This window comes from Ciconia boyciana, chromosome 4 (genome assembly GCF_034638445.1).
Source record: "Ciconia boyciana chromosome 4, ASM3463844v1, whole genome shotgun sequence".
Classification (NCBI taxonomy): domain Eukaryota; kingdom Metazoa; phylum Chordata; class Aves; order Ciconiiformes; family Ciconiidae; genus Ciconia; species Ciconia boyciana.
Window position 1 is genome coordinate 76,275,448 of NC_132937.1, and position 144,179 is coordinate 76,419,626.

Here is a 144,179-nt window from a genome sequence, read left to right on the forward strand (position 1 = left end):
TCCTGCCTGTTAAAAGAATCAGAAATGCCTTCCATGCTTAACCACACCTGCCATCTAGTAACTTTAGCACGTTATAGGTGCCAAGTTTGCCCTGGGATAAGTGAAAGGGGTTTTCTTGCTATTGAACAACTGCAATTTCTCCATCAAATCACCTTATCCAGTGCCTTACCCTTTCCCTGCCCAAGAGATCAATTTTTTTTTACTTTCTTCCACAAAAGCCTTACCCAAAACATCTTCAAGCCTTACCCAAAACATCTTCATGGCTTCTCTCTACACTTGGTGCATGGTAATTACATTTACTCTAGTAAAAAAGGTATTTGGATTAGCTGTTCAGGATAGTGAAGGGTAAAGTGAGCAATCTGGGTGTCCTTTTGTTACTCTCTCTCCTACCTTCAGGAGATATTATTGCATGACTAAAGAAATGGCCATCCACTAGAGATAAGAGATGCAGTAGTGCTTTATTACAAAAAATACCATCTGGCTGTGTTATAGAAAGGATGTAGAATTAATCCCACTTTGATTTTTTTTTTTTAAAAGGCATGGCTGCTTTTATGACCATGACAAACATTTGTCCTATAGTCATATGTATGCCAAGCTAAGTGAACTATATCTCATACTAGAAGTATTGTCCAAGAAGTGGTGTGAATACCTGTTAAGAATAACAAGAAAACCAGCTATGGTAACTAGGACTTGCTAATTCGTCTGCTGACAATTTTCATGCTATTGATACACACAGAGGAAAAACCCCAGTATATTTTTCAAAGTGCTCTTGGGCCTGGTAATAATGGGAAGAGATTAAGTGTGTTATGAAAATGACTGGATGGCAGCCTACCTCCTTGGGGGCCATAGCTGCTTCACAGGAGAATGAAAACAGCCCGTAGGCTACTTCGATCTTGTCTCAGATGTATGGAAAAGAACCAGCCTTGGCTCAGAGAAATGTAGCAAGCTTGCCTTTGGCTCCTCCTCAATTTTCCTGGGTTAAAAACTAGATCATTCCAAAGCCTGATAATTTTCTTTAATAATTTAAATTTTTCATAATTTTTCCAAGTTTATGGTAATTTTAGAAAGTTTGTAAGTTTACTACACCTTAGTATTTTTTTTAATTTATTTTGGAAGTATAAAATCTTAGAAGAGAAAGACAAATCATCAAGTCCCTCAAACAAAAAGATTTCAATAAACTCTGCTGATATACTACCCAGTTAAGCCCCAAGAAGTCTGCTATGTAAATACAGAGTTTTACAACAGAAATAAGATTTGATTCTATTTTGTACAGGTGTACACTTGAGGCATTTTTGATACATTTTTGACTTGCGCTAAATGGGAGGAAGTACATACATTTTTAAGTTTACAACACTGAATAAAGCACAAATTGCTACTGTTACACTAATATACTTTGGAAATTACTGCAGTTATGGGGGAAAGTCACTCTAATTTATAAAGCACTTTCTAATGATGAAAATTTAGTGAGACAATAAAAGACCCTATCCTATAACCTTTAATCACATTTGTACAGTTCATTTCTTTTTGCACCTTGCTGTTGAGGTTACTGAAACTTTCATTGCTGTCACTTCTTTGTGCCACATATATGTGTCTTCAAAGGTTTACAAAACCAAGATATTTGGTGATCATGTGATTCTGTCTGAGGATGGCTGCAAGTGCACTTGTTAAAGGGAAAAAAATGTGCCGAGTAAGCTAGTAACAACTGGGTCCCAGAGGGATGTCAGTTCAGAGCGTATGTAAGGAGATTATCATGGGGTGACCAATCCTCTCATGGACCCCACTCTACTCATTTAAATATTTTTTTGTTTGTTTGGTTTTTTTTAATGGGAAGCACATTTGTTCTGTTTCATTTTGTTTGCATTTGATTTACCTATTGCTTGTTTTTCCGCTTCCTAGCTCTGAACTGTCACCCTGAATTGGATAACTGTTCCTTAGGAAATGTTAACAGTTATTAGTCTCAAGTCAACAGCATTTGTACTTGACCCATGTGTGTTATTTTCTCCAATGTGGAAGAGTAAGAAAAATAAGTAATTTATACCTACTTCATTACTTGTTCTCAGAGTTGTAGCAGAAATGTGACTTTCATTTCTTAACACAAAAATTTCAAAATACTAGCAGTAAATGTAGAATATGACTGTGATGACTGCTGGTTTTCAAATATGGTTATACATTTTACCTCAGAGCACAGATTTATACAAAGCAAGCATGTTAACATATTTGAGGTTGGGTGCCTGTTTTCCGAAAATTGCTTACGCTGTTTAACTAACCATTCTTATTTTTGAATTAAATCACTCAAATCACTGTAGCAAACCATTTGCACTGTTTAACAGCTTTCTTTGAAGTATTATTGCTTCAAGTATCAAAAGCTAATGAATCCATCTCCTAAAAAAATACATTTGTGGTGGTTGGGGGAGTTCCACTTGCTTTTAAGCTTTTTATGCCATTTCAATTAATATTTTCCAGGCTAATAATAAAAGCAATCAAGTAGTTGAGGTTCTCGTGTATTCAGATGATCTCAAGGTCTAAGGAGTATGATAAGAACACCAAGTATCACAGGCTTTGTAATAAAATCTTGCAAACTGGCAATTTTTTTGTCTGTATGGGGTGTGTATTCTTTTCCTTTCTGTACTTTGCTGCAGCATTAAATTGTAATTTTCTTAGGATGAGATATTTTTAGCACATGGCTTCAATAAGAAAATGGAACTAACCTTTGTTATTTTACTTGAATTAGTATTTTGGGAAGCTTGGAAACTGAATACCCAGATTTATTCATGGGAGGAATTATGTTAATGTTAGAGAATAATGTCAAACGCTATGTATATGACCAGCTGTAATAACCACAGATGTCTAACCCTGATATCCCTGATGAAGATTTATGATGCTGTCTCTTACTGCTAACTTTGGAGGAAACAGCGTCTTCAATTCTTGAATTGACTTCTCTCCACAAATGTGCTGTGCTGTGATGGCAGATGGCCAAGCTAAAACCACTTTAGAATTAAAATTTATGTTAAGATAAAATGCACAAGAACAAAAGTATTAATCCAAATCATACAAATGTATTCCATTCCCCCAGGCATGCTGTAATGGTATGTAGCTGCTAGCCTTTCAGTCAGCCCAGCCTGTCCCAACCTTAAGGACCGCACCATCTAGAAACTTAAAGGCAAACCCACGTACGAAACTTCTGAATGGAAAAGCAAAAGTCTTTGCAAAGGGTGCATTTGCAATAAAAAGGAGTGCAGATATAAAACATCAGGGAGTACAAAATATACGTCGAAATACAATGCTTCCTCTTTTGCCTGCATCAGATAAATGTTGATGTCCGTTCACTGCTGTAAAACAGACTTTAAGCATGGTCTGAGTTGATGTAGAAACACAAAATAAAGACAGCCACAAAGAAGGCAACATTGCTTTACATTTATTTACTAATGCTTACAAAAGATGTGAATGTATAGCAATGCTAAGATTACCTGCTGCTAGAGCATCTTTTGAGATTAATCATAAGACATAGCATGGAATTTTTAATGGAAAACAGAAATTGAGAGGGAAAAAAAAAAAGCTTTCTTCTTACATCCTTGTCTCCTCCAGTGGTCTGTTCATGAAATCTTGGATTGCCTGGTGTAGGGGTAACCATTTATTAATTGAAGCTTTCAAAGCTGTAATCCACCTAGAAGAAACGAAAGACTAACAACTCTCTCTGATCAAATGTTACGCATGCATATTTATATTCTTTGAAACGTGCCTTTTATAAATAGAGTTCGTACAGCTGTGTTACTATGTATGCTGACAGTAAGTGGACTGGAGAGAGGCAGGAGATGGAGGAGTTGACTATAACAGCAACATATCTTAACACCAATTTCCAACATACTGAAAAGTGTTGTCCTTTGTTCATTAAACAAAAAACTCAAATCCTGTAATTAGTAGGCTTTAGACAAGAAGAACTCCAACTGACAGCCATGGAATTTGGCTGGATTATGATGAGGGAATTCACCTTCAGAACTTTCATAGGCCAATTTTCTTTTTTAATTCTAATGGTCATTGTTGGAAGTAAATAATTCTTGGCAATGAGGAGGATATACTTTCCATTATCTCTAATGAGAGGTACCATAGCTTTTCTTTTAGTGTAATCACCCACACATCATTGTGAAAGGCACCTTATCCAGCTTTCTTTCTGAACCTCTGCAAGCCAGCTTTGCTGTAGTTCCAGCATTGACAATAGCAGAACTGATGTCTCACATGTGCCAGCATGTTATACTGCAGTTTGACTAAAGCTACCATTAAAGGGAAATCTGGGGGAACAAGTGAAAACAGAATGAAAAGTTGTCACTAGATCTTCCCAAGCTACAGTGTTTCCACTTTCCTAAAGTCTGGCAAATAAAATTGAAAAAAAAAAAAAAAGTTTGGTTTACCTTTTGTTTTCATTTACATTCTCTGCACATAAGTAGAAAGTTTTAAATTCTTCAGATGGAGGTTTGAGTTCAATTACAGATCTCTTGGAGCCTAGGGACTGCTCACTCACAATATACCCCTGTAGGTAAAGGCCACCTGGACAGAATAAAGTAACATGCATCATATATTTTGCAGATACCATTTATGAATTACTGCCAATTACAAGCATACCAACAATTCTTGCAAGTTGGATTTTCAGATGCCTTGTGTTGGGTGCTTCAACAGAGTTGTACAGAATTTGCATGTAAAATATTTAAAAATATTAAAGTTCAGGGTTTTTTTCTGAAAATTGATTTGAAAATAGTGTAAAACACACTTCCTGTCCAGCAAATGATCAGCAGTATAGTTTTATTTAGCTTTTCATTAAATAAGAAGTGGGAAAATATTTTTTCTAGCTTTTGATGTTCTTTGTCTTTCCTTTAAAAACTAAAGGAACATGAATTTCAACATAAAAAAAATCCTAGAGTCAGCATTGGTTCCCCTTGCTGCCATTAGTAACTGGAATGTCTTTGCAGGTCACAGCAAAGCTGTGAAGGAAAGGCTCTAGACAGAATTTGGTCTTCACGATATTTTCATTTTAGCTGTTTGTTTGTTTTCCCAGACATCACTTCACTGCAACAATGTATATGTTCACTTTACACATACATGGTGAATAGCCAAAAAGACCTGCAGAGCTGATTAACTGCAGCTGAATGTTCCTGTTATTGTCTTCAGGGTCTGCATTTTTTTTTTGGCTCCCACATTCAGCGACAAGAACATCAAATTAATGTTATAGCACTGAGAATGATATGGGGGAGTGAGAATCTGTAGTGAAATTGGAAAAAAAAATAGTTGCAATAACAAGAGAGAAAACACTAACATATGGAAGAATTTGCATGTAGTAGAATATTTAAACACCAAAGTGACATATTTAGCAGTAGGAGCATAGGCTTGGGTGTCATAAACACATAATAATTTTTGCCTTTACACTAATTCATTGCTTAGCTCTGGGCAAGCCTTAGCTTCAGTTTCATGTAGAGAGGAAATCACTGGTTGTTTCTTATGTATGGCCTTTGGCAGATGAGAAGTGCCATGTAAATGGTATAGACTATAAAGTGGAATGCCTTTTGCCGGATCATGTAGCAAACAGCATAAACTCTAAGAAAACAGTTTTCCCTTTCATCTGAAAGCTGGCTAGTAAGCAAAAGTACAACAGAGTTTTCTTTCTGATTCTTCTGACTGCCAGCTTCCTTAGCACAGGGAGAGTGCATTTGCAGGTCCTGACCCATCCCCTCTCCCTGGGGCACCTCTTGGTTTTTTTTAATACCGACTTTCATAGAGTTGTGCTTGCAGGCTCTCCTCAGTGCCTGAAACTCAGCTCCTCTACTTGCAGTTGACCCCAGTAGCCTCAAGTTGCTGCCTTCAGAGAGTGGCCAGACACCCTCTTTTGGTGTGGGGAGAGCCTGCTAGATGGCAGCTTTAGCTGCAAATGACCTGGGCCACACCCTGGAGCAGCAACCTCTGCTGGAGAAGGGTGGGCTAGCTTTGCCAAGGCTATGTGAAAACCCAGTAGTGGCAGAGAAACCAGTCCGAGTTTATGATGTCCCTCCCTCCCAGTATTCTACCTAACATGTGGGAGTCAACAGTTTTCATCACACTGCCATCAGTGGGACTGGCTCAAGCCACTGCGAAGTGCTTTGGAAGGGTGGCTCTTGTTGCTTATACTTGCTCCTGAAGTAATGTGCACAGATCCTGACTAGCTCCATTCCAGAAAGAAAAATTCAGACCGTGGGAGGAAAAGGAAAGAAGATGGCGGGGAATGAGGTGGCTATTTTATGAAAAGAGACAGTTTGGTCTTCCTTCACTCACCTTCACAGAACAGAGTGAGTTTTCTGGTAAGAAACTCTCATTAATGGTAAAAGTTCTATTTGGAAACTTCAGTGAAACATTTCTGCTTTAACCATCAATTAAAATTCAGCAGCCATCCGTACCTTGGGCAGGTGTAGAGCGGAGAGTGGCATAAAAATACAAACAGCCATCCTTCAGAATGCAGTAGTGCTGAATCCAGATGTCTTTGCTTCTGTCCAGCTGGTGGAGGAGGCCCAGGCACTCTGGATTTTTGATAGCCAAGGGTGGAAGTGCCGTGTTATGCAGTGTGACATCTACCCACACGTGGTTCTGTAAAGTAAGCATGTAATGAAAAGTTCTGATAAGAAATTAAGGAGGACCTGCTAGTATGAAAAGACACAAGTGCTAGTCCCCTGCTAGGAAATTAGCTTTTGTTGTGAAAATAATTTGAAAAGTCAACACTGAAAATGCAATTAGAAAACCGACATTTGGTGGCAAACAGTGACCAACTTCTACCTTCTTCTTACAATAATTCATCTTTTCTGGATCTATTTTGTTTTTCAGTACAAGTTTTGCTGACAGAAACAGGATTATTTCAAAGCTGTATGAAGAAGCTTTTTTTAAAAAATTGTCTTGCTGATTGCCTGACTTCAGCAGTCTTTACGGTGTGTAACCTGGCAAAACAAGGTTCACCATCTACCCTCTGGGTTCCAGAGAAAATGTGGTGGTGTCTGAGGCCAGAATACAGCACTCAGACTTGGATGGAAGCACTGCCACACACAAAATGTTTATGGATGCCTTCCCATCCCTTTCTGGAAAACAGTCTTTTTCATTACTAAAATTATCCTGTTGTCATTTACTGGTGAAGAAAAAAACTCAGCCCATGACACACTGCCATTGTATAGGCCATTTGTATGATAACAGAATCCAAAAAGAAAATCAGGAAAAAATAAACTGTTGTTTAATAAGACCAAGTTGTCTAATGTGAGATTAAAGCATTTCTTCTTTTCCTTTAAATCTGAGAGATGTTAGGAACTCAGCCTCTCCTAGCGTGTTTTGCTTACCTGGAACATTTATTTTGAATTCTACATCAACCAGTGTTATTGCCATCTGAAATCCATGGTAAGAATGTGTGCAATATCAATAGCATCCTGATTGTTTCCACTGGGGTTTTCTTTTGCATTTATTTATGATATTTCTTTAGTATCCTTGACAAGGCAATGATGGAAAAAAGACCTGGCACAGTATAGCTACCTGTATTCTTTGTTATGAATGGGGAACGTGCTCAGTCTTATTGCAGCAAAGTGCAGAACAGGACTTCAGTAATACAACATGTATTCATAAAATAGTTATCCTTGTAGGTTCACTAAGACAACATTGTGTCAGTATATTGGTCTGTTAAATCATTGTGTTGTGAGCCTTTCTGTAACACACTAGCTATTGCAAAAAGTCAGTAACAAACAGTATAGCAAACAAAAAAGAAGGAAAATATAAGCTTTTTCTATTCAACTAAATGGACAGTCCAGTTAGAAGGAAGGAACAGATATAGTGTTCATTAAGAACAGAGGTTAGGCAATGAAAACGACATATTAAATAAAACATTTCTTTCAGAGAAGGATATTGTTTGCTCAAAGACAAAACTAAAAAAGATAAAGCAGTCAAAAATAAGATGCAGTAGCACAAAGGAGCCAACTTACTGTGTTGTTAATGGGTGAATGCATGAGAGATCTTTCTGTACATATAATGTTGGAACTTTTTATCCAACAAGTTATTTTTGTATGTTACACTAAAGAATGACTCTTTTGATAGGTTCTTTTGTGTAGGTGTGCCTTTATCCTCCTTTTTGGCTCAGGCTATTTTTTGTTTCTTTTGGCTAGAGTACACACTTTAAATTGTTTGATTTATTTTTGCTGTTTTTAAGTATGTGGATTCCTTTGTATTCTTTTAAAAAACACTGCCAGGTACTTGGAAACAAATTTGGTTTTGCACTTACAATCTCATCTGAAAGCTGAAGCCAAAAGAAATATATGTTTGATCAATTTCATTTCAGTGGAAAAGGAATTAAAGTAACAATAAACACCTCCTTTCACTGTTCGGAAACCCATGACTAAAGCACACCTCTAAAGGAGTCACTCATGTGCCCTGGGTTGAGAGAAGGAGGAAAGTAAATGTCTTTTTTCTTTCTTTCTTTCTTTTTTCACTGCATTAATGCAGGTTATAATTTGTACCTTGCAATTTTCTTATTTTGTTTATTGATGATTTCAATTCATCTGCAAAAAAGGTAGACTTTGATACTCTGCATTTGAGCCTCACATTCTTTCTGCTAAAACCCAAGCTGGTTCAGTAGCTAAACCTTTTTAAAAAAAGATTTTACAGATGAACACCATATTTTTATAAAGGTGGTCTGCCCATAGGAGGAAAGAATAAGAATCATGGGGCCAGGAAAAGGTAGGCTAAAGTGGCTTTGACCCCATCCTTCCAACCCTGGAAGTATTAAAATTAGCTTTGCAGTTCCCTGTTCAGGGGTCAGCCAGGCACATTAATACTAAATTATGTTGGGCTGAGCAAGGTATCTCTGTAGCAGCTCAAGATCAATTATGGCTATGTTTCTCGCAGCCATAGGCGCCAGCAGAGAGTATAGCTGTATAAAGAGAGAGAGAGATAAGTCAAAGTTTATAAGCTAACTTATCTTTCTTAATGTCTGAAAATACAGAAAAGAAGAACTCAGCACACACCTCCGCTTCCCCCCGTATTCTGTTGGAAAAAGCAGGTAGCTTGCAACCAAGGTATACTTGCAGGGAATACTTAGGAAGATATAGCCCTTCTCTCCCTTTACTCCAAATAGTATTACCTAGGGCAGACTATGTGGTTGTGAGAGTCGTCTCTCCCCTTCCTCCCTTCCTACCACCCTCATTTTAAGTTATGTTTCTGAATCAGCTTAAAGCTGCTGATATCTGGAAAGGGAGCATTTTGATTCATTCCAGTATATGGCAGCAAAGCATATCTGCTGAGTCACAATAATGTCTGTATATGGCTTTTAGATTGGAGCTGATTCACATCCCAGCAGCCCAGAACAAAAGTATGCAGCTTCCATGTTGCTGTCTGCACCTGACCATGTACAAATACATCTACTGTCTCTCAGTCTTCCACACAACCTGCTATACACGTGCTTCTCATGTAAATAAAGAATTACCTGATGGACAGGATGCACTGCTTTATCCATAGCCTCCAGCCACCTATAATACGACAAAAAATGAGAATAGCTTAGTTAGGTAAAGCAAAATAAATGTGCTTCACTGCCTCTTTTAACTTGCTGACATAGACAGCATCTGAAGCGATGTGCAATTTTCAGGACACATTCAAAGCTTCAAGATAGAAAAGTAGAGGATTAAATCTAAATAAACATTGCTAACTCACAAAAATAAGTCTCAAAGCTTGCTGTGTAACACATTGTAATTGATTAAGACAATATTGCAGACAAGGGAATCTATGCATTTTGAATATAGTTCAACATCTCAGGCTAAACGATCACTCTTCTTGTGTCTTTGTTATAATGCAGATAAGGAATTTGTGGGAAACGTAAAGAATCCTGAAATTGGAGACTACAGAATAAAGCAAACTATTTGTTGGCAAAGTTATTCTTTTTGTGCTAGGGATGGTACAGAATTTGGAAATGGAAAATGCTCTGATATTACAATGGCGGGTGCTACGTTAAGTAGTAAGATGTTATAAAAAGATGGGTGGATGAATACCAAATGTCATCCTACTTAATAGCTTTATATTTTTGATAATTCACAATAAAACAAAGAGGAAAATAAGATTAGATTTTAGTACATTTTGAAATTAAAGCCTAAAAAGTTGTTACTTGTGTTTTGCATGACTTAGTCTCTGTTTTGTCAGCTACAGTCTTTGGGAAATGCAAAAAGAATATTTTTTAAGTCTAACTCTGAGTCAAACCCAAACTCATTGCCTCTTATGAGAATGAATATGCTTTTGTGGCATGCTTGCATTTTAAAATACTAAAATGATAATATGACAGAATGTCAGAAAAAAGAAATGGAAGATGGGATTGTATTTATTACTAGCACTGTCCTTGTTGGGCAGAAGAGAGATCATTAATGTGAAATGACCAATAAGCAAGTTTACACACACAGGAAGATTTACAGTTCCATTTGAATATAGCAGTGGGGGAGAAGGCATGAGAATATGGGTGAAGATTTTTTTCTGGAGATAAATCAAGAACTCAGGGGGATCTTGAGCAAAACACGAATACTAAAGACTTTATGAAAAGAAAATTCTCATCAAAAAAACTATGAAGCTGAAAAATAATTTTTGAAACTTCTGCAAATGAAAATTAGAAACACCACCTTCCCATAGTAGCTGACAGATTGTTGGTTTTTTTTTTTCAACTGATCAAGGCATGTATTGTTAACATCCTCCAAATATTCAGACTGCCTCTCCCCAAACTGGAGTAACAAAACTGTCCCTGTAAAATGAAAGATCACTTACCTCTTCATTTCTTGGTTGGAAGTTGCACAGAAGTAGAAAATTCTGTTTCCACTTTGAGGTATGCATTTAAAAACAAATGGTTTACCCAGACTGGTGTCAACACCGATTTCTGCTCCTTCCAGCTTTGTTACTTCCAGGGGTCTGCATTTCCCTTCATCCTACAATTAGAGAGAAAGAGTGCCAAAGTTCAGAACTAATATGAAACTGATCCCTGTGAGATGGGGATCAGGGAATACTCAAAGTTGTACAAGTTGGTGATAAGCTCTTACGCTTTTGAAACTATTCTAATTATATGGTTTAATGATCAGCAGCTGCAGAAAATACAGTGCAGTCACAAAAGATAAACTAGGCAAACACCCTCTAAATTTGCAGCTCTATTTTTACTCTCTTAATTGTTTTTGGTCCATCAGAAGTCGTATCTGCATGTGGAAACCTTGCTAGGTATTTGGAAATATTCCAATTTTTGAGGGTGCAGCTGAGCAAGAATGGGATTTTCAAAGTGCACCAAAGAATTTAGGAGCATGAGTCTCTTTATGAAGCAATGCCACTTGCAGTCTGGGTTTATGCTGAAAACCTCACCTTATATGTGCAGATAGAGGGAACAAAGGCTTACATTCGGAAAACAGTGAGCATAATTTCAAAGGCTGGATTTCAGTTCCTTTGCAAAGTTGCCCCTAATATCAGTATGTTTGTAACCCTTCCCATTCATTTCAGACAACTTTCAATGGAAAGCATTTCAAAACCTTTTGTACTGTATTGCTCCAAGCTCTTTGAGACTGAAGGGTATTGTTAGTGTCTTTCTCTGTGGTTAGTTATAAGAAGCCATTAAGCTCCTTAATGTAAGTATGCAGGTGAAGCAGTTCCTCCCCCCACTTTCCCACCCCAGCTCTGCTCAAGTCTTAACTCAAAACAAAGGTGCACACATCTAGACTGTGAACTCTAGCTGTGTTTCAAACAATATTCTTAGCCCCCTTGCTTTGAAGAGCTATGACTAGAGCTCTAACAATTGCATTAACTTTGGCAGCAATAAAGTTAAAAACATGAGTTAATGCTGGGACATATGAAGAGCATTAGTGCTGTTTGCAAAATACACAAATGGTGGAGCCTCATAGAATAAAATCAATTGATTATTAGGAGTTAATTAAATGTTGTCAGTAGGAGCTGAATTGTAAATGCCCCATATAATTTTTTATTAGCCTAAAAATAAACATACATATCCTTCCATGAACAAAGTATGCACCTGTGGGTATTAGTTAAATACTTGCTTGTACGCTCATTGGCACATGTAATTATCCCTTTGTAACACATGAATTTTTTGTAGTGATAAAATAACCCCTAATACTGAAAAAGCCTAAATAAACATTCATGAATGCATTTCCTAGATTCTTCTGCTTGTTTTTTCTTTTTTTTTTAAATGCAATATGAAAGTCAGTACAGAAGATGAAGGCAATCCTGAAAGTTGTCAGTGTTGTGTGATCTACTTTACTTATGATGCCTTCAGACACAAAACTACATTGCTAAGACAGCATAACCAAAACATGTATTCAGGCTCCAAATCTCATTCCTAATGTAAATAATAGTAAGTCCTAGGTTGATGAATTGTTATTCAGCAGGATCCTGTTAATGGTCTGGGTTCTCCTGACTGTCCTAGCCTGAAGGCAACAGTCACTGCAGATACTGACATGGCCCTGTGACCACTATTATTGCACATCCCTATAAACTCCTTTTCTAAACACTTTCTGTGCTGTCTAGAATGAATTCAGATAGAACTCTGTGGTATCAAGAATGATTTATGTCCACTTCATTCCAAATGAATACATCTAGGAAAGGAATAAGATGGAGTTGAGGCATTCAAAGTGAGACCAAATGTCCTTCATTGACTAATAGAAAGCCATGCTCCCCTAATTCTGATAAGCCAGATATAAAGGGCATTTATTTTCACTCATGTGGCTTTCATGAATAATATATTGAGAGCATTCCTTTGGCAAATAGCCCTTTGTTACAAAAAATGCCAAAGATATATTGCTGAAAAAATAATTATAAAAGTCATTTCTTATGCCTGTGACTGGAGAGTAACCCACTGATGATACTGCCACTATGGAACCTAATATAACTATGTGATGCTGCTTGAGTTGATGATATGTAGCGCACAGATTTTAAATGAACTAACTCAGATTTTTGCTACTACTGTTCCATTCTGCACTTAAGTAAAAAAGATTTTTTTGTTCTCTCAAGGTTGCTATCAGCTCTTTCATGGATTCCTGGCAGTCTGCAGTATCTAACATGGATGGAGTCCTCTGGGTAGAGGGCAGAAAGCATATGCTGCTTTGGTAAATGCTATTCTAAGAATAATAGAAACATCTGAAGTAGCCCTTCCCTTGCTGCTAGTTTTTGTAAGATGACCTGAGTTTTAGAGGAAATGTTTCTGCAAAAACATGAAAATATTAAACCATGTATAACTATGAGACTGAAATAAGGGAGAAATAAGAATAGAAAAGTAGACATCTCCTTCCTTTATTGTGTTAGATGGTCATTAAGGTAGTGTATGTAGCCTGGGGGGTTCACCAATCAGCCCTATCTAATTTGGTGTAAATACTTGCAGAAAATTAGCATTTCCTGAATAATTCACTGTGTTCAAAGAATTTTGTTTGAGCAGAGTTATATTTGCTATTCTAGTTAGGCTTCTTTTTCTATTAGAAAGGAGAAGCTGAAAAGACATATGAACATTTCATACTATTTGCAGTGAAAGAAATAAAAATCAACAACAGGAATAACTATGAAAAAAGATTAAAATTAAGCTACACAAGAGACTGCAAGTACTAGGAAATGGAATAAAAGTAACTTTACAGAAAACTAACTTTAAGTTAGTTTTTAAAGTTAGTTTTAAAAGTAACTTTAAGATCAAATCCTAGAAGAAATAATAGAAAAAAATCTAAAACACAGTGTGAAAACTGAGCAGGGCTAGAAAGCAGAAATGAAAGACTCACTAGCTCAGGAGGCTGGCAGTGGAAAGTGTAAGAAGGCAGTTGCCCCTAGGTCACTGGTTCAGATTGGTTTCAGGTCAGTAGTGGCATGACGAAATTTTTGACTGTCTTTCAAAAATGTCTTTCTGGATGTGCTCCTGTGTTCTTAAACTAGACATCTCTTAAATGAGACAGGAAAATGAACTCTTTTTTTCTTTTTGCTTCTTATTTCTCATTTGCCTAACTTTCTCCATCACAGCTGACATGGCCACGACTCTCCCTGGCACTCAAGCTTGCAGCATTTTCACCATCTGTTATTTTATGTTTTTCTCTGACCAGCTTCTCCCTGAGGTCTGGTGCTGCTTGCTTAGTAGTATCTCTAAAATCTTCCCTTCCCTATCTCTTTTTTTTAAATCACTGTGCTTTGTGGTGGGCTCATTGTTCAGATATTTAGGAAACTGTAGCTAGAGCCTGTTTCCTGCTTGCCTTTATTCTTTGAGCTGGGCACACTGGTGCAGAGGAGAGACTAAGGCTTTTACGTCTTTTTCCCCTACATCTTTTTCCTTTCTCCTTGAAGAAAGGACTTGCATATGCCAGTGAACAGAGAGCTCTAGACTCCACAACTGTTTATGTGACATTTTTCACCAGTAGAGCTAAATTTATCTAGTTTTTAATTTTGTTTTGCTTTAAACAATTTACATCTGAACTAGAGAGAGTAGAAACATACTGAAGAGCAAGACAACAAGGGAAAAAGATGTAAAAGCTCCTCTGATTCAAAGACCCTAATTATCCTACACCTAACTTTACTGGCTGTCAGACGAAGTACAATCAGGTGGTCTTGCGATACAATGAATTCCAGCTGGTTCTTTTGTTGAGGTTGAGTCATTTGCTGCAATTAATTGCACAAAAGGTAATGAACAGTTTGCAGGACCACACCTCACAGGAAGAACTATTGATTGGGTTACAATTTTGAACAACTAGAATCAGGTCAAATAATATATCTGATTATGACTCTTTCTGTGGGTCAGGATATGCAATCTGTTAGTAGTCAAAAATTAACTTCTGTATCATATCAGCCAGTGTTATTTATAATTTATTAATAGAAATAATACAGTGGAAGTATTGGGAACCTTGGATTCAGCAGCTCCTTAAATGTAAATTGAAAAATATATCCTGGAACCATGGGAGTCATGGAAAATGTAGAGAAGAAATCAGATTATATACCAGTTCTAAATAATGTGGCAGCTCCCAGACCATGATGATAAAGCTCCAAGCAAGAATGAAGAACAAATAGAAGCGGTATCTTTATGAGCAATGGCTCAGACCTAGATCTATTTATAGCTAAGCCTTTTATATAAAGTGCTTAGGCTTAGCCATGAACGCACAGGCCTGCTCAAGTGAACGAATGACTGAATGTTTGTCATAGATTGAAATGATGTGAAGGGTCCACGCATGGCAGGCAAGGGATTTCTTTCTTGCTATAATAATTGGACTCTGTATATACCACAGAAATTAAGATAATTTAAAGGCATTTTTTCTTCTGTTCTATTCTACTGGGAACAGTCTTAAGGGTGCACACAAGCAACCAGAAGCATGTACTGTAGTGTATGAGTAACAAAATTTTTGTAAATAAACTTTCTGTAAAGTGCCCTGTTCCCATGTACAGAAAAGGCAATTGTAGAAAGAAAAGGGAACAGTTTAGGTCTGCATTTAAATTTCCTCTCTGTGTTTAGGGAGGGCTTTCACTTGTTCCATGAGGCCTGGGTGCAAAGTGACCTATCTTTATGTGAATAAAGGATAGAAGGAAGACTGGAATCCATCTGGTTATACGAGGTGTGTAAATGTTGCTGTTGAATCTTATTTGAAATAGAAAGAAATAGCAAATTGATTCCAGGTGTTCTGAATAGGGCAGAGGGTGAGAACGGAATGATTTACAAACACAAAATACCCTAATAGAGACAACCAAGGAACAGTAATTTCCTTCACAGAGACACCACTAATTAAAGAATATTCAATGAGGAAAGCATTCTGCTGTTGAGAAAAAGTGAAGGTTAGGGACCCCTTTGAATGTAAATAGCACTGTATAATTATCTGAACAATACTTAATTGCCAGTGTGCTGGCTGTGTTACACTGCAATAAATAGAGAAGATAAAATTCTGTTGAGCTATTGAAATGGACTGGCTTCATAATGGAAACAGGAATATGACCTAACATCTGATCATTTAGGTGATGTAATAGCTGTTTACCAGGCTGGGTTCTAATTGCTTTTGCATGTTAAGAAATGCACATCTTTGTTCCCACTGCCCTCATCTCAGCTTTGAGAAACTTTGCCTTAGTCACTCACACTACACCTGAGGGCTTCCCAGAGGTATTAAACTTGTGAGTCTAAGAAATGCAAATTGTAATTATTTTTTAAACTGACATTATTATTTATAATCACAGTGAAGACTGACAAAAAGCACATCCCTCCCCTTCACTGCTGCCACTGTGTTCAGCGAGAGTACTTCCCAAGATTATGTGTTGCAGTTTTCTTACAGCATGTTTCAGAGCATTACAACCATGAACTGTCATGAAGGCCATTTCTCTGAGGCTTGGGCTACATGTGAAGGTGAATTTACTCTTTATTCACAGTTCAGTCTCTTGCTACATCTGAATCTCTAAAGCATGCTGTTTTTTACTGTCAGGACAGCGATTTCCACCTTAACTACTCCTTCAAACTTACGTGCTCCTAATTCCTTCTTATCACAGTTTCTTCTTTTGACTTTCCTACTTTGAGTCCATACAAAATGCTGGCAGAAAAGTAATACTCTTTAGACATTTATTCCTAATTACTATTGTTCCGCATCATTCTGAGCTGAGGGAACTGGAGATAGAAATGGAATAAATGACAAAAGTAACATAGGGACCTGACAGACAAAGCTGATTTGACTAGAATACATCAGTCTCTGATTTCTGGAAAGGAAGTCTGCAAGGGAGATAGGTACATTCATAACACTTTCCTGTTTGGAGCCAGTCATCTTTATAGCTTCTCCTAGACCATGACCTCAGTGATATTTACTTCGTATTTTCATTTTCAGGTATTAGATTGGCTATCTGTCTCACTATCCTCTTTCCCAGGGTCTATTTATGGCAAAGGGACAGGAAATAATTCCTAGGAACACAGCAAGACACAAACCAGAGGGAAGCTAGGGCATTGTTACAGACATGATCTTTTGTTAATTCTTTTAATTTTACCAACTCTATCTTTTTTTTCCTCTTTTTTTACCCACAAAATAACTTGTTATACATATTTTTTTAACCAGTCTTACAAAGCAAGAAAGCAATGATGAATTGAAACTAAGAAATTCTGGCTTTGGCTGCCATTTTTAGTGGATTTGTAAATCCCAGCATTTAATTAGCTGAGCTCCTTACATGATGGATATTTGTAATGAGGAATTTTGGGAAACATGTTTTTGGCTATAATGCTTTCTTTATCCTTGTGCTTTCCTATTGAGCCTAGAACACTGTTAGCTCTCTAAGCAGGTATGTCCTCATGATAGGGGAATGCATGCTCCACAGCCTTTAAACTGCTTATTGGCCCATTTGTTCCTGGGCCCCAGGAATTATAGTCCTTCTTTTTAACAGGTTAGCAAGACCAGTATTTTTTTATCCTGAAGGATGCAGCACGTTGTAAAGTTTCCAAGTTAGCTGACAGGTTCTAAAAGCCACTTGGTGATGGCAGCTCAGAGATCTGTGTGAACTTATGTAATCCGTTGAGCTGATGCTCTAGTGCTATGGCTAGGTTGCTTTTGTTATCTTACTGGTCTCATGTAAAGCTGATTAAGGTTCCTCTGTCCTACACTGCAGTCTTCACCATAGACATTTTGTGGTGACTTTGCAGTCACTTTACTGTGCTGAGCAGCAGATACTAGTTTTAGAGGAGCAGACACTGCTGTCTGTAAAGAAAGGATCAATGCTTAGCTATGCTGATGTGCTTTCAGCTTTCCCTGAAAAAATGTGTAAGTTCAAGCACAAGAAACTTGATTGCTTATACTTGCCTCAGGGTAGGGCCTACGTGTACATCATTGTCTATCTCCTCACTACGTCCAGTTATCTCTTCTTTAGGAGAAAAACTGGGCATGTTGGCAAAGAAGGAAATAGCACGTTTGAGAAGATCCAGTGATCTGGACAATGGGGGATCAGAACTGTAGAGTGTATAGTGGAACTCCACTGCTGCTAAGTGTAGGCAAAAATATTATAAATCATTATATCTCCAATGATCTCAGCAATTTACACAAAACAAGGTTCTAACCCAATGTGCCCAATATTTCTGCTATGAGGTGGCAAACATAGCTATGTCCACTGAAGTAAAAAATGTGTTTTAGTTACTTATATAGATTCTTCATATAAGTATATGATGGTATATAACTTCAAGATCAGCAGCAGCATCTGTGTGAGGGAAAACAAAATGACCTTGTATGTAAAGTGACTGAATCTGTTGCAACAGCTATCACTTCATCAATGTGTGATTAGAGATGAGTCTGAAACAGCAGCAATTATATGTGTGAGTCAATATGTAAAAAGCTCTAGAAACATCAATCTCTTTCTTAATGTAGGTGGGAAAAGGAAAGCTCAGGATGGATAATTTCTGCCTGTAAATAGCCATGATGAGGAAATGTAGCTCTCTGTGTTTCTTGATATGGACTAAAGCAGAAGATGAAACACCCTTTCCTTTCTCCACGACAAAACATTATATACACCTCTTCAGGCATAAATATAAGGCCTGGTTATCTTCTTACATAGGTGGAAATCAGGCATTGCTGGAGTCACTGGAATTACACCAATGTAAGTTGTTATTCTTAACATCAGAATCAAGACCTGAAAATTGATGACTCTGGTTAGTTTGTTGGATACTGACATGCAGATTATCCTGAACTATTTTTGTCTCCCTGAATTATTCTTGCCTTCAATTAACTGTTTCAAAGAACATCTTACATCCACTAAGTGGAAAAATTTTTCCTCCTGAGTGAGGCAAGGCCAGGAACATGTTTCCAACTTAATCATGCAGCTGACGTGTTACATAAATGCTGTGTTAAACTAAGAACACTATTTGTAATGCCCTTAGAAAAGAAAGTGGGATGAGCAGCATCTTATGCGTTGTCCTTATGCTCTCATACTAAATCATACCAAAAGAAAGAAGTGCCAACGAGTCCAATTGAGCTCCTTCTTACTTCATTTGGGCATTGGATCTCTCAGGAGTGAAGAATCACAGAATCACAGAGTTGTATAGGTTGGAAAAGACCTTTAAGATCATCGAGTCCAACCGTAAACCTAACACTACCAAGACCACCACTATACCATGTCCCTAAGCACCTCATCCAAACATTTTTTAAAGACTTCCATGGATGGCGACTCAACCACTTCACTGGGCAGCTTGTTCCAATGCTTGATAACACCTTCAGTGAAGTAAAATTTCCTAATAATCCAGTCTAAACCTCCCCTGGCGCAACTTGAGGCCATTTCCTTTCATCCTATCATTTGTTACCTGGGAGAAGAGACTGACCCTCACCTCGCTACAACCTCCTTTCAGGTAGCTGTAGAGAGCAATAAGGTCTCCCCTGAGCCTCCTTTTCTCCAGGCTAAACAACCCCAGTTCCCTCAGCCGCTCCTCATAAGAATTATGCTCTAGACCCTTCACCAGCTTCGTTGCCCTTCTTTGGACATGCTCCAGCACCTCAATGTCTTTCTTGTAGTGAGGGGCCCAAAACTGAACGCAGTATTCAAGGTGTGGCCTCACCAGTGCCGAGTACAGGGGCACGATCACTTCCCTAGTCCGGCTGGCCACGCTATTTTTGATACAAGCCAGGATGCCATTGGCTTTCTTGGCCACCTGGGCACACTGCTGGCTCATATTCAGGCAGCTGTCAATCAACACCCCCAGGTCCTTTTCTGCCAGGCAGCTTTCCAGCCACTCTTCCCCAAGCCTGTAGCGTTGCATGGGGTTGTTGTAACCCAAGTGCAGGACGTGGCTCTTAGCCTTGTTGAATCTCACACAGTGGGCCTTGGCCCATTGATCCAGCCTGTCCAGGTCCCTCTGCAGAGCCTTCCTACCCTCAATCAACAGTCCTGCACAACTTGGTGTCATCTGCAAACTTACTGAGGGTGCACTCAATCCCTTCATCCAGATTACTGATAAAGATATTAAACAGGAGTGGCTCCAACACAGAGCCCTGGGGAATACCACTTGTGACTGGCCACCAACTGGAGTAAACTCCATTCACCACCACTCTTTGGACCCAGCCATCCAGTCAGTTCTTTACCCAGCAAAGAGTACACCCATCCAAGCCATGAGCAGCCAGTTTCTCCAGGAGAAAGCTGTGGGAAACAGTGTCAAAGGCTTTACTGAAGTCTAGCTAGACAACATCCACAGCCTTCCCCTCATCCATTAGGCGGGTCACCCTGTCGTAGAAGGAGATCAGGTTGGTCAAGCAGGACCTGCCTTTCCTAAACCCATGCTGGCTGGGCTTGATACCTTGGTTATCCTCTACATGCTGTGTGATGGCACTCAGGATGATCTGCTCCATCAGCTTCTCCGGTGCCGAGGTCAGGCTGACAGGCCTGTAGTTCCCCGGGTCCTCCTTCTGGCCCTTCTTGTAGATGGGTGTCACATTCACTAATCTCCAGTCACCTGGGACCTCCCCAGTTAGCCAGGACTGCTGGTAAATGATGGAAAGGGGCTTGGTGAGCACATCTACCACTTCCTTCAGTACTCTTGGGTGGATCTCATCAGGCCCCATAGACTTGTGAGTGTCTAAGTGGTGCAGCAGGTCACTAACCATTTCCCCCTGGATTATTTGGGCTCCATTCTGGTCCCCATCTCTATCTTCCAACTCAGGGGGCTGGGTACCCAGAGAACAATTGGCCCTGCTATTAAAGACTGAGGCAAAGAAGGCATTAAATACCTCAGCCTTCTCCTCATCCTTTGTCACTGTGTTCCCTCCCCCGTCTACTAGAAGCTGGAGATTCTCCTTGGCTCTCCTTTTGCTGCTAATGTATTTGAAGAAGTATTTTTTGTTGTCTTTTACAGCAGCAGCCAGATTGAGCTCTAGCTCAGCTTTGGCCCTTCTAATTTTCTCCCTGCACAGCCTTGCTACACCTTTGTAGTCCTCTTGACTTGCCTGCCCCTTCTTCCAGAGGTTGTAGACTCTCCTCTTTTTCCTGAGTTCTAGCCAAAGCTCTCTATTCAGCCAGGCCGGTCTTCCTCCCTGCCGGTTCATCTTTCAGCACCTGGGGACAGCCTGCTTTTGTGACTTTAGGACTTCCTCCTTAAAGAATGTCCAGCCTTCCTGGACTGCTTTGCCCTTTAGGGCTGCCTCCCAGGGAACTCTGTCGACCAGTCTCCTAAAGGGGCCAAAGGCTGCCCTCAGAAGTCTAAGGTGACAGTTTTGCTGACCCCCCTCACCACTTCTTCAAGTATCAAAAACTCTATCATTTCGTGATCACTCTGCCCAAGACGGCCTCCAACCATCACATGGCTCACAACTCCTTCCCTGTTTGTGAACAAGAGGTCCAGTGGGGCACCTTCCCTAGTTGGCTCACTCACCAGCTGTGTCAGGAAGTTATCTGCCACACACTCCAGGAACCTCCTAGACTGTTTCCTGTCTGCTGTATTGTATTTCCAGCAGACATCCGGTAGGTTGAGGTCCCCCACAAGAACAAGGGCTAGCGATCGTGAGGCTTCTCCCAGCTACTTATAGAATAGTTCGTCAGTCTCCTCATCCTGGTTGGGTGGTCTGTAACAGACTCCCACCACAATATCTGCCTTGTTGGCCTTCCCCCTCATTCTTACCCATAGACACTCCACCCTATCGTCACCATCATCAAGATCTAAACTATCCAGACACTCCCTAACGTATAGGGCTATCCCACCACCTCTCCTGCCTCACCTATCCCTCCTGAAAAGTTTATAGCCATCCATGGCTGCACTCCAGTTGTGTGAGTCATCCCACCATGTTTCTGTGATGGCAACCATATCATAGTTTTCCTGATGTACAATGGCTTCCAACTCCTCCTGCCTGTTGCCTGTGCTGCACGCATTGGTGTAGAGGCACTTCAGCTGGGCTGTCGTCCATGTCTCCTTCATAGAGGAACACCCCTTGTGTGCTTTGAGGTGTTTCACTGGCATTTCTCTCTTGTCTCCTATTGCCTCAGTATCCCCTAGCTCAACTCTGTTCAACTTCAGCTGTGCACCAGTGTACCCAGCACATCTCAGAGACACAGGCTGAGTGCCCTCACGGGCACCCGCTCCCTCTAACCGTGGCACGTCGTCCCTCAGCTTCTCACGGGCAAGCCTGATATTACTCCCCTCCCTCTTCGAGTCTAGTTTAAAGCTCTGTCAATGAACCCTGCAAGTTCCTGAGCAGAGATTCTGTTTCCCCTTTGAGAAAGATGAATCCCATCAGACGCCAGCAAGCCTGGTGCTGTGTAGGCCATCCTGTTATCAAAAAACCCAAATCCATGGCGATGACACCAGCCACGGAGCCATGCGTTAATAGACTGGGTACCTCTGTTCCTTCTAGTGTCACTGCCCACAACTGGAAGGAGAGAGGAGAAAATAACCTGTGCTCCCGAGTCCCTTACTAGCCGTCCCAAGGCCCTGAAGTCTCTTTTGATTGCTCTAGGACTTTGTGTTGCAGCTTCATCGCCCCCCACATGGAAGAGCAGTAGAGGGTAATAGTCTGAGGGCTGTACCAGGCTAGGGAGTATCCTCGTGATATCCTTCACCCGGGCCCCAGGGAGGCAGCAGACTTCCCTAAGAGGAGGATCCGTCCGGCATATCGGACCCTCGGTTCCCCTCAGAAACGAGTCGCCCACAACTATAACCCGTCTTCTCTTCCTTGTGGAGGTGGTGTTCATATGAGAAGTATGCTCTTCTGACCTAGGCAACACCTCTGGTGTAGATGGACTGTCATCCCCATCATCATGGGGGGATGGACATGTCATCCCCATCAAAGAAGTGTATTTGCATTTAAGTATCCTTCTGTCTTACTAAATGACTCTTCAGAATACTCTGTAAGCACATGAGGCAGTGAAGAAGGTCCTTGTGCTTTCAGTTGCTAAAATAGTACTGCAATATTTCAGTGTATTCTTTAGAATCCAGAGACACAAAGAGAGCAGCTGACAAAAAAATGGTATGAAGTAATTTTAAAAGTGGTTGAATGGCACTAGTCTTGGATAATGCAAGAAAATAAGCAGTAGTTATTACTATAAAGTGTTTATGCAGTGCTTTAAATTTATTTACTCTTTTTAAGCAAAAGCAAACGCACTCTTTCAATGGCTAAAGAGCCTATGATCAAAACATAAGGCTGGTATGATTGAAATAGTTATTTTTTCAGTGCAGTAAATAAGACAAAGCTAGTTGGCGAAGAAAAGATAGGCTTAAAAAGAAACCTGCTAGTTGAAAAAAATAAAAGAAAATTTAATTAAATATTAATGAATGTAAGATTATGGGGCACTTTCTAATCCTCAAACCAATTTATCTAACACTCTTTGTCTTCAGAGGTACTTAACTGATTGGAAAGTGGAGAGTGTTTAAAAGGCATAACTAGATTTTTTTATTTTACATTTCAGGAGTTTGGTGAAGGACCTGACTAGGGTAAAATAAAAACTTCTCTTCAAACAAATGTTTGTATATGTTTCTATATGTTTGTATCCTTTTCCAGTGTGTGATTTGCTTGCTTATTTGTTTTTGTTTTGAGACCAGAATAAGTAGTACTGAAATAATGATGATGGAAAGCCAGACTACTTTGTTGTACACCCAGTGGTTCTGCAGCATAACCCTGATTAGATGGCTAGTGTGTATATCATGGCATATGCAGAGAAATAAGCCTACCAGATATTCTGCTGGAAATGTCAGGTGGATAGAGAATTGTAGAAGAGACAACTCCTTCTATAATTTTTAATTACCTTTCACAAAATGTCTTTTTTTGCACAGAAGTGTTTGATTTTGATCAAGAAGCTTAAATGTTGAAAGCTTGATTAATTTCAGTTCGGATATGAAACTGCAGTGCCTCATGTGAATTCTTTTCTTTGTTTTAACAGTATTGTCCATGAAAAACTACGCTTAGGATCACCAGGAGGAGGGACCAGAATGCATTGTGGGGGGTATCAGAGATCTTGAACTATAAAGATTAACTCATGCAGTCCTCAAAGTACAGTCCTTGGAAAGCATTGCATCAGCATCTTTCAGGTAGAAATAATTTGGTTTCTAGTTTTTACTAAAAACGAAAAAATTTCAAGTGAGGATTTTACTGGAGTGGCTCTATTATTCATGTAAAAATGACCAAACAGGCAAACATATATGAGCAAAAAATGAAATACATAGATGGGAGACTGATGTATGAAATAGAGAGATGGCATACTAGAAAAAAACAGTATAAAGCTAGATTCATTATCAGGAGTGAAGCCTGCAGCACTAGCTTCCCTATTGTCTTCTGTTGGTTGAACTTCCTTAACACCATCTTGTTGTCTAGATTATATTCATGTTTATTGCAAAATTATGCTGGTATGTCCACATATGTATATGGGTACAGGTATATCTACATCCTTCATGTGCTGACTTGACCAAAAGGTGCATGACCATGTTAGCAAAGATAAAAACTACTTACAGGTCAAGGACTTGGTGCCATGCTCAGGTTCTCACGTAGTTTTTGATCAAGGGTGGACATGGGTGTATTTCACTGATGTGTTCAAATTGTGTGTCGGAGACAAACACATTTCTACCTGTTTCTAACCAGCTGATATTTCCACTGATGCCCTTCCTAGGTTAGCTAGAAGATTTCCTGGAAGCTACATGGGCTTCACCTAGTGATAAATCCCTCACCGAGGCAAATTTTCTCAGCTTCACTAAGTTTTCTTGAAACCAGGTTAAAATGAATGCTAAGTGGATGACCTTGAATCTTTTTTACAAGCTGTAAAATGTTTTACCACAGAAAGCCCTGAAAGCTTTGAAATCAATCTGTTCAATTTTATAGGCATAACTTTCCCAATGAATAACTTCATCACGAAGCTACACAGGGGAAGGGATTAGTAACTTGTAATTACATGCAGCACCCGCTGACCGCCTCACAGACCACAGTAAAACGCTACTGTAGGGCAGGTAAGTCCACCGGCTCCGCCGCGGCCAGGGCTGTGAGCCGTGCCCGCTGCCCGCTGCCCGCTGCCCGCGCCCCCACCTGCTGGGCGCGGGCCGGCCGGCGCGCGCTGCCGCCTCCCGGAGCTGTCCAGCGCCGCCCTGACTGAACCCGCCGGACAGTCACCCCCGTAGGTAACTGCTTCAAGGGAAAACTCCCTGTTTTTTTCCTTTTTAAATGCGATGTCTTTATTTATTCATTTATTTAGTGGCGAATAACTGTGTAGAATACTCAAATGTTTGTAGCTGAGATAACCGTGAAGCCACTGATTTAGTGCCATTAAGACTCACTATACAACTAGAGGGTTGTAAATTATGCCACACTAAAATGGACCCTCAGGATAAAGACAAGTAAAAAATTTATCTTCATGAAGCACCTGCTTTACTCCTTTTTTGGACGTCTACTGTTAGATGAAGTTAAAGTCTTGTATACTACTTAGGAGTACTAAGTACTATACGGGTCCCTGCTCGCATGACAGAGAATGAAGTGCTGGGCAATGCTACTCTGAAGAAACTTCCCAATATGTTTCTGTGCAAGTCTATAGCTTATTCACAGACACAAAGAAATCTCATGATCATGCCTGTTTAAGAAAATACATATAATGGTAGATGGAATACACATCTGAAACTACTTCATCTCATCCAAAGCCTCCCAGAGCCTATTCAATTCATAGACTTCTTGATGATCAGAACTATGGATTAAATGTGAATCCATAAAAGCCTGACAGTGTCTATGTCTGTGACTAGGATATAGGAAGGCAGAACTGCTCAACAAGCCTCCTCTATATACCACATACAAAAACATCTTTAGTGCTGGTGTTACTCTGTAAATACTACAAGTCAAGATAATGAATTGGAGTACAATACTGCTGCACTTCGTAGTTCAGGACACAGCTTGCTTCCTCACCAGCCTCCCTCCTTACCTTCTTGTGTTTGTAATAGTGTAGGTAGCCATTATGTTTCAGCACAAACCACCTCTTTCTCCAGCCCTTCAATATCGCTGACTGTGTTCGTTTGTGCAAATATCCTCGGCAGGTAGGTCTGGGGGTGTTAGGGTAACGGCTGATATCTGATCCTACCACCATAGTCAGGATATCAGGACCTAAAATATTACATGAAGAATGTGAAAACATAGGTCAAAACTATAATCCAGTCTGTCAATATTTTTGAATATACCTATAGGGTACAGAGCAGGAAGGCAGTATTCTATCCCATGCCCTTCTCCTCCCAATGTAGCATCTAGAAGCAGCAAGGAGCAGAGCAGCCTAGGAAATGGTGAATTAAATCAAGCAATATTTGGCCTTCTTTCAACAGAATGGGTGTACATAAACTGGGGTTTATAGAAAAATTGCTGGGAATGCTCTTAGGGTCACTTTCAGTCTCTGTTATTTTACATATACTCTTGAGAATTCTTTCTTTTCCATGTCTTGGAGTCTACTAACCTTTTCTGCTATCTGTGCCCCTCACTGAGGGGATTTGCTGTTGGAGACTAACCTGTGCTAAAGTTTCTACTTATAATTTGCAAAAGGTAAGTGCTCAAAGGAGATGTTAAGTTGCAAGATTGTCTGAAAACTTGTTATTGTTATCAAAAATGAGGCAGAATTTCATAATGTTCGCTGATGCTATCAATACATCTATGGCTTTGACTCTAAAGGCCTGAAATTCTGATTATATCAGATACTACTTCAGAGCAGGTGGCAATGCCTTAAAGAGGATTGAGAAATGTGACTATGAGGTATTTTCACTTGCAAAACATTTGCTGGATTTCTCTTTTGGGGACATCTGACTTTGCGAATGCTGCCTGTGTGCCAAGATTTAGGCCAAGGGGTGTTCTCTGAGGAGTTAAAAATACCCAGTAATCAGAGATTTATCTACTAAAAGACTTGACATACTCTTAAATGTAACAGTGTGAATGGCACCTCTATAACTAAAGAACTTGGTATGTGTCAAGTTAAATTTGTCACTGTCTTGTAAAAGCATTTTAATTTATTGAATTTCCTGTGAGCCCTTGTCAAAACTATATCTGGGATAAATAAAAGAACTGCAGTAGCTTAACTTTCAGCATGCAAACATGGGTATCTTTGGGTTTTAGTCATCAAAATTCTAGGAAGAATATACATGATTAATATCACTGACTCCTTGTTTCTGTGGTGCTGCAAAAGGGTGCCTCATGAAACCACCTCTCTGCTCTCCTGACTAGACTTCAGGTCTTGCTGACACAAAAATAACCACTGGGTGCACTGAACCAATCTGTGAAGTTTCTCCCTGAGGAAGCATAAGGCATAAATAAGGTATTGGTGTCTCTGCAGTCACTTTCAGGACTTTCTCAGTCGCTTTCTTTAAGGCAGGAGAGCGAAAAGCGTTACTGTCACATGTGCTTTGGGGAATATTTTGTATGTCCATTTTCTTCTGTGTTCCTAGCAAGGTCTAGATAAAAAAGTGAGTTAGGCAATGCTGCTGCATTAAATACTAATGTATTAAACTGTTAATTAAGATTTCTGTTGCATCCATCACCCGCCTTGTCTGGATGTATTTGGAGCATTGTACAGCAATCCTGACCCATCCGTGTAATTTATTGTGATCTCAAACTTACCTTTCCTTGCCAGATTGGCAGCTTCTGAATGTGGCATGCTGGCGACATCAGTTCCATTGACTGCTATCAGGATATCGCCGACCTGAAGCCCTGCTTCTTCAGCTGCACTGTCTGGAATAAAAAAACCATTTTATTTAGAGTTAGGATATCAAGCATGTCTGTGTAATCAAGCTTTTCTAGCAAAACAGATGTCTGTCCAACCAGTCAAGGATTATGGTTTGGGACCTTCATGATGACAACTTGGAGGTGGAGCAAGTTTTTCTGAGCAACCTGTTAGTTGCCTGTAAATGAAACTTCAGGATTTAGGTACTGGTTCAAGACCAGACCAGATCACTGGCAGTGGAGAAATTTCATTAAAAAAGCCATTAGGACTTAAATGCTTTAAGATGCAAATAGGCATTTCAGTATCTGAACATTTTGGCCTGAATTGCAAACAAAGATCTGGTGCAATGTTCAGTAGAGAAAACATCTATTATTATGGTTTCTCTTGCTGGTTAACAGAATTTGGCTACAGTATTTTGTGGATTTTGTCTTTAAGAGGAAATAACATAGTAAGTTAACAAAGGGTCAGTGAAGGAGGGACTGAATCAGATTTGTTAATATATGAACCTTTGTTTATTTGCTAACTGTTGCAAAGCACATGCACACCTAATAAAGTAGGGCTCAGACACATGCCAGACAGGAATAGAGGCAAATTAGGGAAGTGATAAATATGCTCCATTCAGAGGCACCAATACACAGTGTCTTAAATCCCAGTTACAAATTTCTCAGACACAGTCTTTTCCTTCTCATTTATAATTAAGCATTCCTAAGGTACTGTGAAAAAAATGTTTTTGGAAAATATTGTTCCATGTCCATACTATTTAATGTGTATTTTAAAAGATTTTGTACCCTATCATGCAGTAAATGCGATCATTCAGTGTATTTCTGAGGATGCTTACAAGTTGTAGGGAAGAGATTAGTAAAAGCTTAATAATAAACAGGCACAAAAAAGCCATGGTTCACTCTAATGTGTATTACAAATAATTTTCAAATCTGCACATGCCCGCATGTTTTGATTTGTTCTGGCCCTGAGGATCTTATACAAGACTTTATGATCATAAGTGGTCTTTAAAATATTATTAAAATAATGTCTCAGTGTGCAAACAAAAAGGGATACAAATGCAATTTTTATGTCTGTTTTTGTGAAATGAGTCATATTTTGAGAAAACAGACTTGTACTAGAAGTTTGTCTGTGAAAAAGAATAGGTCTTTCTGTTGTTGGTGTTGCTGTTTTAAAACAACTGCATTTGAAAAAAACCCATGCAAATAAATTTAAGAGGAGTGATATACAATATGAGTAGGTGTTTTGCTATATCTAATTTTAATTAGTAGGTTACAGGGTAAATTGGTATGTATTAGGGCTAATATTGTATGCATGACCTACGATTTATCTATATTTAGATAAAAAACCTTCCCACATTCTAATCTGAAAGACCTCTTCGGAGGTTATACTCTTTGATTTAAGAACACTAAGGGAATCTGCATGTTTACAATTGGGAAATAATCTAAAACTTAATGTTGGAGAGAAGAAACATTTCTTTGCAACAGAGATAACTTTGTATCAATAGGTACTGAAATTCCCAGCAATCTGAGAATAACAGCTAGCTGTCCAAGCACAAACACATCATCACAGTTGTGCTATTTAGACAAATGATGGCTGAGCCCAGTAATTTTTTTTTCTTAAAATAATCACCAATGAACGATACTGATCTTTAACCTTGTAGTCAAAAGTAACATTCTAATAAGACGAGCAGAATGAGTTTTTTCATTCAAAATTACTTTCTCAGATTCACAGTATATCACTTTTCACATAAGTTATACTATGAAGATTATCTAGTCTCAAGGACTATAAAAAAGTATTCTGGGCTCAAATTAGGTAGCTCTTTCAGGATAAAGAACATTACATAGCCACTTTAGCCACAGTTTAATCTTACTAAGTCCTTTGTATAGTATTCTGTAAGCAAAGGGTTTTTAGATTTACATTATTGGCAAAGCTTCAGTTGACAATGGAAATTGTATTCAGACATGTATGAATACAGAATGATCTCCAGGATCCGGTGTCAAAATCATGTTTATTTTCATGTAGTTTACAGTAAAAGATTAAGAGATCCTTTGATAAACAATAGGCATAGCCATAAAGAAAGTAAAGTAACCACTTCCAACATTTTCCCTTATTTCTTTTGAATAGGTTTGTGCTTTGCCTGAGTTCCTCTTCTGGACTGAAGGCTTTATTTTTAGTATTTAATAAGTAGAACATTTGCTCTGAGGCAACAAGTTAGAATGACTTTTAGAACTGAAAAGCAGTGTCATGCAAAAAGTATAACTGAGGTATAAATCTAACTATGATCAGACCTTAAGGGGTCTAACTAATACAAGTCTTAGAGCTGTAAAGTGTTAGTAAAGTGTTGACCTTTTCAGATATGTAATTTTTTTTTCTCTGAATGTTGCTCAGATTTCTGACTTTTCTGATCTTCCCTAGTGGTGTTTAATGATGACCCTATTTAGTAGCTCAGCAGGCTGTTTTTAAAATGATGGGTTCAGCTAATGGATTCACAAGCCTCTGAATTCACAGGCTTTCCCAGTGTTGTCAGGAAGCTGGACAATATAATACATAAGGCTGGCAAAGTGACAGAGCTATTCTTAGATGCCTTGCTAGGAGGCACTCACCAGCATTCTTGGTCTAGGATGACATTTTTCGTTATATGTGCCTTTGGTAGTAGAAATCTATCAGAGTCTCCTGTACCTTCTGCTCCTTCTCTAATTCTACTGTGTCCTTCCTGGGATGCAGAAAGCAGTACAGCAAGCAGTACTCTAGATTTGGGTGAACCAAGCTTTTAGGTAGCGGCAAAGTGACCCTGACTCTCTGTGTCTCATTCTCAGGGCTGTTACTGATGGTGGCAGCCTTTAGCCAGATTTCTAAGCCGTCATTGCACACAAAGACGATGATTTCAGTGACCTTTCAGTGGTGACTCCCAAGATCTCATTCCTGAGCGTAACTGCCAATACCGTGTTGTCCATCACGTAGGCATGGTATAGATCATTCCTTTCTAAAGGCATTATCTGACACTTCATCTTTGTTGAAACTCATCTGCCACTTTTTTTCTCACTCACTCAGTTTTGTGAGTTTCTTCTGGAGTTCCTCGCAATCATCGGACTAACCTGAAGTGTAATCTTAACAGCACACCTCTTAAGATTTTATAGATGGCTTGATGGAAAACCATCAAAGCAGAAGCGTCTCCAGCTAATAAGACTTTTGGAAATGTTGTTATGAGGATCACTACATCCTCCATTTCATTCTTGAAGGCCTGTTGTCATGAACGGATGTCAATCCCCAGAAGTTCTAGACTTTACATCTGGAGAGAGGCTGGATGCAGACACTTGCATGAGGTATCAACTGTTATGGAAGGACACAGAACAGTGGAGTGTGGTTTACCCACAGGCATACTGGGGCTCTAAGATCGTTTGTCATGAGCAGTTCAAGAACATGTTATTAAACACCTTACACCACCAATTATGGAAATTATTTATGTATAATAATATTATGTATTATTATAAAACACACATTATATATAATGTATATTATATTAACTATATTATAGTATAGTATATTACTAAATAGTGTATATTTATTTTCATACATTTTCACAGGAGAAGTTAACTAGTACAAACACAACTTACTTGTGTCAACTTCAGTCACAAGGATAGGCTTTGAGAACTGGATCCTGAAACCCCAAGGGTAATTGCCAGTTCCTTTAGCAATCTTCACTGTTCTTTCACGAACTGCAAAAGAGGAAAAAAGACATCTCTTTTTCTCTGCAAGTCAAGTTCAATTTAATAAGCAGCAGCGTGTTTTTAAAACTTTTTATCTATAGGCATGGACAGTTATTGATTCTGCAAACAGCTAGGACACTTTCCATATCACTCCTAGCTGTTTGGTGCTACTCCTCTGCCAGTGCGTACTCCCCTCATGCCATAACTGATCAAATGTCATTCATGTTAGGGCAAAGACAGACAGCAACAATGAAGTGTACTTTCATGAGCATTTTAAGTTAAATGCCTGGACTTCATAATGAGGAGGTGGAAAAGCATTCAGATGTTCCAGTCTACTGACGGTGTTCTGGGATAGAAAAGCACTCCTGCTGTCTGTGTCAGACCTCTAAGCTGCAAATACAAAATATACTCTAAATTCTCAAATGAGTTTAAATCTGTTTCTTGTAGTTTCATTCTTTTTAGAAGGTCTCTGTCTTTTGGATACCAATTGTTTCTTTTGCTTTCATCTACCCTTCCCTGTCCACTCCCTGCTCCCGCTGCCTACTAGTCCTCTAGTCCAACCCCCCACCACACTGGCATCTCCTGCCACCAGTGGCTGTGAAATGTTTTTCAAGTCAGCAGAATTTAACACGTTAAGGGATCACCCTCAGTAAAAAGGAAGATCAGGGTCTAATTGCCTAGTTCCATCTTTTTCTCAGGGTCTCGTATTATTATTGTGTCTCAAATGGTCTGGCTCATTAAATCTTATACTCATGAAGGACTTCAGTATAAATTTGAATTCTCAGAGTGTCTGCTTTTGATCATTTGACTGTTTTACTGGGTTTGTTTAATGGAGGCCAATTTAATAATTTATGACAGCTGTTTTGTCTTCAAATCGTGTACTATTTGGAAGATAGAAATTGCTTTCAAGGTTACTTTACTAGCAGGCCAATTGACGTTACCTGTCTAAAAGAGCATGGATAATTCAACACCTACTTTAACTATCTTGCTGCACTTCTGACCTTTCCCCTGGGGGAAGAGGCAATCAAAATGGCTCTCCAGAATATTCTCATATATTTTAAGGGAGATTTTTCATATCTGGAGATTTATAGAGGACATTTGTTTCCTCTCATATTGTGAATGATTTATGAACTCCAGCAAAGAACTACCTCCTGGAAAACTACAGGGGGATTTCAGTTTGTCTTAGTTCTTTGAACTGTGTTACTTTTCAGTAACCTAACATTTGAAAAGTGACGGAAAACCTCCCATCACCCTGCAAAAGTTATTCACTATATCTGTTTGCATGACAGGCTTTAAACTACAAATAGAACAACCCTTCTTATCCATAGCAAACTGGATTCTTTTCTTTCTGGATCTACTATGTTTGAAAGTTTGATGGAGAACAGATTTTATGACCATTATAATACTTTATGTCCACAAATAGCTCTCTATGATTTTGCCATGTTTGAAGAAGCTATGACATTACATTGCTTCTACTCTTATCATGCAGCAAGAGATGAGGTTTAGTTATGACTTTTTACCAGTATCAATTTTGTCAAGTAATTATGATATTTTGCAAGGCAGTAGCTAAATAGGAACTACTTATTTATGAATTTTTATAACCTTTTAGCTTCTTGGGTTGCTCTTTTTTCTATCCTCAGCATAAGCATCCAGCATCTTCTCCAAAATGTTGGATCCCCTGGAAATGAGGATCCCCTGGAATCCTCAGAGTGCCCAAAATAAATACAGTTTTATGACATTTATTACCTGCTGCTTTAGCCAACTTACTTGCCACTGGTCTCGGCCGTTTGCTGAGACATCTAGGACTATTATCTGGAGAGACATCATCTCCTCTGAAAACCCAGGAAGCAGAATGAAAGTTTTCTGTATAAAAACCTCTGTCCTCATTTTCAGAATGTAGTCCCAGATCTACTGACCGAGCATCCTCTGAATTTACTGTCATGAGGATAAAACAAGTAAAAGTAATGTCAAGAGGGAAAATGCTTGAAAAATAACAGACCTCAGTCAGTCAGCATGGAATAAATGCCACAAGCTTCTTAATGAACTGTCTGTAATGTCTGTACTTAGTTCTGCAATTTTGCTGATGTTAAAGGGGCAGTCTGAAAAGGTGTCCAAATACAAGAACACAATATTGGATGCTATTGCATATTAAACTTGAATGCCAAGTGAAGTTTTAATGCAAATTGTCAAAACAGGAGCTGCACCTCTTTAAGAGAAGTCTGACTTTACCCAATTGCTAAGCTTTCTTGTGTGGCCCATTTGATTAGGAAATTTCTAGTTTTCTAGAAATTTAGTACGAGTTCAGTGCATATGGGAAGACAAAAAAGAAGCTGAAAAGTAACTGGCATGACTCAGGTAATAATGACCATATTTGCTGTTTGTTTAATCTTAGCTTTTCCAGATGAGTGTATTTAGAATAGGTGGTGTTGGGTTTTTTGGATTTTTTGTTTGTTTTGTTTTGGGTTTTGGTTTTTTTTTAATATAGAACTTCTGGCTTGTCCTAGGCTGTTGAATATTTGTATAATGTTTCATGTGTTATCATGAGGATTCTCAGATTCATATTTTATATTAATTTACATTCACAATGTCTTGCAATGGGTCCACTGAGTCAAACCATGTCACCCAGATTAACATGGAGATGGAGGAGAGGTCTAATTCTCTGCTAAAGGAAAAAGCAGTAATGTTCAGCCTCACAAGGACATAGGACAGCAGGCAGCTGGCTGTGTGACAGGCAGGCTATAAACAGCAGTTTGACTGTGGAGAAAAAGGCTATGCAATGGTATGACAACTTCCCAAGCAGACCAGGAGCTTGAACTTCAAAGCTAAAAATGGATGGTGAAAGGCATATAAAAGTATAAAACGTCAGAGACTGAAAAAATGCTTTAGTATAAAGTGTCTGAGAGGAAAAAATAAATCTTGCTTCTTTCAGTCAAAATGCCTGGTATAATGCAGCTAGATTTACTACAGCTGGAGAAAGGATCTGTTTGCTTTGTTTATCCTGTGTTTGATGTGGCAATTATGCAGAATGATTTCCAGTTTCAAAACAGAAAAGATAAAAATTAACCTTTATTTGGTTTTGTTCAGCAAGTTACTTCCTGAATACATCTAACATTCACTTTGACAGTTTGCTTAACTCTACCTATGTAGACAAATACACATCCACCAGCTTCTCCCTTATGCAGACAGTATGAGATGGCAGGATTAACTGTATAAAAAGCTACTAGTACATAAAAAAAACCCCCAAATAAATAAATACTACTAGGCTGATACGTTTAAAGCACATCTAAGCTTGCTACCATAAATTTACAAATTAAGAAAACCTAGACTAGCACTGAGCAATTCAGTACAGCATAGTATTTTCCCAGTTTAATACTGAACTGTTGTAATTGTAGTAGAGCTTCAAATGTGGCAAATACGCAAAACCACAGAAATAAATGCTACCACGCTGGCATTATGGAGTTATGCCAAGACATTTCTTGAATGTCTATTCACCTCTCCCCTCCTTTAGCTTTTGGCACAGATGCCAAACTGAGCAGTTTATGAGTGGCAAGAACAAACTGTGCTTAGGTTCTTCTCAGCTGCTGGAAGTAAGTGTGTAAGGAGCTGCTGCTTCCAAATATCGATTAGAGTTGTCTCAAGTCTGCAAACTCCAGGGAACAGCCTAGCTACCAAAGCAAAAGGGACAGAAGTCTCAGGCCTGTAGCATACTATCCAAAATGATTAGATACTAGGATTTGTGACAGAATTGTCTGCTCAATCACCTGTTCTGGAGGCCACTTCAGGTTCATGCCATGTGCTACCAAAAGCTTTGTCTCAAGGAAAGCAATTCTAGTTGTTGCAACTTGATCTTTTTTTGGTTTGTTTGTTTTGGTGTGGGTTTTGGTTTTTTTTTTTTTTTTTTTAAATATATTTTCTCTTTGAAACCAGCGTGTGCCTGATCTAGTAAAATTTATGGTCCAGCTTTATATTAAAGAGACATTACTGTTGAAATCAACGAACAGTTTATCTTGGTGTATATATCTCCTGATAGGTTTTTTGAGCTCTGGTGGTTTGACATGGTAACTTTCTAATCTTGCTGTGGACTAGAATCTCTCTTAGGGGCAAAGAATGGAAACTACTACCAATAAACATCTTTTTCATTTCCACGTGAAATAAGTCAGTCATCCCTGCTGCTTTGTTAACAGCCATTAAAAACTTAGGGATAGACTCAGTTATCTGAACATAGGTGGCTAGTACCATACTAGATGCCTTAGGGTATCTCACTTGCTGTCCACTTACTGCTTCAAAAAGGCAAGGGTCCCCTGTAGGTCACATATCTCAGAACCCTATTGGCGTCCCAGCTGGCAACTGACACCTATGTTTAGGTAGTGAATTGAGGCCCTGCTGATGTAGGACTTACCTCTTCAGTACAGGGACAGAACATATTTACAGTTTATCTTGTATTGGACCTGCACTGAAGTCTTGCAGCTGTCTTCTATAGGTTTGGATTTAACCTTCTTCAAAAAGGAGGCTATACATCTACAAATAAAACTTCCCTCTCCAAAAGTAAACATTGTATCACAAAATATTTCCACAGGGAGGTGCACATTTCTTCATCTGTACAAGGTACTTGTACATTACTAAATAGCAAAACAGGAGGCAATGGAGGTGTGAAGTAAGAAGTACCACATATGTTCTCTCCTAGACTGTGCAGTCCTTGTTTGGGGACTCCACCTGCATGAAACGTAAATTCATTAAGCAGTTAATCTTTAAAATTCCTTCCCATGCGATTTAAGCTGATAAGTTTGGTACAGGCTCAAGCATATGGCGAGGTGACAGATTTCTTAATGAGACAGCTACGGGACTAACTGTTCCAGTAACTGGAGGGACAGTGAAGGACAATCTAGGCAACAAGCCTGAAAATAGAAGGTGGAGCAGGTGGCTATCTTAGTGATGAGAGAAGGACTCTCAGCTCACCATGGCTTTGACATAAGCAAAGTAAGCATCAGGATTATGATTTTTGTTACACCCTCAAAGCTGCTGCCGTAAGTGATTTCCTGTTTGTCTGTGCCTAAAGCTTGTCTTAACAGAAATTGCTTATGGACAAGGATGGTAGAATGAGCTTTTTTTCAGTCAGATTGTTCGCTTGGTTATATGAAGGAGAGAGGATACTAACTCCCATAGTGAGCAATAGTTCCATTGAATAAAATACGCTTCCTCATGATAATGACTAAGAGAGAGACTCAGGTTATGAACTGAAGATCAATTTCCTTAGCTGAAAACCCTGTCAGAGTGTCAATCACACAAAGGAGAAAGAATACAATCATAAGACTAATGTACTCACTTGATCCCTCAGTGATTGTGCTGTTTATGGAGCTTCCTCCAGTTGAACTGCATTTTTTGCTGTCTTTGAACTGTTTCCGTCTCCTGGCCCACTGGTCTATTGCTTCTTCCTGGGAACTATCGCTTGCTCTGGTGTCCTTCATCAAAGGTAGCTTTCTGGTTTTAGTAATTTCTGATTTCAAGTCTAAATTTTAACCGGACATTGTGAGGAATGTGTAAGACAACTTAAAAAATTATACTGTTTAAAATATCCACATTTGAAATACAAGAATAACCTAACCAAACACAGAAATGAAAATACCAAATAATACTGAAAATATTCATAAAGTATGTATTTTAGACTAATTGAGGTCTTCATGCAGAGAAAAGTACATGTGATTACCTTGTGGTAGTTGTATCTGTAGTTAAATACCTACAAAGACATTTGTACGGCACCATTTTTATGCAGAAACATGTAAATTGCTCATGGATTTTACTTAAAAGTGCTCATACATTTTTGAAGTGGTCAGTATGTAGATATATAAAGTGCTATTTAAACATTAAAAAACTTGCAAGACACACATGCAGATAAAAGGAGGATATACCTTTCTACTTTAGGTTTCTTCTAGGTAGGGCAGTATAAATTTATTTGTTGTATTACTATTTCAGCTAAAACAACAATTGGAAAACAGACTTTGTGTTAGATTCTGTTCTGAAAATGCACCTGTACCCACTGGCAAGGGCAGATAGGGAGAAAGTGAGCCCAGCATCAACAGGCTCCCTAGAGGATTGTGTAAGTGCTCGCTTGGCTCAATAGCCTCTTTCTGGTTTCAGTCAGATCTCCATCACACATCTGTGTCACTGAGCCCCTTTTTCAGGGCAGCTGACATTGCTGAGAGTCAGGAACCCAATTTCTTGTAGTGCCTTTGTAGTGCCCTTTGTGTGAGTCCTTGCCCCTCTGATAATAATTAAGTTCCCACAACACCAGCAGACTTCTAGATTGCCTGGACTCCTCTCTTCCTTCATGTTTACAGCATTTGCATCTGATTTTCTCCTCTGTTCTAGATGCTTTCACTCTGTTGAAAAATGTCACTTTTCCGTTCCAGCATCACTGAATTACTGAGCACAGGAAGTCCCACATTGCCCCTTGTGCCCAATGTCTTGTCTAAGTAGGCTGGTATTCCCACATTACAAGTGGACTTTAAATCTTATTAACGTGTTTTAAAACTTTAAATGCTTATACTTCTTTCTGGCTGTACACATTTACTCATTTAAGGCAGGACCTCCACAGCATTGCTAGAATAACACAGATCGACAATCAAAATATGACCATAGGCCAAAAGAGGGCACAAGTTACAGACCAGGTGAGGTGATAGGTAAGAGAATTACATAGGTAATTCTTAGCAAGGAGCAAAAGGGAAAAGGAGAGAATAAAATGAAAATGTAAGAAACAGCTACACCTCACTTCTGTGCAATGTGTTTAACCACTGAGGTCTAATGTATAAGAAGTCAAGGTTCTTGACCATGCAGGCTTCCTTCAGTGTCTTCTTTCTATACCTTGTTCTAAAGAGATTTCCATTAATTAATTTTCTATTTATTTTAATATTTTAGATTTGATCTATATAGCAATATCTACCTATATAGCATATCTATATAGTCTATATAGACTTCAGGTGTTTTTGAAATTTCCATTACCAGTGCCAAACAAGACAACCTTGGAGGACATAGAATAGACTATTTCAGTTGGAAGGGATCTACAACGATTATCTAGTCCAACTGCCTGACCACTTCAGGGCCAAAAGTTAAAGCATATTATGAAGGGCATTGTCCAAATGCCTCTTAAACACTGACAGGCATGAGGCATTGACCACCTCTCTAGCAAGCCTGTTCCAGTGTGTGACCACCCTGTCAGTAAAGAAATGCTTCCTAATGTCGTGTCTGAACCTCCCCTGATGCAGCTTTGAGCCATTCCAATGCGTCCTGTCACTGGATACCAGGGAGAAGAGATCAGCACCTCCCTCTCCACTTCCCCTCCTCAGGAAGCTGTAGAGAGAAATGAGGTTGCCCCTCAGCCTCCTTTTCTCCAAACTAGACAAGCCCAAAGTTCTTAGCTGCTCGTCATAGAACGTACCTTCCAGCCCTAAGACAGACATGCCAGTATTTTCTGCAGATATTGTGAACTAGAAAGATTATTATAAACTTTCTGATGCTTTTTACTAAGATTCTTGAAGACTTTTTCCCATGATAAGAAAGTACGTATTTTTCAACAGTATAAAACTCCTAACCTCCAAACCTGCTGGAAACATTCTCTTCTGCAGGACAATCTGAGTTATATTTGCATATAACTTGATTAATATTAAGAAATTAAAATTAAAGTTGAAATTAATATTAAAAATGAAAATTAAAGTGTTTGGAGTGATATTTCAAAAACACACACATATGTGTATGTACATATTCACAACGTAAAAAGCCTACATTGTAGTGTGCAGTGTCCCAGTATGGCTTTACATTTTTATGATTCAAAACACTCCTTTTAAATGACCAGTTATGGATACGGGTAGATGGATTACAGAAGTGAAGACAAGAAGGTTTGTAAAAGATTAGCTATTAAAATAATTCTTTTTTATATGCAGTTTTCTTAAGTACATAAAGAGAGGAGAAAAGAAGGTTAAATGATCCACTATGGTCGTTCCATGACAAATGCTCAGCCAGAATTAGGACTGAGAAGTACTTAGAATTCAGTATTTGCTTAGATCACATGGATTCCAGAAACAGATTTACGTGGTATTAAATACTGACTAGAGCTCTGAGTTCATGTCACATGGCAACTGCAAAAAACCCCTTCCTGTTTTGGTGTTTGCTTCTCTCACTAGATGTATAGGATGGGTTGACTGTTTAATGTAGGAAATCCACTTCTCGAGCAAAGCTGCATTAAAATTTTCTTTATTTTTTTTATTTAAGTTATTTGGGTCTACAAGATGGCTCCTAGGATTCTCAACACAATAACTGCATATTATAACCAAATAGCCAAGCATACCAATATCATATCTTTGTAAAGTTATAATATACTTTCATTTTCCCCAAAAAGATGTCATCAAAGCACTAAACCACCTGTGCAAAAAGTGTGTAAGTGATATTAACTCCAAAAGTCTTATAAGACCTACCTTTCTGACTAATGTGTTTTACTGATGATGGGGGGATATCTGCATTCTGATGAAAATCTTCTTTCATTTCAATCTTTTTCTCAGCTTCATCAGAGTTGGACTTGGCTAACTGAGGTAGTTGATGTGCCCCAGGCTCTCTCCTTAAGCTATCATCAGTTGACTGTTTACTGCAAAAGTTCTCCAGTCTTTCCTTGACACTTGAATGTTCTGTGAAATTCTCTTTCTTTTCTGTATATGCTGAAGAGGTAGATAATATGTCAGCCTGTGCTGAATCATTATGGCAATTGGATTCAACAATGGTATTCCCAGATATGCCTTGTATCACAGAAAAGCTTTCTGATTCATTATTTATGTCATGCTCATCGGGATCTAATAGCAAGGGTGACAGCAAGGATTTCTGTTGTATACTACAGGGAAGTTTAGGCTCTTTTCTTACTGCAGAACCGAAAGAATCAGGTATCAATTTAGTGTCACCTTGGATGAGTCTTCGTTCTAGTTCTCCAGTTATCACAGTCATTACTGACCCTCTCCTTTTCTTTGTTACCTCAGGCTCTGCAAGGGGTGGGTGAACATCTTGCTGTAAAGCTGAAAGTTGGTTTGGAGCACTTTCTGTAGATGCATAATTAGTACTTTCCTTGTCATTAATAAGTTCACCTGAAGGGCTTCTAGAATGTGGAGACACCTGTACCACCTGAGGTTTGTTCTGCAATTCAATGTGCTTTTCTAGACAGTTGTACTCTGGTGTCCCTTCATCTAAAACATCTTTGGTAGACACAGAGTCTTCCTCCCATATGGCTAGGTTTCTCAGAAGCTCTGCATTCCCACTTTCTTTTTTCTCATTTATACTACCACTGGAATGAACACTCTCCATTAATGTTTCTTCTGTTTCTTCACCTTGCCCCACATAGTCTGCATAGTCATTCAGTAAAAAAGTGTCATCTAGACTTTCTTCTGGCTCAGATGGATAAATGGTAATATTATGATCAAATGATGTGAAAGCATACTGATAAGAAGGCTTACGACCTCTCAAACTTCCCAGTGAGGAGTTCAAGTCAGGACACTTACAAAGTTCTGTATAGCTGGTATGAACATGTGAGTTCCTTTTATAGACATCTCCTGCTTTTGTCTCCTTCAGCAATACTTTTAAGGATGGCAATGAATAAAAGCCAGAATCCCTTCTAGGGTGAACTGGTGATGGTACATCAAGGGTAGTATCTGGGAAAGACTTTCTTCTTGCTGGTTTTTGCCCTATGTCTCTGCATTTGTCACAGTTATTTCTCTCTTGACCTAATACATTGTTCTTACTGATATGGTCCTTCCCAGCATTTGGGTTATTCACGGTATTACTAGCTACAAGACAATTAGTGTTATTTATTTTTGAGAAAAGTATTTTATCTTTTGAAAAATCTTCCTTTTCACTGGTGTGGTCTTCATAGTCCTTTTTGTTATGTTTACAGAAATTATTTTCTTCCCTCCATATTCTTAAGGCTGTAGAGACGTTGTCAGATTCCTTTCTGTCATTAACAGGGTACAAAGATGCCCCCTCTGCAATTGTATCCAAATGCATTTTGTCACAATCAGCAAATTCTTTAGGTGGAGGGAGTTGTGTACATCCATCTGGGAATGCATAGTTTACTTTTTCATGAAAGCTAAAAGATGACTCACAATCTGTATTGCAAGGTGCCTCTGTTACAGAATAATCTGTTTCACTCCAATACGTATCTTCGTGTTCCCTGTTGCAGGTTTTGCTCCGTGCCTGTTCACCAGGTTTGATGTTAACCTTTAGATTTTTCTTTCTGCTAGTATATTCCACTTTAATTTCCTTTGCTTCAACGTTCATTTTCAGAGAGGCATTTTTGTTGATGGCAGTTTGAATTTTATGTTTAGAGGATCCCTTGTATTTCCCATTGTGTTCTGCTGAATGGTCAGCTGAAGGACATTGGTACTTTGAACATTTTGAGCACTGGCTTTTCTGGTATTGTCTTTCATGACAACATTTATTGTTATTTGAACTTTTCCTTTTTTTAGCTGAAATGTTTGTTCCAGAATCAAACAAAGAAACATTCTTAATTTCTACTTTTACATGAAAAGAACCATATTTTACTTCTGCAGTAATTTTTCCAGTAGCCAAGCTAATGGACTCTGCAGAATCTGGCTTGCTCCACAGTGTAATTTTTCCTGTGGATGAGTCCTCTGATTCACCAAAAGTTACTGTAGCTAGGATTTCATCTTGTTGAGGAGAGAGCATTTGAGGAGGGTAGTTCTTTTCCTTCTTTCCTTCTTTTTCACTGTCTGATACGTTATCAAGGTCTCTATCTTCAGATGCATCTGAGCTACTCGCATTCTTGTTTTCATGATCTTTTCCATTTTCTTCAGTACCTTTTACATCCAGTGGCTCAGTGAAGTGAGCCAGAGCCTCATCTGTTTTATTTTCAAGGCTTCCTACATTTTGCTGGCATTTACAAATGGATGACAACTGTTCATCTAATTTAAGGTGAAAAAAAGAAAAAACATTTTTCCCATGATTTGGTAAGCAGTATCACAAATGTATGATTAGCTTTGAGACACTTTTCACAGAAAATGCCTATTCTATCTTTAAAGTGTAGTGTACTTTCCACAACATTATTTTTTCATTTCAATATTACCTTCTTCTGTCTTAATTATTTGGTAAGAAATGTGAAGTCAGATAAACAGGGTAGGCAATGTTAACTCACTGATTGAAGGAAATTAATATATTAACATTCTTTTTTATCAGAAAGTTGTACAGTAGTTAGGTGCTAACATATTCTATTTGCATTTAAAAAGATCTACCATTTTACTTCCATTACTCCTCTCAGTATTTACTTCATTCCTGTGAACACACTGGGACAATCAATATCCCATTGCATGTTTGCAGTTTGTGGTAAATTACATGGAACTTGACTTTTCTAATACTTTTATAGATGAGCAAACAAAAGGATTAATGAATATTGTCACAATCACAGAGCAGATCAGTGGCACACTGCCAGGAGGTGTGAGCCACAGCTCCCTGTTTGAAGCAAAAGAAAATACTGTTTCCTGGTGGGAGCTGTACTAGGCAAGATTTCATGGCATTCATACAATTACATAAAATTCTGCCTTGCTTGGGCTTTTTTTAGAATAGGTCATGTGCATTAGAGGATAACAGTTTACAGTGACATCTACCTAAGCAGGATTAGAACAAGATGTTAAACTTAGACAACATTAAGAAATCTACAGCAAGAGTGCTGAAAATTTGGGGCAATTAAACACCAGCACCGTTGGAAGGATTTTGCCAGAAATAGGTAGGATAGCAGCTCAATTAAAATAAAACAGCTAGCCTCATCAAGACATTACCTGTATGTACCCACACTTGAGTGTAAATATTTCCAATTTGACAATGAGCTTTGGGCACAAAGAAGGATTTCTGTCTTGATGAGTAAATGGAGAATAACCACCTATGATTCTGATGTTTTTACTTCAAATTAAACATTCCTGTAAACTTACATTCTCTGGAATCAGAGCTCTTTCTGCCCTTGCAGCTTTTTCTTCTTTTTCTACTCATTTCTAAGAACTGAGGGCATCTGGGTTCCACTCTTCTGTGTGGGAGGGAAAACATTGGATAATAAGAAAGTTTCTCTGGAATAATTTTACTCTCTAACTCTCTCAGGCTATCTAACTTGGCTTTTCTCCTGCATAAGAACTGACTGGTTATAATGAAAAATAGAAAAGCACTAGAGCAGGTACTAATGCAACTATTTTCTTCTCTTGGTTATTTCAGACCAAATTTTCAAAGGTTTCTAAATAATAGCCTAAAATCAAGGTCTGATGATATCAGCTATGGGGCCTGAACCAATACTCATTGTGGGAGATTTGGGCTGTGGCTGACCTTTTCCGGCCTATGATTTTATTTGATTCTGATTTTTAGAGATTAATATTTTGTTTTAAGCATTCGTTTTAAATTCAGTCTTATTTATATACATAATTATATTCTTAATAATCGTTTCTCTTGAGAAAAATTCAGATTTAATATAAGAGAATAAAAGGGCTAAGCTAGGGCTAAGTGCATAACTGAGCTGCAAGCAGAGCAAACCAAGACCAACGTATATCTCACAGTTTGGGCTGTCCCTTGCATTTGTTTGTGGGAAGAAGAAAGTTGTCTTAGACTTAGATTTTTTCATCTCATAGGCGAACTTGTGAAATGTAAGATTAACAGTTAATGCTGGCTTAGTACTGAAGACATACTCAACTCATAATTAAATGGCGGTGGAAAACCTGTAATAATTAATTTTTAAATATTATTCCTTTCACAAAATCAAGAAAATAAAAATTAAAAAGTTTGTATTCCTCCACAGGCCTGTGGGAAATTTCACTGTCTGAATTTAACAGGACTTAAGAAACATGGTATCAAAGAAGGCTCAACCCAAGGGAAACATTATGGATGCTACTATTTGTGTCCTTTAATAATCTGAGACAAATGAAGAATCGCTAAACCCTCAACTACAAGCTCAGCTTTCCATACATGTTTAATTAGTTAGTCATTTTCTTGCAGCTGATCACTGAAGTGAGACCTTAAATTTATATTGAACTGAGCAGAATAACTAAAATCCAGAAGTCATCTATCATTCCTATCATGCAGTGGGGCTGAGTGTTGATTGAAAGCATGGTAGTGATGGAAGATGTCTGTATCCCATGCAGCAGGGTTACTATGTAGAGGCTATTTAACTAATTAGAATTGGTAACATTTTCTGGGATGGATGTTTCCTTGGAAAATTGACCAAAACTTACAACTTTTTTTTTAATTTTTTTTTTTACATTATTGAAATATAATGAAAATAGTCCTTTCCAAAATAAGTCCATGTGTTAGGATTTGCTTCTGGTTATTTAATCCAAAGATTTCCTATTGTATTTTAAATGACCTTGGAATAGATAATTCACATTGTTTGAAATTAGAAGTATTTGAACTGCTAATACATCATTGGGATAGTCTTGAAAATCAGTAGTTATGTTGGGAAAAATCAACTGACTGCAAGTGTTATTAGTCATAATCACCTTTAGATGATCATTCATCAGTAAATCAAACATGTCATTGTGGAAAGAGCATGAGTGAATTTTTCAGGCTGCAAACTTACCTGGTGTAATGGGATGTATGCATTTTGTTGTAAAAATGAGGATTAAGATAAAGCTTTTTAAATCATTGCATTAACACTATCACACTCATGTTACATGTCACTGTATGGAGTGATACATAGCTAGCCAAACAACTGGGAAGAAATTCTTCTTTTGAGACACAGTCATTGACTTCTGCTTCTGAAAAGTTTTTAATTTTGTGTGAGGCTAAATGACTGAATATGCCAGTGCACTAACACATCCATTAGTTGCCTGCAAAAATGCAGCATTCTCCCCTGTCTTTTTGGAGATGCTTTAGGGAGACTGAGAAAGTTTTGTATTTATTTCACAGCAGACACTTTGGAATGTTTACATTGTCAATTTTCAGGATGAAACTATAACTCTGTTTTTTCCAGGTGCCTTTTGTCAAAGCTTGACAGACAGCCAAACCTGCCAGCTGAGCTCTGTTCTCAGTGGGAAGAATGACCTTAAAGCCAAATACAAGGCTTTCACTGACACAGAGGCAAGAGCTGGGCCTGATATTTATCTGTACTTTTGGGTATGAGGCAGTGCCTATCAGTTCCAGATAAAAATCAATATTCTCTTAAAGAGTTACATATGCAAGTATGCTAAGAGTATCAAACTCATATTTAGAGGTGTCTTATGTAAGATCTGCAGATTGGTGCATATATTTATGACAATAAGAGCAACAGTCTAACAGAGCTCCATAATCTGATTGTGATACTTGATGTTAAAGCTATACTTCATTAAGTTGTAATTGTGAAAATATTTTTACTTCTAGGAATTCTCTCAGTTCAACCTAAGGAAGATCCTACACACTCAGTTCCTTCCCCTTCTCCTTCTCCTTCCCCTTCCCTTTTCCCTTCCCCGTCCCCTTCTTGATTTTCATGCCTTTTTGCCTTTCCCAAGGAATTCCACTTTCATGTTTCTTTTCCCTATCCTATGGTCAGTAATGAAATGGTTAATCTTAATATAGGAAATGTGATTGCTAAGCTTCATTGCTAAAATGCTGTTAAAAATTATTTGCAGATCAAGAACGGCTGCTTGTTTTACTCTAGTATCTCTTCACCTTTGATGGTTAATTGTAGAGCTGCATGCACTACAGATTACCCTTTACTTCAAAGAAAATCCAAATGCACCTTACAGGCCAGGAATATATTTACTCCATAAAGCATTTAAGGCCTTTTTTTTAGGGAAGAATAATAAGCATGACTATAATCAGTTAGCAGTTGATTTGAATTATGATGGCTTTGGGCATAAGGTTAGCATAGTTCAAGATGGACCGAGGAGTAGAAAAGTGAAAAGAACATTGAACAATACCAAAAAGAAAACAGTAAACACTGCAAGAAGGATGCTGGAATCTTAAGGAGATAGAAAGTATTGTAGACCAATTCAAACAAAAATCATATTCATTTAAGTTTCTCCTCATAGTTGTTTTTCAATCTATGTTTTTCGCCAGGTTTTGTCATGACAAAACGTACAATTTTGCAGAATAAATTCTAGGCCTGAGATGGTCACTAGTTCTACTACTATTCAAATAGCATTTAGTGGCATGGGACAATCTGAAAGTACTGAAGGTAGATAGTGTTGGTTCTCTGTGTGCCAGGATTGTGGGAAATGATCTAGTACCTTCTAAAACTTAATAATCTGAGCACGCAGCAGTGAAATCATCAGTAGAGATAGCCACAGGTCAAAGTTGCTCATAGTGGTACGATTACAGATTTTGATATGTGGTCAAAATGAGATGCAAGACCTACGTGAACAGGATGATTAAGCCATTTTGTTTTGGGTTTTTTTTTTGTGATTTCTGTAATTGGTAGTAAGTAGATCAAAATTATAACTTAGAATGATTGCACTGTTCATTTGTGGTTAAGACTACTATCTCTCAGATGTTAGTTTTCATGTTTATACATTATTGATTTTAATTGTACAATGAAGTATGTTAAATTGTTGGTATCTTAAAGTAATTTTCAAGTAAACATTGGAACGAACCTTTATGATGCAAACAGTTTAGCTGTCTCTACTACATTTCCATGTGTTAATTTATGCTTTCTCCTCTAAGGTTTACCACATCAGAAGAGGCACCAGTTCTTTGCTTTCACTCATCTTTTCTATGCATGTTTTCCTTGCATTGCCTTTGTCTGTTCTTGCTTTGTTGGTCCTACAGCTGAGACGTGCTAGCAGAATTAGGAATCTCATCACCTTCAATCCTAGTAACACGAGTAGACCCATTGACTTGAGTAAGGATTAGTTGTATGCATCAGGACTGCAGGGCATTTTTGAGTGAAAGATCACTCTCCACCATAATAATAGTTAAAGCTCTATTTAGAATGTGTTCATTTTCACTGAATAACATGAATAACATCCATAATACTATTTCTTTCAGCATAATGCAAGTGATGACAAGCTTTGTAATAATAAAGGCAACAAAATATTTTTCTAACATATACCTCTGAGATCATATTGTTCAGCAGGAAAAGTTGCCTTAAAAAATGCTGGTTGGAAGTAAAATTGAAAATACAGGAGTTCTTTTACTTCACTTTTATAAATTTATATAATGGAGATTTTATGTGAAAACATGTGTGTTCTTAAGTTTTCTAAACAAGCATGTTCAGTGAACCTATACAGTAATGATGAGACACTGGCAGAAAAGACAAACTAAAAAAAGGAAAATATGGAGAAAATATTTAATAATGTTGAATCCAAATGGTGTAGTGACACAATACATTTGAAAAATATTTAATGTTCTTTCAGGATAATATTAATTGCCCTTTTAGATGGTAAGTCTCTTTCCTATAATTTCAGTATCTTATGTTGTAGTGTCATGGCTATAAATATATTCAGTAGCAGCTCACTGAATACTTCCCCATGGAATCCTATACCATTCACGGAGTGTAGAAGAATGATGTCACAGAATACTCAAACAAGCCTTTCTGAAACAAGAACCTTCTACTGCTCTTTCCTTCTGCATTTCAACTGCATCAAACCTTTCTGATTAATAACCTCCCTCTGGACACAGAATCCTACTTTTTGTCTCCATTGCCCTAGATAACCTAAACCACACTGAATTTTGTTCTCATTGACTTCCACTGTGTCTCTTCTTGTATTTCCTCAATATTCTCTATTCCATACTAATCTTTGCTTTGACTTTGCTCCTCAACTGGCCAACTACGTTTGGTCCAGTCTCTCACTGTTAAGTTCCTCTCCTCCTCTAAAATTATTCGTGAAGTTTGATTTTTTTTCCTTGTGAATCCTTCCATTTAGTCTCCTTACTGATTGTGTTTCGTGACATATGACCTGTGTTAGCTTTTATGCATTGAGGCAGATGACCCACAGATCATGTACTCTTAACAGAGACAATGTCATTAGAATGAGTTGTGTATGAGAGCCTAGTAGTTCCATACAGAGAGCAGGCAAAAAGGGCTCATAATTGATTTAGCTCTTATTTACCTCATTCAAGTATGTCTTATTCAAGTACCTTCCGGTTTTGTCTTTTCTCTACAAAGATGCTCTAAATCTCTTTATCAAGCTCCCACTCTTACCTTATTTGAATAATTTCTGAGCACCCGTTTCTGCAGTACTGTTGCCAAAGAATATATTTCATGCCAAACACATGCAAGAAAAGCAATGCGTTATCAAAAATGCCTTAGTAGGGTTTCTTAATCGCTGCCTCAGCTGGTATGTATCTTATTTTCATTTGTTTATAGTTTCATCTATATATTTTCCAGAAAAGACTGGTCTTTAAAAATGTCTTTCCAAAATGTCTAGAACAAAGGAAGCAGGCAGCCATTTACAGGGGCTGTAACAGACTGTAAAGCATTTTACAAAATTAATTAAAACATGAATTATAAGGCTGCAAAGAATCCGCTTCAAATGGAACTCAGTTCTCAAGCACTGAGATTGAGCATTGAGAATCAATGCTCAGATTCTCAAGCATTCAAATGGAACTCAGTAGTTATGTGGCAATATTCAGTTAGCTATGAGAACAGCACATCCAAATTACACGCTTAGAAAAGCATGGGTAAGTGAAATTAATCTGCAACAGGTATTGTACTAGGACCCAGTGATCAACCATTTTATTTCATGAAATGTGCTGTGGGACTTTTAATGAGCACACTGAATCAGCATCTTGCTTTTTCAGATCATGAAAAGATAGGAAACACCAGTCAATAATATTTCTGCACTTCTGATTCTCAAGGAAGGTTACTGTCTAAGCAACTAAGAACATCACTTATGCCATAAATGAGCATATTCGGGAAATCCAAACCCCATGTAATTAGATTTTGCATTATTTTGGAGTCTTCTATGAGCAACAAGTGACACAAGACAAAGTGTTAAATAGGTTTTGACCAATCTTTTTTAAGGAACAGTGGGTATACTATTCTGGCCATTGTGTTAAAGATACCTCCCTGCAGGCAGGATGCTCTTCACTTTAGTTTTAAAAAAGGCTAATAAAGTAGCAGTCAGTCAAATGTTTTCAGGATTATTTTAACTGAGAACTGAAAATGCAAGTGGCAGTAAATTTATAGTAAAAAATAGTTCAGCTGCCTATGCACAAGCATTTCTGCCTTTTTAGGGAGAAGACAAGCCATAGGTCCAGCTTTCAGTTTAAATTCTGCAAAACCATATATAAAACTCATTTTTTAATAAAGCTTCTCCCTACTTACTAAGCTAATCTTGCTTTCTGATTAATTATTTTGAGCTTTTGCCACAAGAAATAATGCATTAATAAGGATAAGCATTTATTTCATATTTTGGAGGTGTTTCATTTCTCCATCAACATTGTTAATTTCTACCCTCATTTAAAGATATGCACTGTTTTCCACTGCAACAAAATGGAGAACCAGTAGGTAGCCTCTGTGCTGTAAATGGTCCACACAGAGATCACATGATGATTTTAACACAAGTACTATATCATTAATATTTCAGCTTACTGATGAGATTTTTTCAGTGGTGTCAGTTTAATGCAATGGATATTAATGTATTTATTATCATGTATGTAGAAATGTATTTTTAAAAACTGGCATGGAAGACATACTTTATTGTCCATTACATCTGTTATACTGGATTAAATCATTTTGTCTTCAGCAAAAGTTCTGAAAATATATTAAAAAAAAAAACAACATGAATTGCCATTTCTGTTTCCATTGTTGGACCTCTGCTATTCCTGTTACAGAGACCAAAGGAAAAACTGCTAATTTGAATGTTAGCTGGATTAGCCCTTTTCTTGTCAGTGAGTTTGTCATTCTGATATTTGGTGTGCTATCTTGCATTTTAGTCACTTTTGTTTCTGTTTTGGCATGTAATTCATGCTTTTTCAGCATCAAACATGACAGCAAGTAAGTGAAATACCCTTCAGACGTGATGTGGCAATTAATAGAAATCTCACTATATATAACACATGACCATTTCCAATAATTAAATATAATTTCTCTAGTCAAAGATTTTACTGTCAATGAAGTACTATAATTCTTTGTCAAGCTGAATTATTCTTTTTTGAGCTTCAGAATTGTTCATCCATCATAACAGAAATAATGTAAATCCAAAATCTTTGATTACACTTGAAATTCAGCTCCCCAAAAATCCCTGCACAATAGTTGTACACTACAACAATTTTCTTTGAAAATGAGGTAGCTTTTTATTTTGAGAATGTCTGTGACTACAAAATATAAATTACAATTAAGTGAGAAAAATCTTCCATTTCTCATAGAATGCAATAAGGGCAAAAAACCCTATCCTAGCTTCTAGGATTTGATTTCTGGCATCTAAAATGGGGAAACTTAGACACCATATTTTCTGACTATGCAGTTTCCAGGGTCACTTTCTCCAGAAGAGCAATTTATACTGCATAAATTAGGAGTAATTTGGGTTTAGAATGACAAAAAAATGGGACGTTTAATATTTCATGGGCTCTTTTTTAGTTTTAGCAGGTGTGTTGAGAAAATGTCTACATTTCTTCACTGAACTGGGAGAGCTCCAGTGTTAGAATGTTTCTCTCCTTAAAGTGAAATAAGAAAGTACTTTACCAAAGGTAGTTTAGTATGCAGGATGATGAAATGGTAGGAGAAAAAACCTACTATCCAGGCTTATTTCAGTGCTACAAACTGAGTTTGTAAGCTTCTCTACTCAACAATATGTAATACTCCTTCTTGATTAATAATCTTGTAGTCTTATCAGAGCATTCCTCACATTCCACTTCTGAAATATTAGTTGCAGAAAGACAATATGAAAAACAAACTGAAGTTCATGCAGGTAGGCTTTCAATTCTAAAATTATATACTACAATTTCAGTCCCTATATGCTAAAATAAGATGACAGATACAATCTTAGGAATCAAAAATCTATCTTAGAAATCCCTATCATTTAGGAAAACATTACTTACTCACAATCAAAAATCTACCTGAAGAATCCCTTCCATTTAGGAAGCTATCATTCTTATTTATTCAGAAAACTATATACTAAACTATAATTAAAATTCTTTAAACTGTATCTACCGTGTAAAAAACCTGCAGAAATCCTGTATTTTATGAAAGCTATGATGAGTTACAACAATTAGTATCTACAGAATACTACCCGACAGGGTATCATTTAAAAAAAAAAAAAAAGTTTATACTTACTGTTACTGTGAGCCAATATTCATTTTCCTCAGATACTTCCTTGCTATTATGGACTCTCTGTGAGTAGTTTGCTTTTCTAAGCTCATGAAGGAATGGCTGGCTGTCTTGCTAAGGCTTAATAGGATAACAAGTTCAAATTTTTTTTTCTTTTGGACTTATCCACTTTTGTACTGTCAACCCCAGTCAACAATAATATGCTGGATACACATATCTTTCCAATCACTGAAACAAAAAAGGACTACTAGTTATTTAACTCTTAACACACTAAAGCAGATAAGAAAAATAACAACTGAACTTACCAGGGCTTTACAAAATGTCAGGTTTGTCGAAAAGTCTTAATCAATCAGATTACCTAATTAAAATTAAAGATAACAGAGGGAGCAATGTTGTTCACAGTCTTGCTCCACTTCTTTTTCTATTTCTGTCTCCTAAGCTCAGAATCTGATTAGTATATTTAATTCCATGAAGCATCATGACTGGTCTATCTTTAATCAGCCCGTTGACATCCACCTCTTTTTCCTTCACATTATCTTGTAGAATTCAAGATAATAATTTACCAACTTGGCAATATTGCTACACAAAACACAAAATATAATGTTCATGCTATACCAACACTGGAATGATTTTATTTTTCACGTGTTTACACATATCCAATATGAAAAATGAGATAAAAAGAAGTATGCTTACAGGCACCAATGAAAAGTTTGTAAAAATCTCACAGTCAGTATTGTACTTTCATGAGATGTCATTACATCACATGAGCTTAAAGCTTGGCTAGTAGTATCAATTTTGTTTTGTGTTTCAACACCTCATATGTTTTTTCCACTTTATTAAATTACTATTTCTATAATTTGAATTATTATAATTTCAAAACCAGGTAAAATACAGAATATTTACAAATTATATACTGAATAGAAGTTAATTCTCATTAGCGTACAGGCAAACTGGGAGAAAAGGCATGTCCAGGATTTTCTGCCTTGTACATCTACATGTAACGAGTATTCTTTTTTCCTCTGGTACCATTGTAGAAGCAAGGGAGAAGAGAGTGAGAGATCATTATTACACAGCATGAAAAAAACCCCTCTGTTTTTAGTGGGGTTTTAAGGAATACCATTTTCTTAATGTACTGCATTAACTTAGTGGCAAGAAATAGCCTGCTTGCAAAGGTGCAGTCTTTTGGATAATGCATATAATTCAAATCTTATGGAAGTGTTGCCCTGACCGTATTCCAGTCAGAATCACTACACTTGCTGTTTAATTGTTGCTAAATTTAATTTGGCACTTTTCTGAATTGCTCTAGTTGCTAAAAAACTACAGCATTTGGCTCTTCAATTAGGTATTTCATATGTAATCTGCAAACAATAACTATCCTTCAGAAAATGTCTATGCATAGGTATTATCAAACTAAAACTCAATCCTACAACCTACAAACAGGTCAAATTAAGCAATAAAAAGCCAGGAGAAGTTTCACTTTATATAAGAGATTAAAATTATCAAATCAATTTTCTTAAACAAGGGCTGTTTATCATCTTCACTGTGAATGCTTCATCTGTTGGGGAGGGGAAAAAGAAAAGAAAGCTTAAAAAGGACTGTTGGTTTAGCTTTTGAAAATGTATATATATTACAAACTGTTGCAACACCAGAAGTTATTAGAACTGAAAGATCATTAAAATATTACCCTCCAACTCAGAGATTATTGGTGTTTTGTTTTTCAAACTATCCTTCGTTTTTTCATGCAGTAAAATGAAATTTTTCAAATTATTTATTAGCATTGTAATGGCAGGTACATATTGTTTATACAGATTTTCAATTAAAAAAAAAGTCTGATTCTTAATATCAGTATTGGTTATGGATACTTTCTTCTGAGTTTCACAGTTACAAACCCATCTCTATAGCAACCCACCGTAATTTCCTACATGAAAAACTAATATTAGGATGGGTCTTATACATGTATTTTTAGTTACCTCAATGTGATAAATTATTTATCTTTACACTACCTATATTTGCTCTTTGCTTAATCATCTCTCTTCCATCCGCTCCTCATTCCCTCCTTGTTCATCTTTCTTAACGTGTAATCATCACACGACTAGTTAAAAATTCCTTTCATTGCTTAGCTTCCACCACCATTTGCATACTGTCCCAATGTTCTCCTTTACTTGTATGAACAACCTGCAACTAGGCTTCCTTCTGTACCACGATTTTTTTTAAAGATTAATTCCACTGAGAACATGCGGTCCTGCTGGTAGCTATACTCCATGACAGCTTTTCATACTTCCTCCTTCTCCGCAAAAGCAATTTTTAAAGGAAGCAGTGTCTTGCTTCCTTCTCATTTCCAGATGGCTCAACAGATAACCTGATTTTCTTCATTTGTAGGTATAGCTGAAACAAGGGAAAGAATGAAGCAATGTAATGATTTGTCAACTGTTCCAAGTCTGTCAGAAATGCTTCTTGCTTTAAAGTTTGATATGCACTGCCTTAAAAAAAAAAAAAAAAAAAAGCTGCTGAGCATAGTATGACACTGCATGTGAAAAAAAAAAAACTATTAGGGTCTGTAAAACTTTTTTACTGATTCTAGTTTGCAGAGAAGTTTGAAACAAATCTGACATAATTCATTGATGTTAACAATATTCAAATTACTCTGAATAAACAAATCACCATATGATAGTAAGTTAATATTTATGATTATCATTGTATTGCCTTCTGGTCACTTACATTTCTTTTTATATCACTGCAATGACTGCATAATCACAGACTACTGAACCATTACACGATGACATTAATAATGGAAACAGTATACTTTTATAACCTTCCATTTTGAAAGAATATTAAGTTAACATTATTTTCAATAATACAATAAATTAAGGCACAAATCTGAACTGTAGCATTAAATAGATGTAAGTAAATACTGTAATTCATATATTGCTTTCTCAGTCTTACAGCTGGGGTTAATATATTTATTTCAACTGTAAAATTCTTAATAGCAGTAACAATCTTAGTGTCTCCATTTCCATAGAAGAACTTTGTACATATTTTGAGATATTATGTCTTGTTTAATCAATCTACTTTTCTCCTCCATTACTCTACAGTTCCATTTCTAATTATCAGAGAATGAAATAACTCACTGCCTAGGATCAGTAAGTACATTACCATGTTATAAAAATATCTAATATTTAGGCTTTTTGGGATGGTTCTCCAATACCTTTTTCATAAACAGAGTGTTGTGTTATACCTTTAAATTCAGGCTGACAAACAATTGGGTAAGTGCAGGCCAAATCAGACTGGAGGAGTGAATACTCTGCTTAGAGGGCTCTTAATGTAAAAGATACAAGGTACTACATATTCACCATTTAAGTATGCTATTAGATTAAAAATAACCACTGTTAATAAGACTTTCAGCACTGAATGTTGATTTTTGTGCCAGGCAGAATTTAAAGAATGGAGTTAGGAAAAAATGAGAAAGAAACAATTAAGACAAAATAAGAGGAGGTAAACACAGAGTTCAAACAGCAGGAAAGGTCAGGCCTCTTTGTAATGCTGTGACTCCTTCCAGTGGGGGACAGGAAAGACCAAATCAAACATTAAGAGCAGAATAGCAAAAAGCATAATAATTTGATTCTAAAACGAAAAAGCAGCTTGTGCATAACAAGGTACTAATTTCACCTATTTGTTGCTTGCTTGCTTGCTTGGGATAATCACTGGCTTGTTGTTCAGTTCTAACTCAGATCTGAAAAAACCTACACAGGTTTGCATAGTTTAGTTCAGGAACCAAAGGAAAGGCTCAAAAATTCAAGTGGTTGCACATTTACTAGATAAAAAATTGTTTCTAATTTATTCCTAATTTAGCATTCACTAGAAGAAGTAATTTAACTTAAAGAAATCAATTATTTGAATTAAAGATTAGCATTCATTCCAATCCAATGTTTTATCAACTGGTGTGCAATAGCTTGACTTGCTGGTACAAAGAAAGAACACTGATTCCCTTTAATGAGAATTTCCACAACCTGCAATAAAGACAAATTTTTTTCTTTATAAGATAACATTATAAACTATATGGAATCTAACATTGTATTAATGAAGGAACTATCTTACTATGATGATCCATCAGTCTATCATTACTATAGCTATTAAAGAGCCACTACCAGATTCTCTAAGATGCAGAGAAAAAACCACACAGGATTCTGTGTGAATTCTGACATTTTTGAGCTCAAATGTGCCCCAAATGATACTTTCTTTCTAATACAAATGTGGAGATTGACTGTTAATATAATATTTAAGGCTTTTGTGAAGCCTCTTTACGGTAAGGACCACCAGATGGTGCTCTACACTGTTCTATAAAAATTATTCTTCCCCCCCTCCCCGCATGTAGTGTAGAAGGAAAACTGTTTTGTTGGTTTTCTGAAGCAGTTGCAAGCAACATGGGAGTACACTTTTAGTTTAGTACATTTCTTAAGTAAATTTATTTCCAACTCTAGACCAATCTGCATGACTAGCTGTATTTAGAACTGATATTCATTTAAAATAATGCTCTCAGTGTTGTCAGGAATACACTGAGATTGTAGGTGACTAACTTTGCCTTCAAATTGCCTTACAGAGTTGACTTGCAAGTGCTAGGAAGAAGTACAGTGTTATTAAAAGTTTAGCTCATAAGCAGCCTGTGGAAAAACCTGTCAAGACTATGTTGTGTAAGCAATCTCTCCTTTTTCCACTCATGAACTTAAATCTCTCTTTCTGTGAAAGTCTTTATTTCCTCTTTTATTTGACTATATTTTTAAATACTCAGGAAATCTAAGTGTAGAATTTGCTATTAATGCACAGTAGACTGCATTCAATACCAGAGTATTAAAATAGTACTGCATGGAAAAAGATGTCCAAACTAATGAATTCCCAGTGTTTTTACCTAAACCTCCCCCCTCCCAGCACATCTGGTAGCATGCTTGTTTGGAGAAACTCAGATGGCGAATGCTACTGAATACCACTTCTGCCAAAATGAAAAGCACAGGCTTGCTAAGAAAGCGGGTTAAAGTAACAATAACTTGGACATCTCTCAAATGGAAGAGATGAAGAGCTATCTCTCAAATGGAAAAGGTGAAGAGCTAACTGGCAAAAGTGTCATAAAATGGGCTTGCAAGTGACCCAGAGATTACCATGAATATCTGCCTTTCTCTGGTTGTGTATAATATACAATTACAATATAATGCAATTGTAGTATGATAAAATGGAGAGTATACATGCTCATTCAACTTGCTGAAAAAAACAAGTTATCTATTGTATGCCACAACCAATACAGTCACAGACTAATCAATACAAGAAGGAAATTAAATTGAACTTTACCTGTTCTCTAGTGAACCAGTGGGCATCCTCTATTTCATTCTTGTCAACTTTAATTTCTGCAGACACTGCAACAGCTAAGCAGCCAATCATTAGGGAGGAAGGCATTGGCCATGGCTGACAAGAGACATACTGAACGTGGCCAACTTTGACTCCAGCCTCCTCTTCTACTTCTCTTCGAACAGCATCTTCTATTGTTTCACCTAATCAAAAAGTGCAAAGAACAAGCAGCTGATGAAAACACTCCAAGCAACGATTACATCCTGTGCTTTGAACTGACTCAAAAGATTTGAAACTGCCCCAGGCAATTATCTATAGATATCTAGTTCACAGATCAGGGCACAGACCTTAAGTACAAGACACAGAAGTCTAATAAGGTAAAACTAGCCACCAAAGCAAAATGGAACTTTGAAGATAAAGTATGATTTCTCCATCATAATGTTTATTTCCTGAATTGATAATTTATCATACACGCAAACTATTATTACCACAACTAAAACGTCAAAAATTGGGTAGGAAATACATTGTTTCTTTAATTACTTTTGAAATGCTAATCTGTTCATTTACAAATAGCATTGTGCCAATTTTTAGATTTTTAGTATGATTGTACTAGTATGTAGTACAGCATGTAATAGTACAGCTGTCCTACATACTAGTACAGATAGTATGATGTACAGCATGTAATACAACTTGAAAATCAATATTTAAAATGACAATAGTAAGAAAAGAGAGAATTAAGAAGACTTGCACACATTTCTGCATTGTATTATTCACTTTGCCTGACTCATTCTTCATTGTCTTAACACACACAGACAATTCTCCAACCTTAAACTGCAATGGAAAGCTTTACTTCCATAGAAAACTGCTAAATATATATGTGGAGTGTTGATGGTCATAGGCTTACATATGCCTGCATGTACTGTGTTGTAACCACTGATTACAGGTTCATTAAAGCAGACAGTCCATGCATCAGAGATAGAAGTTTTAGTTCAGCTTCATTCAGCTGATTAGAAGCTGACGATAAGATCAGCTACTCTTAAATTTCAGTTTATTGAATTCAGTATCAGAAAGTAATAAGGCTGGCAGAAGAAAGGAAGGAGTGAAGAAAGACTTTTTGACTTTTTTCAAATGATACCTGAATAAGCTTACTCATGCTGTCACCGTATTTCACCTGCACACAGTTACTGAAAATAGTTATACACTATAATTTCACTGCTGATTAAGATGTATTCCCAATATAAGAATGTTTTACAAATTGTTCTGCAGCTACTAATAATTGTAACTAATTCCAACTATTATTGCTAAACACAGCTAGCAAAGTATCTCTTTACTTTTCTTTTGAAATTATATAAAATTTCTGTTTATCTTCCATATAATCAATCAGGCCCTAAACAGGTAAGCATATGCTTAACTGTATGTTAACCTTAAGTTATGCTTTAACTCTTATTTTTGCTATGCCAAAATCCCTTGCTAAGTATCACCAAAGAAAGGACCTTATATGTGTTTTAAAATGTTTTTTTCACTTCAATATGTGATTTAAGAGTGCCTGATAAGGAAACCATTTTTAAATTACATTTACTCAAGTTGCTTTTTGCTTTTTTTATAAATCAGCTGCTGGAAAGTATAGAACAGGCATATTTATTATAACAACTTCTCTAACATGAAGCAAAAACATTTACTTGACAGAATACCGAATGTATTTCTACATTATTTGCAATGCACAATACTGATACATGAGAAAAAACATTTGGTATGGGAAAATGAAATTACTTACCAGGTTCTACAAATCCAGCAATACAGGTAAACATTCCTGGGGGAAACTTCTTCTGCCTACCTAAAAGGCAGTGGTTCCCATCTGGGTGGATGACTTGCATTATCACAACAGGATCTGTAAGGGACATGAAAGGAATATATTTCAACATTTGAGGAACTTAAAGGCAGGAATAAATTTCTGCCTATTCGATACCAATGCATGTAAATACAAATAAGATACCTTTAAGTGATTGAAATCAGAATTGTGTAGATGCCCAGAGCAAGTTGTTATTTTATTTCACTTTGACTTTTTTCCCTGCAAGATATGTTTATTTTGTTTTGCAACATACATGCTTAGTAGAAGCAGTTTACCAGCCAAGGCTTGAAACGCAGGACATAAATTATCTGCAACCAAAGCACACAGTCTGTAAAGAGTATCAGCAATACTAACGTAGCTATGCATCCAGCAGATAGCAATAATTTCTGCAGCAAAAACAATTTACTATCACCTTCTCTACACAGACAGGTCTGAAGAATGTACTTTTGACTGAAATACCAAAGAAGAGCCAGATACTCTAGTTACAATGTAAATACTGACTAAACTTTCCAATTTTGACTTTGTTGACTGTTTGCTATCAATCTCTCATCTGATATTGCACTTTTATCTACTTTCTCACTTCTGGTCATTTTATGTATCTTTTTCTTTCTTGCTTAATAATTTCTCCTATTGGTATCATTCTTTCTGTCATGCCTTTCTGCACATTGTTCATCTATGATCTTTTTCCCTTTTTTATTGTTATCTAGCTCTTACATATCTCAATGTTTTTTTTCAATTTTTTCTATCTACCTCTGCCTTTATTTATTTTTTCTTTTGCTATTGTTTTTCATGGGTTTTTTTGTCCAAAATACCAGTGTTTTCTCTGTATGAAAAGCCTTGATTCAGCAATCCCTATAAACAGTAATTTCAAAGGCGGTTGTCCTGCTCAAAGATACCTGCCACATGGCACAGTGTAGAATACGCAGTGTTGCTGTCTGTAAACTTTCTTCAGAGAAAGGCATCAGTAGAAAATGCTGGTTCATCAGTCTTTCCTATACAATCCCATTCCTTCTCTAAGTTTGTTGTGCTAGAGACTGTAAAGAAACAGCCACTAGTATTTTAGCAAGCTTCACTATAGTCCATAAGACAGAAGAATATGGCAGAATTGCTTTTATTACTACAAAGATGTATCTAGAGCATGTAAGACAACATGGTTTGTCCTTGCATTATACCTCAGTGAATCCCAAAGCATACCTTTCTGATTACCCATTCAATAACTGCTGCATTCTATGCATCTTACCAGCTTCTTTTTCAGGTAGCTGCAGTAGTGCTGGCATTGGTGGGTGAAGAAAATAACAGTTTGCATGCTTCTGTTTAAATTTCTCAGCAGAAGCAGAATCTACACTAAGAGCAAACCAAGCAACTAACCCATCCTCTTCATCTTCTTGCAAAACTCTTCCATTGCAAGCAGCCAGCAGGTTCATGTGGAACTGAAGTTCAACTCCAAGAAAAATCAAGGTGCCTTCTTCAGTTTGGTTCATGCACTGCTCCACATCATTGTGGTACAGCCTGCAAAGCTTTACTTCTGGCTGCTGGCCACCCTCTATTCCCCCACCAAAAGTAACCAAAGGACTTAGATTTGAGAAGAGGATGTATACTGTAGTTGGATGGCTTTGGTTTTTGCTTAGCCACTTGGAATCTGTTCTTTTATCACTCCTTCTGCTCAGAAGTGTCAAGCCAAAATAATTTTCATATTCTTTCACTTCATTTGACAGAAAATTAGACCTCTGCCCACCCTTCACATTAGCCAACAAATTAGCTATGTGCTTGTACCCCCAAAATTTAGCAATGTCCAGAGCTGTTTGCCTTGATTTATTAATGATGGACCTGTCACACCTAGAGGAACAAAAAAGAACAGTGGTTACCAGGGTAAATATATTTAGGAAGAGTCCTGATGCTGTATTACTCTTACTTACAGCATATACATCTGATACTACTAAGGTGCAAAAACTTTTAGACACTCTGTCTATACTGAGGAACTCTTTAGGCTAAACACTTAGCATTGTGGTAATGAAAAGTAATCATACTTCATTTTCTTTTTCTAAGGCCAGATCACACATTTTTGTTGATCCACTCCAGATATCACCTACCAAAGTTCATGCAGTACTACAACAACAATGAATTAATTAAAATTCCACACAATGCATCATGAAAAAAAAAAAGCTCAATATAATTTACAGATAGAACTTTGAAAGCCAGGCTACAGGTGTCTTCTGAATAACCCATAATAAAAAAAAAAGGACAGTTTAACTAGCATTACTTTCTAGAAGCTACTGAAAGCAGCATCAAAATATTTACAAGAAAATATTTATGATTAAATAAGAATCAAGCATACAGCCTCTGCTTAGTGAGAGAAGTAGCACCCTTACAACTGCAGTGCTGGTCCCTGTAGGGATCTCTGTTACCAAAATGTCTGCAAAATGACACAGATGAGGAAACACTGCCTCATGATATATATTTAAATAGTAACAAAAAAAAGAAAAATACCTGAAATAGATTGGGGTTGATTGGGAGATCAAAAATAATGCACTTTTATTTCTTGTCAATTTTAATTCAAGTGGATAAGTGAAACAGAAATTTCACTGTAAACTACAAATAATACAGCAGATGTGGGGCCAGACTCATCACTTTTTAAAAACCAGAAGATGCCAGTATATTCATGTTGCTGATACCTGTGGTACCTGTACTTGGTACGTGTGGTAACAGTCTTATGCGGTACAGTTACTGGTACCTGTGGTAACTGTACTGCAGGTAAGACTGTTTTGACTTGAGATTTTATATTAACCCCAACAGTTTTTGAGGGAGCCTGACTATATTTTAGAAAAGCATTCAAAACTTAATTTACAAGTTTTTGGTGCAGAAGAAACTACTGTTGCTCATTTATCTTTAAAGATTAAGTCTCCTTTAGGCAAAATCTTGCCTAATCTCCTACTTAATTTCCTATCTCTCAGTCACTGAATTTTGTTCTGGTTTTGTCTTCCATCTTCTATCTGCTCAGGTACGTGTAGACTGTGATCAGGCAGTGTCCACAACAGTGGCCTGAACTCTTTAGATCACTAAGATTTTTTTTTCAGTCTACAAACATTTCCTGTAGCTTTTCTCAAACATGGATGAATATAAAAAAAAACCTGACTAGCTTTCCAGGATTAGCTTCTGGAACATTATGTAATATTACTTAATATTACCTTCATAGACATTCATGTTCATATATCCAGCAATTGTATTTGTCCAAATGATTATTATGATGAAGCGTAACTAAAATGAGACCAATGAGGACACAGCATCACCTCAGGAACTACATTCAACTGCCTAAGAGAACGGCCCTGAAAAGGACATTTACAAGTGGATATTCACTCTTTTTTTACAGTAAGCATAACTCAAAAAACTATTATCCTATTTACCAAACTGGTAAATTCCCCAAAATCTAAGACGACTCCTCAATACACAGATGATTTCAAACCACAAAATCTGGCACTGAGATACTCCTCTACTTGCTGGAATATACTGATTACAGTACAAAACAGCGGTTCATCTGACACTCCATGCTGAGCCTCAGCAGAGGGCACAGCATCTCGGTAGGACTGGAAAACAAAAAAGGGTGGGATGATCACTGGAAGCTGTGGAATGCTGTGCTTGGCATTACAGAACCAAGCAAGTTTAGTTCGTTCTGTGGTTATGAGTAATTAGGGGTGCAGAAAGGAATAGACTGGGCTTGATTAATGTAAAGGTCAGTTGAACCGCAACACTTGACTCTCACCCTTCATTTTGAAATGTTTTCCATTCGAAATATTTGGATCCTGACTTTATTCAGGCTTCAGAGTAATCTTCTTTGGGGTCTCAAGGAGAACTTTGAAGCATTCTTTGCTTTTTTGAGTGTCTTGAAAAACCAGAAGTACAACACTTGACTTGAAGATAGACAACAAATACGATAGCAAGCTTTTGACAAGCAATGAACATGCTTGGTGTCATACTGACTGAAGAAAACAACATGACAGCTCAAGGAGAAAGGAGGAAGTGAACTGTCCAAAAAACAAGAGGCAAATGGAAATTCATCAATCCGTAACTTTGGTAAACGTATGTCTGTCACGTCCTACTTAACAGCCAGTATCTACACTGTAATGTAGATCCAAGTAGATTACAAATAAAGTCTAGAGGAAAAAGTCTAAGTGGAACAATCAAATATACCAAATTTATACTCAGTATAGTGGTTGGAATGGGATACAAACTTTGTTCTATTCTGTTGGTCTCTGGGAGGAGTGACAATATATCCTTGAACATCAACGGAATAATTTTAGAGATGCTCAATTTAGAGTTTCTTAGCAAATATGGAAAGCATGATGCAATAGCAGAATCCAGTTATAAACAGACACAGAGTATACTTTCTTGAGTTTTAACCCTGAAAATTCTTCCACTATCTGTCAGGTAAATTTTCTGAGATCAAGTTGAAACAGGCAGAAAGGGGTTCAGGTTAGAGGTCTTCAATGGGATCTACTAAACAGCTTACCCTTCTTCAAGAAGAATCTGCACAACCTCAAGGTGTCCATTTCCGGCACCATACATCAGGGCTGTCCAGCCGTTATCTGCAGCTGCATTGATAAGTGACGGAGAATGTCTGAGCAACACTTTCAGTCTGGCTGCATCTCCAACAGCAGCAAAATTATGCAGCCGAGAAATCATGTCCTGACGGACGTTCTTTTCAAAGCCTGTCATTGTGTCAACTAAGTTAAAAAAAGAAAGCAAAAATGCCTCAAAACATATCCACCATTAATACAAGGATTTAAGTAAAAGAATTAAGTTTAATGCTATACAGATAACCATTATTACCAAAAGTATGGACACAACAGTCAAATTCCTGTAATTAGTATGACAGTGTTATTCCCAACCAAATCTTAGTTCCACACATCTCCAAATACAGTGAAATTTTATCATAATGATCAAGACTAGTTTTAAAGAGGCTTAAGGAGAGTAAGACTTTGCAATGAAATTCAAGCTTATTTAAATGTGAAAACATGTTCTGGTTTCCCGACCAAACACACACATAAGACAGAACAGTACAAAACTCCACTCCAAGAAATGAGTCTCAGATGCTCTGGAAACAATGAAAAATAATCGCAAGAGGGCAACTCCTTTTGCAGGCCGAGGGACTCCTGCAAGCAGTGACAGATTACTTCAGTAACTTCTGCTACGCCTCCGGTGGCCGCCCACCCCTCCGCCTCGGGGCAGGGCCACTGGGACCGCTGCTGGCACCCGGCAGCCGCGCCAAGCTTATATTCCGTAGTGAGGTGCTGCCCACTCCACGCTCACTTCTCAAAGGCACACGCAAACATACAGTTCCTCCACCGGCCCCAAAACAAGGACGCCCTTGTAAGGGCTCCCCAGCCGCCTTACTGCTTGGCCCCGCAGGTGCTGCGCAGGCACAAAGTGGCCGCCCCGCCCCCGCCTCTCTGCGCCCGGTACGAAGGCGCGGGTTGGCAGCCGCCTTCCGCCGAGGCGCGGTAGCGGGGGCGGGCGGAGTGTCTAAGGTGGGCGGGGGCAGCAGCCATGGGGGCGCCTTAGGCCAGGGGCGGGACCGCGCATGAGCCGCGCGCTTGGCCGGTGGTGCTGCTCCCGGCACCCGGAGGGGGCTCCGTTACCGTGAGTGGCTGCGGCGGCGTAGCCTCGGCGTGGAGCCGGGCTCCGTACGCTCTTCCGCTACGGCGCGGTGCGCGTCCTGGGGCCGCCCCGCCCCGCCGCGCGGCCGCCACGGTGACGGGCAGGGGAGCGAGAAGGGAGTGGTATCCGGGGTATGCGGTGAGCTGCGGCCGGCCGGAAGGCCCGCCCCGGTGCGTGGCTGTGCGGAGTGTATATAATCCAGTATCTGTATTACATTTTCGGATTCGTCACTTGCATTTGTATTAAACAGGAACAACTTATAGGGATCTCTGTTTTAAAGTTTTATTTAAATTGTTCACTGTGTGTTCAAATCCTAAATAAAATCATTGCTCCTTAGCTTCTTTTTAAATGTGGATCTCAGAAGGTTTAATGTGACCACTCATCAAGTTTTTATTTTAGAAACAGGGCTTTAGCTGGAGATACGTATATATATGTATTGGTTTTAATCTTTGTTAGAGCTGTAGGTAGAAGGGTATCCTTTTCTAAGTACATGATTGAAATTATGTGGAAATATGGAAATAGTTTGAGATTTTGATGCCTTTGAGCTATAAATCCTACTGTTAAATAACTTCAGAGCTAAACTGTGTCCTGCTTGTTCTCTGTGTGCTGATTTTTGTTACTGTGCAGTATATTTCCTAGTGAGTAGTATTTCATTAAAAAATACACATTACCTTGTCCTTTTAAATTTGATTTGGTTGTAATTTCAACATATATTCACCTGAAAGTCCACACCAGACAGATGGTTCCTCACCAGATCAGCATTAAGTGTGTTCTGAGTGAACTGCTAGTATGGTCAGACTACAGCTGGTGACTCTCCAAAGTGTCAGTTCTGCAGGACGCTTATTTTTTTGGCGTAGTGGTTTAGATTTCAAGATTTTTGTGTCCCCCTCCCCACCATGTGCCTTTGCCAAATTTGTGTACCACACAAATGACAATATTTAAAATACAGGGATTGCGCTATGCTGTTCCTGTGCTGCTTGCATGTACTAACCTACTAGTCAAGGGTAGTGTCATTTTTGAATCATGAGGAGTATTGCAGAAGGCTGGGAATGTATGATCAGAAAAAATAACTAAAAGAAGCAATGTTTTTCTTGCTGGTGGGAGGGTGCATTCTCTGTGTCTTGACATCATGTCAGCAGTCCCCAACTTGCATGATTGTAAATATCTCAAGTGGAATTTGCGCCATCTCCCAGTGCATCGTGGCAAAAATAACCATGTTATTTAAACATCAGTGACTATAATAAAAAATTGATTGGGAACTTGATCATAACATACCAACTTGTGAGTATGAAAATATTTTAGTTCTGCTAACAGGTTTAGTTATTGTGCTGGATAAAATGTTACAAATTCCTGTGAATAATCGCTGAGCTGAATTTTCTAAGAGCAATTTAACGGTTCTTTAGAATTAAAATATGCAATGGTAACTTGCTTTGAAAGCTGTTTTTTCCTTTGATGTATTCAACATCTAAGTAAAAGCTCACTGAGAAGGTTAAAATGGTGCCTGACTTGGGTGTGCCGTGATTCTTGAATTTTGTAATAAATAAATAAATAAATACTGGCCAGTACACGCTTTGACTTGACTGAGTCTGTTAGCTCTTTAGTAGTGGGGAGCATTGTTGTAAAGGTGTATTTGTAAGGCTTCTGGATTTTGAGTGAGGTTGTCAGTGTGAGAACGGAAATGGATGCTGCACCACTAATTTACTCTGATCTTCAAAGAGACTCTGGTAGCTTTGTATTGGTAGTGACTAATGATAGTCTTTCAAAATGCTTGCTGATTACTGCAGACAGCAAACAGGGAGTAATATCTGAATGCCCTGATGCCCTATTCATTTTGTGCTGCAGCCTACAGAAAAAATTGCATGTGCTGTAAAGAATGTACCAAAGTGCCATTGGGAGCACTGCAGTGTGCGGGCAAAATGGAGTTGGAGTGCCTGCAAGAAGTGAGACAACACTGCTCCCGTTAGTCTAAAAGATGGCAAAATGATAGTACAAATGGGAGAAAAGCAGTCTGAAGAGAAGTGTTGATCCCCAGTTGTTTCATAACCTTACCTGCAAAAGCTTAGCAATATTCAATTATTGTGAAAACAGGCTCTTAGTGTTACTATGGAGAAATTGCAGAAGAGACCTCTCTGAGCCAGAAACTACTGTAAGTTTAGGTTCTACCAGAGCTTATTCAGCTGTTCAGGGATTCCAAATGCCTGAAGGGTTAAAAAAAAAATCTTAAAAGGAAGAAACTCGAAGACAATACTCTGAATTTCCTCTGTCTGAAGTGGATGTGGTATAAGGAAAAATAACATAACGAATGTATGACTTGTGACCCTCCATCACTGAACATTATTAGAAACAGTATTTCTGGGTTCTTACTGTTTCATACTCTCAAAGCCTGTGTGTGTCTTCCAAATTAGTAGTTAGAAGATGTCTGCAAAAATAAATGGCAATATGGACTATTGAATTTGAAATACTTTTTTTGAGATTCATTCATACTGTCACACTTCATGTACAAGCAGTTAAGTATTTTGCTGTGGTTGGTCAGGGTAATCAGATTGTGCTGTGAGATGCAGGTGTTTCAATGCCTGGCTGTTAACCCTGAGAATTTAGGTGCCCAACACTATACTGCTTTCAGGATTATGCACCCAAGGAGAGATGGCTCTGAGACTTGCAATGTGTTGTCCTTGAACACCCTTTATTAAATGAGATCTTGGAGACCTGTCAGTCTGAGATATTTACCACCTCCCTGTATGCAGATGGCATTATGAAGATACTGCATCTATAGAAGCCAGAAGCTAAGAGGAAACCAACAGTACACAAGAGTGAAGAGAACGTAACTGTTCCTTTCTCCTGTGGTATGACTTCAGTAGATTGGTCTGCCTTTTTAAGCCTAATGAGTCTTGGGCTGGCTGCCCGTGTAACAAGCCGTGTAACAAGCTCTGCCTGGGCAGCTAATGTCTGTAAAGAAAGGGGCCAATAATGCAATTCTGGGGAGGAAAAATGTTTGGTGATTTGTTTTTTTTTCTGGGACTGACTGTAGAATAAAGGAAAGGATGTAGAAATGAGGTATCTGTTTTTCAAGCCTATCTTATCAGGCAATATAGCTCTGGTCTGGGTTACCTTTTAAGTCTTTTTATTTGAATTAATAAACTGTGCTGAGGGTGATATCTGGAAAAGACTCTGGTACCTATTGGTTCTTTCTGGGCTAAGGAAAATGGCTAGCTTAGGTTAATAGATTTATTAAAAATAATGTAAAATCTCATTATTTTTATGAATATTACTATTTAGACTCTTTAGAGTGAGAATCGGGATTGATCCCATTTTAGTGTTGGGGCTAGATTACACACAAGAATAATTTATTTTAATATTTTTCAGACTCAGTAACAGTAGCAATATCGTAGAAGGTTTGCTAGTTCTTCATTTGGGCCTGTACTTCATTCTTACCTCTTAATTTCAACATGTTTTATGAAGGCTCTGTTTTTCCAAGAGTCACTGTGCTAGGTCAATGCTAATAGGCAGCTCTGGTTTTAAGTTGTTCATTGGAAGTGAAACAAAGTAAGACACTGAATGTGTGAAAGGAATGTGTTGCCAAACATTTTAGTTCATGTACAATGCATTATAATAGATTAAGCTTTTAACACTTCTTGTCTTCAAAATAAAGTTTTAATGCATATGTAGCTTATTTTAGGGATTCAAGGCTGTTATGAGGCAAGCAGAAGTCAGTATTATCTGACAATGTTTCTTGTATTGGCACTGCAGCATTCTAGAATAGTCTCCTTTGGTGTTTCCAACCAGGACTTTGGCACAATCTAACTAGATTTTTTTTCCCAAGCATCTTCCTGATCCATTTCCAAGCAGTCCTCCCTGAGAACCGATTCTACAAATGTTAAAGGGCCTGATCCAGGGTCCATTGATGTAAATATGAGTCTTGTGGTGCTGAAGAGATGGAATTTTCACTTTCTTGTAGGAAAGAGCTATAGCAAAGCTGTATGATGGTAATTATTATGAAAAAAATAAATTCATTTGCAGGTATCAGTTAATTTCAGTTAAAAAACCCCAAAATACTATTAGATGTTTTTAATGCTAAACCTGTGCCTCAGCTAGCAGCCTACAGAACGGGGAGAGTAAGAGTTCTTTCAACTCAAAATGCTGTCAGTCAGCTAAGCTGTCTTAACAGGAAGTTTCTTTCAGCTATGTTACGTACTGCAATATATGCTGTGCCTGACAAGAAAAAAGGAATGCAGCAGTACCAATCTGCTCAGAATGTGTTCCTGAAAAGTGAATGGTTCATGATATGATGGTTAAGGAAGCAAATTTTCCCCAAATGATTAATGGGTGGGGGGTGGGGGGGTGATGACTGCAGAAACTTAATAGGTGTGCATGAGTTAAATTTGCAGGGATAGTATGCATGATGTGGAGGACTGGAAGACAGGAGCACGTTCATCAGGACTGTCAGCTGGGGAGGTGTTAGCTTTTCAGGAAGTGGCTTTTCAGAAGGGGTCACTGCTCTGAAAGGTCCCAGCTGCCTCATCTGTGAGATTGAACACCTGACCATTACCCCATTTTTGTCTCTTTCACCTTGCTTAGCTTGCTTAATCTTGATTCATCAGAGAAAGATGAAGGCAATAAAAATGTAACTGTTCAAAGACCCAAAGTGTAACCCAAAGAGGCAGCAAGAACGTTTACAATATAGTAATCTGCTGGACTCCTCAGAACCTGACCAACTGTGGTAAGGGTACAGAGAAGAGAAGTAGTATCTCAAGGGGATAGGTTGTAGGGAATGGGTAAGATTTTGTGTGCTTTGTGGCTGTCAGTTGGAGATTTTTTAGTTTTCTCCAAACTATTCTTGTGTTTTCAGCTTTCTCCCTATTCTAATTTGGTTCCATTTGTTAAGCACTTGTATTTAACCGATTGCTTATGAAAGTGGCAGCATGGCTCCCTGAGTACTAGACAGGGTAATTTAGTTTCTCAAGTTTCTCAGGTGGTGGCTAAGCTGGTGTTTGAATTGTTTAATAAGGGTCGATTAATAAGAGTGGTTTTAGTAATCTGTCAGTGTCTGGCTTACAAATGCTTCCTCATGATTAGTGAAATCATATTTGCAGCAATTTTGAGTTGAAAGAACTGTTACTCCCCCTATTCTGTAAACTGCTAGCTGAGGCCCAGAGTTAGTATTAAAAACATCTAATAGTGTTTTGTTTTTTTTTTTTTTAACTGAAATTAACTGATACCAGCAGACAGATTGGGTTTTTTTCATGATAATTACCTTCATGCAGCTTGTTTTGAATTCAAAGGATGACTCCCCTTAAATTAAAGGGTAGTTTAAAACTAGGAAACTAATTTTACTTGTTTTGGGAAAAAATAGACTTTCTAGGTATCCATGGGAAATGGTGGGGCCAATACAGGGATAAAGATTGAGCTCTCTAAAGCAGCTTTCATAAAACTATGCCTTCTCTGCTTTAATTCTTTGCCTTGATCATATTCACAAACTATTTCCAAAATAAATGAGGCAGGAAACATGCAAATTATTTTGTCTTTTCAAAACAAAACCTAATTTTGTTCCCAGAACACGGAGAATGTACATGCACTGTAACAAAGATACTACCATGAAAAAACAGTATGTGGTCATGCTGTGGGAGTCCTGTTATCATCTGTATGATGAATTAAAGTGGCATTAGTTATGACACTTTCTAATTTTGTGTTTTACTTTGCAATATTCAAAACTTTATGACGTTTTTTGTTGCTTTTCTTTTGGGTTTTTGTATCTGTATGGGGAAACTTGTGAAATTCAGCTCACTCTTTCTTTGGAGGAGTGGAAAAAAAAAATACTGTTTGTGTTTTCAGCGGTAGAGTTGGTACCTTAAGATCCACCAGAAAGATTTTTGCTAACTAATGATATAGGTGGAGGTGACCATTGAATGGACTGGCATCAGAAAGAAAAGAAACAGAGTTTTGTCACTGACTACTCCCTGTAAACAGGGAAATAATTTACTCAGTTTTGGGAGAGCTGTCTGATACACCTGTTAAGTGATGTAGGGAGTGCACCTGCCTCCTCCAGCCCAGGCCTTCTTCTGCCCAGCTGCTGGAGCCCAGGCTGGCGACGTGGGGTCTCTGCCCAGGCTGAGGGATGAGAATGATGTTTTCCTGTTTGCGGGTTCAACTAGTAAGGAAGTTGAGCACATGTCCCAGGGACACACACAGAGGACACTGACACAGCCAGTCACACAGGCTGCCACAGAGGAGACGCAGCCTCCGACAGCACCCTCATAGAGGACTCACACAAACACAAGGGCAGACAGCTCAGCCTCCTCCTCCTCCTGGGCTCGCAGAGACAGGAGGTCACTTGCAGCACACACGGGACATTCTCCAGGTTCACAAGCACACGCACATTCATGGATCCCCTGAGTGCTGGCACGGCCCCTCTGTCCACCTGGCACCCCTGCCCCAAGCCAGGGTCTCCTACTCACTGGCTGGTCCAGCTTGAAGTTTGCTGGTGATTACACATGCACACCCCATGCACACCAGGTTTGGGAAGGATACTGACATTCACCCCTCCTCCAGCCACCAGCGCTGAGCCCCTCACTCATGCCGGTGCCCCCCAGTAGCTGGTTTTGGGACACACACGATTCCTGCCTCGTGGCTGGAGGTTAAAGACCCCACCTGCTCCAATAGCTCACACTGGGGTCCCCCCACTCACTCCAGTCTCTGACACCACAGGCCAGGGCTGCCCACACCCCTGCTCTGACTCCAGTGACTGGCACCAAATTCCACTTGCACACACACAGGTCCCGCAAGTGTCTGGCGCTTAGTCCTTGCAGCACACACATGCACAGGACAGAGAGTGAGATTATGCAGAGAGGTAGTTAAGAAAACTTCTAATAAGAAGATGTAAGAAGGTGGGACAGACTGCGGTGATCAGGTGCAGGGTTCAGCCAGACAAGTGTACTGACCGACCCTGTTTTACACGCGACTGGATCCCTTTGTACACCTTTCTGTCTGCCCCCTCTTTGTTTCTCCCTTTTCCGCCTTCCCCTGCACTTCTCTCCATGGGTCTGTACAGCTCTATCAATTCCTGCACCCCTCACAGCCCAGGGCTCCCGGGTTTGCAGACTTACCAGTTGCAAAGTCCAGGTGGATCTTCCTCAAAGCAGCAGCTATAGTTTCTTGATAGCCCATCAGCTACTGTGACTGGCAAGGTTTGTTTGTTGTCATTGTCTCCATGTTTGCTTTGTCAGGTGTGTGTCTTGGTATATTTTGGTTTCTGGCTTCCCCCTTTTCCCTTGGTTTCCCAACTGACCAGGTCCACAATCAAGATGACCTTGCTGGAATAAACATTCCCACACTCTCACATACCCTTGCCAATTAGCATGGCTGACCAGGTTTTTATGATCATTGCCTCCCTTATAATTTGTCGGTTAGGTTTGTGTCCCTGTATGTTCCTGTGTATGGCTTCCTCCTTTCCTCATTTTCTCTTGCTGCATTGAAAAAGTTCCTTGACCAGATACCCTTAGAAAAGCTGACGCTTGCCTTCCACATACCCTTACTGTAACCATCGTGGAATGTAATTTTGTGTCTGCCAGCATAAACCTTTTGCCTGGATCTCCTGGATCTACTTATGTCTGTGGTCTTGATTCCTGCCATATATTTCATGCTCAGTATACTCCTTTCCTCTTTCTCACTGTTCTTCATCTTACCCCAACTTCTTTCCATATTTTTCTCCCACCCAGTCACAGTTAAGTCTTCAATGTAGTTATCCAAATTGCTACTTCCTGCTCGTTGACCTCCTATTGTAATTTCCTGTTCTAATACTCTTCTCAGGTAGTTTGGCATTTCTTGTTCTCAGTCTGGTGCTTGCTCAGTTTGTTTAGTCCAAGATGTTTGTCACTTCTTTGGCAGTGATTAAAAACATATCCTATGGTATTAAAGAATGCAAGAACTCTTCCTCAGACCTGCTTTCAATAATTTGCAGAATACCTTAGTGGTGGCATTGGGAGTTAGTAACAGTCAATGGTTTTTCTAACAGAAGGGTTTCAGATTTGTTTTCCCCCCTAAATTATTAACTTCTAGCATCTGCAGCATTCTCTAGCAAGGAGCTCCACAGCTTAACTGCAAGTTGTTTGGAAAAAACATTGTTTTTTCTGTGGTGGTGTTTTCGCTTTGGACCGGCCGCCTAGTACTCTCTTTTGATTCTTACTGTATTGGAAGAGAGTGAACAGTTGTTTCTCATTTACCTATTTCATGTCAGGCATAGTACAACTCTGTCGTATTCTCCTCTGTCTCTTCTCCATAAGAAATAGTTGAACCTAAGTGTTGTCATCACCGTATTGACTGCTTATTCTACTCTTTTCTTAACAAATGTCATTTATATTCCTATAGTGTCTTAACATTGCCAATGTCTTTGTTCTGTCAGCCCAGTCCCTCTTTCCATAATTCCTGGTCTGTATAGGGGCAGTAATGTACCTAAAGGATTCTTTACAGTCAGCATAGTGACTAGAAGAAAGAACTGCCATAAAGAGTAGAAACAAATCCTCAGTTTGATTCCTCAGATCTGCCCAAAAAGATTGACAGTTGCTATTTATTCCACAGTCCATCTTTTTTCTTTTCAACAATTTTAGTGATGAACTTTTTCCTGGAATTCAGCCTTCAAGGGAAGGGCACTAGAAAAGGAAGATTTCCCTTCCAACGCGATATTCTGAGCAGCAGTATAAGCCAACCATTGGGATAGCATGGCTAAGCTACTACCCCCCTGAAATTTAGCAGTAGATTTAGAACCGTATTATGTGTTTAAATATATATACACATCAAACATATAAATGTATATATAAATAAAAAAATCTATAAAATCACACACAAACACATCTATATAACCTTATATAAAATGAAAGAATGTACATGTGCCAAGTTTGAATTTCAGAAATAAAATTATTCTTTAATTTGTCTGCATATTTGTCCATACAGAAACTTAGGATAGTTCCAAAGACAGTTGCAAAAGAAACATGTAACAGGCTCTGTTTCATTGGATAATGGCCCCCTCAGATTACATTCTCAGCATTCTCTTGATACTGTGAAGCTGAAGGCCTAACTTAAGAAATAACAAAATCCCACAACACATTTATTAGGTCTACTTTCTAGTAGACCTAATAAGAAGACCTAATAAAAGACCTAATAAAAGAATAGTAGAACTTATTTCTTTAACATGTTTTGAACTTCTGTGCTAGGTTTTCGAGCTTTAAAAAAATAAATAACTTACTATTTTAATAAATTTGTAATTAGTTGATTTACTCTTTAATTTTTATTCTGTTAAAACCTATTAAGAAACACATACAGGATCCTAAACAAACACCTCCAAAGCAGACAGAAAGTCTTGCTTCTTTATTGTGATTATTCTGTATGTCTTAAAAAAGACATATTCTGTATGTCTTAAAAAAGCATGAGAAGATAATTATGCATCTGATGCCAACAGAAACTGTAACAATGAGTGGTGTTTAAAATCGTTAAAAAATCAATATTGATTATATGTCTTTCTTACGGACTAGGTGAAATTAGCTGTACAAAATTGGTGTTTTAAAACTGAGGACGGAACAAAATTAACGTCAACAGCAGGTGGCAGCACTAGCAAGAGCTGTGTTTCTGATGTGTGTAGTCAGCCAGTGTTTGTATAGTGTCAGCTCTTCAGCAAAAAGTAAGTTAAATACCACAAAATCAGTGAAGTCTTGTGATTTTGGGGTAAATAATAATGAGATTGTGGTCACAGCCTTGTTTCAAGAGGTTTCTCCTGCTGAAATTGTGAAGTAGAAGGTTTTGTGAACTTACTTTCATAAGCAAGATTGTATTTTGTTGTATAAGATAGCAAGCTTATTCTGTGCTTGCTTTTAGATGGAATTGTGAATGATTGTATACCGTTTATATAAGAATAAATAGAGAAAATGAGTGAAAGTAAAAACTGGTAAAATAAATATGGTTATAAAATTTCAGACATGCCAACATCACAGTTCATGGTAATTCTGATGCCATTATTACAGATTTGTCATATCTTTGCTAACGCAATGCTCTGTCAAAGCTCATGAATCTGTTGACGTTTTAAAGAGCATTTAAAAAAACATTACTGAAACAGTTTATCTTAAAGACCATATTTTGGCTTTCCCTCATGTTGTTGTGCTAAATTACATTTATACATTTAATTACAGAACAAATTGCTAAGCTTGTTTATTAATTTTTTACTTAATTGGCCCTTGGTGCAATTTACTGATATTTATGGCAGCTTTAACTTCTGCCAATGGTTAGCATCTCGCAAGGAGCTGCATGGCTAGAGATGACATTGCTGAGGTTCAGTGTGCTTGTGTTTCTCCTGTTGGTTAGCCTAAAAATCATTCCAGCAGTAGAGCCTGGTAGGATATTATGTACAGAGAGCACAAGACCGGTTATAGCTGATGACTGTCCCAAGGAACACTTCTCAAGTAGTGTTCTGAGGTTTCTGCAGAAGCCTGCTCTATGTTGGTGAACTGTTGCCACTGTGCTTCTTAAAAGAGAAAATTAGTGAAATTAGTAAAAAATTCAAAGGTAAGACAAATAGAGTTTTGAATGTTATGTTCAGAAGTTACAGGCCCTCTTATGGCACTGATGCACAGTCAGTGTGTGTTAATGAACTTTTTTGAGTGTAGTTTTATTGTAAGAAGTGAATTAGATCCTGTTGTTTCTGGTCTGTCTAATCATATGACTTCCCAATATCGTCAACTGGATGGAGCACTAAGTCTGCCTTGATTCTGCCTTATCTAGTAAGAGGAATAAGGTTGAAGAAACCCAGAGAAAAGATGTAGTATAAAAATATTATGTCTAAATTGCAATCTTTCAAGGTTTTCATAAGGTGTCAGCTGATCCTTAATAATCTGCTTTGAATTCAAATTGTCCTACAAGTTTTCAGTAGATGACAGATTAATATGGTCAGCAATAAGAGTTTAAGGGGCTCCTAATGATTGTGTCATTTAGAGAAGAAAAAAAGAGATGCTAAGTAAGTGTCTTACAGATGATCAGTTTTTCGGTAAAACTTACCCACTGAAATATAGGACTTTATCAACTCTGGCCTTTGGTAATCTATGTATTAAATTAAAGCACAACTCTTTTCAAATCAATATAATGAATTGATTTGTACACATTTCCGGCAGGGCTGCTTTCTTTGGATTTTTGGTATTGAATTTTCACTGGAGTTAAAGCATCTTTTCTGTATAATTAAATCTGTATTTGTTGGCTTCTTCACTGAGTTGAAACAGAGTTTAAAAGGCAGAAATGTAAGTTAAAGCAAAAATACACAAATGTGTTACTTTTTTAAAAAAAGATACTGAGATACTCTTGTGTGAAATATAACAAGTGAGAAAGCAGGGTATGCTGTGTTTTGATTTAAGCTATTTTGGGTGGTTTAATTAAACAGCTGAAAAAATTGATGTTGTATTTAAGGAATTTCAAGGTTTTCACAGAAATACTAAGTTGCTTTCAATCAGCATCTCTTAGTTTTTACCTATTTCTTTAGTGGTGTCTTTGACTAAGCAAAGAATTTGTCTGTACTGCCTTCTAGGTATTCCTGAGCTTTTAAAATAGCTGTCTCTGTAGTAGTAAACTCTTAATTGCAGCAGCAGAACCCAGCTGAGAGCTAGATTAAACTGGCTGATTATGAGCATGGCTCCAGTTAGACCGCTATTACCTGAACTAGCTCATGTAAAACTGGTAGTATAACCTAAGGATAGAGCATGTGTGATAGTACTATGCTATGCATGTTGCAATATGTATTGAAGTGATGTTTGGGATGCATGAAAGATTTGGATGTTAGTACTTATCTGTGTCAAAGAAATCCCAGCAACAAATAGTGTATATGAATCAGTGGAAAAAATTAATGGTTAATCATGCAGTTTTGGCTGAGTGCGGACAAGTTAGGGGAGATGTTACAAACATGAATAATTGTTCACCATTGCAAATTAGCAGCAAGGTCTGAGACCCTCAGTCAATAGAGAGTGCTCATGAGACTTGAGATAGTACAAACCAGTGGATCAGTCCAATTTCTGAAGAGCTTAAAGCAAACAAAAATAACATCCAGATAAAAGGATTTCATGCGTAAACAAATACATTTTTGACATTATATGTGCTAGTTCAATTTTATAAGAAAATACATGGTTTGCAGTATAGAAGCTAGGGAGTATGTATTTATCTGGTTTTGTGTATGTGTAAGGTAGTGACACCAAGCACACTGGTACATGCACAATACAGAGGAACTGATGCTTTTCTCATCCTACAAAGCAAGCAAAATAGGCTGAACGACAGCAAACGAATGTGTGTGTGTTTTGATCTCTATATATACACATACGTATGATATGCATTTGCTTTGGGTACATATATTAGTTCTAAATTTATCATCTGTAGTTTAAAGTCAGTATGTTAAACATGTACAGAATCTGTATAGTAACTGACCTGCAGATTTACTCTTTCTTTGCAAATACTAAATTATGTTTTGTTTTTAAAATGTCAGTTCAGATGGTTTGTTTAATTGAAATCTGACACAAAACAGTACTTGCCAGGGAAAGCTTTTCATTCTCATTACTGTGGAGAGCCATTTGCAAAAGATGGAGAGGAAAAGTATCAGGATAAAACCAAGTTAATGTACCCTGTGAATATTCACATAATCTCCAATTATGCTTAAAAAGCATTAAGAAATTTAAGTTAGGTACTTGCGTTGATTACAGGAAGATGGTGGAAGAAGGTCCAAATGAGGTGAGGTGTTTGGTTAAAAAAAACAAAAAACATAAGCAATAATTACTAAATGTTTACAAAAATGTTTATTTTACAGCAAAGAAGTCAATTCAGATAGTTGATATGACATTGGAACTAGAAAGCTGGGTATGAAAGTATAAGAATTTTACTCATGAGCCTAAGAGCTTATATGCTAAAGTTTCCTCATATGTACAAGTTTAGAAATGTTATAACACACATAAGAAGGGAGAGATGGTAGCTTATTTTTAGGACCATACAAGTAAGTATGTACAAGTAAAACTCATAATTTTCAGGTACCTGAAGTCATTATGCTGTAATGCCAGAACAGTAGCTTTAACAGTATTAATACATGTGGTATTTGCTAAAACATTTTTTCAACCATATGCTACAAAGCCGATTAATTCTATCCTTGTTACCAAAATCTGGCTTCATTTTTGTTTAACACTATTCGGTGTAGCATGTCTGTTTTAAGTGACCTATCTGTAAATTAGTATGGACTTGTAGGGAAAAGTGTTACTTATAGAAGCCTAGGATCAGGCCCCTTTTTGTAAATTCTATAGAAATGTTTGAGTTGGTGTACATTGGTTTTAATGGTAATCCATTTTAACTGTTATAAAGACAATGTTGTAATCAATTGTTATGGGAACACAGCTTTATTCAAAACAAAGAATGGGGTTAATTCTATTTTTGGAAAGGGTTCAAATGCTGCACACTGCTGAATGAAATACATTTATGAAAACAACTGCATGCAATTCATGGTACAGATTATCTGAAAAACTGGTAATAACGTAAAAAATACACCCTTGTTTTCTCAAAGTCAAATCTTTTTTTACTGGGGAGGTGCCAAGTGTGCATACATCTGTCAACTCATTTTGAGCACATACACCTCTAAAAACAGGCCTTTATGTCCTATTAGTATAAATTAACAGCACAATATGACTACTTACAATCTTTAGTAGAAGTTAATCGTATATAATCTTCTCTTTGTTTTGGTGTGATGGTTTATAGAAATTACAAGTGCATCTGTCTGACACAGGCACACTGCAGACCAGCTGCAAGCTTTTCCGTGTATATCCAATGTAGGCATCCCTTAGCCCTCTGTAAGACATCTACCAATCCCTCTGGTTTAGGGTAAGAATGTATTTGCTCTGAATACCTTCATCTAATTGGGAGCAGTAATTTGAATTGTGCTTTAATTGCTTCTATCTCATCCAGAATCCTGAATTTGCGTACAGCTACTTTTTACGGTATACTGATGGGGTTTTTTTCTTTGTGTGGTTAGGATTAGTTCTTGGCTGGGGAGTTTAGATTCTTTTTTGCTTCTTTTCTCTAACTTTTGGACTTCCTGGTTATCATTACTTTGTGTTCTAGTTACATCAGAAAATCCAGACAAAATCATATTCAGTATTCTGCAAACTGCATTAAAATTGTGCTAAGCTATGGGATATTGCAGTGTGTCTGCAGCAGATGGACTGGGCTTTGAGATTTCAAGTGCCCAAGAGAGCAGATTATTGATTATGGGTAAGTAAGTATCATGTTAATATAGAGATGGCATGAGTGACCTTGATTATAACAGAATACTCATGAAACCACGTACTACCTGCAAAATAATAGCATAGTGACAATCTACTTAAGGTGTTAATACCTTAATTAAAAATTTGTATGAACGTGTTCAGCTGTTGTGCGGCACGAACTAGAAGAGAGCTGAAATACCTGCGAAAATAGGTAAAAATACATTTAATAAAAGGTCTTGTTGCATTGACAGTAAAGCCAAGAAAGGGTTTGAAGACTTAAAAACATGGGGTTTTTTGTCACTAGAGGGTGCACAATACACAGAAATAGCAAAAAGGGGAGCGAAATCCTTTGCTACTTGCATGCTCTGCAAGAGCCCAGAAAAACATGTTTGAGGAACCTTATATATTTAACATTTCAAGGAGCATTCAAAGATTCCCAGAGCATTTCTGAGTGTCTGAGTCTGCAGCTGACTGTACTCAGGGTGGATTTAATGATAGCTTTCTTTACCCAAATCCTCTGAAAAACAAGTTGTGTCTGTTTATTCTTGCAAACCTAAAATATGCTTAAAACTCTTTAAGAATACTGGAAGCAAAGAAGAATTTAATTTACTATGATAGTTTTAGGTATTATTCCCTTTTGTGCTCTGAACTTTGTAGGCAATTTGCATGAAATATGACTAATCACTGAATGATTAGAGTTTACCTATAAAGCTTCTGTAAGAATCTCACTTTTACTAGGTATTGGAGTGCAGGTGTTGCATATCTGCAGGGAACATTTGGTAGAATGGAAAATGGAAGTGTAATAGCAGGTGATGCATAGGATTATGGACCATAAAATATTCTACCTTTTTTAAATTACTGTGTAATTTGAATTATTGAGTGTGGTTATTCTGATCTGTTGGGTTTGATCCTCATTCCTGCTTGGTCTCCAAGTACATGTTATGTGATGTCCTCTGAAGGGTGTTGCTTTTCTGAATTTAGTTTTGGGCTTCAGAAACACATGAAATAAGAAATTAGGAGCAAAGTTGTCTAAAATATTAACAGATTTTTTGGGTCTTTCCACTGGTTGATGTGAAGCATTCCAGGCACCCTTTAATACTTCATTTTCTGTCTTTCAACCAATTAAAGGGTCTCTGGTAGAAGCAAGACATATGCCCAGAACCAGTTGGAGAATATGTGAAATATATGGCTACATGGAGCACTCGTTTTCTTATGGTGTTCTTCAGAGGCCAATATCCTTGGTCTGGGGACATCAGCTGTAAAGGATGTCATATATCAGAACAATAGTATGAAGGCTGGTAGCAATAACCAGCCAGGGACTGAGATAATCTCTGTGCATTCTCTTCTACAACATTGTCGGGAAGGATAATTGTGAGGCACCTATGGCCAGATGGGTTGAGCACACACAAGTTGTATTTGTGTCTTCTTTGCTGGCTCAGTCCAAGAGCAGGTCCCCTTTCTCCCCATGTCTTGGTACCTTTGTTTTCCTGGAGCCAGCTATCAGGGCTGCCTTCTGGCAGTGCCTTTTGTAAAAAGAAGGAAGCACAATTAGAAAACAAAAAAGAATACTCTGACTAAACTGTATTATATTGTTTGATTATTTCAGTGAATTTAAAGGTTATTCCTTTCCCTCCAACTCCATCCTCTGTGTAGTTAAATTCCAGACCATCTGGTACTATGAATATTTCTACTGTTGAACTTCACAGAGATCTCTGAGGACCAAAGAAGAGTTAAACGGTCATGGAATTGGTCCACATCCTTACCACTTTGCATAAAGGCTTGCCATACCTAACACATCTTTATGCAGTGTGTAAATTCTGAGCTAACGCACCTCTTCCAGGGCTAAAAGAGCAATTCATTTCATAAAGCACTGGTTCTGCAACCATTCTTCGGAGACTGCCAACTCCTGTTAACCAGTGCCACATGTAGTGGGTTTCTTGGTGTGGACTAGATCACTGAGCACACCACATTTGTTTCATGTAAAACTTTAGGACATAATTGCTTATGGCTTTCATCACTATCATCTTATGATGCATTTTAATTTGTCTTATGGAGTTGAAATGTTCTGTGTGCCCTTACCAATAATCTTGAATCATTCAGGCCACTTGTTTTGGGTTGTTTGAAATGCTTTGTAAGCAGCTGCAGGTACAAACTGCAGCGCTGAAAGAAAAAAAATCAAAACAATAGTAAATCCATTAAAGACTACTAATGATATGCACCATTTTATCATGAGAACAAAGCAAACATTGGGAAGGAGTAGAGACAGGAAAGATGAAAGTAGGAGGCACTTTTTCAGCATGTTAGAAAAATGATTGAAGAAGATTCAAGAAAATTCTTCACTGCTATGCTTCCTTCCCTGTGTGGAGGGGAAAAAGTATTTCTTGGTCCCTTCTGAAAAGAAGCTGTCCTTTTGCAGATTGTCTGCAAAAAAAAGTTGTCCTTTTGCAGATTTTCTGTATTTTTTTTAATGTTGGGATTTGCATTAAAGTGTTTTAGGAGGCACAAAGTAGCAGGAAAACAGAAAATAACTGCCAAAAAAAATAATGTAGGAAAAAGGAGAGGGGGAAGAAAATGCAGTAATACCCTTTTCACCTATATACTTGTACTCTTTTTTTTTTTTCTTCCTCCAGAAGAAACTGCTCACACCTGCTTCACACTGTTTGTCTTTTGCTTAGTTCTGCCATGATGATTCATGATCGCCCTGTACACTGTTTTTCAGGATCTTAGTAAGTGGGTCACACACTGACACTACTTTAGAAAACTGGCCCAGGAGCTGAGTCAGACCTGTAAACTAGAGAGGTCATTCTTCTGATCTTTGTGTTGTGTGGCTGTTGGAGCTGAAAGCATACAGGGAAGAGTTCTTCTTTCAGGGAATGAACTGCACTGTGATTATGGAACGGATTAAGCTTTAGTGACCTCTTGACTGTCTTTCTAGGGAGCCATGGTCTGGCATTCCTAAATAGTATGGTCTAAATGGCATGCAATTCTCAAAGTCTGAAAAGCCATAGTAAGTACAAGATCTAAATTAAACATAGTAGGCTATATGAATATATATCATTTATTCTATGCAGTTTCTCCATACAATTCCAAATCAGAGAGTCAAGAGAAGAAAGAGACTGAAGACAGAATGAAAGGAGAGGTCTGTGTGGCTTTTTAATGTTGTGTGGTCCATCAACACCATTGAGAGGCTCTTTTATATTAGAGCAATTCAAAATGCAGCATGAGGAAAGGTGTTATAAACTTTTTCCTGTGTGCTTTGCCTCTCAGAAAGCATACTATGCCCTTTAGAAAGCATAGCACAGTTTAGCACAAAAGATTCAGCTTGTCCCAAATGAAGAACTTGTGCTTTTTTTCCTCTGTGTAAGAAAAGATTAGACTAGTTTCAGGAGTTTCATGCTAAATCTAGGCATGGAACAAAATTGAAGGTAGTTGTAAACTAGACCTGAGGCCTGCAGGATAGCCTATCATCTGCCTTTCCCTCCTGTGGCTGTGGCTACTCCGGGTGCTGCAAAAGTGTCTGCGGGATCACTGAGAATTATAACCTGTGCTTCTAGATTTATAAGAAACCTCATATTTTTGATACATTGGGAGTAGTTTTGCAGACAGTTCTTTCCCTAGTGCTTTAATGTTTTTTTACAGAAACATTGACCATATTTCTTGAGATGCGTTGGGGTTTTTATCCAATGCAAATCAGAATGGTTCAAGAATGTCATCTGTTGCACTCCTGTATTTTGTGTAGTTGATTCCATAATTCTAAACCTGCTTTTGCATTAAAATACCCATTGCAAACTTGTTACAGGACAATTTAATGTAAGACTATTATAAATAAATTAAATGAGCTCTGCGTTAGAAGTGGTACCTGGAATAGAGCCAATCATTCCTCATGCCTACTCTATCACGCTTTTTAGAGTGAGCCTGCCTTTTTCAGGCATAGAGTCTTCATAGCCTCACTGAAAATATTAGTTATGGTCTTCTCTCTAGTGTGAGATTGGAGTTAGACATATGGGAACAGGCTTTATTGTTCAGACTTGCCTCCAGAAAGGAAAGGTGCTCATAACTATTCATCTTGTCTCTTTCCAGAAGAAAAACCTATAAAGTTCCCATGTTGTGACTGTGAGGCTTCCTCTTTATACCTCACCTCCTAATTCTCTGACACAGAGATTGACTGTAACACATTCCCAGCACAGCTCTACAATATGTCTCTGGCTTTTGACTATTTCTGAAGTGAAAGGTGCCAGGTATGGGACTACAGCCAGGCCTGTATCTCTTAGAGAGAAATCCAAGCTCAAAGAAGGTTGACTGAGGGTACATTTCCAGGCATCAGGCTGGCAGTATGGTTGCTGTCCATCCGTTCACCTGTCTAGTCTGAAGGCATATCCATTGTGTAACTGCTTATATATGCAAATCTGTCCTGTGGCTGTAGAACACCACATGCCTTTCCTGCAGCTTTTTTACCTGGTCAAATGCTTGGATTCTTACCTGTACATCGGTGTTCAGGTAAGTTGGAAAGCCTTGGCAAGCAGGAAGTAGAATAGAACTCAAGAATAAGTCAAACTGTCTCTTGAAAAGAGCTTTAAAACATACTTTGGAATTTTTTTACTCTTTGGAACAAAAAGTGTGCTGGATTGTTGTCAGGCATAAATGGGTATAATTTGTAAGTAGAAAGATGCAAGCAAGTTTGTTGACTCATTGCAGTAGTGAGACAAGTAGTAATTTTAGTTAGACTGTAATGAAAATTAAATGTCTTCCCCCCCTCCCCCAGCAAATTCGTGGTCAGAGAAGTCAAAAGGGATTAATAATTCCTTTACATTTGCATTCCGTTTTACCTACTGATACGGATTTTCCCATTGCTTCATACATATAAAGAAAGGAAACTGACTGATAATGAACTCACTCAGCATCTTTAACCATGAAAAGAACATTTTAAAACCAGAATGTAGAGCTGTGTTCTGCACACAGAACAATCTGAATTTCGGATCAGAATAATGGAATTGAGGTGGTCCAAACATGGCTGGTTCCTTCTCAGTTCTGATGGCCTTGTGGAAGGCTTATGCTCTTTGATCCAACTGTGAACAGAATAGGACATTTCTTTTTGTCTTTAGATTATCAGTTTTTTCTGTGCATGTTTCTGGCTATAGAGGCCTTTTTCATATCCAGGAGAAGGAAGTGAAGAGATGTGTTTGCTTCTATATGCATACTCATTCCATCTTGCAGGGTGGGTGACATGGTAGTATCCCATGGGAGGAAAGCCAGGATTCAGAATATCTGTACAAGAATGCTTTTTATATATTCTAGAATGTGTTTGACCTGATAATGTGTATTTAATTATTTAATATACTGAGAATTTTATGCCTGTAATCTGTCTATTCCCTTTTTGAAGAGGGTTATGGAAGAAAGACTGGGAAGTGAAGAGGAAATTAAGTGCCCCATACTCACAGGCCCTTTCATAATCCTTACTTACGCTTTTTTATTATTTATTATTATTATATATTGACCAAGTATTTAAGCACATCTTCAGTCCAAGCCAATTCTAAGGTTGTTGGTACAAGGCCACCCCAAAGCCAGTAACCTCTGATTTATAGTAAAGCCAGATTGTGACCGATGGTTTTAAATACAGTGAAGACCTTGGTAGTAGGAGAAACACCTGACTTGACGTTCAGCTTCAGAAGGCTTGCTTCTGGCCTGAACTAAGATCAAGAAGAAACAACAAATATTGGAGAACCTATTCCCATTATAATAGAGTCATTCAGGCAATCCTATTTAATTTGATTTTTTTGTTTTCTGTTATACTTGTAGATACCTTGCAAACATACCATCCTTTTTGTTCAGAGTATCTAATCCATTCTTCATTAAATCCAGTCCACTTGTATTTGAATAGTCCTGGATGTTTCTTGCATTGATGTATGTCAGTGGAATGTAGGAAATGGGACTGAAAAGATATCTTTGGGTCATCAAGTACAAACCTCTGCTATCACATCTGAGCACATCATATAATCGTGTTCATCAGCTTATCAAACTGTATTTTAAAAATAGGTTTATTTATTCTCCTGCATCTATACGATGACTGTTCTGAAATGCTGTTCCAAGTTTCTGTTCCAAGGCTCTTCTGAAGGTCAGAGAGTATGAATTGGAGAATCTGTCCTTTTATCTGATGTGAAATTATTACTACACATAAAATTACCCTTAGAATATGTATTTTTCCACAGATACCTAATGTTTGCTTAAGATTTTTTAAAATTAATTTGGAAAATTTGGTGGTTTTCTGAACTTTTGAGATTCTGTATCTGACGCTTTTTTCTAACATGGAGCTATTAGTGGCTTTTTTTCCCTCTGCTGACCTCTGATTCACTGATACACTTTCCCTCACAGCAGTTTAAAGCACTGCCAACAAAAGATGTTTTGCCATGTGTTGAATCTGTCAAGCTTTTAACTAGTTTCTCCTTAGATGTCCAGTGAAGATGAAGCAGGTTTTCAACAAATGTGTCTCGGGGACTGTTTATTAGCTAATTTTTCATCTGAGTTTCTAGCTATACCAGCAACCTGAGTAAAGAAAAAAAGGTGATTTTCAAGATGAATCCTCTCTGAAACAGAATAAGCAATGCAGTGTTTGCTATTTGTCTTTTGAGATAAATTGCTTTAACCAGTTACCTTCATCTGTTGCTTTGTTATCTCTATGTTTGTTTAAGTCACCAGCAGTACAAAATTTGACTGGAAATACAGGCGCAGATCTTTAAAGCACATTTTTCTAGTACTTCCTAGAAATTTATGCTAAGACTGCTATTTCTGTCATAGGGAATTTCTAATTTTGAGACAGTCTTGGGACAAAGGTCATTCATAAGGAGTTGGCAGTGTCTGATAAACTTACAAGTAGTTATGCTTCATTATGAGATAATAAAGGTAATGAAATAGTCTGCGTTTCAGATGAGTGTATAAGGAGATAAAATGAGTAAGGTCATATTCAGACTATCCCTGCTAATGCTTCCGGACGCTGTCCTTTCTCAGTATTATTAAATCAAGATTTTTTTACACTGCGCATTAGACTGGCTAAAGAATTCCTGCAAATCCACATAGGACTAAAGTCCAGGGAAGGCTTGTCATGAGGAGTTGAAGTGATAGGTGTTAAAACATTTGCCATTCTGCTTGGCTGCAGGTGCTGCTTGCAATATCCTATCTATGGCTTTTCTTTCATGGTTACTGACGCATGTGTTTTCTGTTTTACTCTGGAAGATGGAAGTCTTCAAACAGAGGTTTCTTGCTTTGCTGTTTATTTTAAGGTAAGCATCTTTGAGCAGTGTAGTCAATTTATTTTGCCTTTTAGTTCTTTCACCTCAGAATTCTGAGATGTCTAGTGGCTTTACCAAAAGTGAAGGTATTTGAGGTTTTTTATTTTTCATGTAAATGTTTGAGTTGTATTACATAACAGGTTGGGCCACATGCGCATTTAAAGTAAGCTGTCAGATGGCTAGTAAACAGCAACACTACTGATCAATAATCTAAGCTTTGGTATGCTCTTTTTTTGGTCTTTGTTTATTATTGTTGTCGATCAGAGTTTTGTAGATTGGTTCCCATTGTTTCTTTAAATTAATGTGAATATTAGCAATGTATTGTTCAGTAACCATCCTGCATCTAAAAGTCGTAATCACCTGTATTCCATGAAGTTATTTAACATGTTGTTTTCTTCATGTTGATATACTTTCATCAAAATCCCAAGTCTCAAAATAACAACATCTCACTCTTTGGACACACCGGAAGTTTTTCACTGCTGCTTCTCAAGCTGTACATATTCTGTACAGTTTCTGTGGATGAATCATCTCCAGCATTTCCTACAGCACATTTCACAAAGGCTAAAATTCAACTTTGAAAGGAGACGTTTATGTACTTACTTCTCAGACGTGCTAGCAGGTAACTTCTCCTAATGTTTTGACTTTAATAAACTGGATGCTTCTTGTTCTCATGAGTTTTGCTTTCTTTTTCAGTCAAAATACAAGTGAGATTTCAGCATTCTGTATCAGGTGTTCTTTTGTATATTTGAAAATAAGTTACAAAAGGAGAAGCAAACCAGTTTCAGGGATGCTGTATCACAAAGTTGTTAAGAGATCTTTTCTCAACTGGAGACCTGCGATTGTGAACCAACAGTTTCTCTCTTTGAGGTCAGGTAATTTAAAAGCAGAGTTCACATGAACTTAGCTTTTAGTGAAGTGGGAGACAGTATCAGATTGAATTAATATGTATGCAGATAATGTAGCACACGTCATTCTAGATAAATAATGAAAATTAGTGGAAGTACGTATAGATTTGAGAAGTAATTTAGAAATAAGTCATATATTTAAAACTAAATATGTGCATAAGTGCTTCTGCTAGACGGAGAAATAGATTCTTTTGCCAGCTATCTAACCAATGATTTTCTAATTCTTCATAGCCTTCTGAATGACTGAGTTTATGGTTCAGAATATCCTAAATTCTTAATAATAGCAAAAGATATGTTTTACAGGACACTCATCTAAAAGTAATGATTGCAATGTGCTATTTCTAACTTTAAAATATTTAGAATGGAAATCCCATGTAGACATAATAAAGGTCCTGTGACATATTGAAGAGTGATGTAAACTGTATAATTAATTCAGTAAGATAATGTTTGTCATAAATTTGTGTAACAAACAGAGCAAAAAATAGGGTGAATTCACCTGTATGGTAAATTTTTACTTCAGTTGTTTTTTTGGATTAGCGGATGTCAGGAGTAAAATTCATTTATATGTAGGTGGCAAGTTACGCATTAATGTTATTGATTTCATATTTGTATCATGCTTTATAGTTCCTAATTCTTGCCTCTTTAATGGCTTTGATGGACACAATGCTCTTACTGCCCTTACTATGTGTGACAAACCTCTGGACAAAGGATTGGGAGAAACTGGTGGTTTTATGATTCCAATCCACTTCGCTATTCATAAAGAGTTCAAGTAGAAATGACTACACTTCTGAAGACCATCACCTGGAGACTAGGGAAACTGATACAGTAAGTGCTGTTAGGTATTGCATAAGAAGTAGCTACCTCATATGCAACAAGTGTTTCTTGAACAGTAGTAATATTAATTTTTGCAGCTTAATGGATAAGACACTTGGCTAATTGTAATTCTTTTTCTTCACAACTTTTAACATCTGTGTTATCCATCCAGAGATGAGTTGGTGCTCATGCTTTATGGATTGCAAAGATGAAGTGGAAGATATGAAAGGACTAAAGCTAAAATGGAGTGAATACCTGACAACAAAGCAGACTGGGAAAAATGCAAAAAACTTTCAAGGTTAAGCTAGGAGGTAGTCCCAAAAGCTAAATAGGCTTAAAGTCCCTTTTTGTTTTGAATCCTTACTACGTGTAAAAATATCATACAGACAGGCTTTGGTTAAGTGTGCTTGTTGATGCAGGGGTTGTCAGAAGGAAGGTTGAATACTCTGTTGTTTCTTTCTGGGTTTTTTTTTGGTTGTTGTTGTTTTTGTTTTGTTTCATTATTTAGAGTGAGATCAGAGGAAATGCTATCTTCTTAGTTTTTTCACTTCTGTACAGGGTCTATGTGTGTAGGTTTCAGTGTGGCAGCAGGGGGCTGCAGGGGTCGCCCTGTGAGGAGAGGCCAGGACTGCCCCGTGCTGGGTGTAGCTGGTTCCAGCTGGCTCCAGTGGACCCACTGCAGGGCACAGCTGAGCCCCTCAGCCAAGATGGTGGCACCTCTGTGGAAACATATTTTAAGAAAGGGTAAAAAATGCTGTGCAGCAGAGTGAGAGAGTAATGAGAAAAAATGTGAGAGAAACAGCCCTAACAGACACCAAGGTGAGAAGGAGGAGGGAGACGAGGTGCTCCAGGTGCTGGAGCAGGTGTTTCCCTGCAGCCCATGGAGGACCATGCCAGAGCAGATATCCTTGCTGCTGCACTTGGAAGACCCCATGCTGGAGCAGGTGGAGATACCCTGAAGGAGGCTGCGGCCCATGGAGAGCCCACGCTGCAGCAGGTTCTCCTGACAGGAACTATGGCCTGTGGAGAGGGCCCCATGCAGGAGCAGGTTTATCCTGAAGGACTCATGCTGGAGGAGGGGAGAAATGTGAGGAGGAAGAAGCAGCAGAAAGGATCTGTTGTGGGCTGACCGCAACCCCCATTCTAGAGGAGTTGGGAATGAAGGAGTGAAGGAGTTTTCGTATTAGCATGTTATTGACAGGACACAGGTAGAGTTCAAATAGTTTTGAAAACTTTTCACATTTGCCATTATTACCAGTGAAGTTTCACAACCATAAGCCTGAGAAAAAGGGGGTTGGGGAGAAGATGATTTAACTTTCAGTTTTTGTTTCTCACAATCCAACTCTATTATAAGTGGCAATAAAAAAATTTTCCCTGAGTTGAGTCTGTTTTGCCCATGGTGGTAATTGGTGAGTGATCTCCCTGTCTTTATCTTGACCCATGTGCTTCTCCACCTTACTTTCTCCCACCACCCTGTTGAGGGGGAGGACTGCAAGAGCGGCTGGGTGGGTATCTGGCTGCCAGTCAAGGTCAGCCCACCATAACTTCCCTTATGGGCCTTTAAAGTATTATCAGTTTTAAATGCCTGTCTGTACTTTATTGTCTTTCTACACATGGGGAGATATCAGAATCCGTTATGAATAGCTGTATTTCTAGATTTCAGAGATTTTTATTAAGTATTTAAATATTTATATGCTTTTTATTACAAGAATTGTAATCAGAATGGAGTAAAAATGCTACCAGGCTGTCTGAATTTGTCTAGGCACCAAACTAGGGGAAATGAGATAAAGTTCTAACTGCAGAAACACATTTATTCTTTTTATTTAATGTTACCATGTTTTGTGTGAACATTGTTTTTTGTAATTCAGAAGAGGCTTACTCCATGATATATATTTTCCAGGTAACTTCCTGAAATATTGGATTGTAGCTATACTATCAAAAAAATAGAGTAAGTGTTTTCATATTAGCATGTGATTGATAGTACACAAATAGAGCTCAAATAGTTTTGAAAACTTTTCATATTTGCCATTAATTCTACTGAAGTGTTACAGGTACAAAACTCTTGCTTATACATTTCTTGCCATCTCAGTGAGAGTTTTGGATATTTAAAGATTACAAGATTAAGAAAAAAATTAAAAAATGTGTTGCATACATTTGTTAGGAATTATAATGTATTCAGCTAGATCTTGACACAGAGGTAAAAATATGTCTTCAGTGTAAGGTTTCACTACAGTTCATTTATTTGTATTGTTTAACCAAGGACACTAGTTACTGATTGACTTTGCTGTTGTACTTTAGAATAGTTGATAAATCCAATTTAGTATCTCCTCTATTGCCCATATTTCATCATACAGCTATTGGCTCTAACTACCTCTTTAATACTTTCTACTTTGTTTTGAAACAAGTGTACTTAAAATCATAATTTGTGTTCCAATGACACTGTTCACACAAATTTACCTCTAAGTATGTTGTTATTTTGCTGGCAAATACTTTATTTTCAAAGGTTTATAAGTTAGTCATTAACACAATATCTAAAGAAATTTAGTATTCATATCCTGAATGTGGGAATCGAATATTATTCCCAAGAAAAATGGCAATGTGTTCATTAAGGATTTTGAAACATGCTAAATGATTATTACAATTTTATATCTTAAGATGCAAAACTGTGCCATATTATGAAGCTAACAGAAACAAAAGGTCAGACATGCTTAACTTGCATGTCAAGAAATAATGTAAACGTCTACTTATATAATAACCATCTGGGAACCCATTTTTTTTCCCCTGACTTGCACTATAGTTTGTTTACTGCACTAGGGACAAATCCTCAGCAGGTGTAAACTGTCATAGCTCTGACATCAAGAGATCTATGGCAGCTTATAGTAGTGAAGATATGCTGGTGGTCTGTTTCTGCATATTTTCTGTGCTCTCCCTGATGTATTCCACAGTCTCACAGACAATGGACAGGAACTGCTTGGCCATCCAGCTCACTTCAAACTAGCACTCCTGACAATATTCTTTTTTAGTAATGCTTTCTCATTAAACATCCTTTATGTAGAGCTTGTAGCACTTCAGACTTTTTTTTATATTGTCACTGGGAAATAAACTGAAACATTTTATAATTCGCATATTGAGTAAACACTAGTGACTGTAAATACCAGTAAATACCAGTGACTCCTTGGGATGGGTCAGTTGTAAGCACAAGCTGAAACTCTCCGTGGGGATTTTGTATGCAGAATGTAAAGATACCATATAGCTGTAGGAAAAAGTATTGCTTTTGTATGCCTTAATTCCAAACACCTTGCCTTTTGGGGGAGCACATGGGTTTCTTTTTTTTCCTGTGTGTTTGTGAATAACCTTTAAAGTCAATTTTTTTTTACCATTTAAACACTCTGTCCAGATGCTGAAAAACGATTTCATATTTACTGACTCATTACAATGCCTATTAACTTTTGCATAATCTAGGTCTGATCATAAAACTGGCTTAGCAAACAAGTGAAGATGACTTTTAGGGTATCTATTTAGTCCTCAGTGGCTATCTGTCCAAATCACAGAGCCACAATACCAGATAACTTCTGTCAATCCCTACACAGGAGAGGTCCAGATCAAGCATAGCATGGGTGTTATAGGCCAGGATGGAAATGCATTTGCAGAGCTTTTGAGGGAAGCTTGTGTAGCATCTGCTGGTACTACATCTGGCATTTTTAACAACTGCTATCAATTCCTTACTTGAACAAATACACTAGAAATTCACCCTAAACCTCAGAAAACCTTCTCTATCAATCCATCAAAAAGAAGAAAAACAAGTCCAGCACCAAAGTTAAAGACCTAGATTTCCATTACAGAAGCAGAGATGCTTATGGAGAGGAGGGGAAAAAAAAAATCTATGGATTGATCACACTGTCTATAGCTGGTGCAGTTGCAGCTTTTCCTGACTGTAAAGGGTGGAGTTTAATTTCAAAAGTGAGATAGGAGTGCAGGTGTAAAAAATGCAGGTAAGTTTTGCATCTTCATTGGTGTTTACAGGAATAACACTTGCAAGTGGATTTTTAGATAGTTTGCCTAATATGTTGTGTGTATCTTGGGCTCTTTTTTTGAAATGTAGTCCTTATTTTAAAATTAATTGAAAGATGAAATATCTGAAAGGATGACACAGTGCTATGTACAGGAGTAAGAAGTTTAGAAAAGGGATGTAGTCATAGATGAGGAAAACTACAGTACTGTTGCAGCATAATATACATCTTAGTTGCTAAAAGCTATTTTGGAAATGAAAGATGAAGATACAAGTGTCTCTATCTTTCTTCCACCTCTCCTTGTAAATTGCACCAAGAGCATTATGAGCTCTATTCTGTTTTTTGAACAGTGGCCAATATCTAGAATATGAAAAGAACATTGAAGTTTGCAATAGTGTAATAAGACAACTCATTTTTACATGACTTTAATGGTTTTATGCAATGGTTTGTGTCTTCATGTTGGTTTGTATCTTCAATGGTTTGTATCTTCATTGAAAACTGAAGTTCATTTCTGCTGTCGTCTTTATGGAGGGTTATGATTTCTCACATTCATATGAATGGGGACACACATTTATCTTTCATCTTAGTTAAAGACAGTATTGCATCTTAGAGGATTTTTTTCCTTATAGACAAAGTGAAGACAGAAGTAACAGACATGCTAGCAAGTGCAGAACTGAGAACTGGGAGTAGAACTTGTCTAGACAGAATTATTCTGAGAGAATCACTGGTAATATATATAACCTGCATTCACACATGTAAACTAGTACTACAACTAACAAATTTTGAAATGCTATTACCACCTGATGCCAGGAAAGTAGAGCTGACTGAAATGTCTTGTGAAATATTCCAGTCCTATGGAATTACAAAACCTGATGATTAAATAGAAGGGAATACAGTGCTTGTTAACTTGCACTTTCCCTAGAGAGCTACAAGCAAAAATAATGGATACATTTGCACTAGTGTTTGTGTTCATTATTTATAGACGTGTAGCTTTGTTTTAAATAGATGACCACTTCTTTACTCTTGGCGCGGGGGAAGAGGCTTAATATTCATTTGAGACCTCTGAGACAGTAAGTTCCACTTTCAGGTGCATCATCATAGTGATAGTGCGTGGTAGCATGTATGAAAGTAACAGTTCTAAATGTAGGCACTGTGACAGGCTTGTGCATTTATGAAAACCATTTTTGATGGGCCTTGTTAGCTTCACAGTATAACAAATCTTTTGCTCAGAAAGCAGATGCTATGAATGATTGCAGCCCAGGCGAAACAGGGAGTGAAGACCGAGGCTGTAGATGTAGAGGCTATGGAAAGACTGGTGTGGAAAGGAAGATTATTAAGCAGGGGATTAATCAAGCAGTCCAGGTAAACAGTAAGATATAGATGGTCTGCTGATTAACATAGGATTCCTGTGTGGGAATACCTGTGGAGAGAGTAGGTCTACTTCAGTGTTCCTTTAAAGAAACTGGACTTGTGGCCCTGAAGACAGTGGACCAAAGGCTGGGAAAATACACAAGATCAAGTGTGAAGTTGTCTGGATGTTGAGACTGCTTTGAACTGTTACCAGTAGTTCCTGAAATTTATGGACAGGGACGTGTTGTAGATCCTTGTATGTTTTTGTAACTTGCTGTGTTTTTCATTATGTTATTGTGAATGATTCTGGGACATTTCAAGTAGGTTTGTGTTAAAAGAAAGAGCAAATACTGTAGTGGAAGACTGCTGTTACTGAAAAAACGTGAGGTACTAAGCTTTTTGCCACATGGTTGCTAAGTATGTTAGGAGAAGAATAATGAGTCTGGGCCTCAAACTTAACTTGAAACTGGAAGCTTTTTCTCTGAGGATATTTTTCCACTGATCATAATAAATGTTTTTAAATTTTTGCATTTCTTCCTGTACTGTTTGTATCTGCAAACAAATAGGAGCAAAGCATGGTAGTAGGTAATGCAAGCTACTTGCAATAACTCAGTATAGTCTAAGGCACTATAGGTCCCTGTCTTTATAAGTGTAGATAAGTTAAGAAGTTTATGCAATTTAAAGGAAAGAACAGTTAGATAGAACTATGGATAATGACAAGGAAAAAGAGAAAATGTGGTCTTTCTGATTGTGGTGCAAAGGTTAAATGAGAGGAGGATCTGAGGATGATAGTAGAATTTCATCAATTACCAATAAAAAGCAAAAAAATTATAGGCTGCTTAGATAGCTATGTAAAACATAACATGGGAACATTAGTCTCATGGAGCTGCATTTGGAGTTTGGAATGGTTTGGTGTGTACTTTAATACAGTGAAAGCATTATAGAAATGTGGAAAAATAACAAAGGGTAACTAAATTAATACAAGGACTTGAGGAACTCTGTGTGTGTGTATAAATATGTTCCAAAAGTAAGCATACAATCATCTGAGACAAGTTGATTACAAGGATATCTCAAGGAGGTACGAGATACGTGTTCTGAAATTGTAATAGGCTATTTTTCCCAGGGCTTGGAACAAGGCCATGGAAGCTTAAATTAAGGATGTCAGGCAACTAAAAGATTGAATTCCCTTGTTCTGTCTTTGTGTAACACAGAAGAAACTACCAAGAGCAATATTACAAACAGCTAGTACCAAGAAGCTACAGATATTGCATGGTAAGTTATTTAGGCAAAATAAAACAGCTTTCTTAACTTTGTCAGAAATTTGTAGTCCAGTCTGATAATCTGCAGAATGATTCAATTTTGGAAACAGCTGATGCTGAAAACAAAACTAAACTTTAACAGAAACAATCATATATATGAATTTTATCCTACAGTTGTTATCTTTACATACGTTGTATGATAAAAATATAAACTCAGTGAATTTCACAGGTATTTTATGTGTGTCACATGTAACAGAATTTTTCATCCTTCGGAAAACCTGTGTCCTGTTCTAGAAAGACATTTAAGAAAGATAAATGTATTTAATCTGATGAGTTTTCTGGCATACATTTTTTAACAAAATTTATTATCAGAATTTTCAGGACACATTTAGATATCAAAAGACAGGACAATCAATAGCTTTCGAAGAACGTGTGTGTCTGTTTTGTAGAATATAAACTATAGTCCTGATTTTCTGTTGTTGAAAGGAACATAGTCATCAGCAAGGGTAGCTTGTATCGCAGGTGTCAATATTAGTCTTTAAGAGCTGTTTGCAGGCATCTCTTTGCTTTTCCTCCTAGATGCGAGGATAGGATGTAGACAATGGAAGACCTGAATTGAATAGATCATATCTCTTTGTATCTCTTTCCACATAATCCTTGCATAAACTGCAAGTAGATTAATCTTGCTTCCAAGTATGGAGCTTATTTGGTGTTTAGCACAATACTTCTGCCTTTTTTTCCCCCCTCGTTTAGAGTGATGAAGGTAATGTACAGGAACTTTTCTTGATCCTCTTTGCTCTTCCTCCCTTACCCCTTTGGGAAATCTTTACTGGACAGAAAATGAATAGAAGAATTCCAGCATGTAAGTCATAAACTCATGCTAGAATTAGCAGCGTTATGCTATCTGCAGCTAAAAGCCTTGCTACATACCTCTACTATCAACTTCAATCTGTCTGAATAGAAGGAAAAAGCCTGTGCCTCCATCCCCATGCAGAATTCTCTGAAGTCTGGGAGGTTTGCTCCCTGAAGCCTACAGACACCCCAGTGTATGTGTGAGAAGGCTTTTACCGTCTGGAGACTGTATAGAAATGAATGTTTTCCTTCTCTGCTGCACTTTCAATTCTGTGACCCACAATCCCCAGGTCCAAAGCTTACTCACTGGAAAACAGCTTATTATATTAATTCTGGTTTAGAATTTGGTATTTTATCTGTATATTACTTATTTGTAGACTCAGAAAAGCTAACTGTTCCCTGCCTGTTTAGTTGGATAGAAGTGCACAAAAAAGAAAAGTAGGGCTATTTTCTGGCCTGAGAACAAACTACAGTTTTTAAGTCAGGAGACTTCTTGGACTATAGTTTCAATTTGTGCATTGGCAGCCTTGAGTTCTCACTTAAAGTTATTCTCTAGAAGCATGAGAGTGACAGCTCTGAATAGCTCTAAAGGCCTAGAGGAGCTATTTCTCTGCAGTTTTTTATTGCATAACAATTTTGTAGTTACTTTTGTTCCACAGTTTGCATACTTCTACTATTCTGAGTTGCAGAGATCTTGGCCATACCTTTCTGCATCTGCATTTCTGGTTGAAGGAAGACTTGTGTAACTCTGAATGTGCAGGAGTTCAAAAAAGTAAAAAGAGTAAACACATGACATAGAAATGGCATTCTTACATTACATTTCAGCATAAGAACTGAAAAAAACAAAGCAAAACAAACCCTATAAACAACGGGCTGTTTTCTTTCTGCATTGCATGCTGTAGGCATGGTTCTTATTTCTGAGTTTTCTTTCATTTGGAAACCATTGTATTAATGGTCAGCTTGAAAAAGCAGAGCAAAGCTTTTAGGGGAATATGAACTGATATGACACTCGTTTGTAGAATTTTTGGTCAACTAGGTAAATAAAGATTTAGGTCCTTTTTTGAAAATACAAATTTACTCTTTAGACTATAATGGTTTGAGAAAAAACTCATGGTCTATCAGCTATATATGCATTTTAGGCACTTTTAAAAGTGACTGAAATGGCTCTTTTTGAGTAATAAAAAGGTCTCAAATCTAATGAGTGCATACAAAAGGAAAGATTGGAATGCATTCAAGTGGCAGTAAAACATTATTTTCTGCCACTTAGAATAAGACGTTTAGTATTTTAATCTACCATTGATTTATTCACAATCACTAATCTCAAAAGTCCAGCTTTTATTTACAGTTTTAGAGCTATGTCACTTTTCACTTTGAACTTTTTGGTAACATTTGTGTAGCTATATGAATCTATAATGCTAATTTACTTTAACATAGAGGCACCAAGATTTTCAGTGTGTTCTGTTCAAGAATATCACTAAACCATGCTTTAATTAAATTAGTTGTAGATACTAAACAGAATAGGTCTGGAATCAGGTACGATTCATGGGAGTAGGGTTGAAATAATTTCCTTGAAAAAACAGTTTTTGCAACTTTGTTGACCTGAGTGGTATATAAATCAGCATGCAAACAGATTGTACTGGTTCCTTTATAGTTTTTTCAGGAGGAAAAAAACCAAAACTTATTAAGAAGTACTGGTTTTTCATAATTTTAAACCTTGGAATTGCATCTCTAAGAATGCAAAGTATAAACTGGCCATTAATTAAGCTCAGACAACAGTTTCTAACCATTGGAGGTAGGACTGACAAGGCTTCTGGTTCTAAGGAATATAGTGGAAGCAAGCCTCTAGTCAGCTTTCTGGTGAAACCTGATCGGTCTATGAATTCCGTAGCATGCAGTTTTTTGTAATTACAAAGCACTGGTTTTGATGACTTAGGTTTTCTTCTACTTCTAAGCAAGTATATTTGTATTACAGGGACAAATTATAGGCCGTTACTTTACTTTGCAAAGGTAATTACCTAGTCCTTCCATCTGCACCTTTGACTCCTTCTCTTTCCAAAAATGAACAGAAATATATATTTGCGTCTTTAATTTTTAAAAATCCATTCCTACATTGAGAGGAAAAATATAAATGTTTTCTCCTAAATCAGAATGCATCATTAGATCAGAATGAGGCCTGCAAATTCAGACCCCCTACCAGCAGAAATCAATGTACAAAAGCCATGAAAAAGAGAAGTACTAGGTAAGTAATGTAATTAGATAAACGTTAACTGTAAAACCTCTGGAATCTTTGTGTGAAATGAACCAAAGAAATATGAACCTGGAGAGGAAGTCTGGAACATGAGGATTTTGAAATTATATGAGGAAATGGGGGGAGACACATGGGGGCAGGCCTAAGTGATTTGTGTGTCATGGTTGTCTGTGCAAGTGACGCTTAAGTGTGCCATTAATGTTTTCTGGCACTGGCACACATTCATGTGTGCTGATAAACAATCAGAATGCTTCTTGGCATGAATTTGGCCTGTGCCAACCAAAGCCCTCCCCCATGCCCTCCCTGGGTATGATTTGGCAGTTGAAATGCTCGCAATTACTAGAATAGATAAGGCTGTGCTGCTTTGGCATGCTCCTTCTGGCATGGCTCTTTAATGTCATCCCAGCAGGCTTCGTGCCATGACCCAGACCATGCCAGATGCACCTTTGGCATCATGCTCTACAAACGCTGTTCTTACAAAGTGCTGTGAAGTAATCTGCTGATTTTTCACAGTTGGACAGCAAAAAACAGTCTTAGTATTGAGGAGGCTGGGAGATGACCACCTCCTTTATAATCTGCAAGAAACTGAGTGAGAAATGGAGTTCAGGTCTCGCCAGATCACTCTTCTTCATCCATCACTACCTGTGCCAAGATTGGCTTGCCCCCTCTGCCAAGACAGATAATCAGACACTTCCATGCACTAAGCAGAGGCAGGCTACACAGCACTGACATATGATTAAAAATATCTGCCACGACTGTTATTTTTGTGCAGCTCAACACATGTGCCTGCACTATTCCAAGATGCTTGGGATCTTCAACTGGGAGACCTCCCCAGACCGCCACATGGGGCATGATTTTAGGATGTTCCCTCCTCCAGAGTACCATGCTAGCCCTGGGTATAGGACCTGAGAGAGGGCTTGTTCTTCCTACTGCTTTTGTCATTAATGTCATGTACCCTAGTGGGGTACAATCTGGCCTGTAAACCTCAACTTGAGTGAAAATTAGGTTCTTTACTCATAATGTAAGGAGCTGTATTTTGGGATCTGACCAATGGAGACACTGTCTAAGGGTCTGGAATAGCCAGTACTATGGATTGTGATTTATGGGAGGAAGAGGCTGTTAACAGGTCCTCAGATAAGTCTCCCTTGTCCACTTTTGCCTAGCTGACAGCATCAGCTAGGGAGAATTTCTGCAAGAAACCATCCATGTCACACAGCAGGGCCTCATCTCCAGAGTAGGTATGGAGGTTTTCTTCCTATTAGAGGGTAGCCAAGGAGGCTTGAGAAGACAAGACATCTACCCAGACAACAAAGTTTGGAGCAACAAGACCTTGACAAAGTTAAATTTTGGATGCACAACGGCAGCAGCTGCAGGTGGCATTTGGCGCTGTGTACCCAACAGAGGTGACAAATCTTGATAGGGCTTGGCATGGGGCACATTATTAAATGCATGTGGGGTATACTGATGTGTGGCTTTTATGAAAAATTGAGGGGAGCGTGACACACACATGGTGCTGAAGAGATGTGTGGCTGAGTACAAAGACTGCACTGTTTATGGTAGGCCCTCTTCTAACTAGGTTGGTTGTTTTGAGAGAGAAAGTTCACTAGTATAGATATGGTCTGTTGCACATTAGTTGGACTTAGTGACCAGAGACCATTCCTTGTTACCTTTAATTTACAGCTGTAAAGCATGGGTCCTATATTCTTCTTCTAGCTTAGAAGAGAGTCTCACTGCTAGGCTGAGTTGGGGTATGAGTAAGCGTTGTGAAGGGCTCTGTGCTGCTGTGTTTCTGGTACATAAGGTCTCTGTATGCTGTGCAGAATGCAGCAGACTGTGATGACCATTATGGCATTGGGATGCTGGTGTCAAGCCTTTCTCTTCGTATCTACCACTTGAAGTTCTTCTGTGAGTGTTTGTTGTTTAAATTGGCTGTACTTTGCCCTATCATGTAGGCAGTATAGATGGCAGAGAGTTAGGAACTGAGGCCCAAGATTTTCCGCTAATGCAACATGGATAAATGTGCTGCTGGGATTTCAGAGCAGAAACTAGGGACTTTATTGGACACGGCTTCTTTAAACAGTTTATTGGAAGAGGTTACAGTAGAGTGTTTGAGACAGGCAAGTTAGAAGTGGATTGTATGCTGAAGGGTGTGTGATGGTGAGATACATAGAACCATAGCTGACTGTTGTACTTCAGAAAAGTCCTGCTGAAATGAAGTATGGATGCAACTCAAAAGAACTCTGAGGGATACCATTTCAGTGCTTCTACAAAGAAAAAGCAGAACTTCCATCTTGTGTACATGTTTGTTGTCTCCAGAGTAGATTTGGATCATGAGACAATCAAACAGCCTGCAGTATTTTGTGATTCATAGTAAGATAGAATGAATTGCCAAGTTTTGTGGTTTTTTAAAAAAAGTACACACTCTTCTCTTTAATTTCTTCAAAAGAAAAAAATTACTAAGGAAACTTTTTAGCAAATTGAGGCAATGGTGTTTTCTTTTTTCTTGCTTGATCCTAACTATAATGAGGCCTGTGTATAAAGAATTTAACAGTGTTGGTGATCAGAGATTTTAAGCACTAATTCTTTACAAAAATGCCAATGAATGTCATAAATAAGCCACACATAGAAATCCAATGCTAATACTAATGGCATGAAGTCTAAAGAAATGTTATAAGGTAATGTTTAAAGATTAAAAGATAACATATATTTGTCTTTTTCTCATGAGTCGAATAGTGAAACTCTATGTAAAAACATTAGTACTAAAATACAGCTGCATAATGCACATTTTTTGTGTAGTTTATTCTGCATGATAATCCTTTTTTTTGGAACTAAATGTAGAAAGTTAGTGCAATAAAACTTGTTTTTCTGTGGTCAGTGAAATATCTTTCTCTACCTTGTATTCAGATGAAAAATAGAACATAATGAAGGCCACACAGACAGGTTGCCAGTCGGCTTTTAAATGGTAAAAAAGTAGAAATAATGCAGAATTTAGCATTTAAAAACACAAAACACTTATTAGCTAGTTTTGATGCTGGTTCTCCCATAGATTTGGAATGTTACCCCATATCCACAACTTACAGTGCAGCATCATGCTAGAAATCCCTAGCTCAGCACTAAGCAGACAGCTCAGTCAAATACCACGCTGATACACTAGTTTAGTCCCTGTACAGCAATATTATGATACCAATTATTTCTGCCTCTCAGCAAGTTAATTAGCTTGGGAATAGCACAGTGCTTATACTTTTCATCTCTGAAATTACTTTGTTCAGAGTTGGTTTGGCTATTTCTGTGCAGTACTTTCATTGTAATGCATGGTTGTATCCTTAATATTGTTGTTTTCCTGTTTTCCCATCCATAATTTGGGCTCAATTCCAATCACTTTATCAGGAAAACACTTAGGTCTAGAAATTTTTAAAGGATTCTACACATTATATATGGTCTAGCTCCACCTTTTGGGCATTTTTGAAAACATCAAATGTCAGTTGGACAATGTTTCTTCTGACCTTTGGAGATTCTTTAAAAGAATATCATTAGACATATTCTTGTTCATAAACCCCTTTGAAAATTTGGTACCTGGAAGCTGCTATGTTCTATTGACTTTGTCACATATCCTCATGAATGCATTTAATAATTTGTTTTCATTTGTCCTGAATGAGGCCCCTAATTTCTAAGATATTTTATAATTAAATATGAAGTGTAAAATTAATTATTAACATTTAAATGATATTCTAGCTGAGTGTAGGCAGGGCTATACATTTCTCTGTGAACTTAATTTTGTTCTTAGTAGGTAATACTAATTGAGCAAGCTTAGTGACTCTAGTGAAACTTTCCACAGGCATATTTGAAGTAACCTGTTTAATTTGGATCCCCAGTGATTAAGCAAACAGTGAACTTTCCCATCAACAACGCAAACTGTATAGATCTATAAATCAGTGATTTTTAAACTTGTGACCATATCTAGACAAAGCAATAGATGAACTAAGGCAGGTGTATTGCTAGACTTCTTTAATGATAAAGACACTAGTTTCATAGGTAACACAATTGTAAATAATCAGTCCTTAGACTAGCAAATAGATTAATAATTACTTTAAAGAATAGAGGCATAATAATGTTTAACATGGAATAGAAGTAATGAGGTTAAGGTGATTAAGTGTTGGCACTAATATATTAAAATTCAGGGAATGGGCATTAATATCCTGGACAAATTTCTTTAAATATTTCATAGATGGTATTATTAATTTGTATTTTTCCTGAGAAAATAATTCAGGGAGTTTTACGTATAAATATACATTTATAAACCTAGCAAATGAGTTTATGGTGGCACCTATTTATTGTTTAGCTAACATCTGTGTTCATTCCAAGTAAAATTACAGTTTCTAGGGGGCTACTCATTGCTACTTAGCTGTTTCACACAAAAATTTGTCCTTTTTTCATCTTTGTATCCCAAATTGTGTTCTCAAAGAACAGAGGTCTTATTTAACTCAGGATTTATACAAAGAGAAATTAATTCCAACACAGGGGTTAGGAGATAAATCTGTGAACTGTTCTAAAAGATCGTGAAATGAAGAGCATACCTAATGAATTTGCCAATGTCACGAATTTAGGAGAGGCTACAAGCATACTGGAATATGAGGTGGAATTCAAAACTATTTTGACAAACTGGGGAAATGGCTCTTTCCTCAAGAGAAGCCTGACCTATCAGGAAAGATTGAACAGCTTGGTGGTGTTTAGCTTAAGAATAAGTAGAGTGGGGGATACGTGATGACAGTCTTCAAATACTGCAGAGGCTCCTGCTAAGGAGTAATGTTGTGTTCTTAATTTCCATAGGATTGAACAGCAGGAATTTAGACTTTATTAGAAGAATTAAACAGGAGATTTCTTTTTTCTAACAATAAAAAATCTTTTAAGGACAGTTTGGATAGAAAGATGTCATAATGATGAAGTTATAAGTTATCCTGAATTGGAGCAGTCTTATTTTTGTGTGGAGTGTTCCCTGATGCAAATGGAGATGATTTATCTTCCTCTATCGTGATATGTGAAGAAGTGAACACTAAGTAGTGGAATCCTGTCCTTCTTGCATTTTCCATACCTTTTGCGGCTTATCTGTCAGCCATATTGTTGGTTCACTTGGTATTCTTACGTGTACTGCAGTGAGAAGCTGTGCAGATGAAGTATATGGAAACTTTCCTTTTAGCTGATATCATCAATTATATGTGGTATATTTGAAAGCATGCCCAAAGACATAATGATGAACTAATTTTGTAGACTTAGAAAAAAATGCCTGTATTATCCATAGAATTGTATTGTCACCTACAGGTACTTGTTTTTGGCAGTGAAAATTTTTCTCTTTCAAAAATTGTGAACCTTCAGATCTATACTCCTGAAACAATTGTACAGACCTCAGTGAGCTTTAGGAATGATATTAGAACTTTTTGCTAAAGTAGCGTGGAAGATAATGGCAAGCTAATGCAGTCTTTCAGATAGCTGTCTGGTTTGATTGTCTTGGAAATGTCTTGTGCGATGCACCTATGTATTTAGTTTTCTTGTTGTCTTGTGTCTATTGAAAGTGCTGAGGGTAAAACACCACATGTGCTGAATTTCTGTTACTTGCAACTCACCATCATGAAAATGGATATCCTTTTGTTCAGTGTGTGATTATTTTCACCTCAACTTGACATGCCAGCTTTTTTACTGCAGTCATTTTGTTACCTGTCACAAGTGAGATTTTTCCCACCTCTGGGCTCTTCAACATCCATATTTATATCATAGGGAAGAGGATGGCATTCTCTTTCATTTTCACCGAGATGTCAATTCTGAATGTCTTGGACTTCACAGGGACATTCTAACCTCAGAGGTGATCCCTGGGAATTGAACAAAAGAAGAAAGAAATCTCTGGAACTTCAGTGAGCTATTAACAAGTTTCATAAATTAATTTGCAATGCAAAAACTGTCATATATTAGTGAATTCTAGCCATGTTAGTGTATCCTGCTTATGTTCCTTTCTGGAACAACAAATTTTGGGTGTCAGTGTACTTGGAATCAGAGAGATGTAAATAGTTTCTAACCTAGTATGATACTCTTCTAGCTGTGAAGGTACTTTGAAAAGCATGTAAAAATTGCCAGCTACTGTTAGTAGAGGGAAGCCATTACAGCAAGAAATCAATTCAAAGAATGCTTCTCCTGGGCATGTCAGAAGAATCTTCTCTCTGGTATCTGCACTTTGCTTATTAGAATAAAGTTAACTCTCAGTACTCCTCCACCAGTGTTGGATTGGTTCCCTCACTCCTTAACATTGTCAATATGTTCTCATTATTATAACCTTGAATTTTAATAGTGCGCATAAGGTAAAATGCAATAATGTGCCTGGCAGAAAGGTCTTTTCAATGTGTGTCTAATAAAGTGGGTCTACCCTAGTGCACTACTAATGAATTTAGGGAAGAAAGACATAAAAAGAAAAAAGGCAAAGTCATTATACACACACATACTGGAACTGAGCAACATGAGGCTAGGTGCTAATGCTGTCATAATCAATAACAAAAGATAAACCTAGCAATTATCAGGATTACCAGCAAAGAAGAAAGCAGGGGCTTCTCTTTCAAGGTTAGCCTAAAATGCAAGTTGTAATGCATTAAGTCTTTCAGTCAGGCACCAGTTTCTGCTATGCCTTTGCCCAGACTTGCCTTTGCCTCTGTCCCAGACACAAGAGCTGACAAGAGCTCTGGCCTCAGCCTGTGTTCCAGCCTATAGATGTGTGGAGGGTTAGCCTTGGCTAAGGGCCAAGCACACACCCAGCCACTTACTCACTTCCCCTCCTCTGCAAGCCGGGATGAGAAACTAGGATGAGAAAACTTATGGGTTGAGATAAAGACAGAGAGATCACTTAACAATTACTGGCATAGGCAAACCGGACTTGACTTGGGGAAAATTATTTTAGTTTACTGGCAATTCAATAGATTCAGGTAGTGGGAAACAAGACGACAAACAGTAAAACAACACATTTCATCCCTCCTTTCCCAGGCTCAACTTCACTCCTTCACTCCCAACACCTCTACCCATCCCCCCACATGGCCATGCCACAGCTGCTGGGTTGTTTCCTCTTCTTTTCAGAATAGGGTTATCTGCCATTTTCAAAAGAGGTGGCACAGCTCTGCACCATTGCTTATTCATGAAGAGGAATTAGGCATAGCAGGAGTGAAAGCGTTAACAAGATTGAAGTACTGAGAGTTTGGGTTATGCCTGAGGGAAGGAGGCTGTGTGTCAGGAGTAGGAGTGGATGGGATTGGAGAGAGATAGGAGAGCGTGTGATTTTTCGTTGTGAAGAAAGGAGCTGCAAAGTTGCAAAAAGATAGCCAATCGTATTAGCTGAAGGAACGCATGAAGGACGCATGAACAAGACATATAAGCCAATAAGAGTTCTCACAGTAGCGCATGTACAAACAATTAGAAAGTATATAAGCCATGTAATAGTTCAATAAAGGGTCTTCGATTTACCCCTCAGTCGGAGTCCGTGCATCAATCCGCTACAAATGGCGCCCGAACAGGAGACTTGAAGTCTGCGGGACAGAAACTTGAAGTGTACGGGACAGAATCGCGGGAAAGAGCGACCGGTAGTGGACCCTGGCTGAACATATAATCAGCGGTTGGAGAGCTGAAAAGTCCGGACAAAGTAATCACCTAGATCAGGTGAGCAGCCAGGGACAATGGGGGCAACAATGTCTGCAGAAGAAAAATCGGTGGTAACTATGTTTAAGAAGATATTAGAAAAGCACGGCACTAAGTATAATGAGACGCAACTGCGCATGCCACTCGCCTGGCTTAAAGGCCGAGGTGTAGCTCCAGAATTGACTGAGATATTTGAAATATGTACATGGGAAACAGCTGGAAAGGTTTTATGGGACGCGGCTACTAGGAGGGATTCCAGTGCTACGGGCTTGTTAACTGCATGGCGCTTAGTTACAGACTCATTAAAGCAATTAAAGGCAGATCGCACTGTAACAGCTGCTGCTGCAGCAGCCACTGTAGGAGAAAGACAAAAAGAAGCGGCAGCTGCCACAGCTAACGAACTAGCGCCCACTGCACCTCCCTCGCCCGATTTTCCACTGCCACCATCACCTATGAATATGGATTTGTCATTTGCAGAGGACCCGTACAAGGAGAAAAATAGAGGGGACTTTGAATGTGTTGAAACAGATTATAATCCAAGGAAACATTTGCAGGAGTTGCGGCAACAAGCCGAAAAAAGCGCGATCAGGATATTGCTGCTCTCATAGTGTGTCCTGTAATTTGAGACGCTCAGGGGCGGGCAGAATGGCAGGGGTTGCCGTTTGGACTAGTGAAAGAACTGCGAAAAAATGTTATGGATTATGGTTTTGGGTCACCATATGTACAGAGTTTATTGAATAATGTGTTTTTTAATTATGAACTGACCCCGTATGATATTAAACAGATATCCATGTTAATATGTACACCTACGCAAAGGGTAATGTTTGACGCACATTGGCGGACTGCCTGTGAGATGGCTGCCATAACTAATTTTGAACGGCCGGATGGCGACCCCTTGAGAGGTGCAGGAATACCGCAGCTAATGGGGGAAGCACCAGTACAGACACCGCAATTACAAGCTAGATTGAACCCTGCTATTCTGCAGCAGTCTAGCCAGTTGGCATACCAAGCTCTGCTGAAAACTCCCGGTACAGGGAAGGCTACTCAATCATTTGTCTCTATAAAGCAGGAGATAACCAAATCATTTATGTCATTTATAGATAAGTTGAAAGAAGCAATAGAGAAACAAGTTGAAAATGAGACAGCAAGGGAAGTGTTAATGAAGCTAGCTGTAGAAAATGCAAGTGTAGATTGTAAAAGGGTGTTACAGACTTTACGCAATCCCAACTTGGTAGAAATGATGGAGGCCTGTCAAAAGGTTGGGTCATTCGAACATCAGGCTCAAGCCATGGCCTCCGCATTTGAAGCCTTGAGATTTGATAATAGAACCTGTTTTAGGTGTGGGAAGACAGGAAATTTTAAGTGCAATTGTCCAAACATAAATCAAATTCAAAACTCAGGACCTGGAGTTTGCCCCCGATGTGGGAAGGGGTGTCACTATGCTAATCAGTGCCGTTCCAAATGGGGTAAAGATGGCAAATCAATTCAGGGAAACTTCCGAACCAGCGCGAGCCGGCGGCACGCACAGACACAAGTGCCTCGGCAAGCCATGACAACAGCAATGGCCTGCGAGGTCGAACCGCAGGAAGTGCTGGAATGGATGTCACCACAGATGCTGAAATAATAGTAGAAGACAAGACTGTGCACCGAGTGCCATTGAATGCAAGGGGACCCCTGGGGGGCGGTTTAAAGTGCCTTGTTATTGGGACGTTCTAGTGTGACTATGAAAGGACTCTTTGTGCTCCCTGGAGTCGTCAATGCGGACTATGAGGGCCAGATACAAGCAATGATATGGACTCCCTCTCCTCCAGTTGTTATTCCAAAAGGCAGCCGGATAGCACAGCTTGTACCGTTTAGACGTCAAGTTCCTGTGACAGACTCAGTTAAAAGAGGAAAAGGTGGCTTTGGCTCCACAGGAACGCCCTTGATCTTATGGGCCCAAACAGTACAGTCACAACGACCTATGTTAACATGTACTTCAAGTAATGGCCAAGGGACGCCTAGAACTATCAAACTACAGGGCATGATAGATACTGGAGCGGATGTTACAGTAATTTCAAACGCAAAAGGCGCCAAGGATGGCCAATAAAAGAAGTTGTCTCTGCCCTATATGGTATTGGAGGGACCACCACTTCATATCAAAGTGTATATATGATACAAGTCATTGGGCCTGAAGGCCAGGTTTCAGCTACTTGCCCTTTTGTTGTTGCCGTGCCGCTGATTCTTTGGGGGCAAGATGTTCTCAGCTCCTGGGGAGTCACTATCGGTACACAAAATTTTTAATGGGGGTCACGGAAGCGCGGCCTACCTTTCCACTACAATGGCTCACAAACGAGCCTGTCTGGGTGGATCAGTGGCCCCTCACAAACGAAAAGATCCATGCTCTGAATGAACTAGTGCAAGAACAGTTACAACAAGGTCACATTGTTCCAACTACAAGTCCATGGAATACCCCGTGTGTGTTAAAAAGAAAAAAAGTGGTAAATGGCGATTGTTACATGACTTGAGGCAAATCAATGCAGTGATCGAAAGCATGGGGTCTTTGCAACTGGGACTCCCTTCTCCTACTATGATTCCTGCGAATTGGCCAATAATAGTGATGGACTTGAAGGATTACTTTTTTACAATTCCTTTAGTGGCCCAAGACTGCCCTCGATTTGCTTTTTCGGTTCCCTCAATTAACAACAGTGAACCCATGCAATGATATCACTGGACGGTCTTGCCTCAAGGCATGAAGAATAGTCCCACAATATGTCAAATATATGTCACAAGAGCACTCTCTGGGGTTCGAGAACAATACCCACAAATACTAATATATCATTATATGGATGATATACTCATCTCTGGGGCTTCTGTAGACAATATACAGTTAGTAGTAAAAGATACAGTTCAAGCATTACAGAAATTTGAATTACAAGTGGCACCTGAGAAGGTGCAAAAGGAACTTCCCTGGTGTTACTTAGGGTGGAAAATCTTGGAATGCGCTGTTGAACCTCAGAGAGTGGCCTTGAAGTGGGAAGTCAGCACTCTAAACGATGTACAAAGAATACTTGGCGCCATTAATTGGGTTCGACCCTTGCTGGGAATCACAAATGATACACTACAACCTCTCTTCGATTTATTAAGAGGTGATCCCGCATTAGATTCCAAACGTATACTGACTCCTGAAGCGAAGGAGGCCTTGGCTCACATCGAACAAGCAATACAGTCACGACAAGCCCATCGCGTGCATGACAGGTATGGCCTCCAGCTCTATATCATTAACACTATTACCCAGCCGTTAGCTCTACTGGGGCAATGGGTAGCAACCAATAATGATCCTTTGCTTTTGATAGAATGGGTGTTTTTGCCATATCAGCCTGTGAAAACTGTTACTACCAAAGTGGAAATGTTTGCGATGTTAATCCGTAAAGGGCGGAAACGTGCTGTACAGTTATGAGGTGAGGAAGTGCATACAATTTACATTCCATTGACGAAAGAACATTTGGACTGGAGCTTAGCTAATAGCATACCGTTACAAACTGCTTTGCTAGGCTATGCAGGAATGCTTAGCATCCACATGCCAGCTCATAAATTATTTATGGCATTTAAAGACATTGAAATAGTTGCTCGACCCAGATGCAGCCCTGTACCAGTCTCTGGAATTACTGTGTTTACTGATGGGTCAGGGAAAATGGGCTGAGCAGTCATAGTTTGGAAAGAAGAGGAACACTGGAAGGAAGAGATCCATGTGGTCCAAGGCACTCCTCAAATAGTGGAATTAGTAGCAGTCATAAAAGCATTCCAAAAATGGAGTGAACCATTGAATATAGTGACTGATTCACAATACGTATGCAGGGTAGTCCAACGATTAGAGAAAGCATAGTTAAAACATGTTAATAACGAACAGCTGTTCTCTTTATTTAAACAATTATGGTATGAGTTAAATCGTAGGCAAAATGATTTTTATGTACTACACACCAGGAGCCATACAAATCTACCAGGTTTTATCGCAGAGGGTAACCATAGAGCAGATCGCTCAACTGCTCCAGTTTGGGCAATCCCAGTAGCACAAATTATAAAACAAGCCCAGCTATCCCATGAGTTTTTTCACCAGTCAGCTAAAGCACTAAGAAAACAATTTGGCCTCTCTTGGGATACAGCCCGCGCCATTGTACATGTGTGCCCGGATTGTCAACCTTTTGCTGCCGTCCGCAAAATGGGGGTAAATCCGTGAGGTCTCTACGCATTACAATTATGGCAGACAGATGTCACTCATATAGCTGAATTTGGAAGACAAAAGTGGGTGCACATTTCTGTTGATACTTATTGGGGTGCTTTATGGGCAACTGGAGAATCTGGAGAAAAGGCAAAAGATGTCATTCGACACTGGACTGCAGCTTTCGCAGCCCTGGGGGTGCCATCTGCTATCGAAACAGATAAGGGGCCTGGGTACATTAGCCAGAAAACCCAATGCTTTTTACAGCTATGGGGCGTAGTACATGTAACAGGCATTCCACATTCCCCACAAGGCCAGGCTATTGTTGAACGCAGTAAACAAACCCTAAAACATATGCTTGAAAAACAAAAAGGGGGAATGGTGGGAGAAAGCCCTCAAGTACAGTTATGGAAAACAGTTTATACCCTAAATTATTTAAATATTAGGGAGACTGCAATGGAACAGCGACCACCAATTGTTCGACATTTTTTAAGTCTTGGTTCGACCAACAAGATAGATGTATCTAGCAAGGATGTTAAAGCGTGGGTACGGTCTCTACAATCGGGTCAATGGGAAGGACCTTATACATTAATAACATGGGGTTGAGGATATGCTTGTGTCTCCACAGAGCAAGGACCACGCTGGATCCCTGCTCGATGTGTAAGACCGGCCCTTGAAAAAGCGAATCATGAAGACACCGACAAGCCTGCCCTTGCTAATGACATGGGGACTGCTGACGCTGACGACCGTAACAGCAGCGAACCCCATATCAACGATAACCTAGAACAGTAGCAACATATGGGTGTCTTTAGCGCGAACGCTGAATCAAACTGCTTTTTGTGTATCTAGGGAACAACCGGAACAACCATTCCATACATGTCTTGTAGGATTGCCTATAGATGAGGTAGGGTTAATACAAAAAGAAGCAAGTGGAGTGCTAACTGCAGGTAAATGTAATTCTACCACCAGTGATGTTAGCGCCTGCTTTGCAGATTGAGATAAGTGGGTGGCTTAAATCATTATTAAAAACTGGTTTATTGGTTATCGGTATATTTTTATGTATCTTGTTGCTTTTACCCTGTTTATTGTCACATGTCCAAGGAATGCTGCAGAAAATGGTGTAAAAAATATATGTTGTTGAAAAACAAAAAGGGGGAATTGAAGAGGAATTAGGCATAGCAGGAGTGAAAGGGTTAACAAGATTGAAGTACTGAGAGTTTGGGTTATGCCTGAGGGAAGGAGGCTGTGTGTCAGGAGTAAGAGTGGATGGGACTGGAGAGAGATAGGCGAGCACGTGATTTTTTGTTGTGAAGAAAGGAGCTGCAAAGTTGCAAAAAGATAGCCAATCGTATTAGCTGAAGGAACGCATGAAGGACGCGTGAACAAGACATATAAGCCAATAAGAGTTCTCACAGTAGCGCATGTACAAACAATTAGAAAGTATATAAGCCATGTAATAGTTCAATAAAGGGTCTTCGATTTACCCCTCGATCGGAGTCCGTGCATCAATCCGCTACATATTCAGTGTTTGAAAACAATGGAATGATAATCACATATACAGGTGATGCAGCTTCACTTTGTTATACAGATGTGGTGGATGGGAAGAAGAGAGAGAAAAAGAGTGAGAACAAGACAGTAAACATTACTTCATTCTTAACCGAAGGACTTAGGCTGTCTCTGTCTTGCTGTTACCTTGCTATTACCTGGATCATGGCTGGTTTTCTGTAAATATTAGCTGCTGGAGTCAGTTGTTAAACTCAGCAGTGGTAGCCATGCTAGGTAGGGAGCTTAGGCATCTTGGAATTTAATTTTGTCACCTGAGGTGAGTTGAAATTGTGTTGTGGAGAAGAGTGATTATTCTTAATAATATGCTACATCACAAATACCCACATAACGGCTAATTTATTATGTACATAGCCCTCTGTAAATATTACTTATTTCATGGCACGAAATACTACAGTGGTTACATTTTGCCACCACTTGCCTAACTGGTGGTAATTTGCTGATTTTAAAATGTACTAATGTGTACTGCCATGTTAACTGGGTGGTACTGATAAGGCCAAGAAACTATCAATATGTATTGAGGAGTGACTGTAATTAAACTAATAATGGTAACTGGATTTGTCACTTAGCAAGGAAAACACATAAGTTCTTATGACTGATTTAAATGTATGATCAACCTGTTGCTGAATGTTTTTCTAGTTGAGCTAATTGATGCAAAATAGACCAATCACAAAAGCAGCAAGCATGGGAGATGGAACGATTATTACACAAGTACAATGTGTGGTCTTTGAAAAACGTTATTTCCTAAAATGTTGGCTGAACTGTACAATACCCATTGGCACATAAAGTGTGAAAAGGAGACTAATCCCTAGTAACACTGTAAAGAAGAAAAGTAAAGAGATTCTGAACATTTTCTGATTTTTTTTTCCTGACAAAATGCTGTAAGAAAGCAACAGGAAGGGGCTAGAAAGAGAAGTTACCTTCTAAAAAACTACTGTGTGAATAAATAACTGTACTGGGGTAAGTATAGGACATCAACTCCAGTATGTAGTCCCTCCCAGCTCAGTTTGATGTGTAGAAGGTCAACATTCTTGTCCCAGCTCTTCTGCTCATGAGAAGGAAGATTCATCCAGCTTTTACATAACCACTAACCCTACTCTAAACCCCTCAAATAAGGATAATGGTTTTGTTAGTCAGTAAAGTATCTTTACAGAGCTACTAATGCCATTGAATATATTCAGCGATTCAATGCCATAACATTAAGTTACTGTGCCACAGTGGTGAAAGCAAGCAGTTATGGCTGTTCTGTTTACTCCATTTTTCCAAAATCCTGTATCTGGGTTGCATGCCCATTCAGGAAAAATACCCAAAATGGTAAGATATGAAAACAAAGAAAGCAAAAAAGCAGAAATAAGGCTTATCCTCTCAGTCTTGTGTCCTCATCCTTTGAGTCCTTATCAGCTTTCACCTTATCTCAGCTGCTTAGCTTTAAAGCTGAGCCGGATCACCAAAAGACATGACATGCTTTTTATTGTGAAATACTATATGCAGTTTAGCCAGGTACAGTACATCCTCTGTCAGGAAAAGTGCTTAAAAAACAAAAGAGGCTCTACCAGCGCTTTAGCACGTTCTTGAATATAATGGGGATCATATCATGTCGATTGTTGGAATGCGAGGCTATATCAGGCATTAGAGGAAATCATTTAAAAGGTAACAAATTCCTCTCTGGGCCCTGAGGAGATAAACTTCTCTATTGCATGTTTACATATGCTCTCTTTAATTATTTTGCAAACACACTTGAAACCGAGCTTTCTGCTACCGATTTCAAAGGCAACCTTACTGTATACAACTATCTTGTAACATTGCACTGGGAACTTTGCATTCATCAAGCATTAGATTGTATCTATCATCTAAAAAGCAGCTGACTTGGTAGGGATAGATATTTTGTCTTGGCTGTGTTTTCTGTGAATGTGTCTCTTATTTGGCTATTGAAGCTCCAGAGAAACTGAACTGAACTGAACTGTTTTAGCTGAGAGAACCTCCTCCAGTTTTACAGGCAAATGTCTATGTTAAGAGAGCTTTACATCAAAATATTTGAGAGTATTATAAGTATTATAGTGGTCCTACCTAAGAAACATTAGAAGTGTGTCATATTCAGAATTTCTGTGAATCTTGTTTCTTATTTCATGGTTATTTTGAGTGGCTCTCAACAGCCACTGGCAGTATCTGAAGGATTTGTCCAAGGACATTTAGAATGATTTGCAGTGTGGTTTATTGTGGAGAGGTAGCCATTTCTTTATTAGTAGAATGTTACATAAAGTCTATGATTTATATGTCCTTAATTCCAGTTATGCTATTAAAGTAGAATTCCTCACACATTCACACTTTCACTAGTTTTGCTGGCAAGTGAATTGTGTTACATAGCTTTTGGCTAGTGTATAGTGGTTGATCCATGGACTGAGATAACACTAGGCTAAGATGGTGCTGACATGAAAAAGAAATACCAGTCTTTGTCCCAGTAAGTTTAAATGTAAATATAAAGCAAGAAAAAAAAAGTATAACTCCAGATACAGTGTGTAGATACCTTGAGACAGAAGATGGTGATGAAACAATATGGGTCAGACAAGGAAGAAGTAATCATGACATGTGCCCACATAAAACAAGATTAGCCTTATGTGAGCATAGAACTTAATTCTAGTAATAAGGGAGTTTTGTTGATGGCATACAGAAAATGGTACCATGGTGAAAACCAGTAGTGGTTAAAGATGAAAGAATTTATTTGAAAATGCACAAAGAACAGTGCAAGTGGGTGTCATAGGTTAGTGTTTACATGTTAAATTGGAAACAATGGGTAGGTTGTAATGGTGCTGTGAATGTTTTAAATATTAGAAATTATGGAATTAACTTGGTGCTTTTACTACTATTTTGAGCTTTAATTCCCCTTATTTAAGAAAAACTATGGCAACATGAACTCTGGTAGGATTTTTAGACTAAAAGTTTTTTTCAGGATTTTCAGTTCTTTATAACTTCTTGAATGCTTGCTTGTCTACAAGTAGTATAGCATACTGCATTATATCTTACTCTTGTCTTATCATCCACAAAACAAAGCATGTGAAACAGGTGATGTTTGACATTTGTACTGGATTCAAGAAAAACAGTTTGTAAGAAGTTTTGGAAGCATACTCCAATATTTAGTTTGCCAGAGGAGGGCAGAGCTTTTTCTTAACTGTGGTTACTGTGATTTTTTTTTCCTTTTTCTCTGCCATAAAAACCCTGATATTGCTGAAGAACTTTGTTTCTCTGTTGCAAATCTCATCTGATATGGGAGGAGATGCACGCAGGAGCACTTCATGTATGGCAATGTACATTGCATCAAAACTCTGAAAATAAGTTAATTTTTTTTCATACCAATCTGAAAAAGTGCATAAAAAGGGCATAAAAACTTCCTGACTGACTTCCTGGAATGCAGTAGTTCTACTGGTTGTTGACTGCCTCTAGCAATAGAGTTTTCTTTTGGAGTATTAACTTGTTCTGTACTTGAGGTCTTTGCAAAACAATTGTAAGGAGTGACAACTTATGGAAGTTATGGAAGTTGTCAACTGCTGCAAATGATGTAAAAAGAAATAAAGGCCATCTTTGTAGATGTGTTGTGAGACAGGAAGGAATAATATTCATGACTAGCATCTTGTTCCTGGCACCAGATCCTAGGGAAATAGCCAAGCATATGCAACTGGAGTGTTTTTTTTAAACTGTAAGTGCAATGTTGACTATGTGTGACTTGTTTCAGGCTAAAAATATGAAGGACATTGTCAGGTATGATGCAACACTGAAATTTGGCAACTAATAAATACCTGCATTATTTTACTGTTTGACATTAACAAAAGGAAAATGCTGCCAAAAGAGGAAACAAGTCCATTAAAGAATATTTCTGTATATGGTGATGAGAAAATATTATCAGTGTCATTAATGGCAAATATAGTTTTGATGAAAAAATACAGAGGAATGGTAGCAAGACTTTTTACCTTTACTGAGAACTCATTTATAGCCCAAATACCTGCAACTTGATTTAAATGGGAATGAGGAATAACTGGAAATTGCTATATTGCAAAGAACATCTAGTCTTAAAAAAGGCACAGAAGTCATTATGAACTCACATGAACGTCAAAAACTTCATGTGGGCAGTGGGCATGTGTCTCTGAAGACTTTCATCTGTGTTTATGTCAGTGCTGAGAGAGGGAGCTGGAAATACAGGCTCGATGAGAATTTACGTACATCCTTCTGTAAAAAGCCAAAATTCCACTTAAGTTAATTTCATTGCTACTGGTATTAAAAATGCAGATTAAGGCTCAAGCTGCTCCTTCCTGGGAATGATGGCTCTCATTCTGTCAAGCAGGGACCAATAGCATACTAACTAACCTGTAACTGTGGTGTGCATGTGTGGTACTGCATTTGTGCTTTCTGTGTTAAATGCATTTGAAAGAGAATAAATTTTCAAGAATGAGACATTTTTCTCTGCTTATACATTTTGGTGCTCTCAGAATATTTTGTGTTGTGTAAAATCTGAACACACCTTACTGCACATCTGACATCACCTTACTGCAGTGAAAACACAAGTTTACTTTTGAGGCATATATTTTAAATTCCAGCTTCCTCTAATTCATCTCTTCCCTCCATCCACTGGTTTTAGAATAACCTTCAGTGACTTCTTTTGTAGTGGATTTCAAAGCTAGAAGTAGTGATTGAGAGTCAGTTCTTGCTGTGATATTTTTGTCCTTTCAATTTGTCACTCTTAACAAAAAAAGCTTTTCCCGGTATTACTTTCAAACACATAGACTGGCAAGCTTTGAGAAGGAAAACTTATAGAGCTTATCGCGTCTTTAGGCTTTCAGGATTGCACAAGGAAATATTTTATTGTAATCAAATGCTTGACATGTGATGCTCTCTAGTTATACCAGTTAGCTTATTTCCAAGACTTTCCTGTATGTTGAAGTTCGCCACCTTCAGATGTATTGCAGACTGTTGTTTCACATAAGCTTGGTGGTACCAGTCCTAGTCCAGGCATCTTGATCTGGTCTGGGAGAGATATTGGCAGAAATTTTGAACTGTAATCTGTATTGCGAATTTTACATACTCTGATACTTAAATTGAGTAAATGAGCTGGAAGAAGTGCCCTCCTTCCCACTACTGTCATAATTTTTTAGGAAAATAGTCTGAAATGTATCAGAGGTGGGCTTCTAGACACAGTCAGCGCAATGAGAAATACTCTTATTCCCTCAGGAGTTGCATACATTTACAGACTTTGGAAAGCAATGAAGCCAATTCATATACATCAGTGCTTTTATTTGAAGGGTCTTTCAAAATAAAATTCTTAAGAAGACAGCTGTAGACATCTGCTACATGTGCAGCAGTGGTGACACAGCTACTGTTCACTATGATTTACGTGTTTACAGCTTTAAGCAAAAGGACATATTGGCAATTTGGTTTTCTGCATAATACACAGACAATGCAAAACAAAAAGCTGGAATTCTGTATTGTGGTAGAAATGCTCAATGTCACCAGAGCTATTGACTTTTCCCACCTGGCTTGCAGGCATTTGGAGAGAAATAACATATGTGCTGTATTGTAAAATGTGGGCTTAATGAACACACAGACGTTATGTTACACCAAATGTAACAATAGACGTGATGGCAAGCTACTTAAGAACTTGTCACAATGCTTTGTTAGTAACTGATTTGCCTTTGGCAATGTTATGAGGAAGAATGTAGACATTTAATTTCCGGTCTAGAATAAATAGAAAACGGTCCTCATGTACACTTGTGTTTATTTTAAATAGCTATGTCAATATTTTTGTTTAAAGAAAGTGGTGGTGCTTTTTGTTTGTATTTTGATTTTTTTTTTCCCTATGGATTTCACTAAAGAATTCAGTGACTGTTCTTTATTTGACTTTGATTTAACTTTTCTGTTATTTTCTGGAGACTTCTATTGAAGCATTTCTTTCAGATCTCAACTGCACAATTATTGCAGAAATGTTCTGCAAAAAATAAGAAAAAAAAGAAAAAAGAAAGAATAAAAAAAGAAGTCCTTCATTAAAGTGCAAATGAAATTAGTTAAGGACCTCATATAACCTTGAAGTGCTGTGGAATTAAGCCTTAATGCCACAAAGTCTTAAGAACATCAATAATATCCAAATTACTGCAGGTTTGATTGTTTATCATGGAAATTCCATGGAGAGTAATACCAGTGTATTCTAGTTTTGCTGATGAAACTCAAAGGAGGAAAAATGGTGTTCAGGATAAGTCACTGAGCCAGTAGCCAGAAGATAAGTTTTCCCTCCTTTGATCCAGACTTGATTTAGAATCTGGAAAATGCATGTTGCTTAAACAATAAAGTAAAACAACACTTCAAGTAGACATTTTTTTTCCCCTGGCAGCAATTTTGTGTTGTCCTAAGCAAGCATATTAGTGGCTCCCCATTCCGAGAAATGTTTCAGAATGGTATCATTAATCCACTAGAATCCTCTTTTTGTAGATCCTGAGAGAAAGGTTGGATGTGTCTTGTATCAAGGGAAAGTATGTTCTGAAGCTTCTTGTTAGTGGTCACTGCGTGCGAGCTATAAAAAACCCTGAGAACTGGTGTGTCACAATTCACAACCTCTGCTTGCACTTTGGTATGCTAGGTAAACTAATTAGGTAATGGCAAAGTAATGCATGGCCAGTGAGGCACAAGGTTGCTCTTTGCTGATGAAGTGGGAATGATGTGAAACCATTTACAGAGGTGGTGGAACACTGCTAGTATCTTCCTGATCTGAACGTGAAGAGCTTGCCACTACTGCAGCATTTGTAGAAGTACAGTCACACATTTTCCTCAAAGCCAGTCCTACTCTTTAGCCCATGTGTGGCTGGGCCAAAGGGCTTCCTTACTGTACCTTCTTTGGAGTGTTATTTCCCTGCTGAAGAAAAGCAAGGATAAAATTCTTTATGCAATTCTTGTTAAACTTTGTGTTAGCCACATGAAGTCCTTGTATTCTGACTAAGGCCATTCAGGTCATCAGGAACTTTTTTATATGCCGCCACTGCCTTTAATTCAGGCCTCTGCTATATAAAAATGTAAGGTCCATGCAGAATCTGGTTGAGGGGGGTTGGCATCAAAATTTGGACAATTACAACATGCATTACTCCAACAGAATCTATAAGCCTATTTCCTGATCTGCTTAGACTGTCTATAAACAGTCGAGCAGTTCTTCTCATGAATTATGGCAATTCTTAATTCCAAGCACATTTTTGGTATACAATTAAAACACACTTTTTATAACAGTAGTATAACACAATACGTATCATCCATAGCAATAGAGCTAAAAAAATTACTGTATTCATAAATTAAATTGACATTTTGAATGGTTAACACAAAGACCTGCTTTGCTGTTCATAATCAATAAAAAAAGGATTTCAAGTAATTAAAATCTCTGGTGTGGACATTCCTTATTTGGTGCCTGTCAGAAAGAACAAAACACAGTAGCCATAGACAACAGATAAATATAGAAAAAACAAGCCTTGCTGCTAGGAGTTCTTATCTACAACAGGAACTATTGGTGCACAAGTCTTTCCTGGTTCAAATTGTAAGTGAATTAAGAACATAGTAAGCATTGCTCTGAATTTGCAAGTTGATAAAGGAAGAGAAAAACCAAGATACACAACAATATTGTCACGTGAACAATATATGAGAAATAACTTTCAAGTAATACTAGTTGCTGTATGTCTGATATATAGCCATGTTTGTTAGATTCAGTTGTTTTTAAAAATATTAAAAATGTGCATAGATTCCTGTTATTTGTGCTTATAGAATGAGATGAAGTCTCTCTTTTCTTAAATCTCCTCACTGTAAAATAGAAGAAAAAAAAAGACCACTTAAACACAGCCCTTAGTTCTTTTGTGAACTTGTTGTTAAGTTACACCTTCTTGTAGGCACTGTTGATTACTGAGAAATGGTGATAAATGTTTTGCTATTCACAATCAAACCATGATAGGACAGTAACCTGGCTTCAGTTCTTTCTGTAAAAAAATATTTTCTGTGATTAGTGGGAGAGAGGGGCCTTGCTAAGAAGGTTAAGGAGTGTTATTGATATGGCTGTAGGAGAAGGAGCAAGAAGGTTGTTGGCTCAAGAGTCTGTGATCTGTCATTTTTGTAATTTTTACGTTGCTTTTGTTTCCTGATTAGATGCATGCAAATATTATAGAGAAGGAGATGGTAGGACACTTTTAAATTCTTCCAGAGGAATGAAGGGAGTAGTTTATGGAGTTACATGCTAGGCTTGTAAGAATGGGAATGTTGGCAAGCTGTAAATCTTTACGTTTCCCAAGCTATTTGATTCAGGTCAGTCTTGCTTGAGGCACCACTTTTAGAAAAATTAGGCTATTGAAGCATCCTAGAGTGAGGGCAGATTTAAAATATTATTATCTAATTTATTCACAGTAAGCAATGATAGATGTTGTTTTCTTGCATAACTCTAGATGCAAAGAATATAGCCAGATCCATGTCTAATTTAATCGCTTCTGTGTGTCAGACCCCTGGTCCCATATGTTTGCTCAAATGGCATAGGTGCATAGCTTTGTTTTTGATGATTAACAGTGTAGTTAACTGGGCAGGGAGAGCTTTAAACTAGAAACTACTGGGGAGGGAGTGATTCCTCAAAAAATAACTAAGGAAGTTGTGGATGGAGTAGGCAAGCCAAGGGCCTGGGGTGATGGGAGCAGAAGGGACATAGTAATCAACAAAACAGAGCTGAAGAGCAATCTCTTTGAGCATGGGCATGTAAGCCTGCACTGGGTAATTTGCACGCTTGGGTGCCCCTTTGAAATGCCTCTACACTAATGCATGCTGCATGAGTTGCAAGTCTGTGTGCAGTCACAGGGCTACGACCTCACTGGGATCGAGGAAGTGTGGTGAGACAGCTCGCACAACTGGTGTGCTGTGATGGATGGGTACAGGCTCCTTAGGAAAGGCAGAGCACAAAGACAAGAAGGAGGAGTTTCCCTTTATGTGAGAGAGCAGCTAGAGTGCATGGAGTTCTGCCTGGGGATGGGTAAGGAGCCAGCTGAGAGCTTGTGGGTGAAGATTAGCAGGCAGACCAACATGATTGCTGTTGCAGTGGGTATCTGCTATAGACCTGCTGACGAGGAAGAAGTAGTAGCTGAGGCCTTCTTCAGATGACTGGAAGGAACATCACATTCCCAGGCCCTTGTCCTCATGGGGGACTTTAACCACCCTGATAGCTGCTGGAGGGACAACACGGAAGGGTTCAAGCAATCTTGGAGATTTTCTAGAGCACGTTGATGACAACTTCCTGACATGGGTGATTGAGGACCCAACAAGGAATTGTGGTCTGCTGGACCTGTTACTTACAAGCAAGGAAGAACTGGTCAAGGATGTGAAAGTTAGGGACAGCCTTGGCTGCAGGGACTATAAGATGGTGGGGTTCATGATCCTACGAGGAGGGAGCAGGGCAAAAAGCCATACCACAGCCCTGGATTTCAGGAGAGCAGACTTTGGCCTCTTCAGGGGTCTGTTTGGAAAAATCCCATGGGATACGTCCCTGGGGAGGAGAAGAGTCCAGGAGAGCTGGTTGATTTTCAAGGATCACCTCCTCCAAGCTCAAGAAAGGTCCATCCCAACAAGTAGGCAATCAAGCAAAGACAGCAGTAAGAAAAGCATGGGACCACTCTGAATGGGGTGGGGGTACTGGTGCCAAATGCAATAGAGAAAGATGAGGTACTGAATGCCTTCTTTGTCTCAGTCTTTACTGGTAAGACCAGCCTTCTGGAATCCCAGGCCCCTGAGACCAGAGTGAAAGTCTGGAGCACGGAAGACTTCCTCTCAGTGGAGAGGGACCAGGTTAGGGGGCACTTAAAGAAACCAGACATACGTAAGTCCATGGGGCCCGATGGTTTGCATCCACAAGTACTGAGCGAGATGTCAGATGTCATTGCAAGGCCAGTCTCGATTATCTTTGAAAGGTCATGGCATTAGGGAGAGGCTCCTGAAGACTAGAAGAGAGCAAATGTCAATCCTGTCTTCAAGAAAGGCAAAAATGAGCATCTGGGAAGTTACAGGCCAGTCAGCCTCACCTCCAGTCCTTGGGAAGGTGATGGAGAAAAATGCTCCTTAAACCATTTGCATGGTGATGATACTAAGGGAAAGCAAAGGATACAGTGCTGTGAGGCACCTCTGAACAGCATGATTAGTATGATTTTTTTTTTCAGGCCTTACAGGCAATGGCCTTACCCATTTTAATTTGGATGTTGTTGAATCCTTTCCAGAATATTGTGGAGAAGATGGTATTGCTGCTGATTAAAACCTGTAGTGACCCTGTTAACCTTTGCCATTCCTGGAGCATTGCAGCCATTGAGTCCCAGGCCAAGGGGAAAATTCTTTGCCTATGTCCTCAGTACTAAACCTGTATAGTATCCTTCTTTTTATGTTTTCTTCAGTCTTTTCCACTATGTACATGTGTCCACCTTGCTAAACTTCTCTTCTTCAGCTATTGTTTTTCTCGTCTCCTCTGTGCTTCTGTTAGGCAACATATTTTTGTCCCTGTCTAAAGACTAGAACATATTTGCATTTGGGGGGACATGGTGGGGAGGAATGCACCTTTTTAGCATGATTTAGATTAATCTAAGCTGAATGTGACTCTAGAGATGTGGGTCTAACTCTGTGGTGACAAGTCCCTCTAATTCCTCATGCTTTTCTGGTAGAAGAATTAGCAATGACAGCAGGTGCAATCACACTGTGATTTATGGTATTCATTGTTATTTGTCTAAAGAGGATCAAAACTAAAACTTTGACCCTTTTGGCTATGATCTTCTCACTGTTGTCACAGGTGCTTTAAAAAGGTGGTAAAAGAACAGAGAGGAGCAAAAAATAATGCAGGTCGTATGTTCTTGAACTCTTGACTTCCAGCAGCTGCATTTCAAAAACAGTAGTTCCATTCTGCTGGTATGTCTGCGAGGCCTCTCCATTATGTGTGCAAACACAATCTGATTAGTATTTTTTATAAGCTTTTCTTGTCTGCTTTTATTACAGACATCACCTTCAGACGTGGGGCCACCACAGCCATTAAATCAAGAATATTTAGCTATTATTTGTAATAAATGTCAGCAGGGCTGAATTGAAGCCAGCAGGAAATGTTCAGGGCAGAAAACACACTGACATTCATTCATGCAAATTTGTACCACGAGTAGAATTAATCATAAAGAGGGAGGGTAGAACATACATTGCATTTATATTACTGGTTTGGCCAATTGTAATTCATCATGAAAATGAGGGCTATAATGGATAAACGGCAGCCTAGTGACAAAAAGCCACATGCAAAGTGTACTTAGGTGAGTATAACTTCCAAGACAAGACATTTAAGGACTCCTTTTAAGTTACAATGGGTCAATGTATAAGGGAAATGAGAACTGCAGCTCATCACATTTTAACTTGTAATTTCAATCAGAATTAAAAAAAAAAAAAGTCAGGCACCTTTTGATATTTTTATCTTTTCTGGCTCTTTTCACAATGTGGAAAGATCTGTTCTTAACATTATTTAACCAGAAAACAATAGCACTAGGAAGTTTTTGAAGACAAAATTCATAAGGCCTTTTTAGCTTCAATATCATATTCTCTAGGAAACTTACTAAAGGTATCCTATTCAGAATATAGGATGGGGATTTTTGTATTTTAACAGGAAGACGTTTCTTTCACAGGTATTACTACAGTATGGGAATGTTTTGCCAGATTGTGGCTGGAGATGACCACCAGAATATTTATATTCGTGGAAAAACAGGAGGATGTCTAGCGTCAGGAAAGTTAGAGTTCCAGAAGTTGCTGGGAAGCCAGATCAACTTTCACTGATTTTGAACCCTGTAGCCTGCATAGCTGACATGAACAGAAATTGCTTCAGGATCCAGATATTTAATGCTATGGGACTGATGCAGACTGGGAAATGAATTCTGGTGTCTAGTAAATTCAACTGAAGTTTTGGAGTTTTGCCCATGAAAAATATAAACAAAGTGCTTCCTTCCCCAACACTATTCCTTGCAAATTCCAATAGAGAAAACAAACTTAATTGCAAATATATTAAAAACTTAGCATTTTAAAAAGATATAAGGATATGATATAAGAAAAAGATATAAGGATATTTTTAGTAATTGTATTCCTTTGCATTCACTCCTATAACAGTAAAAGGAGACGAATGTTAGATTTAGCTGTCACTAGGTCAGAATCTGGTGGACAGCTTGTTAGGAAATCATTACTCCATAGAAGTAAAAAAAACATTTTAAACCCATTTAAATGTATCTCCGTGCAATATTTGTTGAAGCCTACACACCTGAATGATCTGTAGGAAAACTACTGTTTACTTGTATAAGAAGCAGTCCTTTGCAGCAAGCCCTAAGGAAGATTATAATATGAATCTGTAAGTGATAAAACTCAGAAAAGAATTAATATTTTATGTTATTATTCCTGAAACATGGAAAACCAGAGGATGAAAACATATTTTTTTAATCTCTTTCTATTACCTTGATGCAAATAGAAGTCTTAAACCTGTTCCTGAAGAGCTTAAAAAATAAGCCAGCTGAATGAAGCTGACATAAAAATGTTAGGGGAATTTAGAGACAATAACTATTCTCACAGTTCTTCAGTTGTAGAATTTAAACAATGAGTCAGAGAGAGCAAGAAGCTGAAATATGATTCATAAAATTAAAATACAAAACACTTTTCCTTTCGTTTAGTGTTCTCTGAGCCAAATGTAATTTTCAGAGTAGTGAATTTCCTGAAGTGCCAAGGAATTAAATGCAAAACAAATATTTTGAAACAATTCTCAATTCTCACTGTTTATAATTATTGCATAGGGTGTTCTCACGCAGACTGGGAGGATACATAAACAAAAACACCTTTCAAAGTGCCAGAAGCAGTCAGTATAAATTGTTTCCTTAGGATTTTGTTTTTAACTGCTGAAGTTGGGGAAAGGACCTGATTTGGTCAAAAGGAAATTAATGCTTCCTGTTAAGTGAAACTTTTCATGTAATTCATGAATTCACACAGCTGCTTAGCTCGTACTTCTCAGTTATCATTAGCAAGTTATGCTCACTGAAAGAAATCATAATTAGAAGTCATTGTTCTTTTTTTAGGACAAAATGCTTTTTTTCTCTTGCATGCTGTAAGTCTTAATCATTCTTACGTGTGTTTGAATCCTGACTACACTGTGCTGTAGGGGCAAAGAGTTTTGTGGTAGAAATACACAGAACCAACAGAGTTCACACCGAAGAGATCTGACTTCTTACCTGTCCCATGTTTTCAGGATATTCTGTAAGCTTCAGACTGCAGTTAAGATTTTTTTTAACATGAGAAATCTGGTGAGCAGCAATTTTGTATAGAGCTTTGATAAGCCCACTGTTGGAGTATTTTGAGCGGTTCTGATTTCTTCATCTCAAGAAGGAAATAGTAGATCTAGAGAAGGAGCAAGCAAAGGCAGCTGAAATGATCAAAGGGATAGGAAAACTGCCTTATGGGCAGTGACTGAAAATGTTAGGACTTCAGTTTGAATACAAGAAAGCTGAGAAAGTATATGATTAAAATTTACAAAATCATCAAGGTGTTGCATAAGGTGGATCATATACTGCTGTTCACTAGATCACACTGTATTGTAAGTAGGAGCCTGCACTCAAGCCAAGAAGATAATGACTAGAAAGATTAAATGTCAGCTAGGCCAAAAAAGGACAAGATAAATTCATGGACAAAAGGTCCATAAATTCATGGACAAAAGGTCCATGGGGGAGTATGAAGAAAATGGACTGCAGATAATAGCTAGGTGCTTGTGCTTTTATTAAATAGCATCTTCTACTGCTGCTGTTGGAGGCAGAGTCCTAGGCTCTGAACCATTGATCTGAATAGGTAGGGCATTTCTTATGCTCTTAAATGTTCTGTGTAGAGGACGTAGGTATTACTTAACATAAAATGTCCTGTGAATTTTTTTCATCCCAATAAAATTGAGGCATAAATGGCAAGGAGGCATAAATGAGTTGGCAAAGAAATTAGTTAGCACTTAGCTAAGCACAGATGGTACCATTTACAAAAGAAATTTTCTGGTTAAATTAGGCACTGGCAGTAATTGAGAGCCAATTCCCAAATAAACTTAAAGCAGATTCTGACATGTCCTAGCTGTCTGTGTAAGAATGTGTATATATTTAATTTTTAAAAGCTTCTCTTTTGCCTTCTGGTTGAGTAACAGTGCTTTACACCAGTTCAAAAGCTACCAATGCTATCAAAGAGGTGATGCACAAATACTCATTCCAAATATTACCAAAAATCATGAGTTGAGTTGTGTGCCCAAAACAATGGGATTGATTTAATGTCTTCTTTCTTGTCATGTTCCTCATTTATATTTATTAGCTTTTCTCTGAAACAGAATCACAGAATTTTATAGGCTGGAAAAGACCTTTAAGATCATCAAGGCCAACCATAAACCTAACACTACCAAGACCACCACTACACCATGTCCCTAAGCACCTCATCCAAACGTCTTTTACATACCTCCAGGGATGGCGACTCAACCAGTTCCCTGGGCAACCTGTTCCAATGCTGGACAACCCTTTCAGTGAAGTAAAATTTCCTAATATCCAGTTTAAACTTCCCCTGGTGCAACTTGAGGCCATTTCCTCTCATCCTATCACTTGTTACCTGGGAGAAGAGACTGACCCCCACCTCTCTACAACCTTCTTTCAGGTAGTTGTAGAGAGCAACAAGGTCTCCCCTGAGCCTCCTTTTCTCCAGGTTAAACAACCCCAGTTCCGTCAGCTGCTCCTCATAAAACTTGTGCTCTAAACCCTTTGCCAGGTTCGTTGCCCTTCTTTGGACATGCTCCAGAACCTCAATGTCTCTCTTGTAGTGAGGGGCCCAAAACTGAACACAGTCTTCAAGGTGAGGCCTCACTAGTGCCGAGTACAGGGGCACGATCACTTCCCTAGTCCTGCTGGCCAAACTATTTTTGATACAAGCCAGGATGTCATTGGCCTTCTTGGCCACCTGCTGGCTCATATTCAGGCAGCTGTCAACCAACACCTCCAGGTCCTTTCCCACCGGGCAGCTTTCCAGCCACTCTTCCCCAAGCCTGTAGCGTTGCATGGGGTTGTTGTGACCCAAGTGCAGGACCTTGCACTTAGCCTTGTTGAACCTCATACAATTGGCCTTGGCCCATTGATCCAACCTGTCCAGATCCATCTGTAGAGCCTTCCTACCCTCAAGCAGATCAACACTCCCACATAGCTTGGTGTCATCTGCAAACTTACTGAGGGTGCACTCGATCCCAATGATATTAAACAGGACTGTCCCCAACACAGAGCCCTGGGGGACACCACTTGTCACCGGCCGCCAATTGGATTTAACTCCCTTCACCACCACTCTTTGGGCCTGCCCGTCCAGCCAGTTCTTTACCCAGCAAAGAGTACACCCGTCCAAGCCATGAGCAGCCAGTTTCTCCAGGAGAAAGCTGTGGGAAACTGTCAAAGGCTTTACTGTAGTCTAGCTAGACAACATTCACAACATTCCCCTTATCCACTAGGCGGGTCACCTTGTTGTAGAAGGAGATCAGGTTGGTCAAGCAGGACCTGCCTTTCCTGAACCCATGCTGGCTGGGCTTGATCCCTTGGTTATCCTCTACATGCCGTGTGATGGCACTCAGGATGATCTGCTCCATCAGCTTCCCCGGTACTGAAGTCAGGCTGACAGGCCTGTAGTTCCCCAGGTCCTCCTTGCGGCCCTTCTTGTAGATGGCTGTCACATTCGCTAATCTCCAGTCACCTGGGACCTCCCCAGTTAGCCAGGACTGCTGGTAAATGATGGAAAGGGGCTTGGTGAGCACTTCTGCCACTTCCTTCAGTACTCTTGGGTGGATCTCATCAGGCCCCATAGACTTGTGAGTGTCTAAGTGGTGTAGCAGGTCACTAACCATTTCCCCCTGGATTACTGGGGCTCCATTCTAGTCCCTGTCCCTATCTTCTCATGTGGGGGGCTGCGTACCCAGAGAACAATTGGCCCTGCTATTAAAGACTGAGGCGAAGAAGGCATTAAGTACCTCAGCCTTTTCCTCATCGTTTGTCACTATGTTCCCTCCCATGTCTAATAGAGGCTGGAGATTCCCCCTGAGAAACCCTGAGAGGTAGAAGATAATCCAATTTAAAAATAAATAAAAATAAAGCTGAAATTGTACAGTTCTGATGGATGGACATCTAGAAAAAACTTAGTATGGCATTTTCAAGACTGTTGTCAGTACATAAATTTGTTAGTGTAATTGGCTCATATCTGTTTTATGTGTGGATCCCAGCTCCTCTGCAATTAAAAAAAAAAAGATTTGCCTTCTTGGTTCTGTCTTATTTCCCTGCAAACGTAGTTGTATGTCTAGCATTATGAAGGTGAAATAGATGCATACCAGCTGTCCCATGGCTCCTTGTGCAGTGGTAAGAAAAATGCTTTTCTTATCATATAACTGTGGCTTCCTGGGTGCTTCTTTGTAAAGGATCCTCTGCTGTGAAGGCAGGTGACAGTTCAGTGTCCCCCAGCAGATTCCTACTCTACAACACTGGCAGACAAGGTAAAGCCATTTACTTCTGTGTGTCCTGGACTGGATACAGTAAGACCAAGTAAATGTATGTGGTACAGTATAAAGTGAGCAGTTGAGTGAGCAGTTGAGCCCTAGCTAGGAAGCAGAATCTGCTTAATAATTTTGGTTCTTATTTCATTGCTTCAAGGTTACATTCTGCCTTGGTAAGGAAATACTTAACTTTACAATCTTGCTTAATGTTACTAAACTCAGTAAGAGTTGTAAGCAGGATGTAAGCAAGAGCTTCAGAAATTTGATAAATGGGGCCTAAATACAACCCTGTTTATCTTCTTCAGTTTAACAGTACAGCTACCTGAGTACCTGAGTGAGCTACCTGAGTGAGCGTGTCTATGCTGTAGTTAATTCTAGTGGTCACTTCAGTACACTACCCATTCCCAATGTGTGTTGTCATAATGTGGGACTGACAAAGAATTTTCCTTCCAAAGCAGTAGTTGGTATCTTTTGCCAGACAATAAAATTTATATCCAGAGAATTTTTATGTTGGGTAATTAATATTTTCATTGAAGACTCCTTTGTGATTGTTTTTAGAAATGGAAATTTGCAGTAAAATCCTGGAATAGCTGCAATTAGCTAATATAAGAAACAGTCTCTTCTGAGATGGCTTGTGGTCTGATATTGATGATAAATTGTTCTACTGAGTACATTACACAACTGTGGCTCATGAAAACTTTAAACAGTTTAAACAGTAGTAAACAGCTAATAGAGACAATATATGGCCTCCATTTTAAAGGTATTGGTTCTGTCACTCTTCAAAAGCAGTGAACTACCCATTGTAGTTACTTGGCCAAAATTATTTTATATCTGTTTTACTCTGTGCATTTGTTTAAAGATATAATAATCTATCTTCAGCCTCTCTATTATTCGACCCTGATGAAGGATAGAAGTTATTCTTTTCTAATATGGCTAAATAACAATTAATAAACTGAAATTTAAAAATATTTGTTAAAATAATGCTCTTTCTATGTAATAAAAAGTGAAGAGAATAATAATCCTGTAACTCAATAGATTTGACATTTATTTTTCCCAGAAAATTTGTATGTAAACATACAAATTTTGGAGTGCTTGATGGGAACTATAAGAAGGTTAAAAATGGAAATGTAGTCTATACTCATATAATCCTATAGTTTTAGGGTATATCTTTCTCTAACCCTTTTATACTGAATTCCTAAAAATGGCTGAGGCCATTTTAAATGTTTTAGATTCTTACTTTGAAATTTCAGATACAAATACTATATGGGATGCCTGCAGTGAATGGAAAGGTGCAATGGGTTGGTTGATTTGTGATGCAGAGAATTATATACTTCTCAATGAGTTAATACTGACTAAAGTACTCTAGCTTAGAATTGGAGGGTGCTTTCTGCCTTTTAGCTGAGTAATAAAACTGTGTTCATGATAACTTTTGGCCATCAAATATTTCATGGTACATTTTGCAAGAATAGGTTTATTAATTCTATTGTCCTGGGCTAGACTCCAATTGCAATAATTGCATTCTGCCTTTCTAAAGTCCCTTTTGAAGAAGTATCAAGTATAGCCTTCCTTTCTTTTCCTGAAGTGGAATCAAAAGAGCTCTGTAATTGCTTAATTTGTGTGTGTGTGTGTGTTGTGGGGAGTGTACTTGGGAGAGTGAGAGAATGTACTTTTAAAATCTTTTTGACATGTCAATGTATTGAATTAAAGTAAGATCTACAGCATATCTGATGTAACAGTGTTGTGAACATGCATATCTTACAGAACATGGGTAACTGCCTCAGTTAAAAGAAGTGTGTCCATAGGTGGAAAATCACAGTAGCTGCTAGCTTTCACTGTAAGAGTGAATTAGGTAGAGGCAAGTGGCCTTAGAAAGGCAGAGCAGTGCTGTGACATAGAGCAAGTGGCCTTAGAAAGGCAGAGCAGTGCTGTGATATAGAGAAGGCATCCTTCTGGTACATGACTGGTTCAGCCCAGGTCCTCCTTTGGGGGCATATTTTGGGCAAGAAAAGTGATACTGAGTTTTGGCCTTCAGTCTGGCACTGAGATTGTTCTTGCACAGCAGGATAGAAGCAGCCACTGAGTAGTCATTTCACAAATCTAGAGAAATAGCAAGTGCCTGAAGAGTAGGCCAATCCTTCTTCTTTACATACAATTAATAATGTTCTTTCCTAAGGTTTTTAAGAAAACTTTGTCTCCATATCACCTTGTGGGGTTTGCTTTTCTGTGCTTGACAGATCTGGTATAGTCCTATGCTGGGTTACTACAACGCATTTATTTCACCTGTGAAACTTGTGTGTTCATCATATACATTTCCAAAGGTGCCCTTAGTTGTTTTTTAGCTCCTGTGTGGAATCAAGGATATGCTAAAATGGATACGTGGACACGATAAGATTCCCAATTAGCTGATCCACTGGTGTACACTAGCTCAGAAAGACTACCTGAGTGAGCATATCTATGCTGTAGTTAATTCTAGTGGTCACTTCAGTACAAAATGATGGACATAGCTGTAATTTTAAGTGCAATGTGATACAGAGACATCCAAGCTACTGCTGACAAAATCAACATGCTGCATCATACAGCATAACATTAGGCAGGGATGCAATTTTGGATCTCAAAGGTACTTTCTTCGTAGGCTTTGGAGCTTGTGTCCAGCACTACCATACTGCTTCCACACGTGCAACTAAAAGTCATTGCTAACTTAGGGTTTTTCAGCGTTGCATTCCATTGTACAACATAGACTAATACACTTATGCCCATAAGACACTTTGCAACATTCAAAAAAAATCCTCTTCTCCTACATACTTTTACATACATTTTAATTTGTTTGTTGGAGGGCCATGATGTCATCTTCTGTAGCTGCATGGAAATCATAGGCTCTATGTAGGAGTAAATGAGTCAACCTGTGTACAGGTTTACATTAATAGTATTGGATGCTTTAACTGGTGGTTATGAGGCCATGCATATCATACCTTCTTGGGGTTTTTTATCATTCTGATGTGTTCTAAGTGCTGCAAAGTTCTTGAAACATGCAAGTCGCTCTGATTATAACCTGTGAATTTTCTGATTCTTTCTCATGCACAGCTGAGGAATAGCAGCCATAGATGAGAACAGCAGTCAAAGAGATTTTTCTGAAACTTAAGAATTTTTCATACTGTGTTATGAATCCTTTTAAGCTGAGTAAAGTCTTACAAGGTATTTGGAGAATTAAATAGTCTGGCACTTCTGTCATTTTAATGCATCAGCAAGTTTTAGCACTTGTGGTTTTATCTGCATGAGTGCTCAGCTAGCTGAGATCTAAAATGGTTCACTGCTATAAGCATAATAATTTAAAGAGTTCAGTAGATTCTGGGGCTACCTCTCCCTGGCAAACTGCTATTTCCATAGGTGTATTAGGATGTATGGTAGGTTCTCAGATGTTTTGCACATTTCTGGGCCTTTTAAATTCTGAAGTGGTTCCTCCAAGAACTTGCTATTTTATAATCTCATGGTGAACATTTTACATGGTGACTTAAAATGCTTTGCAGTCTAGTACCTGTACCTCTGCTGGTGAGAGTGCCACCCCAAAAAAGGAACTCTAATAACCTTTTGAGCTGCAACCTGTTTCCTCCAGTAACAGTTAATACCTTTACAACTGAAGATATCAGCTAAGGGTGAATGAACAGAAATAGTGATGGAGACCCAAAAATAAGAAACAAAGAGAGGCGTTGGTCACAACATTTTTGACCTCACTTTCTGCAAACATGAGCACAAGTAGGTTAGTATTAGGTCCCACCTGCTCAGTTGTAGGAGTGAGTTCCTGGACCTAGGTGTTCCTGTTGAGAACGCTCTGTTGCTAAAAGTCAAAACCATCACTTGGGGAAACATACACAGTCTGGAGGCTGGCATTTGTTTTTTGAAATGACAATATATGCCCATAATGCTTAAGGAAAGAATGCAAATTAGGAGTTCTTTAAGACATAATTGTTTCAGAACTTTGAATATAAATGTAGGGACCTTTAATTTGACTTCTAAGTGACTGAGAAGACAATGGAGAGTAGAAGTACTTGTGTATTATGGACTTTCAGTTTTGACTTCATCAAGAGACACAAGATGGAAGTGGGTGTCTGTTTGTCTTTCGTGTCTGATGCAAACGGAAGCCTTATGGTCTATGAGAAAGTTATTTAGTGCTGAGTATAAGGAAGGTGGGAAGAAATCCAAGAAAAAAATATTTGTAGGCTTGGTCTTAGCACGTGTTATAAATGCTTACAGAAAACTGTGTTCAAGTAACATTTTTTGACCTATTGGAGTCCTTCAGGTTTCACTTCTTGGCTTCTTACCTTTATCACTGTGTATTTATGATATTGATCCACTTTTCTGAAATGCAAAGGTTCATCTCTGTGGGGGTGACACAATTATTTATAGGTCAAATAAATATTTACATGGCCTTTTCTATAACCTCCTGTGTGATTTTGATAAATTACAAGATCGTGATGAATTGAGTAATGTTATTTTAAATTCAAACACAGAAAGCTTGGGTGTTTGGTGTACATCTCAGTCTGAAATCTCTTGGTTCTGCCCTGCATGGTTCCTTTTTGATGAATCTCTTTCTTTTTGTCGCACGTTTAAAACAATTTGGTATACAGTTAGATTAGCTATAAAAACGTATCATTGTACAGAAGACAGAGTTAGCAGAATGTGTTTATGTCTAGGATTATTTTCTGCAAATAGACCTTGTTTTAATTTTGCAATCAAGGCAAAAGTTGTAAAGAGTATTTTATTGGACTTTATAGACTATTTTAGGTTGAGATGTTTTAATGATAACATACTAGTCAGCTTCTGTTCTTGTAATTTACATGTTTTAGCTGCAGACATATACGATAGAATATAAGCTGGTCTTAATTGCTACTAAACAAAGAGTTTCAAGGGGAAAAAAGGAGACTGTGTTGAGGCCGGCTTTTGTAGGAACACAGAACAAGGGAACAGTGCACTCTTTTTTCCTTTCAATGCCCATACTTAGGTTCTAGACGCAATCTATTTCTTGAACTGAACAAGAGTTCAGGTTGAGTCTGCTACTACTGCCATGCACTAGCTAAGTCTGAAGAAGTGAGAAAGTACTTAGCTGTGCTGGAGAGAGTTTGTAGAGGTTCAAGGATTATCAAAACAAAAATGATTCCTGGTGTTCCTAGTGGGTCTGGAAGGTGAGACTGCCTCTCACATGGTATGATGCCTGAAATACACTCCTATTGTTTTTCATGTTACACTATACAAAGCCAGTGTACAAACAAGTGAGTCCAGCTTATATGTATGTTTTGTGATTGATTTGTCATTTGAAAGTACTAAGTCCTTTGCAGAAAGCAATCCATGCTATCATGGGTTTCTGTATGCTGAAATCCTGGCTTCTCTGAAGAAGAGGCATAACTCACACTGGCTTTAATAAAGCCAAGATTTCAAGCGTACAATAAATAGCCCCTCCTTCAAAGCTATTACAATCACTCATTGTCATAAATACATTTTTGAGGGTTCCTTGATACATACTACAACAAAGTAACATCTCAAGAGGAACATAAAAGAAATTGTAAAAACGTGCGGCTCCAAGGAAACAGAGGAAAATGGGAAAGAAAGGGTGTCTTCTCAGTGCATTACAGTAACAGGCATCTTATTTTCTGTTTGTGTTTGGCTTAGTTGCTTGGTACCTTACAAGCACATTAATTTTAAGACCCTAGAATGTGATGACCTGCATGCACAAATAAAATTATTTCCCATACCTTCTGGAGATCAAATAAAACTCTCCAAGCAAAGAAAATTTCTCTTTTACGCAGTTGAAGTTTGGCCATTTTAAGCCCATATTGTGCATAATCATTACTATCAAGCTTTTTGGTAAAGTTTTTGAACTAATAGTCCTCCCTTGCCTCTGCTTTACACACTAATACTCTCCTTGAATTTTGGACTCCTTCTGAGTCCCTGCAGAGGGATTGTGCATTCTCATTAATTTCATTCTTCTCAAGCTAGGTCCTTTCTGAACAATTTGTATGGATATAATAGAACCTGTTGTATCTTATCCCAGCAGTTTTTTCCACTATACCTCACATCAGATTCCATCAGACCCACCTTGTTAATAACCTTAAGCAGCTCTTTTTGGTCATAAGAGATTGTGGCTGCCAAATGATGTCTCTGGGAACAATCTCTCTCCATGTGTTTCCCTTTTATGATGCCGTTATCTGTTGTTGCTTGAAAAGGATGCTGAAGCTATAAGCTAGTGTATTTGTAACACATATGATACATAGAGAAACACACACACACACTCATTTGCCCACTTAGCCAATTGCGAGCAGATATTGTATTTGGACTCACAGGTTCAGCTAAATGGGATTAATATTGAAGGACTACATTGCGTGATTCAAATTAATTAGATCTTATTTTACTATATTTGGTATCCCTTTGTTCTGAATCATGCCTCATGTCATGAGGATGCCTGCATGAAAGAAAAAAAAATTAAGCCAATGTGTTAGTGATATAACCTTAAAATTAAAAATGGAAAGTAGGAATCTGGGAGAAGAAAAGTTTAAGTAACTGTTTTTTCAGACAGATGGTGGAGCAGCACACATCACTGGGACTGAACTTATTTTGGTGATGTATTACTTTAGAAAGAAGTGCAGAGTCACATGAGGGAAAGCAGCATTACTTTATACTGGAACACCAGACTTAATATAAAAAGACTAATCAAATCTGGAGTTTTAGCAGAAAGAATAATCAGTTTACTATAAATCCTGGTTAATGTTAACTAAGGTACTGAAAATTCTACCCTTTGGCACTTTAATTTGTGCTGAAATTTGGCTATCTTAAACATACTGGCCTAAACATATTTTATAATGGCCTTGCGAGGCCTCAAAATATAGGCTTTGATATGTTAGTAAGAGAGCACAATAATTTGCTCACTAGCCTGGTGGCATCACTGACTATTACCATTATAAAATCTTCAAGAATGTTTAAAAAAAGTTCATATTTGTTCCTGCCCTGTAGTTCTGTGAGTAGATTATTACAGGTTGTTTGAAGACCATGATATTACCAATGTCATGAGGAACAACTGTTTCCACATTCAAGACAAGTTAGAATGACTCAGTTAAGTCAGGTGGGGAAACAGACATCTAGTGATTCTGCCTGACGTGAAGAATCAGTTTGGAAGCTATAGAACACCACATTAGAGATCCAGATGGTTTGTGTATCTTAAGCAAAACATAACCAAAAATAAAATGGAACAGATTGCAATTGTATAGGGCTTTAGAAGTATTTAATGTAAGTTTCACTCTTTCAAGAATTTCCTCATGTTGTGCCTACGTGCTCCTTTTGTTTGCTTAAAAAAAACCCAGAAAAACCCAGCAGCTTCCTTTTACTTGTGTGAATGTATCACCAAATCCAAAGTTTAATCCTCTACGGAAATGCATATTTTTGTCTTTGCTTTCGTGTGTAAAGTCAGTTTTTACCTATTATATGGGACATTGTTATCAAGGACCGTAGGAAGAGCTTTTATAGTCTAGAAAAAAGAAAATTTTTAGGGCCATGTTTCCAAGTTGTGCTTGCTGGAATAGAGAAAGATGAACATCAGAGAAATAGTTTGGCTCTCTGGTTCTCACAGCTTCCTTAGCCCCAGAGTGTTATGGCTTTCAAATTTTGTCCATTTGTGTAGGGTCCTCTACAGGCCTTGTGTCAGTGGCAGTTAGATGTCTTTGATCTGTCCTGTACCTATTCTGCCTCCTTGCCATCCTGCAATATGCCGTCTTGTTCTCTGGGAAAAGCAAGGCAAGAGCTAGCAGATGATTTGGCTTCAGGCTGCTTTTGCCGTCTGTGTAAGAGGTGCATTATTTTGAACATTAAGCAGTCTGACCATAGCTACTGGTACTGTTGCAGCTTGGCTGCTGGAAAGCTAGGCAAATGTCTGAATTCTTTCTTCTCTGCTGGACAAAAATTTCTGGATGGAAGCAGGCAGATGTTTAACGTAAGCTTGTTAGGCAGTAACTTGATTTTAGGCATGAACAGCTGACAGCTTCAGGGCCACTGGTAGTAATTTCTTTAGCTGACCAGTATCTAAGACACATACAACACTGAGATAAATCCCCCTTGTACATAGAAATGACATCATCATGTACCACAATTACCTGACAAAATACAGGTTTTGAATATTTAATGTTGAATACATTCTACAGATTGATTGACAATGGTTCTATAAAGCTTTGGTCAAAAGATGAACAACTTTATCAGGGAGATAGTGTTCTGTGACAGGTCACACTGCTTAACCTTTGTAATTTACAAATTTACAAAAAAGAGTAATAGGTGAAGTGATATTATTCAGACAAACCAAACAAATCTTCTGGAAATAAGACGCCAACTCTGGCAAATAATTTTTTTCCTACAAATTAGTTTTGCAAAATGATTAGCGTTAATAGTAAAATATAACATGAAAGTGAAGAGTGTTAAAATTACATACCCATGGCAGATAAAACTGGTACAAGGGCAATTGTTCCTGTCTCTTTTGCTGCTCTTTGAAAAAGTTAATAATAAATAAAAGTGATGCAATGGCAATGATTTACCTGAGTTTTCAAAAATGTTTTTGATATGTTTTCTCAGAACTATTAAAAAAAAAAAGTGTTCAAGGTGAAAGCCCTGAAACACAGGTTAAAACTAGAGCAGCAGAAGAAAAGAATGGGTACTGGAGACAAGAGGATACCTCACTGCTTGTTATTTGGGTCAGTTATTTGTGTGTGATTTAGAGGATAAAGTGGATAGTGAATTAGTGTTTACTTTGTGATGTTGAGCTTTTTTTTTTTTTTTTGTAAAAATTGTGGAAGATTGTGAGAAATGGCACATTTAACTAGTGTTACTGAACTTCTGTGCACACCTGCTAAAATTCTTCAAGTATCCTATAGATGTTGAATTTGTAGAGCGCTATAGAAAGAACTGAAAAATGCATTATTTTACTCTGCTCTGTGCTTAGTTTTTGTAATATTACTGGAAAGATATTTTAGAAATGTGCCCTGAGAAGACACCAAAGAAATAGTTTTGAAATGCACCATGCCAAATGTGAGATATTTAACATTAGGTACGTGTAAATTGAAAAGAAAAAATGTTAGTAGGAAACTGACTAACTGATGTATTCAGAGTTGAGGGCATTGGCCATTTTCTGTGTTATTGAGCAATAAAAGGAGAAATCCAATTGGTGTTCACTAAGAAAACCAGTCAAACTGCAGAGCTATATTCTAAGAAAAAATAAAAGAAAAAAATGCATCTTTGTTGAAGGCAATGTTGTGCAAACAAACATTAACCAAACGGCCTTGCTCGTTTTGGTTAATATCACTTCACAAGTGTCCTGCCTGGAGTGAGAACTAATGTTTGCTGAGTGAATACTTAGTATATTTTAGCCGTTGAAATGGAAATCACCTGTGGCATTAGGCTATATTTCTGAGGAACTGTAAAAATGACTGGTTATGCCACAGAGAACTAGCCAAGATGAAGTACCAAAAGCAATCCCTTTTCAATTTTTGAACTTGCTAGTCTGTCCAATGTTTACCCATCTATTTTTGATAAGGTGCAGACTGAGAAATTATTGGTGGAGTTCTGTTGTACTTGTCCTGCTTAGTGTCTAACAACATGGTCTCTTTTCTCTAACTGATAATGCACTCTTTAGGAGCATGTAAAAGTTTCAGTGATATGATGTGAGTCAGTTGCATAAGGAAATTGGGAACTCTTAGCTCATCTAGTCTATCATTCTGCCAGTGTAACTTGTTTCTTACAGCACATTTTCTTGTGCGTTGTTCAACCTGCTTTCACAAGTCCCAAGCAATGAGGGTTCTACCACTTTGTCCAGGAGATGATTCCCCAATTTAATAGATTTCATTGTCAGCAAGGGTGAGATCTGTCTACAAGAGATTAAAATGACCACAAATCTTACCACCTTCCAGACCAAATGTCAGCCCCATCTGTCTGCTACAGCTTTCCTTCAATAAATAAAAAGACCATTGAAATCAATGGGACAATGAAGAAGAAATCTACGTGCATAGGAAAGGATACACTGAAAGAGACAAAACATCAACTGTATTCAGGCTAGTGCTGATTTGATTGATTTGATCTAGGATTTTTTTGTTGTTTTTTTTTTTTTTTTTTTTCTCTGTCAAGCCTTTTGACACCATGGTGATGATTGTAGTTAAAACAGCTAGCTAGATGAGAGAGATAGACAGAGAGGCAGGAAGTCATAATAAAGAAACTGGTTTCTATAACAACAGATGGAGTACCAGCTATGAATGGATCCAAGGCAGGTTGTCTGCAGAAGGAACTCTGATTTTCCACCTTTTTGAATTGTCACTGCATTACATATCAGTAAGTGCTAAGTGGAAAAGACACTTGATATAGAAGTAGTAGTAAAGATTAACTCTTCACAAGACAGTGAGTTTTGTAACTCTTAACACACAAAGCTTGTTTACTGTGTTATATTATTGACATAGTGCTGGTACAGAGACCCAGCTGTACTGGTTATTGTGCAAATGTAGAGAAAAGGATGTTCACTGTGCCTTAAAAAAAAGGGCGTGGGGTGGCAACAGAGACTGGCTGGAGATATGAACAGATGACGGCGATAGTAGGTCCCAATTTTTTGCTTCCAGATTATTGTCTTTCTTTACCTTAACTGTGTGGTGGTACAGAGGATAATGGTGAAAACATAAGAGATGTGTAAATGTACAGGTTTATGTTATTCATGTGCATGCTAATTTTATACATTTTGCATCCATGAGAAATTTACACTAATGACTGACTAAATTTCTGTTATTCTGATATGGATTTTGAGAAAGAAGAGAAGTTAGCAGTGATTTAAAAAAAAAATCTTTGAAGATTTGTTTTTAACTTTCTCCAAGGTCTCTAACTGAGATAAGCCTTTTCATAAAGGTATGAAAATATATTTGATATCAAAAAATAAGAAATTTGAAGTTGTGGCTGGGGCTGATTGCTGCAGTTTGCATTTTTTTAACTGAACTTCAGAGCTTGGGGGACCTCAACAGAGAGCTGCCTGCTGAAGGAAAACGTAAAAGTGGATTTGTGCTGCATCACTTATATTTGGACTAAACTTTGAGACTATGCAGAGACATATGCCCACAATAATAATATTCAGAATTAGTGAAATATCACAGATTTAACTGCAAAGTTTTTCAGTTTATGTTGTAGCCTAACTCTTTACCTTCTCCTCTCATTTGAAATCTACTTCAACTACTTAAGGGACAGAAGGACTTTTTTGGATGTTCTCTATGTTTCCACAAAACTAAAGCAGTGGAGTGATAAAAAAACCTAACGGAGAAAAAATAGCCTCCCTCTTTTGCTACCCCAATACAAATTTTTCATAATCACATGTGTAAAGAGTGCCTGCAAAATTTCTTACTGTTGTCTAAAGCAGGACAACTGATACTTCTAACTACTGCTTTGAAATCATCAGACTGGAAATGCCAAGAGCTCTAATTCTCTGCTGAAGTAGTGCTTCAGTACTCACTCTGAGAGAGGATGTAGGCAAAAGAATTGTACTTTTTTTGATACTCTACTTTCCAGATTACAACTAGGTTTGACAGAAGTTAACTTACACAAGGCAAGAGCAAGAAAGTAAAAACTTTCCTACTCTACTTTGTGTAAGTTGAGCTGTCACAATCTCATTACTCAGACTTTTCAGCATTCTTCCATTGACACCTTCTTATTCTCCTTGCCTTGTGTCTGAAACTAGACAGAGACCATATTTTCTTCCTTGCACTGTGAGATTCTTATTACACACTTGGGAACTGTAACCTAAACAAAAGAGCAATTAATTATAAGTGTTTGCAGACTGGTATAGAAAGCTTGAAGGGGGAAAATAAAGCAGTTCTGGGATACCTCATAGGAATGAAGGGGGATCAAAGAACTCCCTGGGTATTCATTTGGAGTCTTATGCTTATAGAGTTCTGAGACAAATGCAGAAAGGAAATTAAGCGTTAAAATAATACATTGGCTATGCCAGTTTAACTTAATAAATGTCAATAATTGTTGGAAATGTTTGAAGTAATTTGTCTAAGTCTTTAAGAGTTCTCAAGAAAAATCCATGGAGCCATTGTGGACAAGTGATCCCAGGTAGCAAGTGATCCCAGACATAGAAGTATAACTACAATCTCTAGAAGACAAAGAAATTATATTAAAGTGACATCAAATCAGATTTTTTATTATTATTATTATTCTATAACAAGGACAATCTATCTACTGGAGGTCATTACATTTAGGAGTTGTGTAAGAAATTTTGTTAGTAGCAGTTTGAGTGCCTTTATCAATTCTCTTGATGTTGAAATACCTACTATGTTTCTGAAGATCAGTGTTGCCCTTAAATTCCAAATATTCCTTTAGGGTTATTTCAATAATAGCTTAAAATATAATATTAATTTAAAAATAATAGGATTGAGGGCTGATAAAGAAATGCATGTGCAGAAATATATGACATGATAATTTGTAAAGGTTTGAATCTGTCAGCATAAAGAACAATTTTTCATTTCCAGGATTTATTGTTTTGTCTTTGTCTCTCACTCCATTACGGTTTCTCTCTGCTACATTAATGCTGAGCAAGTTGTAAATGAAATGATGTGAAGTGAAGACAGGAGAAAAAGACTGGCAATTTGGCCTTTTAATAACTTGCTGAGTCTTTTCCTCTGCCAAGCCCATCATCGCTGGCACTGTTAGATCTCCACAGGTGTGCTCTTCTTAAAACCTTTGCAACTGCTGCTGGTCAGCTGGTGACATTCTAAAGGTCCACGTTGCTGGCATTGCTGGAGTCTCCTCGCTTCAAGTATACATAAGCTTTGAAGAGCAATATAAGCCCATTCTTCTTTTCCTCTTTGAAGTAAATAGTTTCACTGACAAATGAGAAAGAAACAGTCCAGGCATACTCTGAGTAACAGAGGAGTCAAATAGTTTGCTCGTATTGTTTGCATTTATTGGTACTTTTTTGACATCCTCTCTCCACTGTGAGGAAGAATTGAAGTTAAGCACAATAAAATAAATACCAGAATAAGAAACTCAGTCAAATCCAATAAAGATAAACAATTAAAAGTGAACTTAAATGCAACTGGTATTATATGTAGAGTATGGAGATAATGAGAAGAGAAGAAACGATGCAAGGGCCAAAGGTGTGCAGCTACATTAGAAAAAGTCATGCAAAATGTTCTCCTAACCTGTGCATCAGCATATTGAATCATGATGTTCAACATGCATGTCACTGGCACAGCGACTGGAGGAAAAAGATGCCAAATTACCTGCATGGTTACACCTTTCTCTTTAACTGTTAACATGTGAAAGAAAGTAAGTGGTGTTTATATTAAAATAGTCCCACTGTCTTACAAATGAATATATGTGTGTATATATATATACACATGTATATATGTATATCTATATATCTATACAGGGAATTAGAGATCACTCTGACGGTGATGTTTAGGAGAGTGACAAATCAGGACAGCATCATGCTTTAAAACTAAAGTTTTACTAGATTAATTCATTAATATTGTACTTTGTGCTAATGGTCAATTCTTACACAATATACATCATCACTGTATATATAAAGCTGTTAGTCTTTAGCAATCATATTCTAAAAGAGCTGTGGTATACAATGCCACAGAGCTGTTGTGATACAGTTAGCACTGATGGCTATGGTCCGTAGTGGTTCTTAGTTGCAGATGTCAAATTAGTCAGCCCTGACAGGTCTTTGATAAGAGAAGTGGGCATATCATCTTCTGTGATTTCAACCCTTGCTTGTGCCTGAGATTCTTACACTATTACCCCGCTCCCACAAAAGGGATTCTCCTCTGCTTCTGATGCTGCCTACCTTATTTTATTTTGTCTTGCTGGTCATGTTTCCTATGCATTTGGGAAGGTGCTCTGCCTATTTGCAGTTCCTTGTGGTTCATCTGTCTGGTAACTTTTTGTTACTTGGATGCCACCTGTCTGCTGCTACAACCATCTCTGTCTGCCTCATTCATGATCACATTGTTCACATACTTATGTAAGATTGTGTCTGGTTAATTACACCATTCTAGTACACTTAGATCCAGTTTGACGCAAACTAATGTTAACAATATCCTGATACCCCATCATGTGTGGATACCAGAAGCCTCAGTGTTCATTAAACCTGATTTCAGAGAAGTAGGTCTAAAAATTTATAAGAATTGGTCTGAGCATTTTGTAAGAATTTGTAATTCTCTGATCTTTTAACTGAGGTTTGTTTTTGCAGTGCTTTTCATTAAAGATATCAATGAATATTTGGATGAATAACTTGCACAGACACATGAACTGATTATGCAGTGACAGACAATTTTTTCAAAATACTTAAAAAAGAAGTTATTTTCCTCAAGGCCATGATATAAATATTTTTTGGATAAGTGAGTTATTTTATATTAACCAAAAATAACCCATGTGTGAAACTGGATAGAAGTTAGTAGCCAGTTGAAACTTCACTTAAATAAAAACAAACAGAGTTAAAAAATATATGTCTTATAACCACAGATGAGTTGCATGTGAAAGCTGATTTTGAAGCTGTGTGGAACTGGAGTCCTTCTTGGATACAAGATCAGATTCCAAGATTGAAAGAAAAGATGTGACAACAGAAGTGGTGAGAGGACCAACAGTATGTTTCTGTATTAGAAACAGAGCTACAGATGATGTTCCTGACAGGTGCACCTGCACAGTAGTTTATGAGGCTCATCATGTATCCTATTGGCAGTGTAACTGAAGTGAGAAAGTGAACTCTACATGCACAATTACTCAAATGTAGTATTTTCATGACATGCTATATTGTACTTCCTTATGCTGCTCATATATGATCTGAGTAATAAAGGATGATGACCCATTTCTGGAGTAATTATTGTATATCAATGTATTTATTGATCACTTCTGCCTCATGCATGCCATAGTAACTGAATTTTAACACTGCTGTTTTCTGCATTTCCTTTTGCCCCAGAACAATGTGCCGTAGGTGGCTAAAACCTATTACACTTTAAAAGCAGACTGATCCTTTCCTACTACCAAGTGTGAAATATGTCCAGATATTTTCACTACTTTTGCAGTATCATAGAACATAAACACTATTTCTGTCCCTACAGAGGACTTAAAGAGACTGCTTTAGTGGCTCTATTTTCAGAGGTAGGTAGTCATCCCTAGATACCTACAAGAAACATACTTATTGTTATGCTGCACCAGGTTTTCTGTTTAAAACTATTTTGATGTGAATGCATTGCTTTCACAGAGCCATAGTTAAAATGAAGCAGCAGTGTGTGGACATAAAACTTACTGTACAGCTCTGCAATCTTCAGTTCAAACAGTCTGTGTTGCTGGCCAGAGATGGCTGGGGAAATGAGCTTTGGCAAACCATTAGTCACATGGTGTAGACCAGTTCTTGGTAAGAATTAGGATGAACTTTCCACATTCATTAGAGGCTCCGACTAGGGTTGTTTGGGAATTTTTTTTGAAAAGAAAGTGGAGCAATGTCAATGCTGATGATTTTTTTTAGTTGAAAAATACACTGAACTTTTTCTGAAGTACAGATACAGCCTTCTCTGTTGTTTGCCTCTCCACGCACCCACTCCAAGACTTTAGTCTATGCATTGGTAACAAAGAATGGCAGAGAGGGGGAACTTGTTCCTTTTAATTGCAATCAACAAAATTTTTTGTTTTGGTTGGCAAATTCAAATATTTTTCAGATCAGTTGGAAAAACCTGAGAGTAATTTTTTTCCTGATTTGAAGTTTGGGGAAAAAGGCTTTCACATCTTTGAAGTACTCATGGATGTAATAATAATTGTTTTCTGCATGTCTTGTGACATAAGGCAGATTTCATAGCTGTCTCTTTCAGGAGAAGGGTAGCTAGCACACTAACCTTCTGACTCCTGCTTCATATATTCTTTGACTGAGAAGGAACAGTGTCATAACTGATGACATTATTTATCAGGTTCAGTTTGTTAATCTCAGAAAAATATCCGTGAGCAGACTTTTTTTTTTTCCTGTCTCTCTTTCTTTTACCTTTTCTTTTATTTTAATTTTCCTTGTTCAGTACTAGGTCAAGCTTTGTGTTAACAGTCACTGTGACAACAGCTTCTTGTTAAAACCAGTAATATGCTCAAATTTGTAAATTCCTTTAAATTACCTTTCTGGAGATATATTCCTGTCACATAAACAGAAAATAAATTAATAATTCTGTCTTTTGAGATATACAGTGTATGAAGAAATTAACTTTTGTAAAAAATTCAGAGATCATTCCAATATTCTGCACCCCTTTTTATAATAAATTATAGGAAAAATAATCAAAGACTAATAGGTGAACTTTTTTCCCCCTAATATTTTAACCAGAACTGGCCTGGTTCATCTCTTTTCAAACTCTGGATATTTCATCTTTTCCAATTCTGCCTGTGCTTAACTAGAATAAGTATAATTTTTATCTATAAATAAAATTAATAATATATGTTTCAAATAATGCAGTGTTTCCAATTTTTCAGGAGATCCAAAAATAGTTGTTTTCTTTCTTTTCACTTGAACGATTAAATAATAAGAAAATCAGGAAATGTGAAAGAGAAATCTCAACTTGTAAAATTAATCTGCAAAGCAGATTAGAAAAACTCAGTTTTTTTCACATATAATGCCATACACTGTAATGTTGTGCAATTTTGTTTACAGCTTTGTGTGGCTTAAGATACATGTTTAGGCAAGTAGAGATTGAAAGCCTGCTATTTTGGTAGCAATCAGAACTAGGAACTTTAAAGTGGGGAACATATGGCTCAGATACAGAATGAGTAATTGAATATTAGAATAGATATCCTTACTTATAGGAAAGCTATTGCTGTTTCTAA

At 38.0% G+C, this 144,179-nt stretch overlaps 2 protein-coding genes across 5 annotated transcripts; both read right to left on the reverse strand.

Moving 5' to 3' along the window:
* Nucleotides 1-3,438: 3,438 nt before the first annotated feature.
* LOC140651467 (uncharacterized) lies at nucleotides 3,439-43,349 on the reverse strand. Its single transcript, XM_072860939.1, has 12 exons — nucleotides 43,292-43,349; nucleotides 39,788-42,271; nucleotides 36,646-36,828; nucleotides 33,090-33,257; nucleotides 31,230-31,331; nucleotides 27,510-27,620; nucleotides 25,840-26,018; nucleotides 10,783-10,940; nucleotides 9,467-9,509; nucleotides 6,417-6,603; nucleotides 4,407-4,542; nucleotides 3,439-3,664 (listed from the first exon to the last, which is right to left on the reverse strand). The coding sequence occupies exons 1-12, from the start codon at nucleotides 43,347-43,349 to the stop codon at nucleotides 3,565-3,567; spliced, it is 3,909 nt and encodes a 1,302-aa protein (XP_072717040.1). The 3' UTR covers nucleotides 3,439-3,564.
* On the reverse strand, nucleotides 42,255-64,482 carry NUDT12 (nudix hydrolase 12). 4 transcript variants are annotated; one of them, XR_012042321.1, is made up of 9 exons: nucleotides 64,342-64,482; nucleotides 63,213-63,426; nucleotides 59,949-60,544; nucleotides 58,634-58,747; nucleotides 56,863-57,062; nucleotides 53,529-53,910; nucleotides 51,532-51,753; nucleotides 43,292-43,383; nucleotides 42,255-42,271 (listed from the first exon to the last, which is right to left on the reverse strand). XR_012042321.1 is itself a non-coding variant. In XM_072860476.1 (6 exons), the coding sequence occupies exons 2-6, from the start codon at nucleotides 63,266-63,268 to the stop codon at nucleotides 53,830-53,832; spliced, it is 1,047 nt and encodes a 348-aa protein (XP_072716577.1). In that variant the 5' UTR covers nucleotides 63,269-63,294; nucleotides 64,342-64,482; the 3' UTR covers nucleotides 52,179-53,829. The 4 variants fall into 4 exon arrangements, 3 of the variants coding, with proteins under 3 accessions (XP_072716577.1, XP_072716576.1, XP_072716578.1); XM_072860476.1 differs by lacking the exons at nucleotides 42,255-42,271; nucleotides 43,292-43,383; nucleotides 51,532-51,753 and having other exon boundaries at nucleotides 52,179-53,910; nucleotides 63,213-63,294; XM_072860475.1 differs by lacking the exons at nucleotides 42,255-42,271; nucleotides 43,292-43,383; nucleotides 51,532-51,753 and having other exon boundaries at nucleotides 52,179-53,910.
* Nucleotides 64,483-144,179: the final 79,697 nt, after the last annotated feature.

What these genes read in the sequence shown, in the direction of transcription:
- LOC140651467 (XM_072860939.1), bottom strand. Translation starts at nt 43,349, where the DNA reads ATGAGTAGAAAAAGAAGAAAAAGCTGCAAGGGCAGAAAGAGCTCTGAT. An exon ending in GAGCTCTGATTCCAGAGAAT is followed by an intron (nt 42,272 to 43,291) that starts GTAAGTTTACAG and finishes ACCTTAAATTAG; the next exon opens with ATGAACAGTTGTCATCCATT. An exon ending in CAGTGCATCCTGTCCATCAG is followed by an intron (nt 6,604 to 9,466) that starts GTAATTCTTTAT and finishes CTTACTTTACAG; the next exon opens with AACCACGTGTGGGTAGATGT.
- NUDT12 (XM_072860475.1), bottom strand. Translation starts at nt 63,418, where the DNA reads ATGACAGGCTTTGAAAAGAACGTCCGTCAGGACATGATTTCTCGGCTG. An exon ending in TGCTGGATTTGTAGAACCTG is followed by an intron (nt 57,063 to 58,633) that starts GTAAGTAATTTC and finishes CTTTTTGATTAG; the next exon opens with GTGAAACAATAGAAGATGCT. An exon ending in ACTGGTTCACTAGAGAACAG is followed by an intron (nt 53,911 to 56,862) that starts GTAAAGTTCAAT and finishes CCCTTGTTTCAG; the next exon opens with CTATACCTACAAATGAAGAA.